The sequence below is a fragment of the Gopherus evgoodei genome, chromosome 1, assembly GCF_007399415.2.
Source record: "Gopherus evgoodei ecotype Sinaloan lineage chromosome 1, rGopEvg1_v1.p, whole genome shotgun sequence".
Taxonomy (NCBI): domain Eukaryota; kingdom Metazoa; phylum Chordata; order Testudines; family Testudinidae; genus Gopherus; species Gopherus evgoodei.
Genome location: NC_044322.1, coordinates 351,253,551 through 351,356,229, shown reverse-complemented (window position 1 = coordinate 351,356,229; position 102,679 = coordinate 351,253,551). Strand labels below are relative to the sequence as shown.

At 44.0% G+C, this 102,679-nt stretch overlaps 2 protein-coding genes across 4 annotated transcripts; one reads left to right on the top strand and one right to left on the bottom strand.

Moving 5' to 3' along the window:
• Positions 1-9,309: 9,309 nt before the first annotated feature.
• On the top strand, positions 9,310-39,047 carry TMEM243 (transmembrane protein 243). Of its 2 annotated transcripts, XM_030563774.1 has the most exons (5): positions 9,310-9,362; positions 10,343-10,659; positions 35,334-35,384; positions 36,787-36,891; positions 38,594-39,047. In XM_030563774.1, exons 2-5 carry the CDS (start codon positions 10,582-10,584, stop codon positions 38,714-38,716), a joined length of 357 nt encoding a protein of 118 aa, XP_030419634.1. In that variant the 5' UTR covers positions 9,310-9,362; positions 10,343-10,581; the 3' UTR covers positions 38,717-39,047. The 2 variants fall into 2 exon arrangements, with proteins under 2 accessions (XP_030419634.1, XP_030419720.1); XM_030563860.1 differs by lacking the exons at positions 9,310-9,362; positions 10,343-10,659 and adding an exon at positions 28,353-28,398.
• Positions 38,750-95,050, bottom strand: DMTF1 (cyclin D binding myb like transcription factor 1). Of its 2 annotated transcripts, XM_030563558.1 has the most exons (17): positions 94,911-95,050; positions 81,137-81,253; positions 80,015-80,137; positions 78,800-78,894; positions 76,617-76,731; positions 73,192-73,268; positions 71,482-71,639; positions 69,386-69,418; positions 68,467-68,576; positions 65,194-65,422; positions 63,466-63,617; positions 57,579-57,794; positions 54,940-55,025; positions 53,673-53,831; positions 52,135-52,518; positions 41,286-41,433; positions 38,750-40,443 (listed from the first exon to the last, which is right to left on the bottom strand). In XM_030563558.1, exons 2-17 carry the CDS (start codon positions 81,243-81,245, stop codon positions 40,334-40,336), a joined length of 2,304 nt encoding a protein of 767 aa, XP_030419418.1. In that variant the 5' UTR covers positions 81,246-81,253; positions 94,911-95,050; the 3' UTR covers positions 38,750-40,333. The 2 variants fall into 2 exon arrangements, with proteins under 2 accessions (XP_030419418.1, XP_030419504.1); XM_030563644.1 differs by lacking the exon at positions 81,137-81,253.
• Positions 95,051-102,679: the final 7,629 nt, after the last annotated feature.

Genomic DNA, 102,679 nt, shown 5'->3' with positions numbered 1-102,679 from the left:
GAACATGCTTTGGAAGGGGGCAATGAAAGAGTGGTGGCTGCTTTATCAGAGCTGAAAACATGAGAGAAATTTCCGCAGGAAAACAATATTAATGGTGTGCCTTAACTGAAGGGACTTTTGGAGTAGCAGAGAGTAATGTTGGAGAGCATAACTAAAGATGAGATTGGCTAAACTGACCTCCACCTCTCTGGAATTTGATGATTAGTTTTACTGTCCAGCAGCTGCATCACTGATAGTGATACATAATTAACCCTGGTATAGCCCTGTCCTTCCAAAACATTAATATCCAAGATGAATTAAATTTTTAGGCAAATGAAACACCATGGACTGAGTACAGAAGAAACCATACAGATAGCCTTCAGAATAAATAAAATAGAGGCAAGAGAAGCTAAGTACTGTCTTATATGTATACAGTGCTGTTCATCTGGGGAGACCAAAGCTCTAAACAATCTATGGGCCCAAGCCTCTTTTGGAAACAATGCCAAAGCTCCTTTTGATTTCAGTGGGCAATGGATCATGCTCAGCATACAAAACCAGGAACCCCTTCAGCACTGAAATGTAGCCACTTCTGGGATGGAGGGTAGCAGCTAGTTAGACAATCAGGGCAGAGATGTGCTAAATAATAGTGGAGGAGGGGATTTTTTGACTAAGGACACCAGAGCAAACTTTAGCAAAGTCGAGCACTATGAGATTTTTTTTGTCTGCGAAAAGCAGACAGAACTTTAGTTTTGACCAAATGATCCTACCCAGCTCTCAAAGGAGATCAGGTTTTTTTTGTCCCAGAAAAACAAAAAGCTGAGTCAGCATTATGGATAGTTATATCTATGGATCCAGTGAACACAAACATGGAATTTAGGCCACCACGCCAACTCCTCTGATATACATGTAACATAGCTTGACCCACATTTCAGAGGAAAAGATTGAACTACACAGAACAGATTTCTAAATGAGGAGGGAAATATTTTCATTATTTTTCTTTATTAAATTCTTGCACTTATGAAGTACATCAGTGTTTCCCAAAATATGGGTTGCTACTTCCCGGGGGTGAACAAAGGAAGCCAACATAGGGGCATGGAATGGACAGATGTATGTTATTCTCTAGTCTGAGGTTTTGGGTTTTTTTAAGTAAACCTCTAAGCTATTATAGTAGCAAATAAAACCCATCAAAACTGCAGCTGGCATTGAGATGGCTGCCTGAGTTAGCAGAGAACCTGAAACAACAGCTGTATGGTATGAACTGCCATCAGTGTTAACTCAGATGCCAGTGATGGCTCTTTAACGTCAGCATCCATATTGTTAAATATTTCACTGCTCATCTAAGCAAGTAAGAAAAGAAAAATAGATTATGAAGATCATTATCAGTACTTCCTAGTTTGGAGAAAGCAGGAAATTTATCTATTGAGATGAGTAACCCTTTAACAACACAAGGCAAGGCTGCAGGGGATTCCAAATTGGTTTCACTTTCCTGAAGAGGGAGACTTATATTTCAGAAGTCTGGGAAACACAGAAGTACATACTGGTTGAACTGGGCAAAAATTAAGGCAATTAAACAGAGAGGTCCTGAGTCTTCATTCAGATCCATAGGGTGGACACTTGTGCCAGCATTGAACCTTTCTGATGTCAATTGGAACTGCTCACACAGATCTGATTGCAGGATTGGGTCCAAGACACTCACTCTTGCTCTCTGTGTGTGTATAAAAACTTTAGAACTCCTTTTTTCCCGCTTAAAGCTCTTTTCTTTCCTTCCCCAGGGAATGCTACTACAAAGAACCATTCATTTCAAAATTCTAAAGGAATGTGGCTGCATTGCACTGAAACTAATGCAATACAAATAACTAATGAAATAGAACCCTGGCACATGCACACAACTCTCACTTACATAGTGAGGTGACGTTGATGCAGTATAATCACTCAGCAGAAGAGATCATTTAGAGAAGCAGATGTCTCACCTAATGATCCAAATATTGAGAAAGATGGATCAGCTACTGAATCAGTTACATCATTCACCAACCAAGAGATGTCACCTGTTGAAGCTGACACATAATTTGTTAAGCCAGATATATTATTAAACCTGGCACATCACTTACTGTGTCAACTGTTATCTACTGAGTCCAATATAATACCTGTTCAAAAGATGCATCATGCATCAGCTGCTACCTACTACCTATATGTGTCACCTGCTAAAATATTCTGGTATACAGTCAAGTGGTCCAGGAGTGAAATGCAAGACCTTTAAGTGGAGAGAGGATATGTTGTTTAAGAACTAACATTTTGCATGAAACATTAAACCATGAAATTGACATACACGTCTTGCCTCCTTCTCAAGTGTCTGTCTGGCTTCCAGTCTCCTTCTTTATCATATTCAGATTCCCCCGCTTCAAAGCCCTGCATGGTTCCATCCTAGCCTATGTCTCATTTCTAACATTTTGCAGCACCCTCGCTCAAGCCCTGACACACTTCAGCTCCCTCTGATACTCCCTTTGTCTCCTACTCCCACAAATGATTCCAGGCCTTTTACACAATGTAGAAAAGGTCGGAGAAGTGTAAAGAGGCTCTAAAACCCCTATACGCAGCCCAGGGATTGCCCCTGCGCAGGAACTGAGGGAGACAGCCATCCAGCTCCTCCCAAGCTAGGAGTGGGAAGGGTGGATCTGCAGCATGCAGCGCTGCAGTAAGTGATTCTGGCAGCCAAAAGAGCAGACCAGGGAAATTGTTGTGATGTAGATAGGCCCCCAGGGATGTCTAAATTATGCTAGGGGTGACAGAGCACCCCACGATAAGCCACCTGCAGAGCCTATCACTCTGCCTAGACTGTGAGGGTCATGCTGAACTTTTAATCAGTCCAGAACAGCCTCTCGCTTCACGCAGTAAATGCCTGATTTTGCTTGTGGTCAGTAAATCCATTGCACAACTCCCATTGACTTCAAGGAGTGTCCCGCTTCCTAAACATTCACATGCCTTGAGGAGTGAAGGAAATTGCTTAATTATCATACCAACCATGTGAAACCCAACAGCTTCAGAACCCTTCTCATTTGTTTCCCTCCAAGATCCTAAAGTTTCACATTGAAAGGGCTCCAGAGTGCTTCTAGAGACCCTGCTTTCTTTCAAAGTGGCAGCTGCTAAGGCCATGGCTACACTAGAGAGTTGCAGCGCTTGTGAGGGGGTTACAGCGCTGCAACTTAGGATGTGGCCACACTTGCAAAGCATGGCCAGCGCTGCAACTCCCTGGTTGCAGCGCTGGCTGTACACCTGGTCTGCCTCGGGTGTAGCGAATCCAGCGCTGGTGATCCAGCGCTGGTCAGCAAGTGTGGACCCCATCAGCGCTTTTATTGACCTCCGGGGTATAAGGAGGTATCCCAGAATTCCTGTCCACAACAAACCGGAAGAAAGGGGGAGCTCGGCGTTCAGCCAAACTGCTTATTTAAAAAACAAACACAGCTCCTGTTTGCTGAGCGAGCGGAGGCAGGCAGGGGAATTACTTTGGAATGTTCACAGCTGTTTGCTTGAAGAGAGAAACAGCATGCTCACACGGCAGAGGGGGAGGGGGAAGTCCATGTTGAGCAGATCCTTATCTGGTCTGACGGCTATTTAGGAGTGCATAATTTGCATTTAGTGAATGAGAGAGGGGTGGGGGACGGGGTCAGAACTTTTAAAATGATTGAAGGTAGGCACTGTGTGTCTTCCAGTCCTTAGAACTTGCAAGGCAGGGAGCTAAGAACAGTGTCAGCTCCAAAAATCCAATCTCTCTGTCTCTCCCACGCTCCCTGTCACATTCCACCCCACCCCCCTCTTTTGAAAAGCACGTTGCAGCCACTTGAATGCTGGGATAGCTGCCCACAATGCACCACTCCCAACAGTGCTGCAAATACTGCAAATGTGGTCACACTGCAGCGCTGGCCCTACACAGCTGTCCGAACACAGCTGTAACTACCAGCGCTGCAGAACTGTAAGTGTAGCCATGGCCTTAAGTCACTTTCTCAGAGAACCTTATCTGATATCTGGGTCCTATGGTAATTAGAGCTCGCTGAATACCTTAGATTAGATAGAACACTGATCAACAGGGATGCTCTAAGAGTAAGGTGGCATCTTGTAAATTCTGAAGCGGGCTAACATAGTGCTTTTTATTTAAATACTTTCAGTACAAAGCCGAAGCCCTGAAATAAGATTAGGAGCGGGTGGCACAGAAAGAGCTTTTGTCAGTTTATGTTTCAGATAAATAGACATGGGCACAAAATCACATCTGTTGAAGCTGATATAAAAAGTGGCACAAAGGAAGCCAGTTGCAATACCCATGGTAACAAGTTGTATTGCTCCAACAAAACCATATATTCTTGAACACTATCTATGGCACTCTATCTGTTAGCTATTTCTATATCTACCATAGTCTTATAACATCACTCTTCCCATAATGGAAACTGAGTGATTTCAGTGAACTATACAGGCTTTGAAATGACTAGACAGCTTCACAGTTCTTCCACTTTGTGTGGTTTTATCAAGAGTTTCTTCCTTCTCTTGCCATTTACCACCAGGAGGAGATCTCTGTGCCAATACATTTTCTGGCGTCACCTTTGCCAATTCCCAGGATGTAAAAATATGTTTGGACCTGGGCCTGCTTCTGAACTATGCAGCTGAGAGCTAACTGTATAACAGACCAAGTAAAACCTGGAATCTGGCCAACTTCATGGAAGTACAGAAGCTGCATCTATGCATGGATCCAGACTTTAGCATTTGGACCCCTCTCTAGAAATAAAGCACAAATATTAATAAGGAGCTCTACTACCCAAAGGGCTCTAACACCTAACAGTGTCTTTGTGCAGTTGCTCCATGTGCACACCTCTCATTGACTTCAGTGGGAATTTTATACATAGGGCAGCTGCAGGGTCAGACTCAAAAGAAGGGGACCCCTGAAGTCCAGAATTTTGTTCATCGATAAACATGTGTAAGGTACTTCGCGATACTCAGTGAATGGCCCAATAGAAGGGCAAAGTGTCATAATTATTTCATGTCCTGGCTTTTAAACACTTAATCCCCAACTATAAAATTGCAGTATATTTTGTTCTGGAGGAGGAGGAGAGATATATCACTTGTTGTTGGTCTGTTAGATGGTATCACGGTCGGTAACCACGCTTGACCAGGTTCTTTGGTGCATGAGTGGGATTGCATGGGGGCAAGGTGGCTTTGAACCACTCGTATGCCCCCTCTTCCTGATCCAGGGGACCAAGGGGCTCTACAGCATAATTTAGTGCAGTTTCAGGGCTGCTCTAATATATGCCTGGCTGACCACAGTATCACAGGGCCACTCCAGCAGCTAGAGATTGCTGGGGCATAAGAACAACAACAAAATCTTTTGGGAACACTCAAGAGTGGTAGATTCCTTGTGCTGCAGAAGAGGCACAAAACAGCTGTAGAGCAAGGCCAAGAATCTGGCCCGTGTCTCCTTAATCAAATGAAATACTTGCATGTTATGTTTCAGTTAATCTAGACAGTGCAAAAGACCAGAGATGTTATCCAGGGCTGAATAACCATAAAAAAGCTATCAGTGCACTGTCTGTGCAGCTTATTTAATGAGAGCCCCACAAAGCCCTTCTTTGTGGTGTATTGAAAAGTTGGTTAAAATTGTGATCTATCACTTTAAATTCTCAGAGGTCTTCTCGATCCTGCTTGCAGCAGATGGCTCTGTAGGGAAGCATGTAATCAGAGTCAGTCTGCACCAGCAAACTTTGAGTAAGGTGGAGTGAATTATACATTGCTGCCTTTGGGAGCAGTCTGTTTTGTCTCTCTCTGTTTTTGGTCCTTGTGTGCCAAGGCTCTGAAGTCTAAGAAATAAAGTAGTGTTACATTGCAATCTTTGAGCAAGAGTATTTTTGGTTTTTATCTAACTTCTCTGTGTGTATGCTGTGAAACCTAACACTCTCTACCTTTCATTTTTCATCTGTCAGCCAGGGCCCCCCTTTCTCTGGCCAGCAATTTTACAAATGAATCAAAATAGAATGAAGAGTGTTTCCATCTGGCCTCAGAAATCCATTTTACTGGGCAACAGTGCATGAGTGCTAAAGAGGTTAAGGAAGAGAATACCAGATTAATGATTTTTTCTCATTGTACTTTGAATCAGAACAGAGGCAGGGTAAAAGATAGTTTGATTTTTTCTTTATAGCATCACTAGAATTTAATCCCAACTTTATCTGTCTTTAAAATTCCAGTGCTTTGATGTTCTAACATAATGACTATAAGTGGCTAATACAAGATACTGATCAAATATACTACAGAGCTGGGTGGCTCCTGTGTACAGAACGCTTGTACTGCATCAAAGAAGCTTATTAGCAACAATGAACTGAATTGTACCTGCTCGACAGCCTTCCCCTTACAAAACTGCAAGGATAGAAATATCATGCAAAAAAAGTGACTTTCTTCACCACGAAAGAGGAACCTACATAGATGGGCTGTCCAAGAACTTGTTAAATGTATAAATTCTTTGATGCAGGGACAGGGGTGGACTAAGGAAGGGTCGTTGGGCTCTGGAGTCCACAATGAGAGGGGACCTGAATACAGCACGTGAACAGGCAGTGATACATAACAGGTGAACGCTACTTGTGGCCTTTTTCTGGCCTGGCTCATCTACAGTCTTGGCCGTTTAAATTTCCTTCTTCTCCTGCAAGAATGACGTATCTTTTTTATTTTTACAGGAACCCAGTGGTGTTCAATGGAATTCACCTAATGGGCAAGAAATCCCCTGATGTCTTTTAAAGGGCCAGGACTGGACACGAAGAGCAATGATTTGGGAGTGGGACATAAACAGGAGTCTATTAGGATGAAGAAGAAAATTCTGTCAAGGGAGCATCTGAGCACCAAACTTAATATGTCACTAATCTCAGCCCTGGCAATATTCGCTCCCTCGCTCAACTAAATTGATTAAACTAAAATCAGTTTTACCCTTGCCAATGACCATGTTATACACACACTGGTAACACTCACTATTCACTTTGGCACAGGCCCCTCCCTGTGAAGTTGCACTCTATACGATTTTATGAAAATATGCTAATGTAACTGGAATGTGCTTCATACAAAAGGTCTCTTGTAAGGTATCACTACAAAGTTTATAATCTACTGAGTGTGATCATCCTATTTGTATAAATGTACCACTCGTATCAGAAACTAGAAATATGAAATAGAACTCTGAGGGCCTACTGTAATTATGCAAAATGTGGGCCATGAATGGTGGTTTGGAATCTTGATGACTCCATTAACCAGGACAATTGACTGCAGATGGCTCTGTTTTACCTGTAAGTCTTCCTATATACCTGTGTGCTGGCAAATGAGTAATGAAGTCTTACAGTGACATGTGATCATGTCACCTGAACTGGAATCCATCTTTAACCTGGTGCTTTTCCATTGAGAAAGGGGAAAGGGGGGGGAACCTAGAGGGACAAAGGATTCCTGCCTTATGCAAAAGATATGTAAGTGGGTGGAAGAGAGAAAAGAAGGAGCCATCTTGAGGAATACTCTAGCTACCACCTGAGCTGGAACAAGGGCTGTAGCAGGGGGGAAAGGATTGTGCCCAGACTAGGAAGGCATCCAGTCTGTGAAAGAAATGTATTGAAACATCTCTGAGGGTAAGATCTTATCTCTATTCAGTTTCTTACTGTATTAGACATAGACATATGTGTTTTATTATATTTTGCTTGGTAATTCACTTTGTTCTCGCTGTTACTACTTGAAACCACTTAAATCCTACTTTCTGTGTTTAATAAAATCACTTTTTACTTATTAATTAACTCAGAGTATGTGTTAATACTTGTGTGTGTGTGGGGGGGGGACAAACAGCGGTGCATATCTCTCTATCAGTGTTATGGAGGGTGAATAATTTATGAGTTTACCCTGTATATGCTTTATACAGGATAAAACTGATTTATTTGGGGTTAGACCCCATTGGGAGTTGGGCATCTGAGTGTTAAAGACAAGAACACTTCTGTAAGCTGCTTTCAGTTGTCTGCAGCCTTGGGGCAAGTAATTCAGACCCTGGGTCTGTGTTGGAGCAGATGGGCGTGTCTGGCTCAACAAGACAGGGTGCTGGAGTCCCGAGCTGCCAGGGCAGGAAAGCAGGGGCAGAAGTAGTCTTGGCACATCAGTTGGCAGTTCCCAAGGGGGTTTCTGTGATTCAACCCATCACCCCCCCCCAAAATCATGAGATTGGCTTAAAAGCATGATATTTAAAAAATAAATTTGGGGTTCTTTTCATTTGCCTTCTGATGTTGAGTCTGTTTCATGTTTTCAAGTTTTTCTTCACAACCATGATGGAAAAAAAACAATTAAAAACAAAAAATAAAACTGTACAATGAGAGTCTCACATAATCACATGACTCCAAGAGCTGAAGCTTTAACAGCAACGCCAAATACTGCGACTCTTGATAAAACCACAATGGTTGGCAACACTGCATTTTGCCCAGAGGGAGGGCTACACAAGTTGCCGGGCAGTGGAGAATCAGGCTCTAAAGCCCAGACTATGAAAGATAGGTAGGCACCTAGCTCCCATAGACTTTAACAGGAGACAGGCACCAAAATACCTTTGAGGATCTGGACCTAAGTGACTTCCTGAGTGCTCCAGAGGGACAGTCAGGATCAAAGAAGCCAAGATTAGACCTTAGAATTATTTTATCATCTTTCTCTTTTGATTGCCAGGCACCAGAATATCAAGGGTCAAAGTTCTTGGCTCCCAGATGTGTGCTCAGACTACTATATCTCTCTCCAATAAATAATATAACAATAACAATGGAGAGAGACCATGGACCAGGTTCTCTGTTGGTCACACCAATTTTAGCCGAGTATAACTCCACTGAATTTAAAGGAGTGACAAACTTTAGTGTAACCCAGTAGCGCACCCCCAGGCGCCCTTGGTCAAATTCACCCTGCAGTCAGAGGGGTCATCCCATTGAAACAGATAGACTAAATACGGCCATCATCTCTGCGAGTATTTTGAAAAGCCCAATGTTCTATCAAAAGAAAATCAGTGCATTGTTACTATTAGCAACGATCAATTTAATTATTATTAATAATTAAAGCTGCACTTAACGGTTAAAAAAAACCCTTAAAATAATGTGACTCTCACGTTGCCAAGGTTAGTGATTAGCCACTCTCTTACCAATGCCCCGAACAGTTATTTCCGTTTCAAAATAAACAAATCTGCAAACTCGGGAAATAAAAAATTGCAGCAAGTGCGGGTCCTCTCCTGCCTGTGATTGGATCAGGCTGGCGGTGAGATCACGCGGGAGGCTGGACTGTAGGTAGGGGAGGGCTGGTTTGCGACAGCGCCTGGAAGGATATTAACCTGTGAAGGGGCTGTAGGTTCAGTGAGGCACGCTACGGGGGTAAGTAGCAGCGATGGAATCTTAGCAACGCCAACGTTCTATTTCCGAACATTCGCTACTGTGGCCTCTTGGACACATGTTCCGCAGAGGGTGTGTGTAGAACGGGGTGGGCTTCACGCTTGGGGTATGTACAGTAGAGGGGGGTGCACTGTCGGAGCAGGGAAGGAGGAAGTGATCGAGTCTGGCATTTCAATTTCTCTGATCGGGATTGCTTTGTTTATGGTCTTCAGCGTTTCTGTGTTTTCCCTTAAAAGACGAATCGATCTTTCAAGGGATGGATGAATGGAGTGAGGAAAGGGGTTGGTGCCTGGCTCTTTCCCCTCCCCCTTTGCTCAGGCTGCTGCAGATCTCCGGGAAAAGAAGGGTTATTCTTGGGAGAGAGAGAGCAGCTGATTATATACTAGAACATGAATCGAAGTTTATTGCGGGCTGTGGTGGCTTGATTTAAATTAGAAGGGGAACAGAAATCGTGGTTCAACCACTTAATTTCCTCTTACTGTAAAATTCTGTTGGCTTTTTTTTTTTATTATAATCACTCCTTCCCCCCAGCAAACAAGTTCTAGCAAAAGGGAAGGAAAGTACTATTTTCTCTTGTAACCTTTGGTATATGCTCGCTACCCCCTTTCCTGATTAAATACCCTGCACCAAGTCTAATCTGATTGCTTGGGTGAGCACCAGCAGCGAATCCGGTGGGAGGGGAACGAGGCTGGGGCAAGAGTTCCTTTCCCATGAGACTCACCCCCAGCTCGTGAGCCTTGAACTAGGAGCCCTGATGCTGGGGTAGGGGTAGCAGCTGTAGAAAGGCAGCTTTGTTTAATTGATCTCCAAAAGAATAGAGCATTTGTTGGGGGAGAAAAGGACTCCTGGCATTAACAGCCTTGATTAGTTCCATTAGGGGAAATAAACGGTAATAAATCAACCACGCTGCCCCTGCAGCTAACAAAAAAGGTCCAATATTTCTCGTTTTTTTTCTCTGGCAGGCAGCAGCTTCTGATCATGAAGAAGAAAGCAAAGGCTTGGAGGGGAGGCTTGGATCCTTGGCTCTGAGCCACCTGTTGTGTGTAGCATCCAAAGCCAGGAGAGATGTATTTTCCATAAATAACTCTTGCTCACACATACTGTGCCATGGGCTTAAGGCCTCTTGAGACGGGGATGGTTTTGTTTTGAGATAATCTCTCTGTGTGTGAGTGACACGACCGATCTTTTTGTGGGGTGGGAAATGGAAGACTATACAACTAGAACCTATGGCACGGGTGGACAGGACAACAGACCTCTCTTTGGAGAAACTTCAGCAAGGGTAAGACCTGATTGTGCTTTGGAGAGATCTCTCTGCTGCCCCCTTTCCCCTCCAAGAGCTGGATACTGAAGGGCTCCTTTCTGAAGCTGAGGTAGAGCTACTCATTTTTCGTAAAGCAGTGTTGGGCATTTTCATGTGCAATAAGTAGCTTACCCAGTCTCTTAGTAGTCACTAATTTCACCCCCTCCCTTTTTTTAAAATAAAAATTGAACTGCTCTAGCAAGAAGTACTTCAGCACCCACAGTGGCACTTCACAGACGTATTAGGGCCTCTGGAAGGCAGGGGGCCGAATAGAGATTTGTTGTTTGATCTAAAGGCACAGAGCCACAGGGATTATTTGCAGAGTTTGAAAGGTCCTTCAGAGCCTCTTTAGGGTCCTATGTCAGCAGTTGCGATAGGGTGCCTTGCACAGGGTCTTCTCGAAAATGAATGCTCTGATTGTGTAATGGTGGTGTTGTGTAATGTAGACGTGACTTGCCCAATTGCAAGTGTGACCAGATAGCAAGGGTGAAAAATCAGGACCCTGTTTTTTTTGCGGGGGAAGAATAGGAGGATATAGTTGCATAAATAAGACAAAGTTTCTGATATCTGGTCACCCTACCAACTACATATGCCAAGCACATGGTGTTAGTTGCTCAGTCTTGTGGGATCTTCTAATAATAGGGTCTTTGTGCTATGGCAACTAGGCAAAATACTTTGCCATAGCAAATTTGCTTTAGAATTTTCTGGTTTAGTGGGATTATTTCAAAAGATTGGGGGAATGACTCTTTTTCTTGTCCTGCCTTTTTCTTGAGATAACTCTCAATTTGTGAATTGTGGTCTGAGCAGCTGACTGGAATGAGGAAGTATTAATTCTTGGCAAATCGTTCAGCCTTTCTGCCTCAGTTTCATCACCTGTGAAACGGTGGTGATACCTACTTGATAGGGCTATAATGAGGATTAATTGGAGAATGTCACATGTTTTGAACATGACCATGGTGGAGTGCTAGATGGCAGGAACTACTTCTTGCAATGCTATTTATATTGCCAGTAACTAAGGCCCAGATCAGCAAAGATACTTAGGTACCTAAATCCCAGTTTCGGTTCCCCTGTAATCCATAATTCTCCCTGAACCCTGTAGGTGGCTAAATTTAGTGCCAAAGTTTTCAGGGTAAAAGTTTACTCTGTGTCTAAGTTTTTTGCCTCTGGGCTTGCACATGGCTGCCTTGCTGTTGGTATCCAGAGCCGCAGAGTGATTCATGCACTGGGGGAAGATAAGTGTTTAGCCACTAAGTTATTTGTTGGGCCCAATCTGGTAGATGGTCTTAGAGGCTGCCTACAGGATTGGATCCCCTTCAAAAGATGGGGTGAGAGGTGCCCATTTCATAACTTCTAGCCCAGTGAGTAGAGCATTAACCTGGGTCTCCCACATCCCAACTGCAAGTCTCCCTCTCTGCTGGAGGCAGGGAAAGGTGGGAGACCACAGTTAAAATCCTCTGAGGAGAGTTATCTAACCACTGGGCTTTGGGCTATTCTGATATGGGGCTCCCTCAGTCCCCCCTGTTGAAGTTGTTCCACTCTGGATTAAAAAAAAAAGTAAATGGAGTAGGGGGACTGGATGCCAGGTCTCCCTGTCCCTGGTGGGTGTCCTAACCACTGGACTACAGAGTCATTCTCTCTTTGGCCCAAACACTGTTCCACAGGGAAAAAATACTCACCCAGTCAGAGAGCCACAGAGAGCGTATGAGAATGACTCTATAGTACAGTGACTTTGCCAAATACCTACTCTTTCATGGTTTATCCTTGTAGCTTAAGTGGTAGGGCCTGGCTTTCTAGAGTAGGAGGATGTGAGTTTGGTCCCTGTTGATGCCATGAAGTTCTGAGTGGTCCTGACATGCAGCTGAGTGACAGCTGAGAACTCCAGAAAGAGCATTAGTTGTGTTCTGCCATCATGGTTGCCTGGAGAAACCAAAAAGTGCCAGTCAAGCTAACTTCAGAGGTGCCCAAAATATTAGGGGTAAATATGCAGTGAAGGAGGTGTCTGTCCCTTTCAGCTGTGTTTTGCCTCATCTAGGAGGGTAATAGACAACAGAAGGGTTTTTATTACAGTTTTCTGTTGAATGGCTCCCCAGCTTTGGCCATGATCCTGCAGGCCACGGCAATATACCCCTGTGCGAAGCTCTACTGACCGTGGAAGAGCTCAACATGAGTGCAGGGCTCTGCTCACATGGAGCTGATTGCAGGATCTGGGCCTCCTCCTCTTTTTTAACTCTTCACACCACATTAACTTCCTGCCTCTTGTTGAAGTGTTTGTGTGAGAGAATATAGCACCCAAGCACCTTTTTTATTAGCACTGAAGTCCACCATTTACCTTTAAGATGGAGATAGCATGGACAGCAAATGGTAAAATTCCAGTATGACTCAAATCTGATCTGAAGGGACCATGTCTAGACTTGAATACCTCAGGGCACTGGCTCTGCCTTACTCTTTACATGATACTAAGATTATAAGGGAACCACAGGGGCACAGTTATATGCCAAATAACTGTGTTTACTAACTGTTCCCAAACTTACAAACCTAGCTACATTCATACTCTGCTGCTTTTTCTGGTGGCATCCGCAGGAGAAAACTCAGAGGCCCACTAGTGGGCTTCCAAACCACTGACCAGGATACTCCTCAATTCCTGTACACTGCAGCTTCTCTCAAGTCTGACAGTGGTGTGGGCGACACCCTTTCACCAGAAGCTGCTGAGGGGCCACCAAGCAGACATCAGGTAGACCAGGCTTAGCTACCACTCTAAACTGAAAAGATGTGCCATATATCAATTAGCTGCTTTTCTTCCACTTCCCATTCCTTTGCTTCCCAGCCCTACCAGCTCTGTTGTGATGAATTGTATGATAACTGTGGGATCTGCCTACATGATCCCTGCACTGCTGGTACCCAAGTCCTTATTAAAATGCTGTGGGATCCTTGAGGCATGACAGATGTCTCTTTAAAACCTTGACATTTGCTGGAACGGAGTTTGGTAGGACTGGACCATTGTTCAGGACAAAATGGCTAAGCTTGAATGATGGCACCATAACTTCAGACTTGTTGTTAAAAGTATAGCATCTGGCACTCTTGGGTGAAAGCCGGTAGTTAGCAGCGTTTTCTTTAGTTGGCGGAGAATGCTAAAACCATGACTATTTCCAATCCCTCCGCTTCTGGCATGGATTCATCCTGACCTGGATTTCTGGATCTCTCCTGCTTTGATTTATTTTGCTCCTCTGGCACTGAATCATAGGAAGATTGTGCAGAGCCGAAATGGACCATATAAATAAAAAGAAAACAAGGAAAGAGGTGGGACCACTCAGCATGCGGTGAGATTAAAGGTGGTATGGCCCATCATCTAAACAAATATTCTGCCTCAGTTTTTCATAAAGTTAATGAAAAACTTAGGGGCAGTGACAGGGTGGCTAATGGGAATGAGGATGGAAGTAGAAATTACCATATCTGAGGTGGAAGTCAAACTCAAACAGCTTAATGGGACTGAATCGGGGGCCCCAGATAATCTCCATTCCAGAATATTAAAGGAACTGACATGTAATTGCAAGCCCAATAGCAAGGATTTTTAATGAATCTGTAAACTCGGGGGTTGTACCCTATGACTGGAGAATTGCTAATGTAGTTCCTATTTTTAAGAAAGGGGAGAAAAGCAATTGGGGAAACTACAGGCCTGTAAGTTTGTCCTCAAGTGCGTGTAAGGCCTTGGAACAAATGTTGAAAGAGAAAGTAGTTAAGGACATAGAGGTGAATAGTAATTGGGATAAAATGCAAGATGGTTTTACAAAAGGTAGATTGTGCCAGACCAACCTGATCTCCTCCTTTGAGAAAGGAAACATGCAGTAGATTTAATCTACCTGGAGTTCAGTAAGGCATTTGAGACAGTTCCCACATGGGAAATTATTAGTTAAATTGGAAAAGATGGGGATTAATATGAGAATTGAAAGATGGATAAAGAGTTGCTTAGAGGGGAGACTGCAACAGGTCATACTGAAAGGTGAACTGTCAGGCTGGAAGGAGGTTACTAGTGGAGTTCTTCAGGGATGATTTTGGGACCAATCTTATTTAACATTTTTCTTTATTATTATTTTTAAATGACGGCACAAAAAGTGGAAGTGTGTGAATAAAATTTGTGGATGACACAATGTTGGGAGGTATTGCCAATACAGAGGAGGACCAAATTATCATAAAAGAAAATCTGGACAACCTTGAAAACTGGAGTAATAAAAATGGGATGAAATTTAAAGGTGTGAATTAAATAAGCTGGGAACGTATCAGCTGGAAGTGACAGAGGAGGAGAAAGACCTGGGCGTATTAGTCATCCTGTGATCAACCGTGAGCTGGCAATAGGATGTGACTGTAAAATAAGACTAATGCAGTCCTAGGATGTATCAAGTGAGGTGTTTCCAGCAGAGGCAGGGAAGTGTTAGTGCCATTATACAAGGCACCGGTGAGACCTCATCTGAGGAATACTGTGTGCAGTTCTGATCTCCCATGTTTGAGAGAGGAATTCAGACTGGAACAGGTGCAGAGAAGGGCTACTAGGATGATACAAGGAATGGAAAACCTACCGTGTGAGAGGAGACTTGGAGCTTGGCTCATTTAGCCTAACCAAGAGAAGTCTGAGAGGAGAGATGATTGCTCTGTATAAATACATCAGAGGGATAGATACCAGGGAGGGAGAGGAGTTATTTAAGCTAAACACAATGTGGACGCTGGAACAAATGGATGTAAACTGCCCATTGACAAGTTTAGGGTTGAGATTAGATGAAGGTTTCTAACCATCAGAGGAGTGAAGTTCTGGAACAGCCTTCCAAGGGGAGCAGTGGGTGCGAAAAACCTAACTGGCTTCAAGACTGACTTTGATAAGTTTATGGAAGGGATGAGGCTGCCTACAATGGCATATAGCTGATCTGTGACTGCTAGCAGCAAATATCTCCAGTGCTTGGTGATGGGACACTAAATGGGGAGGGCTCTGAGTTACTACAGAGAATTCTTTCCCAGGTGTTTGCCTGGTGGGTCTTGCCCACATGCTCAGGGTCTAACTGATCACCATAGCTGAGCTTGGGAAGGAATTTTCCCCCAGGTCAGATTGGCAGAGACCCTGGGGGGGTTTTCGCCTTCCTCTGCAGCATGGGGTACAGGTCACTTACAGATTTAAACTAGTGTAAATGGTGGATTTGCTGTAACTTGAAGTCTTTAAATCATGATTGTAGGACTTCAGTAACTCAGCCAGATGCTAGGGGTCTATTACAGGTGTGGGTGAGTGAAGTTCTGTGGCCTGCAATGTGCAGGAGGTCAGATTAGATGATCATAATAGTCCCTTCTGGCCTTAAAGTCTGAGTCTATGCAATACGGGGAGGCATCTGTTTGGGAGCCTTTCTAGCTGCAATGGTAACCGTACTTGGAAGGCTACTAGTTCACAGAGATGGGGTGATAACTGAATGTGGCATTTTCTACTGAATGTGGTAGAAATCTCTTGACTCCACAGATGCCCTGAGCTCTGCAGTGTGCTTGGAGGGGTGGGATTCCTGGACTGAGTAAAGAGAATCTTGCTTAAGAGGCATCTAGTGCTTAGCACAGTGGGGGCGTGGTCCATGACTGGGGCTTCTGGGCACTATGATGATATAACAAAGTTGTGTAGTGCTCCACAATGACTGAGCTCCTGGAGAAGGAGGAGATGCAGGGACGGGGTTCCTTGTTGAAGAACAGTGTTTTACATGTCACTGGGGACTGAAGAAGTTGATGAGGGTTCATTAGAAGGGAGGGCATCTGTAATAGGTCTGTCTTCATATTGAGTTGAAGCTGGTGTGTAAGAGTGAGGGACTGACTGAGTTTGGGATGAAATGTTAAATCATTAGAGATCCACTTGGCTCTCAAAGAATTTGAGCTAAATGCTCCTCTTGCTCACCTGGCCATTTCCAGCGTAAGTCATTGTACTTGCCTGAATCCCTTTGCAATGTTCACTCTTCCCCACCCCCTGTTGCCATACTGCATGTGCTGCTAAATAGAACTGTTATTCTTTGGAGGTGGTGGGTGAATTGATCCCTAGAGACTGAGTCTGCTTCTGGCTGAAGTCAGCAGGAGGTCAGCCTGTGACACACCTGGGAGCTGGTTCAGAGCCCGTAAAGCATATCGGGGATCACTAGGACTGAAGGGCATCATGGACCTGACTTTTCAGAGGTGCTGAGCATCCGCAACTCCATTGGAAGTCAATGGGCCCTGCTGGTATTCAGCATCTCTGAAAGTCAGCCCTGTACAAATGCGAGCTGTTGTAGCACTGGCTAGAGCTAACTCTACTATAGCTTGCGCAAGCCTGCCCATGTGTTAATTACTCCTTGCGAGGCTGAGTCCCAAAGGTAGATACTCTGTGCCTATTGGGCAGGCTGGTTCTTCAAGCTATCAAGCTCGTCGTCCATGTTGGCCAGATCTTTATAGTTATTTAGGCACCTAACTCCTATTGAAATCAACCAATGCAACTTGGTTATACCTAGAAAAGGTATGTCAGCCTAGCTAGGTTGGTTAGGGGGGCTATATGGATAGAAGTCCTAGTGTGGACACAGTTATAGTGGTATAGCTTATGCTGGTTCGGTGAGCAGACATCCTGCTTTCCCACCCCAAGGAATGACAGATGCGAAGAACAGGGAGACTGGGTAAATTAAACAGGCCACTTTGCAAGTGAATCTGCTTCAAGTATATTTTTTAGGTGATGTTGTCACGGAGAAGCCTTTCATGTGCCTATGTGCCCTATTCTGAGGGGTCAGGGAACAGGTGCTGACTTTTTTTTTTTTTTTTTATTTTTCTGGGTGGATGCTCCACCCCTGTGCCACCCTAAGCTCCGCCCCCACTCTATCCTTTCACCCAAAGCCCAGCCCTGCTCCACTTCTTCGCTGAGCACGCCCCATCTCTTCCTGCCCCTGTTCTGCCCCTTCTCCCCCAGCACCTCCTGCCTACCACCAAACAGCTGACCAGTGGGGCCTGCTGAGTGGCAGGTGGCTGGTGGGTGCTGAGCACCCACTATTTTTTTTTTTTCCCCCATGGGTGCTCCAGCCCCAGAGCATCCACGGAGTCAGTGCCTATGAGGGCAACAGTTGAGTACAAGAGTGAAGCTTGTGCAGTTCAAGCCTGGCTAATGGAAGCCGAGTTCTACCTCCCAGGGACGTTCAAACTTCACAGTGCTCCAGGTCCCCTGAGGCTGCCACCTCCAGAACATAATTGCCCTGGGATGAGGGAGCTAGAATGCCGACTTCAAAGCCAGCTCAGCCGGCTCCACTGGGAGGAAAGGAAGAAGGGGAAAGACAAAAGTCTTGGGTGGTGGTCCCTGGAATCTGCTGATAACTGGGATTGCAGCTTGTGTGTGTCTGTTATAAGTGGAGCAGTGTGGATTGGGGTTTTGTGTGTGTGTGTTTTTTTTTTTAAATAAGGCGATTTATATCCTGATTTAAATCACCATATGAAAACCCTTGATTTAAATCCTCGATTTTATCAACTTTTCCATTTGTACTTCAATCATTTTCTTAAAAAGGGTGCGTTCTCCTTGGTTGATACAGCCATTAAAACATGTCAGTTGACAACTAAATAGAGGTTTTGCACTAGATTTGGTACATCTTTGTGCTACCTGGGAGGCTATGCTATGACTCAGTAAGCAGTTGTTATATAACTTAATAGCTTCAGATTCTTATTGTACATTTTAATGTTAGAAAATGGTGAATGATATATTGTGTATTTACTAGAGAATTTTTTTGCTCCTGATTTGTGTCAGGTTGCATTAAGATGGTAACTGGAATTTACCACAAAAGAGCACGTTTATTATTTTATTTAAATGTTCTAAGAGCTCATTAAGTTTAGGCCTTAACATATTTTAGATTAAATTCGGATTTCATTTTAAACAGATTTATTTTTTAAAAAGAGAAAATTTACTATTAAAATAAAACAGGTTTTTTTGTTTTGTTGGTTTTTTAATTTAATCACCCCCTTTACTTCACCCCCCCAGATGGATCAGATTGCACTGCCTAGAATTAAGATTGCCTGATACTTCCCTTTATGAGACCCTGTTTTCAGTTGCTTAATTATCAAACTTCAACCATTTGGGATGAAAATGTTCCAGGCTGCGTGTCTACCTCAAGCTGCACTTTTTGGGAAAGCTTCTGATAACTTCTGTGTGTGCATATGTCTGTTTGCTTTTTTAAAAATTACACAGGGTGAACTACAGGAACATGAAGATTGCAAACTCAAGCACTCAAAGGTTGAGTAATGTCTGGGCAATCTTAATTTGGCCCTTTTGTGCATATGCATTATGATACATGATCACATACTCTCTTTCCATAGGACCCCTCCCTCATTCAGTGCATAGGATGGGCATGGCTGTTGTCTGTAGGATCCTTGCCTCATTTTTTTGCAGAAGTTAGAAGGTGTGTAGGGTATGACTTGGGGATTCAAAAAGAGACAAGATGGCTTTCACAGTCAGGGCTTTGGAGCTGTGCTCTGGCTCTGCTCCAGTTCCAAGCAAAATCTGCAGCTCCACTGCTCCGAAGCTGCTCTGCACTCCAGCTCCGGGCTCTGCTCCAAGGCCCTGTTCCCAGTGAAAGCAGCTGAATGCTGCGCTTGAGAAAAGACGGTTACTCACCTTTGTAACTGTTTGTTCTTCGAGATGTGTTGCTCATATCCATTCCAATTAGTTGTGCGCGCGCCGCGTGCACGTTCGTCGGAGACTTTTTACCCTAGCAACACTTGGTGGGCCGGCAGGTCACCCCCTGGGGTGGCGCCGGTATGGCGCCTGATATATACCCCTGCCGGCCCATCCGCTCCTCAGTTCCTTCTTGCCAGCTACTCCGACAGTGGGGAAGGAGGGCGGGTGTGGAATGGATATGAGCAACACATCTCGAAGAACAACAGTTACAAAGGTGAGTAACCGTCTTTTCTTCTTCGAGTGCTTGCTCATATCCATTCCAATTAGGTGATTCGCAAGCCTTACCTAGGCGGTGGGGTCGGAGCGAGACGTGGCGGAATGTAAAACCGCTGAGCTGAAGGTGGCATCGTCTCTAGCCTGTTGGACCAATGCATAGTGTGATGCAAAGGTGTGGACGGAAGACCAGGTGGCTGCGCGGCAGATTTCCTGTATGGGAACATGGGCCAAAAACGCAGCAGATGAGGCGTGAGCCCGAGTAGAATGGGCGGTAAGATGGCTAGTTGGAACATGAGCCGAGTCATAGCATGTCCGAATACAGGATGTCACCCAAGATGCAATACAATGGGAGGAGATTGCCATGCCCTTCATATGTTCCGCCACCACCACAAATAGCTGAGGTGAGTGGCGGAAGGGCTTGGTCCTCTCGATGCAGAAGGCGAGAGCCCTGCGGACATCCAAAGAATGGAGCTGTTGCTCTCGTCGCGATGAATGTGGCTTGGACAAAAGACTGGCAGGAAGATGTCCTGGTTAACATGAAAGGCGGAGACGACCTTAGGGAGGAATGGCAGGTGCGGTCACAGCTGTACCTTGTCCTTATGGAACACAGTATATGGAGGATCCACAGTCAGTGCACGAAGCTCCGAGACTCGTCTAGCCGAGGTGATAGCGACTAGGAAAGCTACTTTCCAGGACAGGTACAGCAGCAAGCATGTGGCCAAAGGCTTGAAAGGGGGCCCCATGAGCCTGGTTAAGACAAGGTTCAGGTCCCAGGTAGGGGTAGGCCGTTTGACCTGTGGGTATAGTCGCTCCAAGCCCTTGAGGAATCTTGACACAATAGGGTGAGAAAAAACGGAACTGCCAGCTTCGCCCGGATGGAAGGTGGATATAGCCGCCAGATGTACTCGTAGAGAGGAGATGGCCAATCCCTGCTGTTTGAGAGACCACACGTAGTCCAGAATAGTGGGGACTAATGCGGAATGCGGAGAATGGCCGTGCTGGATACACTAGTGGCAGAAGCGCTTCCATTTTGCGAGGTAGGTCAAGCGTGTGGAAGGCTTTCTGCTACCCAGCAACACCTGCTGTACTGCGGCGGAACAGCGCAACTCCGACTGGTTTAACCAGACAGGAGCCATGCAGTCAGATGAAGGGACTGCAGGTCCGGATGGTGCATCCTGCCGAAGTCTTGTGTGATCAGGTCCGGCCAAAGAGGCAGGGGAATAGGGTCTGCCAAGGACAGGTCGAGCAGCATGGTGTACCTCAGCCAAGCCGGAGCAATCAGGATGAGGCGAGCTCAGTCCCTTGGGAGTTTGAGCAGGACTCGGTGGACAAGAGGGAAGGGTGGAAAGGCATAACAGAGGCTGCCAGTCCACGGGATCAGGAACGCGTCCGACAGGGAGCCCGGGGAGCGACCCTGTAGAGAGCAGAACACCTGGCATTTCCTTTTCATTCTGGATGCAAACAGGTCTATGTGGAGAAATCCCCACCTCCGGAAAATCGAATGAAGAACGTCTGGACGGATGGACCATTCGTGAGATAGGAAGGATCTGCTCAGGTGATCCGTGAGGGTGTTCCGTACCCCCGGGAGAAAGGAGGCCACTAGATGTATGGAGTGGGCTATACAAAAGTCCCACAGGCATATTGTTTCCTGACACAGAGGGGAGGACTGGGTCCCGCCCTGTTTGTTGATGTAATACATGGCCGTTGTGTTGTCCGTGAACACTGCAACACAACGGCCGTGTAGATGGCGCTGAAATGTTTGGCATGCCAGTCGGACCGCTCTCAGCTCCCACACGTTGATGTGGAGCGTCAGTTCCCGTGGTGACCAGAGGCCTTGGGTGCGCAGGAGCCCTAGGTGGGCAACCCAGCCCAGCAAGGATGCGTCCGTTGTTAGGGACACGGAGGGCTCGGGAGGATGAAACGGAAGGCCCGCACACACTCGGGATGATGTCTTCCACCAGTCGAGGGAGCCTAGAACATCTGGCGGAATCGTCAGGATTGTGTCTATGGCATCCCTGCCTGGCCGATAGACCGACACGAGCCAGGTTTCCAGAGGGCGCATGCGCAGTCTTGCATGCCTTGTGACGAAAGTGCATGCAGCCATGTGCCCCAGGAGAGCAAGGCAAGTACGAGCAGAAGTGGTTGGAAAGCTTTGCAGACTTTTGACAATGGAGACTATGGCTTGGAACTGGTGCAGGGGTAAACTGGCTGTTGCAAGGTTGGAGTCCAGCATTGCTGCGATAAATTTGATCCTCTGCGTAGGCACCACGGTGGACTTGTCCAAGTTGATGATCAAGCCTAGACTCACAAACAGCTCCCTGATGATGGCGATGTGGCCGAGCACCTGTGCCTCCGAAGTCCCTCGGATAAGCCAGTTGTCGAGGTAAGGGAAGACGTGTATTCGACGATGGTGCAGGGAAGCAGCGACGACCGCCATACACTTCGTGAAAACACGAGGGGCCGAGGAAAGACCAAAGGGAAGGACAGTAAACTGGTAGTGACCCTGATTTACCGCAAAGCGCAGATACCTTCTGTGCGGGGGATAAATTGCAATGTGGAAATTATGCGTCCTTCATGTCGAGAGCGGCGTACCAATCTCCGGGATCTGGGGAAGGAATGATGGTTCCTAAGGATACCATGCGGAACTTGAACTTTTTGATGAATTTGTTCAGTCCTCGCAGGTCCAGGATGGGTTGAAGGCCCCCTTTTGAATTGGAGATTAAGAAATATCGGGAATAAAACCCCTTGCCCCTTAACTCCTCTGGCACCTCTTCTATAGCTCCGATCAAGAGGAGCTTGCGAACCTCCTGGATGATGAGTTGCTCGTGAGAGGGGTCCTGAGGTAGGAGGGGGGGGAGAAATAAACTGAAGATGGTATCCAAACTCCACTGTGCATAGGACCCAACGATCCAAGGTCAGCTGGGACCACGCCGGGAGGAACGGGGAGAGGCGGTTGTAAAAATGAAGAGGATCCAGGGAGGGAATTGGTACACTGCTCTCGGGCGCACCCTCAAAAGTTTGTTTTACGTCCCTGCGGTGGTTTGGTGGGACCGGAATTGTTGCCCCCTTGAGGTCCAGACTGACGTCTGCGGGTCGTGCGGCCTCGTCGCCGGGCAAGATCCTGTCTTGGTCGAGGCTGGGGGTAAGGGCGCTGGGGTTGTGAGCGTAAGGACCGTCTCTGAGTTTGGGGTGTATGCATTTCCAGCGAATGCATGATAACCCGGTTGTCCTTCAGACGCTGTAGTCTAGGATCCGTCTTTTGTCAGAAAAGACCTTGCCCGTCAAATGGCAGGTCTTGGATGGTATATTGTAGCTCAGGCGGTAGGCCGGACGCTTGTAACCAAGATAAGCAACACATGGCTACACCAGAGGCGAGCTTCCTGGCTGCCGAATTGGCGGCATCTAAAGAGGCTTGTAGTGTGGTTCTGGCGACCCTCTTCCCCTCCTCTAGGAGAGCTGAAAACTCCTGACGTGAGTCCTGAGGAACTAACTCGGTAAACTTGCCGACAGCTTCCCAGGTGTTGTAGCTGTATCGGCTTAAGAGGGCCTGCTGGTATGCCACATGGAGCTGAAGGCCTCCCACAGAGTAGATTTTCCGGCCCAGCAAATCCATGCGTCTGGCCTCCCTAGATTTTGGCATGGGGGCTTGTTGGCCATGGCGCTCCCGTTTTGTTGACTGATTGTACCACCAATGAGCAGAGGCGGGGTGCATGTAGAGGTACTCATACCCCTTGGACGGCACCATGTACTTTCGTTCCACTCCCCTGGCTGTGGGTGGGATGGAAGCTGGGGACTGCCAGATGGTGTCTGCCTTGGCTTGGATCTATTTGATGAAGGGGAGGGCCACCCTGGTCGGTGCTTCTGTGGATAGTATGCTAACCACCGGGGCCTCCACTTCAGGAACTTCCTCTACGGGAAGATTTATATTTTGGGCAACGCGCCGCAGAAGGTCCTGATGCACTCGAAGGTCAATTGGCGGGGGCCCCGATGATGATGTGCCTGCTACCGCCTCATCTGGGGAAGAGGAGGAAGACAAACCAGGGATGAGTGGGTCTTGCACTGACGCCTCGTCCTGGGGGACCTCCGTTTCTGGAACGTCATGCTGTGCAAGAGGATGCGCAGGGTCTTCCTGCGTACCAGAGGGGGGAGACCGGCTGACTGTGGAATCTGGTGCACGGTGCTCCGAGTGGTTGGGGCGTGCTGGGCCCATAGGCTCGCCCTGGGCTTGGTGATAAGCCCATAGGCTCGCCCTGGGCTTGGTGATAAGCCCATAGGCATCCAAAAGGACCATTGAGGTGGTCCATAGTCCGGGCGGGCCTGTGCATCTGAACCCCCGTAGGAGGCACTGTCCACGTGTGAGGAGGCGGACGGGTGACGCGATGGCCACGGACGAGCTGATGTTGACTGGGCCAGGTCTCTGCGCCCATAGAGCTCGTCTCTACGCAGTGCCGGTGAGCAGTACTGGGAGCTGTGGCGCTATCTGGATCAGGACCGGGACCTGCTACCAGCGCGGTGCTGGGAGGTCGACTGGTGCATTATATCGTCGTGCCGGGATCGGCTGCAGTAAGTACGTTGGTGCCGCGATCTGGACCAGTGCCGAGAGTACCACGACGGCAACCGGGATCTCGAGCAGTTCTGCGAGTACGACTGGTACCATGGAGAATGGTATCAGGACTGCGAGCAGCGCCAGGATCTTGATCGATGACGAGGCCGAGAGTGATCTCGGGATCTGGAGCGGAACCGACGGTGCTCAGTGGTGCCCAGTGAACGTGGCCGCACCATGGTGGGCTTGCCTAGCAACTGAATAACCCACACCGGCGGTGCCGGGGCTTGGGGCAATTCGGGCTCCGTCAGAGCGATAAGGTCGCGTGCCACGGAGAAGGTCTCTGGTGTGGAGGGCGCGACGAGCTCAGCCACAGCGCATGCTGGGGAGCTGGTAGGCACCGGACTCAGCGGCTCCTGAGAAGATGATGGTGCCGGGCAATCCGTCTTGGAAGTACGCTCCGACTGCGGCGTAGCTGTAGTTGCCGCAGGAGCCTTGTGCTTCTTGCTCCTTGGGGTGAGGGAGTGATGCTGGCTGGAGTGTTGGGCCGGTGAAGGGTGGGGGAGCGAAGCCTTTGTCGGTGCCGGGAGGTCCGGTGCGGAAGAGACGCTTGGTCCCGGTGCTGGTGTCGAGGATGGAGGAGTCAAAGCTGCCTCCATCAAAAGCTGTTTTAAGCGAATGTCCCGTTCCCTCTTTGTCCGGGGCTTGAACGCCTTGCAGATCCGGCACTTGTCCGCAAGATGGGCTTCGCCTAGGCACTTCAGACAGGAGTCGTGCGGATCTCCTGTGGGCATCGGCCGATGACAGGCCGCGCAAGGCTTGAAACCCGGTGAACCGGGCATGGGCCCCGGTACCGGGGGAGGAGAAGGGGCGAACCCCCAATCCTCTTTATATACAGAACTATAAAAACTAACCTTAAATACTAACTAAAACTACAGTAAACACAATACTATACAAGAGAGTGAATCACTAGGGAGGTGGAGAACAGCTAAACCGTGCTCCACAGTTCCAACGTCCGACATGGGCGGTAAGAAGGAACTTAGGAGCAGATGGGCCAGCAGGGGTATATATCAGGCGCCATACCGGTGCCACTCCAGGGGGTGGCCTGCTGGCCCACCAAGTGTTGCTAGGGTAAGAAGTCTCCAACGAACGTGCACGTGGCGTGCGCACACCTAATTGGAATGGATATGAGCAAGCACTCCAAGAAGAACTGGATTCCGTCCCTGCATCTGCCACAGAGTTTCTGTGCAATGGTGGGCAAGTTACTTAAACTAAACTTTTCACTAGTCGTGTTCATTTTCTGCGTGCCTGACTTAAGGCACCTGAGGCCAGACCGGCAGCAGTGCAGAGTACTCAAACTGCAATTTAAGAGCTTGTCTACACAGTGTGTTAGTCTGCTCTAGTGGGGCATACATTTTAATCCTCACCAGTGTGTCACACACTACCTGACCCATGCGGACCCTGCTGACATGCATTAAAAAGTTCCCTTCTGCATGTTGATGTAATACTGTTGGAAACAGGACTACATTAATGTGCACTAGGGAACTTTTTAGCAGGGCCGGCTTTAGGAACTGCAGGACCCAATTAGAATACCTCGCGGCAGTCCGGGTCTTCGGTGGCACTTCAGCGGTAGGGGGCCCTTCATTCACTCCAGGCCTTCCACGGCACTGAAAGACCCACCGCCACTGAAATGCTGCCGAAGACCCGGAGTGAGTGAAGGATCCAGTGCTGCCAAAGACCCGGACCGCTGCTGGGTATGTAAGAAAAATTCAAAAGGTGCCTTGGGCGTGGGGCCCTCTTAAGTGCAGGGCCCGATTCTGGGGAATTGGGGGAATCTGCCTAAAGCCGGCCCTGCTTTTTGTAGCATGCTGGCAGGGGCCAGTTAGTGTGTGATGTGCTGGTGCGGACTAATGGACTAGATGAGCCCCAACAAAGCTTTGCTTTGAACATACAAAGTACTATCAAACGCTAAGTGCTCTAAAAATCAGGCTCTGGGTATCTCAAGTTGGGCACCCAAAACTAGTGGACAGTTGATAATTTTGGCCTTAATCTCTCTCTGCCTCCATTAGTAACTCCATTTGTAAAATGGGGTTACTAATGCCCCGACCTCCGAGTGGTGGGTTGAAGATCAATTGTGCTGCTTGGGAAACGGAATATCCAATCTGCAGGAAATTCCAACATTTCTAATTTTTTTCATCCTGAATTGAAACAAGAAGCCAAAATTTCCTGCAAATGAATTTTTTTTTTTTTAAAATCAGTTTGGGATCATCAAAATGTTCCCTTAATTTCATTTCAACTTCTACATGACATTTAAAAAAAAATATATATATTATATATATATATATATATATATAGTGTGTGTATACATATATATAAAATTAGATAGGAAAAAAGGTATTTTGTCAAACTTGACACATTCCTACAAAATATTTTGATAAAACCTCATGTTTTGATGTAAAACTGTTCAGTCAAAAATAATTAGAGGTGGCCTCAAAACAAACAAACAAAAAAAAAGTTTGAGGCACTTAGCTACAATGGTGAATGCAACACAGAAAAGCCAATGAGAAAACTCATAATTCTGTATTCAGTGCATGGGCTGAATTGTGTGAGTTAAAGGAGGCCGTTCGTTGAATGATGAGGATAAAATGCATTACTGAAGAGCTACCCACTCAGTGACCACTGTCCATCCTGTGCACTGAATGAGGCAGCGTCCTGTGGAAAATAGTATGTGATCATGTAATTAAACCCTGCATCACAATGTACAAGGGGGCAGAATCAAAGTTGCCTGGGCAACCCTTAATCCTAGCAGTTGCTACTTTTCAGTGCTCGACTTCGCAGACGTAGTGTTCTGAACATTTTTTGTATGCAGTGCAATGCAATATGTTAGTAACTTACATGATAACTCTGGAAAGCGAAGCCCTTTCTGCAGGCAGAGATCAGGAAGTAGCAGCAGCAGTTGTATGGATCTCGCTACATTTCCTTGTCTACATGCCTCTCTCCTGGTGGGAGCGTGGGGGGGAATTGCCTCTAAAGGCATATTTCTAATCCTCTGGCTGTCTCCATCCTTGGCCTCTTTGCCAGTGAGGATGACAGCTGTAGTGTGTGTGTTGTAAACGCCTGCTTGCTAGCAACTGTGCTAATGCTAACCTCATGCTCCCTTTGGGTATTGGTCCCGAACAGAGGTCTGTTTCAGCTTCTGGTCAGTGCTGACCTGTGTTGGTAGTCGGGGGGACCAGATGTCGTGGAAGGCTCCATCCCGTTATCAATCCCTGTAGCCATCTTTGTTTCCTGCTTATATATGTGTAACCCAGGGGTCGGCAACCTTTCAGAAGTGGTGTGCTGAGTTTTCATTTATTCACTCTAATTTAAGGTTTTGTGTGCCAGTCATACATTTTAACATTTTTAGAAGGTCTCTTTCTATAAGCCTATAATATATAACTAAACTGTTCTTGTATGTAAAGTAAATACGTTTTTTTTTAAATGTTTAAGAAGCTTCATTTAAAATTAAATTAAAATGCAGAGCGCCCCCCCCGACCAGTGGTCAGGACCCGGGCAGTGTGAGTGCCACTGAAAATCAGCTCGTGTGCTGCCTTCAGCACACGTACCATAGGTTGCCTACCCCTGGTGTAACCTTTTTTGCCATGTTAAGCTGCCAGGAGCTGAAGTGCCACTGGGTGCTGGGAAATACAATCTCAGATCACTTCTGCAATCCTGGGATTTCAGGATCAGTTACTCTAATCCCAGTATCCTGAAATACCTTGTTCTGCTGATGGTATATTTGGAACTTTTTATCCACTCTTTGTGGGTTTAACCTCGAGTTCCTGAAAGGTGGTTTCATTGCAACCATTCCCGAAATGGGGAATTAGACCTTGAAATGGAATAGGTTAATCAGCTAGATTTAGTTGTTTAAACTGGCCACAAGCTAGAGAACTGTTCCCAGCAGACTGTGTTTGTTGCTTTGTTGCTGCTTTCAGTTTCATCTGCCTTCAAGTTTATTGTAGTTACTGATGTGGGATTGGAGTATTTGATCAGCAGTCTCATGGGCAAGCCTATTGGAACGAACGAGCGCACACACACACACACACCCTCCCTGCAATTTCATCATTTTAGGATTGAATAGAACTTAATACACAAACAGAAGCAAAAGCCTTGTCTGACCCCATGGCTGTAGGAAGAATGGGCATTTTTTTTTTTATTATTTTCAAAAGCAGCTGCTGATTTGGGGTGCCTAACCTGAGATCTTTTAAAGATGCCTGACTTTCAGAAAATGGTGAGTACGATCAGGCCCCTTAAAGCCTTCAGTTAGGCACCCAAAATTACTAGCTGCTGTTGAAAAATCTTGGCCAATGACCATTCTTTCATCCCAGCCCATGTGAAAGGACCATGATGTGATTTTGTATTTTAATATTGTGGTGTTGTCAAGGTATGAACCCCCACTCTGAACCTTAGCGTCCAAAAGATGGATACCTGCATGAACCCTCCTAAACTTAATTACTAGCTTAGAAATGGTAGAGCTGCCACCACCCAAAAATATAGTGTTTTGGGGCACTTTCTGGCCCCCAAACCCTTCCCTGGGGACCCCAAGACCCAAAGCCCCTTGGGTCTCAAAACAAAGGGAAATAAACCATTCTCCTCTTCTCTTCCTCCCAGATCCTCCCTTCCCTGGGTTACACTAGGAGATCGCTGTGATTCAACTCCTTGAATCTTAAAACAGAGAGGAAATCCACCTTCCCCCCCCTTTCTTCACTCCCTCTCCCAGACTCTCCCTGAGAGAGAGACAGTGATACTAACACAGGGAGAAATCGGGTTTTTCCTCCTCCCTTCTCTCCTTTCTCCCACCCATTCCCTGGTGAGTGCAGATTCTCTCCCCTTGGGTCTCACACAAGAATAAAAAAACTATCAGGTTCTTAAAAAGGAAAACTCTTAATAAAAGAAAGGAAAAAAAGTAAAAATTGTCTCTGTAAAATCAAGATGGAAAACGTTACAGGGTCTTTCAGCTTATAGACACTAGAGAGAATCCTCCCCCCAGCACAAATACAAGTTGCAGCAATCAGATACAATTCTTCCAGCAAAATACACATTTGCCAAATAAGAAAACAATTAAAAGACTAAACCACCTTTCTAACTGGTACTTACTAAATTGAACAGAAGAGGCTGTTTCAGAAACTTGGAGATATCTGCTTACATGTCTGGTCCCTCTCAGAACCCAGAGAGAACAAAGAAAAAACCCAGAAAGCACAAACAAGGGCTTCCCTCCACTGAGATTTGAAAGTATCTTGTCTCCTGATTGGTCTCTGGCCAGGTGTTCCAGGTTTACTGCTAGTTAACCCTTTACGGGAAAAAGAGATATCAACCCTTAAGCATCTGTATATGACAGGTGTATTTAAAATGCTGTTAAAATGTAGATTTCAGGGGGTTTTCCTAATCCTGCTTGCACACTAGGGAGCTCTGTATGGAAACATGGGATCTCTGGACCTAGCAGCAGTCAGTTCTCAACCTATTTTATCGTTGTGGGCTGCGTATGTGGCTCACAATGTGTTACGTGGGCTGCAGGTTGAGAACCGCAGTGCCCCCTCAACCTCCCACAGTCCCCTATGCACAGTGCCCCCTGCCCAGATATCCCTCCAGAGAGTGGGGCCATGAGCGGAGCCCTTGGTGTGGGGCCTGGCAGCCAGACATTGCGGCATGGGGTTGACAGCTGGGACCTGGACCCTGCTGCCCAGGGCCGGGTAGCTGGGACCTGAACCCCACAGCTGAGCAGCTGGGACCCCCAGCACTGGACCAGGAACGGAGCACCTGGCACAGGGCCAGGAGCGGAGCCACACCTAAAACCTGGAGGTGCTGCAGCATCCCAGGAAACCCCTAGTTCCCAGAGCTTCACCCTGCACAAACTTGCCCAGATATCCACTCTCCTGCATCCTGCCCCCCTGTGGCACTCACCCAGCCCCTTGGTAGTAGGAGTGTTCCAGCAGGCTGCCAGACGCTGTCTTCCTGAGTCAGCCTCTCCCCCTGCCAGACAAGAGCAGCAAACTTTCAATTTTTTTTAGCGCACAGCTGGGCCACAGCTGTGTGTTAATTGGGCTGTGGGTTGAGAACTGCTGGCCTAGAGGCAGGTTGAGTTGTGCCATTCTATTTCAGTGAGCAGCCTGCTTTCTCTCTTTCTGAATCCTAAGGAATACAGTTGGGTTGCATTGCACCTTTTCTGCAAGACTGTTAGAGAGAAACAAACTTCTTGGGTGTACACCGTGAACAGAACACATGGGTTCTGTTTTCTTTTTTTAAAGCTTCATAGCAGTTCCCACCGTGTGAATCTGAGATGCTTGCCATTGTTCTTTTACCGGTGTTGAGAGGCTTTCCCTCTTCATGCTTTAAAGAGTACCCTCAGTGTGCCTCAAAAGAAGAGACAGGAAATAGTTTGTCTGTTTGTGGCCCCCAGCAATCCCTTGGCATGCTTCTGCAAAAGTATGGGGAGCCAGGTTCAAATTTGGGGCACTCTTCTATTCTACCTATTGAAAATCTCCCTGTAGCTTCAATTAGTTAGGATATCTTTCTACGGATCTGTGCACTGTTGGAACAAAGCATCTGTTTTACCTCAGAGGTGGCTGCACATTTAGCCCGGAGCTCCATAGGTGTACATAACACTGTACATAGTGAGTGAAAGACTCTCTTTGCCCTGCAGATCTTACAGTGCAGGCAGATTTCTACCACAGATGTGGAAACTATGGCACAGAGGTTTAGTGACCTGTCCAGGGTCGCACTGCATGTCTGTTGTAGAGGCAGGATTAGAACCTAGATCTTCATCACCCAGTTCTGGGTGTTAACCGCTGGAGTACCTCCCTTCCCATTTGCAATCCCCGAACTTCATGTGGCAACTTCAGTAACTACTTATGTGTGGGAGTAAAGTTCAGTGTCTCTAAATATAGCAGCTGGAAACAAGAAGACTCGTCGTCATGTCAGCCAGCCAGCTCTCTGCTGATCAGCAAGTGCCCCCAAGGACCACTACAGGCGCATAGAGCATGGTCTGACAACTGTTGCATTAGGCTGGGGATTCTTAGCTGCGAGGTTGCATGCAAGTGTCAGCGAGTTACAGTCACTCACCTTGCTGAAAAGGAGAAATTGTGTCCCAATAGGGGGAGGATGGAGGACCCCTGCACTAGACCAGTGGTTCTCAACCAGGGGTCTGGGGGCCCCTGGCAACCATGAGCAGATTTGGAGGGAAGGGGGGGCGGTCAGCCAAAATAAATCAGAACTGGGCTGCAGCAAAGAATCCTGTAGCACCTTATAGACTAACAGACGTTTTGGAGCATGAGCTTTTGTGGGTGAATACCCACTTCGTCAGATGCATGTAGTGGAAATTTCCAGGGGCAGGTATATATATGCAGGCAAGCTAGAGATAATGAGGCTAGTTCAATCAGGGAGGATGAGGCCCTGTTCTAGCAGTTGAGGTGTGAAAACCAAGGGAGGAGAAACTGGTTTTGTAGTTGGCAAGCCATTCACAGTCTTTGTTTAATCCTGAGCTGATGATGTCAAATTTGCAGAGGAACTGAAGCTCAGCAGTTTCTCTCTGAAGTCTGGTCCTGAAGTTTTTTTACTGCAGGATGACCACCTTAAGGTCTGCTATAGTGTGGCCAGGGAGGTTGAAGTGTTCTCCTACAGGTTTTTGTATATTGCCATTCCTAATATCTGATTTGTGTCTGTTTATCCTTTTCCGTAGAGACTGTCCAGTTTGGCCGATGTACATAGCTGAGGGGCATTGCTGGCATATGATGGCATATATTACATTGGTGGACATGCAGGTGAATGAACCGGTGAAGGTGTGGCTGATCTGGATTAGGTCCTGTGATGGTGTCGCTGGTGTAGATATGTGGGCAGAGTTGGCATCGAGATTTGTTGCATGGATTGGTTCCTGAGCTAGAGTTACTATGGTGCGGTGTGCAGTTACTGGTGAGAATATGCTTCAGGTTGGCAGGTTGCTTGTGGGCGAGGACTGGCCTGCCACCCAAGGCCTGTGAAAGTGAGGGATCGTTGTCCAGGATGGGTTGTAGATCCCTGATGATGCATTGGAGAGGTTTTAGCTGGGGACTGTATGTGATGGCCAGTGGAGTCCTGTTGGTTTCTTTCTTGGGTTTGTCTTGCAGTAGGAGGCTTCTGGGTACACGTCTGGCTCTGTTGATCTGAACTGGGCTGGCATTCAACTCACTGGGGTCCAGGGCAGAAAGCTGAAGCCCGAGCTCCACTGTCTGGAGCTGAAGCCGAAGCTCGAGCAACTTAACTTTGCAAGGCCCCCTGTGCAAGCGGATGTTCACCAGCGATGACTGGAGCAGCAAAGCTGACCCTGAAGGGCTGGCAGGCATGCACATAGCAGAGGGGAGGACTGGTGGCATTTTCTAAAGACCCTTGCACATCAGCATGGAGTGGGGGAGGGGGAATGTAAAATTTTAAAAAAGAAAAACCTACAAAAACATCTCGTTCATACTATTTAAAGGGGGCTGTATCAGAAACTTGAGTTTTAGATTAGCATGTTTATTAAACACCTAAACTTGCCAATGTCCCTATTTAAAGCATTTCTGGATTCAGCTGGATGAAAGGAGCAAGATTTGAGTCTTTATTTCCAGGAAAGGCCATTACTGACGTGTATCCCAATAGCCCTCCAGCCCCCGCTTTGTGTCCTTTGTTCTTTTGCCAAGTCATTCTGTAGGCACTTGCTTTTTAATGAATGTAGGCTTGAGAAAAGTTCAACCTTGTTAGGAAGTGCTGCTGCTTTACTATAGAATAGCAACTGAATGCGTCTTACCTGGCTTAATATAAATTGGCACTGCTTGTCTAATGGGCTTAATGTGTCCTCCAAACCATCAATTGCTGCAGGCTGTGAGTCCATTTATAAACAAAAAACCCATCCCAGTGTGCCTGGAGTGTAATGTAATGCAGCATTGCCTTGGTGTCTGCAGACTACTCCATTCTCATTGCTTCTCTTCCTGGCTTTGCACAGCAGTAGCAGAATGAAACTAATAAGATTGGTCAGGTTCACCACCGCTGTTCTCTTGTCTGCCGGCAAAAGTGATCCATTCTGGAGGAAGGGAGGGGAGATGGCAGAAAGCTCCTTGTCCCTTTCAGCAACTAGCAGGAGGGGGAGATTGACACTTCAGACCTCTGCTACCCAAAGGCCTATATGAAAGTCAGTGCGAATCCCAGTGCTCTGCTCTTTGGGACAGCCAGGCCGATGTGGCTAGCAGTGGGTGATGGTGGAGCTAGCCTTCTCACTTGGGTACTGGTCTCTGGTCCTCGCCTGTGAGTGAAGCTTGACTTTCAAATCAATCTCTGGTGAGCAGGTAGATGCCTGCCAAATTTTTGAAGCCTTGATCTCTCTTTCTGAGTATTCTAGGATGCATTTCATCAGGCCCTGGTGACTTGAAGACATCTAACTTGTCTAAGTAATTTTTCACTTGTTCTTTCTCTATTTTAGCCCCCGATCCTATCTCATTTTCACTGGCATTCACTATGTTAGGCGTCCAATCACCACCAATCTTCTTGGTAAAATCTGAAACAAAGAAGTCATTAATTACCTTTGCCATTTTCCACATTTTCTGTTACTGTTTTTCCCCCTCATTGGGGCCTACCCTGTCCTTGGTTTTCCTCTTGCTTCTTATGTATTTGTAGAATGTTTTCTTGTTACCCTTTTAAGTCTTTAGCTAGTTTGATCTCTTTTGGTGCCTTGGCCTTTCTAATCTTGTCCCTACATACTTGTGGTGTTTGTTTGTATTCATCCTTTGTAATTTGACCTAGTTTCCACTTTTTGTAGGACTCTTTTTTTTGATTTTTAGACCATTGAAGATCTCCTGGTTAAGCCAGGGTGGTCTCTTGCCAGACTTCCGGTATTTCTTCCGCAGTGGCATAGTTTGCTCTTGTGCCCTTAATAATGTCTGTCTGAAAAACTGCCAGCTGTCTTCAATTGTTTTTCCCCTTCGACTCACTTCCCATGGATCTTACCTACCAACTCCCTGAGTTTGCTGAAGTCTGCCTCCTTGAAATCCATTGTCTTTCTTTTGCTGTTCTCCCTCCTACCATTCCTTAGAACAGTGGTTCTCAGTTGTTGTTTTTTCACGGACCACTTGAAAATTGCTGAGGGTCTCGGTGGACCACTTAACGATCTTTCCAAATGTTGTTTGTACCATTAGCTAACTATTGTAAAGTGCTTTGGATAAAAGCGCTGTAAAAAAAATGTAATTTTTGTTTTGTTCTACAAATAAAAGCACACAACTCATATTTTAATATCAGTCTTACCTTTCTAATGTGATGGATGTGCGCCCTCCCCTATCACAGCAGCACCTGAGCTGGGGCTGGGAAGGAGGGAGGGTCTCTACCCCTGCCACAGAGCTGAGGGCAGGCAGGAGCACTGTTTGTCCCCAGTAACCACAGCCCTGGAGCTGGGAAAAGTCGCCTCTTTCCTCTGTTTGCCGCAGCCCTGCATGTCCCAAATTCCTCCCACTCACTCTTTTTACCCTACTGCTTTGGGGGTAAGTTGAAGTCCCCGCCCCGCACCAAGTCATGTAGGTGTCTAACTTGGGGAACAGATCTCACTTGGTTTCAAAGTACAAAGATGGTAGGCGGTGTAGCCCTACAAACTTGACCTAAGACCTGTCTCAATCTGGGTTCTCTCCATCATTGCTAGTAATAAAGCTTCTGCAGGTTAAATGGTGTATGTGTGTGTGAGACACACAGCCCTGTGCACAATTTTAGTGGGTTTACCCAAGTGTGAGGGTACGGCAATACAGGAAAGTGGTGTTTTAAAAAAATAAATTAAAAACAATCCACGGTTAATGCACAGGAAACAGACTTCCGCTCTCTCATTCAGAATGGTGTCGGCTCTGCAGGGCTTGTAGGAGTTAAAAGGAGTAGCAGCTTACTTTTGTCAATGAGAGATTTGCTGACTTCAATACACAGTGGAAGATGTCCAGTGAGATGTAGTTACATTTCAAAGTAGAACTGCATATAGATGAAGGATGGAATTTAAAAATAATTGATTTGTCTTGTAAGCTCCTTGGGGGCTGAGCCCCACAAACACTGTGTGAATGTACAGTAGTACAATGGCACCATGATCTCAATTAGAGCCTCTATGTCTTATCGTAATACACACAATAATCAAATGTTAGGCTGATAAATCAGATGACCAAGTGTGTTACTTTCTCCTTTTCTTCCTTCTTCCAGGATCGAATCATCAACTTAGCTGTCGGTAGCTTAACATCCTTGCTGCTTATAGTAAGTATTCCACTTCCCAAACTAAATTTCTTTTCTTTCTGTGGTTCAAATCCCGATTCTGTTGAAGTTTAATGGGAAAACTTCCACTGACCTTGAGTGGGCCCAGGTTTTAGCCCCATGTGCTTCCATCTTTTGCACACTAGCTTGCTAGTCATTTGAGACCCTTTGCCTTTAGGGAAGGGAGAATGCCATTTTCTTTTGGCAGTTTTATTTTCTGCTGCCGCTTTGCGGGAACTGAGTCCTTTTAAAAACAAGGAATAAAGTTCCCCAAATCCACGTGAGAAAGGAACTCTTCAGCAGCACTCCCTAGTGCTGGATGAAATTTTTACATATGTTTGAGGCACCCATTGCTGTGCTATCTCACTGTGCTTTCCTCCAGCTCTTGAAAGAACCAAATGCTATCACAAAAAGGGGGAGGCTACTCCATGATCTGTGATGGTAGCTGCTGACTCTCCTGACTTTGAGAGCCAACATGATGGGAAGCATCTGAAGCGTGAATATTCAGGGAATCCAGCCTGTTGTTGCAAAGTACAGAGAGAAAATCCTTGAACCAAACCAGGATAGAATGCCATGCCCATCACAGACAGCCTCCAGCCTCAGAACTCCCTTGAGCTTCACCTTCAAGACGTAGCAGAAACATCCCTTCCAAGCAATAATGCTAGGATGAAACATAGGTGGGGAATTAGTTTGGAAGATTTACAAACCTGTATTATGACCCGAACCTTGGAAGTAAATTAGCTGCTGCAAAAAGACACACTACTGCAGTTTTTGTTTTGTTTTGTTTTTTGGTTTAGGTGGCTTAACATTTGGCTAGCCACATGCTACATAGCCAGTTGGAACTTTTTGACTGGCCTTCAGAATTAAACCCAGTTATGTAGGACCTGGTTCTTGAGGTGACAAGGTACAGGATAATGTGGCAAGACCTGTATCCATGAGGAATGGTTACAGTCCGCTGGGAGTGGGATATCTTTCAAGACTGCCAGAAGCAGCACTATTCTGGTTAATACATAAGGAATTCTACATGGCTTTTTCTCCCTTAGGTTTGTGTGTGTGACCCTTGAATTTTCTGTTTCCCTCTGTCCTTCTACATGGACATGAGGATTGTATTAGGCCACTGGAAGGGAACTATTGTACAATCACTAAGGATTGTGCCTATGTGGTTAGGGGTACTTAGTTATTTAAAAATTCTGTCCGTAGTCCTTTCCAACCTCTTATACCTCCACCTTGCCTCTCGCCATGGTGGGTGGGTATTGGTTGTAGTGAGACATACCCAAGGAGGAATCCTAAACTGTTTCCTTGGTCACTTCATAACTCTGCTTCTGTGAGTGGGTCTGGGTGTGTGGCTTTTTTTTTTTTTTTGCCACTATGAAAATATTTAGCCTCTCTGTATTTCTCTGTACAGGTCACTCTGATCAGTGCTTTTATCTTTCCTCAACTACCTCCAAAACCAGTGAATATATTTTTTGCTTTCTGCATCTCCTTGTGTAGTGTTTCTGCTGGCATACTTGTAAGTAATTGCTACATTTATTGTGAAATATACACAGTTGTATTTTATGTACATAATAGATCCTTTGTTTTTCATAATACAGTAGTAAACTAGCTACACGTAGCCTCTAAGTAGGGCAGCTGTAGATTATAGTACAGATGTGCACTTGAAATCTGGTAAAGCACTGGATATTGGTCAAAGGTAGAAATCTTGTTTATTCTGCGAATGCAGAGGGGCAGACTTCCTATCAAATATCTTCTCTTCTCCTGTTGTCCCCTCCTGAGCATCCAGGCTACAACATCCTAATATTTAACACACATTCACAGTAGGCTTGTCTATGCACCTGCTACAGAGAGTGTACAGGTCACATCCTACAACAAAAGACTATGCTAAGAGGTAAGCATAACCTTAAGAGGTTTACTTAAATCACGGAGAAAACACACTTTTTTGCAGGTTGGTCATGGTATAAATAGATTTCATAGCTTTGTTACACATCTCGAAATGTTATTTATGCCATGATTAACAGTGTGATCTCTTCACAGCATTTGTCAAACTGGGGGCCCTGACTCAAAAGGGAGTCACGAGCCTATTGCAGGGGGTCATGGGATTGCCACCCTTACTTCTGTGCTGCTGCTGGTGGCAGTGCAACTTCAGAGCTGGATGCCTAGCCAGCAGCCCCTGCTCTCTGCTCTGTCTTCAGAGTTGGGCAGCCAGAGATCAGATTTCATAGTCTGTGACATGATTTTCACAGCTGTGAATTTTGTAGACTCCCCCCCCACCCACTATGGTGTGTCTTCTTACACAACAAGTAAGACTTAACTTCTGTACTGGTCGGAGCTGCCACAGGAAAGGGAGGATAGGGATGCAAGTAGAGTTAAAGTTGGCATCTCAAGTATGTAAAGACTTTCTGGCAATCATTAGGGGGATTTTTTTTTTAATTTGACTCCAATCTGTCTAACTGTGAATTTCCTAGCTTTCAAACAACCATTGAAATAATAAATCTACTTGACATGTTAATGGCTTATTGACACAGTTGTACTAAGGGCTTGTCTACACTTAAAATGCTACAACTGCACTGCTGTGGTGCTTCAGTGTAGACACTACCTATGCTGAGAAAAGGGATTCTCCTGTCAGCATAGGTACTTCCACCTCCATGAGAGGTGGTAGGGTAGGTAGGCAGACAGAAGAATTCTTCTGTCAACCTCTAGTGCTGCCTTCACAAGGACTTAAGTCTGTTTAACTACACTGTTCAGGGGTGTGGATTTCTCACACCCCAACCACCATAGTTAAACCAACTTAATTTTCTAGCGTGGACCAGGCCTTACTGTTTTGCAAAGCAAGCTCACAAGTCTCGTTACTTGCATAATTAACATTTCTCAAAATGAAACTGTCTTATGTCTAGAGGAACGGTAAGTAAGCTGACTGTGATACTGGCAGGCAATACATGAGTGGTTAGTATCTCCCTAAATTGTGGAAGTGCATTCCACAAGAATGCTGAAAGAGAGAAGTGGGTGGTTGTTCTTAGGGCTTAGTTTTCAGTGAGGTTTCCTTCTATTAACTGCTCTCTTCATTAGTCCGATTTAAAGGGGGGATGTTAAAGAAAACCCTGGAACTTCTTAGTTTCACAGTTACATACTCCTGCACTGAACTGTAGCCTGTTTGTTTATCTTGCATATAAATACCTGATTTTATTTCTAATGCAAAACCACTCTCTCCTTTTTAGATCTACTGGTATCGACAAGGAGACTTGGAACCTAAGTTTAGGAATCTAATTTACTATATCTTATTTTCTATTGTCATGTTATGTATATGTGCCAACCTGTACTTCCATGAAGTGGGTAAATGATTGCGAGACTGTTCTTAGCTCCACCTTAGGAACAAAGGGGATAATCAGCTGGACAGGAATGAAGAAAGGGGTTGTTCAGGGATAATCAGTACATGATTTTCATGTAAATGTATATCTAAAGTCCCTCGTTGGGAGGAATTATTGCCATATGACATGACACTTTGCTTTTATTTAAGAGCTAACTTTGCATTTAATGCACATTCCAACTATACTGATGTTTCAGAAGGGCACAAGCTTTTTCATTTTGGAAAAAATGCATTTTTTTATTGTACAAATAATTGCAGCATTGCAAAGATCTGTAACAGAATAAATAAATGGCATCTTACAGTTACATAAGACAAATACTTTATTTTTGTTTAAACTGACTATACAATTATTTCTGTTCCCTAGGCAACCTTTTATTGAAACTACAACTTAATTTCACATTAACAAAACCACAGACTGAAAGACCAACTCTGATTATGAAGAGCTAATTACAGAAATAAATAAAATAATTTATACATCAGTTTTTAATTTCTGTAGTTATTTTCCCCACACTCACGCGCACACTCACATGCACACTTAGAAGGCTGCTCAGCCTAGTGTGTCTGCTATGAGCCTGAAGTGGCGAATGAATCGCTTTCCATTGCTTTAGGGACACAGGCCCAAACTATCACTGAGTTGCTGCTTCAAGACCTTGTAAAGGGTGCTACCACCTCTTTGCCATTCCCCAAATATTAATGTGCTGTATCCAACTCACCTTCAAAGAGAGGCTGGAAGTGTAATGAGAATAGCTGGTTAGGTAGGCAGTCTTTCTACCTGACCTGGAATGGCCTCTGAAGGCTCGAGGCTTTTTTGTTCTCGTGGCTTTAGAGGGATGCTGGTGGACCTCCACAGCCTTCCCTTTCTTATAAGTTTCCCTTTTATTGAACTTGCTGTAGTGATTATTTTTTTACTTTAAAAAACAAACAAACCATTTCTGATCTTTCTGCAACTCCATCCATTGCCAGCAACAGACTCTTCAGGAACAGGCACAGCGAAGAACAACCCTGTAACTAGGGTCCTATGTGCTGGAAATACTGGTACGTCCAATGAGACTGGGAAAACAGACCCCTTCTGCAATGCTGCTCTTGCCCGCACCCCTGAAGTCACTGAGTTATCCTCAGCTAAACGTCAAGAGGAAAAGTAACACGTCGTAGCTCTGTACTGTAGAAGAGCCAGGAAGTGCAGAAATCCTCATCCACTTTCCACGAAGCGCGTGCAAACTAATTCTTGTTGCTGCACTAATAAGCTAAGGGCTACAGTCCTTGGCTTCCATCCAGTTTTCAAGGTGCATAAAGTCCAACAGATGGGCAACAGCCAGGTCAAAATGACTGAGTGGATCCTAGCAGTGTGCAACTGAGACTCTTAGTAACCCCTTGCTGCAAAGTAGTGGACTGGGGCTTCAGTTAGCTGCTGTACCCTTTACAAATGAGGTACACAGTCTTGTGAGCAGTAAAAGTGCACTGTAGCCACTTCAACTTGAGAATGGTCTACATGTGTGGACTGACTACTTTCTTTGGAAGGTGGAACAGGATTGCAACTGTAATTTCATGATGCAAACAGGTTCATTTAGAAAGCAGACATGATTACTGCTTCTTAGTGACAACTCACTAAGTCTTCAACATCCTTTGAATCTTCAGAATCAGGACTGTCCAAACACGAGCCAATAATGTGTGATCCCTCTCCATGGTGTTGCAATATAGGATCTGCAATGAGCCATAACATGTTAAGGACTCAAACTTACCTCAAACACACATAGGTAGTGCTTTGCATCAATTTAAATTAAACTACTAATGTAGCTACTCTGAGACCCTCTAGTTTTTCAAAAACAATTTCCTCTAAAAAGCAGGTATATAGAATTGCACACAACAAACGTTACTGATCAATCTCCGATCTCTAACTCAAGCCTCACACTGAGTGGTCTTCACAAGGGCTGGAACTGCTATCAACATTCTTCCAGCTACAGTATAATTAGTCTAAAACTAATTAGTTGACATTTACCATTGGTGCAGTGGAGGAAAGCAGATGAATGCATGACTTCCTTGTTTTGGAAAAAAGCTTCCAAATCCTTTCATCTAAAGAGGCTTATTTCTAAAGTTTCAAACTAGCAATGATTTGGAAGGTAAGTTTTATATGAAGATTCATAGATAAACGCTATAATGCATAGAATGATTAGAGGATCTCAATTACCATATTGAACCAAAGGAGCCATTCTCAAACTGGGGGTTTTAATGGGGTTACCAGGGCTGGCTTAGACTTGCTAGGGCCCAGAGCCGAAGCCTAAGCTGCATCGTCCATCAATGAAACCAAAGCCTGATAGCTTCAGCCCTTGGCGGTGGGGCAGGTTACAGGCCCCCTGCCTGGGGCTGAAGCCCTTGGGTTGGGACCCCCTGCCCGGAGTGGCAGGCTCAGGCTTCGGTCCTGCCTCCTGGGGTCGTGTAGTAGTATTTGTTGTCAGAAGGGGGTCACGGCGCAATGACGTCTGAGAACCCCTGAACTAAAGAATCTTGTTTCGGGCCAGTTACACTAAGCATCTGTCTGATAGTACCTGTTAATGTTGTCAGAGGTAAGACGGATTCATTGTCTATATCATCTGATGTCTGAATAAAACCATGGGGTGAAGGAACAATAAGGACAGTTTCATCATTTATTGCAGACTGATCAACTTGTTCTTCTGTGGCTGGAGAACTTAGGTCCTGCATGATGAGAGATTGAAGGTTAAGATGTGAGAGGTTTATCCATAATGGAATACAGAAACATTTGTTTCTAGAAAACTGAGTTAGGTGCTGGCTGTGGCAGAGATCTTTTTCACGGCGAGTAGTAGTTAGAGGGAATGGAAAATGACTGACACATTCAAAAGCACCATGTTAGCTACTCATCTCTAGATGTGGTAAGACATATGTGACATCTTTACAATACTTATCTACATGGGGACCAAAATTTGATTTAATGTAACAGATAACACAGTCCAATGGCTGGAACTTGAAGCTAGACAAATTCATACTAGAAATGAAGTGCAAACTTAACAGTGAGGGTAACTTAACCACTGGAAAAACTTACCAAGGGTTGGGATGGATCCCTGGAAACTTTTCAGTCAAGACTTTTTGGGGGTAAATGATTCTCTAGTTTAAATTTATTCAAGCAATCTTATGGCCTGTGTTTACACAAGAGGTCAGACTAAATCACAATGGTCCTTTCTGGCCTTGTAATCACAAATTATTTGTACAACAGATAATTACTTTGTGATTTTAATAAGGAAGTTAGGAAAAAAATTAACACCTTACCGATACTTCTCCTTGAGTCATAACTACAACTGCCGCTTTCACTGTCAAGTTTTAACTACTCTAAGCACCGCTAAGGAAGAGTGATCTTGACTGCTGTCAGCTAAAGGCTGACTGCAGAACAGCAGCGGTGACTGGAATTGACAGAATGAAAATAGCTGGATTGTTCAGATTCACAGCTGGAGTGTGGACTGCTTGGGCTGGCTAGCCAGTTTTATTAATACCTGTTCCTCTTGGCAGTTTTGTTAGTACTATCTTTGTGACTGGCCACCCAGCTGGTTACCCCTTATCAGCTGCTGTCAAGCAGTGTACGAATGAACACATGTATGCGATGCATGCATCATAGCTGGGTCCTCCCTCACTAAATTAGACCAGATCCGTGCTTGCTCTACTTGGTGCAAAGTATGACGTACCTAATTCAATAAGGATGCAGCCTGCAGAAAGAACAGCATAGCTGGACCTTCCAACACTGAGGTGCGGTTCCTAGGCCCAAACTGAAAAGCTGGCCCTCAAGGTACAGGGGATAGTGGGAAAGGGAACTGGGCACTTCTCTAGCTATAGTTATCAAACCCCTGCAATGTGAGTCCGTACCTTCCATGCACTGACACAACCGTAATGGCAGCAGTTGGGGAGAAATGTCTTATACAGAAAGAGAAGTTTACAGAGGCCTTTTTAGAGTCAGTCCTACTCCTGAGTACTCCTCTTGAGTAAAATAATCCCCTCTATCTCCACTAGTGAAACTGCACAGACCCCAAACTTCCATTTAGCTAGGAGGATAAACAAATGAGAATTACCAAGTCAATTTGCTTTTTCTTCCTAAAATAATTAAACAGTCTAACATCCTTTCATACCTTTACCCATAACTAATGACTTGAAGGTTTTGATTTTGACTTGCTAACATTTTTGTCTTCATAATCTGAACACAGGAATCAAAATAAGTTAAGTTACCATGCAACAATCCAAGCTGGATAGGAATCAACAGTGCGCCCTTGTTGCCAAGAAGGCTAATGGTATTTTGGGCTGTATAAGTAGGGGCATTGCCAGCAGATCTAGGGATGTGATCATTCCCCTCTATTCGGCATTAGTGAGGCCTAATCTGGAGTACTGTGTCCAGTTTTGGGCCCCACACTACAAGGAGGATGTGGAAACATTGAAGAGAGTCCAGAGAAGGGCAACAAAAATGCTTAGGGGGCTGGAGCACGTGACTTCTGAGGAGAGACTGAGGGAACTGGGATTGTTTAGTCTGCAGCAGAGAAGAGTGAGGGGGGATTTGATAGCTGCTTTCAACTACCTGAAAGCAGGTTCCAAAGAGGATGGATAAGACGGTTACTCACCTTTGTAACTGTTGTTCTTCGAGATGTGTTGCTCATATCCATTCCAAGTAGGTGTGTGCGCGCCACGTGCACGTCCATCGGAAGATTTTAACCCTAGCAACACTTGGTGGGTCAGCTGGGCGCCCCCTGGCGTGGCACTGCTATGGCACCGAAAATATACCCCTGCCGACCCGTCCGCTCCTCAGTTCCTTCTTGCCGGCTACTCTGACAGTGGGGAAGGAGGGCAGGTTTTGGAATGGATATGAGCAACACTTCTCGAAGAACAACAGTTACAAAGGTGAATAACTGTCTTTTCTTCTTCGAGTGCTTGCTCATATCCATTCCAAGTAGGTGAATCCCAAGCCTTACCTAGGCGGTGGGGTTGGAGTGAGATACTGCAGCGTGTAGAACCGCAGAGCCGAAGGCTGCGTCCTCTCTGGATTGTTGCACCAAGGCATAATGGGAAGTGAAGGTGTGTACTGAAGACCACGTAACTGCTCGATATATCTCCTGGATGGGAACTCGAGCTAGGAAGGCAGTCGAAGAGGCCTGAGCCCTGGTGGAATGGGCGGTAATATGCCCCGGAGAGGCACGAGCTAGGTCATAGCAAGTACGGATGCATGCCGTTACCCATGATGAAATTCTCTGAGAAGAGACGGGAAGGCCTTTCATCTGATCTGCCACTGCCACAAAAAGTTGGGGCGATTTGAGGAAGGGTCTCGTCCGATCAATGTAGAAGGCGAGCGCCCTGCGGACGTCGAGGGAATGCAACTGCTGTTCTCTATGAAATGTATGTGGTTTGGGAAAGAAGACTAGGAGGAATATGTCTTGGTTCAGATGGAAGGCCAAGACTACTTCAGGGAAGAACGCCGGATGTGGACGTAACTGCACCTTGTCTTTGTGCAACACCGTGTATGGCAGGTCCACCATCAGAGCCCAAAGCTCAGAGAGTCTCCTAGCCGATGTGATGGCTACAAGGAAGGCTGTTTTCCACGACAAATACAGGAGCGAGCAGGTCGCCAGTGGCTCGAATGGAGGAGTCATAAGTCTCATCAGGACCAAGCTGAGGTCCCAGGAAGGGGCGGGGCATCATACTAGGGGATATAGACGCTCCAACCCTTTGAGGAACCTCGAGACCATAGGGTGGGAGAAGGCAGAGTAAGTACCTTCTCCGGGATGGAAAGTAGAAACAGCGGCCAAGTGCACTCACAATGATGAGATAGTGAGGCCTGGTTGTTTAAGGTACCAGAGGTAGTCCAATATAGTGGGAATGGGAACCTCCATGGGTGATGTATTTTGTGCTTGACACCAGCAAGAAAAACGCTTCCACTTGGCCAAGTACGTAGATCCGGTGGAAGGTTTTCTGCTGCCCAGGAGTACTTCTTGCACTGGGGCACAGCAACGTAACTCCGACTGGGTTAACCATTCAGGAGCCACACTGTGAGATGGAGGGATTGCAGGTCTGGTGGTGGTGAAGCCTGCCGTGGTCCTGCATTAAAAGATCCTGATGCGGGGGCAGAGGGATCGGGTTGGCTATCGAGTGGTCCAGCAATGTGGTGTACCAGTGCTGACAGGGCCACGCAGGGGCGATCAGGATCAGGCGAGCCCTGTCCCTGCGGAACTTTGAGAACCTTGTGCACCAGTGGGAAGGGTGGAAAGGCGTACAGCAGCTGCTCCTTCCATGAGATTAGGAAGGCGTCCGATATCGAGCCTGGGGCTAGACCTTGGAAGGAGCAGAACTTCTGGCACTTCCTGTTGTCACGGGAAGTGAAGAGGTCTATATGGGGAAAGCCCCACTTCTGGAAGATGGAATATAGGACGTCCGGGCGAAGTGACCACTTGTGAGACCGAAAGGATCTGCTGAGATGGTCTGCCAGGGTGTTCTGAACTCCCGGGAGGAACGATGCTACAAGGTCTATCGAGTGGGCTATGTAAAATTCCCACAATTGGATTGCCTCCTCACAAAGGGGGGAGGATCGAGTCCCACCCTGCTTGTTGATGTAGTGCATGGCCGTTGTGTTGTCGGTAAGCACTGAAACACAACGACCTTGCAGATGTTGTAGGAATGTCTGGCACGCCAGGCGGACTGCTCTCAGCTCCCAGACGTTTATGTGCAACGCTAGCTCTTGAGGTGACCAGAGGTCTTGTGTGTGTCGATAGTCTAGATGAGCCCCCCAGCCGAGAGACGACGTGGTCGTCGTTAGGGACACCGAGGGCTGCCTCGGATGGAATGGCAGTCCCGCACAAACCAGGGAGGGTGTTAGCCACCAGTTGAGAGAGTCTAAGATGCTCTGAGGAACAGTGACCACCATGTCTATGGTATCTCTGGCTGGATGGTACACTGAGGCGAGCCAGGTTTGAAGGGGACGCATGCGTAGTTTTGCATGCTTGGCTACAAAGATACATGCGGCCATGTGACCAAGGAGGCTCAGACAGGTGCGAGCTGAGGTCGTCGGAAAGGTCTGGAGGCTTTTTATAACGGAGACTAGTGCCTGAAACCGGGGCGGTGGCAGGCAGGCTCTTGCGAATTTGGAGTCCAGAATGGCCCCAATGAATTCTATTCTTTGAGTGGGTACATGAGTGGACTTCTCTTGATTGATCATCAGGCCCAGTCTCTCGAATAGGTCCCTGATGATGGCTATGTGCCGGGTGACCTGGGCCTCAGAGGTCCCTCGAATAAGCCAGTCGTCTAGGTAAGGAAACACATGTATTCGCCGACGACGGAGGAAGGCGGCCACTACCGCCATGCACTTTGTAAAGACGCGAGGGACCGTGGAGAGGCCAAACAGAAGGACCGCAAACTGGAAAAGTTGGCAGTGCACCGTAAACCGTAGGTACCGTCTGTGCGGGGGGTAAATAGCGATATGGAAATATGCGTCCTTCATGTTGAGAGCAGTGTACCAGTCTCCGGGATCCAAGGAAGGGATAATGGTCCCCAGGGATACCATGCAGAACTTCAACTTCTTCAGAAACATTTTGAGTCCTCGCAGATCCAGGATGGGTCGAAGACCTCTCTTTGCTTTGGGGATGAGGAAATATCGGGAGTAAAATCCTCTGCCCCTTAATTCCTCCAGTACCTCCTCTATAGCTCCGATTGAGAGGAGCGTGCGAACCTTTTGCCAGAGGAATTGCTCATCAGAGGGGTCCCTGAAGAGGGACGGGGGGTTGAGAGGGAGGGGGCGAAATAAATTGGAGGTGGTATCCAAATTCCACCGTGCGCAGGACCCAGCGATCCGAGGTTAACTGGGACCACGCAGGGAGGAAGGAGGAAAGGCCACTGGAAAACTGAAGGGGATCCTGGGAAAGGACTGGTGCTCTGCTCTCGGGCGCACCTTTAAAAGTTCACTTTCGGGCCTGGCAGTGGTTTGGCGGGACCAGTATTGTGTCTGCCTTGGGACCCAGATTGTCGCCTGCGGTTCCCGCGACCGTGCCTCCTGCCAAAGTCTTGACGCGGTCTGGGCGGAGGGTAAGGGCGCTGGGGTTGGCTACAGAAGGACCTGCATTGGGTCTGTGGGGTGTGCATCCCGAGGGAACGCATGATCATTCGATTGTTTTTAAGACTCTGTAGCCTAGGGTCCGTCTTCTGGGAGAAAAGACCCTGGCCTTCAAACGGCAGGTCCTGGATGGTGTGTTGCAGTTCAGGAGGTAGACCTGACACTTGCAGCCACGAGATCCTCCTCATAGTAATCCCCGAGGCCACGGTTCTGGCTGCCGAATCCGCAGCGTCGAGGGAGGCCTGCAGGGACGTCCGCGCCACCTTCTTTCCTTCCTTGAGAAGGGCTTGGAATTCTTGGCGGGAGTCTGGTGGGACCAGCTCAGTGAACTTACCCACCGACTGCCAGGTGTTATAGTTATATCTGCTGAGCAGGGCCTGTTGGTTCGCCACCCTGAGTTGGAGGCCCCCTGCAGAGTAGACTTTATGTCCCAACAGGTCCATCCGCCTAGCCTCCCGTGATTTTGGGGCGGGGGCTTGCTGGCCATGGCGTTCTTGCTCAGTGACGGATTGAACCACCAGGGAGCATGGAGGAGGATGAGTATTATAGGTATTCATACCCTTTGGAGGGTACCATATACTTTCTTTCCACCCCTCTGGCCGTAGGAGGGATAGAAGCCGGGGATTGCCAGATTATGTCTGCTTTGGCTTGGATGGAGCGTATAAATGGCAAAGCTACGTGGGTTGGGGCATCCGCCGACAGTATATCTATCACTGGGTCCTCAACCTCAGGGACCTCCTCCACCTGGAGATTGATGTTTAAGGCGACTCGCCTCAAAAGATCCTGGTGAGCTCGGAGGTCGATAGGGGGCAGGCCCGAAGAGGATGGCCACTGGCCACTGCCTCGTCGGGTGAAGCGGAGGACGACTGACCCGGTACCAGTGGCTCCTGGAGGGACTCTTGGTCCGGAGGTACGTCAGGGTCCGGGAAGGCCTGAGGGTCTGGTACCTGAGGGGAGTGATCTGTACCCGCTGGAGGGGGGCGGCTAATAGTGGCCTCTGGTGCGCGATGTTCCAACGCGGCGGAACGTGATGGTACCGTGGGCTCACCTTGGGCCTGGTGATATGCCCAAGGCATCCAAAAGGACCACTGATGAGGATCTTGGTCTCGACCTTGAGCCTCATGGAGAACCCAGCCTCTGAATCAGGATAGGCAGCACTATCCGCGTGCAATGACTCAGATGCGTGCCTCGATGGCCATGGCGGAGCGGAGCCTGTTTGAGGGTAAGCCATGTCTCTAGGGTACCGTATGTCGTGCTGCACCGGGGAGCGGTACCGGGATCCATCTCGGTACCGAGAGCGTGATCGGGACCTGCGACCGGCGCGGTGCTGGGAGGTCGACCGGGATCTGGATGCTCTGTGATGAGAGTAGCTGGACGGTGCCGGGAACTGGACCGGTGCCTGGAATATCGGTCCGGAGAGCGGGACCTCGAGTGGTGCTGCGAGTGCGACCGATATCAGGCAGGAGATCGGTACCGGGACTGCAAGCGGCGCCTGGATCTGGAGCGATGGCAAGATCGAGAGCGCTGATGGGATCTCGATCTTGAGTGCTGTCTGTCTGAGGTGCCGATGGAAGGTAGTCTTACCATGGCTGGCTTGCCTGTCGATTGAATAACCCACACCGGCAGTACAGGGGGTTGAGGCAGAGCGGGCTCCGTTAAGGCAATAAGTTCCCTCGCCGTAGCAAATGTCTCTGGCATAGTGGGAACAAGGAGCTCTACCGAGGCATGTGCCAGGGAGCTATCACGCACCGGACTCGACGGCTCTTGTACTGCTGGAATCAACGGTGCGGAGGTTGTCGGTGCCGTGGCAGCTGTTGGTGCCGGGCGGCTCGACTTAGATTGTTGCTCAGACTGCGGTGCAGATAGTGAGGCTGCAGGAGCTTTAAGATTCTTTGCGTGTGGGGAGAGGGAGCGGTGCCGGGATGGTTTCTGTGCCGGTGCCAGTTGGTGCTGAGCTGTTTTCGTGGTGCCGGCGCTCTCCGGTGCAAATGAGGCACTTCTCCCCGGCGCGGACTGTCCGGCAGGCGGTGCCGAAGGTGGAGGAGTGAGGGCTGCCTCCATTAGGAGCTGCTTAAGGCGAAAGTCCCGCTCCTTTTTCATCTGCGGCTTGAATGATTTGCAGATCCAGCACTTGTCTGCAAGGTGGGATTCCCCCAAGCACTTGAGGCAAGAGTCGTGGGGATCTCCCAGGGGCATCGGCTGGCGGCAGGACGAGCACGGTTTGAAATCCGGTGAGCCAGACATGGGCCTGGGCACCGGGAGAGGGAAAGGGCTAATCCCCGACGCTCTGAACTATATACACTAACTGCCTTTACAAAAATCTATTAACTAGAACTACAGAAAATAAACTATATACACAATAAGTATTAGAACGAGCGAAAAGCTAGGGAGGTGGAGATCAGCTAAGCTGCGCTCCACTGTTCCAATGACCGACACGGGCGGTAAGAAGGAACTGAGGAGCGGACAGGTCGGCAGGGGTATATATTCGGTGCTATAGCGGCGCCACACCAGGGGGCGCCCAGCCGACCCACCGAGTGTTGCTAGGGTAAAAATCTTCCGATGGACGTGCACGCGGCGCGCACACACCTACTTGGAATGGATATGAGCAAGCACTTGAAAAACTACTAGTCTGTTCTCTGTGGTATCAGATGACAGAACAAGGAGTAATGGTCTCAAGTTGCAGTAGGGGAAGTTTAGGTTGGATATTAGGAAAAACTTTTTCACTAGGAGGGTGGTGAAGCACTGGAACGGGTTACCTAGGGAGGAGGTGGAATCTCCTTCCTTAGAGGTTTTTAAGGTCAGGCTTGATGAAGCTCTGGCTGGGATGATTTAGTTGGGGATTGGTCCTGCTTTGCGCAGGGGGTTAGACTAGACTAAAATAGAGCTCTCAAACTGCCTAAAATGTAAGGCTTATTATTGCATTCATTTCAACTAAAGTGAAAAGAAAAGGATGCAAATTAAGGAAAGTCAGTAGCTTTGGACTGTATGTAGGATGTACTGATTCTGCTCATAAAGAACAGCAGAGAGATGGTTCAATGTACATATCTGTTCTCTTGCAGAAACAAAATCTAACACTGTCTGAATTATAGTGGGATTCCTGGCTGAGTGAGGAAAAAAAATTGGAGCATCTGTTATATCCATCATTTTGGAGAACAGTTTGTTGAAGGGACGTGCACTTTAACAAACTCTAACAAGCTGAATAAAATGCAAGTTGGTCTAATTTCTTGATACTTATCTCTATCAATTGTTCCAATTCATGGCCCAACTGGGTATGGAAACTGTATGGTGGGCCATGAATGCTCACAAAATTAGGGCTGGGGTGCAGGAGGCGGTGAGGACTCTGGCTGGGAGTGCAGGCTCTGAGGTGGGGCCAGAAATGAGGGGTTCAAGGTGCGGGAGGGGGTTCTGGGCAGGGATTTGGGGTGCAGGGATGGAGGACTCCAGCTGGAGGTGTGGGGTGGGGCTGAGCGACTTAGGGTGTAGGAGGGTGTTCCAGGCTGGGACCAAGGGGGTTGGAGGGTGGGGAAGGGGATCAGGGCTGGGACACGGGGTTGGGGCGAGGCCAGAAATGAGGAGTTCAGGTGCGGGAAGGGGCTCCGGGTTAGGGCAGCAGCACTGGAGGGGGTCAGGGGTGCAGGCTTCAGGCACTGCTTACCTCAAGCAGCTCCTGGAAGCAGCAGCATGTCCCCACTCCCGCTTCTATGCGGAGGTTCGGCCAGGCAGCTCTGTGTGCTGCCCCATCCGCAGGTGTCACCCCTGCAGCTCACATTAGCCGCAACTCCCAGCCAACGGTAGCTGTGGGGCTGGCCCTTGCGGCAGGGGCAGTTTAGGGGTGACTGCTGCTAAACACAGGAGCCAGAGGGGGGGACATCCGTGTGGAGAGGCCTCCGAACCCACTCCCCGGCTGGAACGCGGGAGCAGGACAAGCTCCAGATTCAGCTCCCCAGCAAGAGCTTGAGGGCCAGATGTGGCCCCTGGGCTGTAGTTTGCCCACTCCTGAATCTAGCCTATACAATGGCTCCAGATTTATACTTAGATAAACTCATGGCTGCGTCTGAGATGTGGAGCTGTGGGAGACAGTAATTTGTTTCACAATTGAATCTTTACTGAAGTGTTTGAACATCTAATAACTGGACTATTCTGCTTAACCAATCAAATCCTGCAAAAAGAGTCATGAAAAGTCTGCTGCAGCTAAGAGGACACTAGCAAGATTAGTGGAGTAAAAAGTTGACTGTGAGAAATACTGTACTTCACCTCTCCCTTGCTCACATAATATATTTGTAAAGAAAAGACTGACTTGGTAGACAAATAGCTGGCTTGTTTATCTCCTAAAACCATAAACCATGAGTACACTGCTTTGATCCATACTAGCTGGGTCACACACTGTTATGCTACCTACCTGCATTAAAGCAAAATCCTCAAGATGAGGATTGGGAAGTACAGATTCCTAGTCCGCTTGTGAGATTTCTGTGCCACTGAATCTGAACCCAAACCCTAGCCTTGATCTAACTACCACCACCTCCCAACATGGTTACAAAGTTCTGAGACAGAAAAAGCCTCTTCACAAAATGCTCGTGCAGCTAAAATGCTAGACAACCATTAAAAACCAGCACTATTGACACATTCACAAGGACACTTAGATTTTCTCATCAGGTCTTTATTTTGAACCGTCATCCATGCTGCTGTAATCGATGCAATGGTTGTCAATTTAGCGGGTCTGGTGAAGACCCGCTAAATCGATGGCAGAGCACTCTCTGGTCAACTTCAGTACTCCAGTTCTCCGAAAAGAGTAAAGTAAGTCGACCAGAGAGCATCTCTCGTTGACACAGCGCAGTGAAGACATGGGATAAGTTAACTGGACTTGAGGTACCTTAGGTTAAGTTATTCACATAGCTGGAGTAGTGTAATTTAGGTCAACTTACCCTGGTAGTGTAGACAAGGTCTTAGAGCAGAGGTAGGCAACCTATGGCATGCGTGCCGAAGGTGGCACGCGAGCTGATTTTCAGTGGCACTCACTGCCCAGGTCCTGGCCACCGGCCAGGGGCCTTTGCATTTTAATTAAATTTTAAATGAAGCTTCTTAAACATTTTAAGAACCTTATTTACTTTACAAACAACAATAGTTTAGTTATATATTAGACTTATAGAAAGAGACCTTCTAAAAACATTAAAATGTATTACTGGCATGCAAAACCTTAAATTAGAGCGAATAAATGAAGACTCGGCACACCACTTCTGAAAAGTTGCTGACCCCTGTCTTAGGGGCAGTAGTTTCAGATATTCTGATATTTTAATCATGCACTTCCTTACCTCAGTGACGTAAGTGTCAGTTAAATTGGAGTGGGAATCCTCTTCACGTTTGAGGTCTGTATCTGAAATCTCTTCTTCAGTTCTTACCATCACCCCATCTAACAGTTCGGTGCTATTTCTGCCACTGAATTTGGAGGAGTCATCGTCAATGTAGGCAGACTGCTCTTCATCACTCAGCTTGGACTGATGGATGTCATGTGGAAAAGTGTCTGCTTCCAGGGTACTTGGAGGATCTGTCAGGTCAGCTGACTGAATATGTGAATCGACAGTAAGTTCTGCCTGGGTTACGGAGGAGATGTCTTCAGTAGCAACAGTGCGAATTATGACACTCGGTGTGTGGCACTGCACTGTGACATTATCACTTGCATTCAGCAAATGTTCTGGCTGTAAGAAGCATTAACAAAGGATACAAAATAAACAGTATTTAGCACTTTGTTGCTTTTTCACCTGTCTTTAGTCAAACACAAGTTATTGGGGTCAATACATGGGTAACTGGGTGAAATTTAATGGTCTGTGACATATAGGAGATCAGACTAGATGCTCTGATGATCCCTTAAGGCCTTCAATTCAATGAATCTGCAACTTGGTTGAAACTGTTATCTGGTTTACAGAGGAGTAAATAAAGAGAGGCATAGCAAGGTAAAGAGAATCAATGGCAGAACTGCGGCTAGAACCAAGGGAGTCCTGAATCTCCATCCTGTGATCTCACTACTAGACAACATTTCTTCCTTCCTGTTTGTAACAAAGAAGGATAGTGATAAGCTTAAGCATTATTTAACTTGAGACAGAAAAGTCATCAGCAGTGATCAAACCAGATACCTTCAGCACCAAAAGCACGAGCTCACACCACTTGAGCTAAGTGGTTACAGTTAAAATAATAGTCCTAGAGTCAGGAAATCAGAGTACTATTTCTATAACTGCAACAACTTTCCTATGTGACTTTCAATATCTGTTAGCTTTCCCCCTCTGCTAACCAGGCACAATACTTCCCTACCTTACAAAGGTTGTGGGAGGATAAATTAATGCATAGATGTGAAGATTTCAGTGATAAGATCTTAGAAAATCCCATAAATAAAGTTTTTAGGTAACAGATTTTTTAATTTTGTTGAGGCCAACCACTAGATGGAGAAATCACATGTTTAAACCAGTTTAATCTTCAACCAAAGATCTAATCTCCAATAAGGACTATGCTGCCCATGCCAAATTTTAAACTTCAGCAAGTTTTCAGCAGCCCGTGGTTTGAAGAGTTTTTTTTTTTTTTAAATAGGAAATTCTCACTCTTCAATATTTTAAAACGGCCAAAATAATTGTACTCTACCTGTGACTGGAGAGTGAGCATGGAAAATTTCAGCTCCAGAGGGAATATTATGGAAAGTTATGAGCATGTCAGAAAGGTGCATGAATTGGGAACTGCTTCATAACCTTAGCATATGGAGGTAACCAGGGACCTGCTGTAACCACAGCGGCTGACAGACAATAATTATTAGCCCACCCTTTTCCCAAGATGTTTCGGCATTCTAACTCTTCAAGATACGTACGGATAAGGCATGGACTATGATCTGCTCTGGGGAGGCAGGAGCAGCAGCAGCTGTCAGGGTCACTGTGGGACTGGTAGTCAGTGTTAAAGGAAGGCCTTGGTTTGAACTTGTCTGTAGTAAGTAAGTGCCGGGAGTTCCAGTAGGCTGGAGATGGAAGGACTAAGAAAGAGGAAAAAAAGGTCAATACAAAGATTCCCCACTTCCTGAACCATGTCAGCGCACTCACTTACAGGGAATCCAGCTAGCTAGAAATCATACTGAAATAACTCCTTCCCTGTGTTACTCCAATTAAATTGTGGTAAGTAACTGTAAAACCTCATTTTTCTTCAACAAACTAAATTAGCTAAATTAGTGAAGAACTAATTATCTGTAGTCTTGGCAACTGCCTCTCTGCCCTAAGAACTTTCTCCTATGGGGTAGTGCAGGGTTCTGTTTAGTCCCCTCTCCTGTTCAGCAATGGATAGAAGAGTTAACAAGGGGACATGGTTAAACTGGAGTGAAAATCCTGAACTGCATTGATGAAGAATCTTTTCACACATCTTACAGTGAAATTACACTGTTAAAAGCAGGTCCTGCTATCTTAAATCCACTTGGAATACAGCAATTTGCACCCACTGGTAGGTTAATTCTCGTCTGCCCCTCTGCTGGGACATGATCCAACTCCCACTGAAATCAATGGAAAGACCCAGTGGGAGCTGGATTGGGCCCTGGCTGACCAAATGGAAACAGGGAGGAGATAAGATGCCAGGATCCTATGCGGGGAAAGATAAGGAGAAATTCTTGACTTCCTGGTCTTGCTCACAGAGAGGAGTGACAAGGAGACAGGCCACTCTAGCTACAGCTGTTCAGTGAGGATATGGCCGCACAGACCCCCCCCCCAACCACGTTTGCCACTGCCTGCAGTAATAGTAGAGTGACTGTGCCCTACCAATAATGGGATGAATGGTACAGGTACAGGGGAATCTTTTGCCAGCAAGGGTCTCTCGTGTTATAAACTCCTCTTATAAGAGATTTTTATTAAAAAAAATATTAAACACACTGCTACAAGATGGTTTCACAAGAGTTAATATTTCACATTGAAGCTTCACAGCTCTAACTAATTACAACTAGGTCCACATTTTGCTCTGGATTTTGTAATAGAAGTTTACTTCAGAATCACCATTAAAATTTCACTCCTCCATTTTGGAAATCAACTACAAACATTTAACAATTTAACGGCATTTAAAGGACAAGTGTGATATTGCAAGGCAAGTTCTACGTTACTTACTGGGAGAATCTCAAAGGTCTGTAGCGTTCCACTATTTAGTGTTATTGTCTCAGAGTCGACAGCAGCAGCAGGAGAATCAGCTGAGGCTATGGGAGTAGGGAAAAAAACAAAAAAACACATGTATACCAAAATGTGTCAGCACAGAAGGGTGTCAAGCAGGGTATTGCTAATCCCAGTGCTGAGAGAAAGGAAGCTGACTGCAGTACTAATGCCAAAGTTCTCTAGTTTGTATCTAGAATACAACACTCTTTAAAGAAGCCATCTTACATGAGATGGAAATAGAGGGAAGAAAGTATAATTAACTGCAGAGGGATTAAAAAACAAAATGATATTAAAGGGATTTAACGATTTATGTTTGTAATGACATTTTAAAGAAATTAATATTCTGGAATAAGTATCCATAAGTGGTTTGACCATTGGCCTGCTAAACCCAGGGTTGCGAGTTCAATCCTTGACGGGGCCACTTAGGGATCTGGGGCAAAAATCAGTACTTGGTCCTGCTACTGAAGGCAGGGGGCTGGACTCAATGACCTTTTGAGGTCCCTTCCAGTTCTAGCAGATAGGTATATCTCCTATTATTATTATAATTATAAGACCATCTTACAGGTCAGATCCTCAGCTGGTGTAAATCAGCGATAAGTCAATACAGTTATGTTTGTGTTGATCCACACCAGCTCAAAACTGGCCCTGTATTTGCATTCCTTTCTGTCCTCCTATAATGTGTATGTGCACCAATGGATAAAGTGCAAGATGCACTCAAGCACATTCAATCACATTGTATGTAATGCTGCAACCTACTGAAGGTACAAATGCTAATACTATAGGAGCTTGACTGTTTCACTGGGTTATTGAAAGCAATTTGAACAAGAAGGAGGCTATTAAATAGCAGCTACTAAAGTTAGACATTTTTAAATCAGCAGGTCCAGATAATTTACTTCCCATAAGTTTTAAAAGAGCTAACTGAGGAGCAATCTAGATTGTTAATTTTGATTTTCCACGTATTGTGGAAAACTGGGGAAGTTTCTGAGGGCTGGATAAAAGCTAATGTTCTGCCAACATTTAAAAAGGGTAATTGGGATGATTCAAGTAATTAAAGGTAGGGCTCCATGTCTGTCACAGAAGTTGCAGAAGTCACAGATTCGGAGACTTTCTGTGACCTCCGTGATTTCTGAAGAGGCCAGTGTGGCTGATCCCAGAGCCGCCCAAGCAGCTGGCCCCAGGGACCACCTGAGCAGCCGCTGATGTGGCTGGCCCCACATGCGGCCGGAGCTGCCACTGTTGGCGGCCCCCAGCAGCTGACCCCTGGGCAGCCGAAGCAGCCGCTGCTTGGCAGCCCCCAGCAACTGCTGCCTCTGGCCTCATCTCCCTAGCAGCGACCCTCTGGGGCACCCCTCACAGCAGTGGCCCCCCCCCCCAAGATTTAGTCATTGGTATTTATAGTAAAAGTCATGGACAGGTCACAGGCAGTGAATTTTTGTTTATTGCCTGTGACCTGTCCATGACCTTTACTAAAAATAGCCACGACTAAATCACAGCCTTAATTATAGGCACTGGGGCAAAATGATGGATTTCTGTTACAACACTCGATTAATAAAGAATCAACACAGAATCATATAATTAATGCCAAACAACACTGGTTTATGGAAAACAGATCTTGTCACAAACTTCAGATTTTTGATGAGATTACATATCAATTTTAAGGAAGAGCTGGAAATGGAATGCAGGTTTCCCAACTCTCAGTCCTGTCCTATAGCCACAAGATCTGAGTGGCACTCCAAACTAAATTCTGTAAGATACTTTCATTTATTCATCATCTTTAGGGCCCTACTAAATTCATGGTCCATTTTGGTCAATTTCACAGTCATAGGATTTTTAAAAATAGTAAATTTCATGATTTCAGCTATTTAAATTTGAAATTTCACAGTGTTGTAACTGTAGGGATCCTGACCCAAAAAGTTGTGCAGGGATGACAAGGTTACTGTGGGGGGGTGGGGGGGAGGGTTGTGATACTGCTACCTTGACTTCTGCACTGCTGCTGGTGAGGGCGGCTGCCTTCAGAGCTGGGCAGCAGTGGCTGCTGGCCAGGAGCCCAGTTCTGAAGGCAGAGCCACCGCCAGCAGCAGCACAGAAGTAAGGATGGAATTGTATGGTATTGCCACCCTTATTTCTGCACTGCTGTCTGCAGAGCTGGGCCCTCAATCAGCAGCTGCCACTCAGCTGTAGCCATTCAGCTCTGAAGGCAGCAGCACAGAAGTATGGCATGGTATGGTATCACCACCGTTACTTCTGCGCTGCTGCTGGTGGGTCGCTGCCTTCAGAGCTGGGTGCCTGGCCAACAGCCGCTGCCCAGCTCTGAAGGCAGCGCAGATATAAGGGTGGCAATACTTTGACCCCCCTAAGATAACCTTGTGACCTCCGCCCATGCAACTCCCTTTTGGGTCAGGACCTCCAATTTGAGAAATGCTGGTTTCCCCCATGAAGTCTGAATAATATAGGGTAAAAGCACATAAAAGACCAGATTTCACGGTCCGTGATGAGTTTTTCATGGCCACGAATTTGATAGAGCCCTACTCATCTTAAAACAAGAAACCTTTAGGTTTTATTCTAGAACATAACAAGTATGAGTTTCAACTACTTACAGACATGAGTAATCTGGACTGGAATCTGCAAAGCTGCCATAGGACTCGGAGAGTTGCCTGCATTCTCTTCCAAGTGAGCCACTCGAATCTGTACATGCTGAACCCCTGAACTGGAATGAATGTTTGATAACCCACTTCCAGATTTGTTTTCTGAAAGCTGGTGCCCTGGGTTGTTTTTTTGGTTCTCATGCAGCTGTTTAAGACCTTTTATTAGCACTGAGGGAGAAAAAGAAAATTCATTTTCAGACATGCTGAAGAGAGGCATTTAGAATCAACACTGTGCATCAGATCTCTGAGAAAGATCTAAACTGAGGGTCTCACCCGTTGAACTCTTCGTATCTTCAAGAGCCCCTGGGGTTTGAGAGAGCATATGCTGCTGGCTGGGAAAGTAATCAAAGCCATCCAAGTAGAGCATCACTGATTTTTCACCCCAAAAGGGAGCACTCGCTGGAATATGGACAAGAGTAAGTGCTCCCCCCTGTTGAGGTATACATTAAGCACCCAAAGAACAGAACAGGACCACAGACTCTTAACTAGAGGGCTTCTCTTACTGCTGCCCTTGAAAACTAGTTACTAGCCGGATCCCATTATGTTTTCAGTGGCTGTGGGTGAGGCATGCAGCCATACAAAATGGGGATCTTCCTGACCATTTACAGTATAAACATGTTTCGACAACAGCTCAGGCTCATGTTTCTTTGATCTGCCTAGCTAAAGTCAGAGCTATTGTTCACTGACTTGCAACAAAGACCATGTGTCAACTCTCTCAAATGATTAAAGGCCAGAGAAGAATTGGGAGGGAGACCCTGAGCAGGGAGCTCGAGCATATAAGAAAGGCTAGAAATGCTGCAAGGTCAGGACACCAAGAATCCTGTGAGAGACCATGCAGCCTTCCATATGAAGCCAAGCTTTGCTTTTTTCAGTTGAACTTCAGACAAGATGATGCTTCTTCAAGAAGACATCACAGCCAGCATGGACCCTGGGAGAATGAGATGTATGTCTGCTTTTCAGACTTGTCATCTGAAGATGAGAACCTTATCAGAATTGTTTGCACAAACAATCTGAGTGCAATCGCTGGTACTTCATATGGGAGAAAGAAGCCAAAGGATAGGCAGAGGCCAGCATCAGATAGATCAATCAGCAGAATGGACAGGAAAGTGGTCTGGTAATTCCTACCTGTCTGCATTCTCCATCTTTTGTTCTCCTTGTGTCTCATTCATTTCCTTCTCTGCCTTTTGCTTTCCTTTCCATCTGACTTTCTCCCTGTTCTTCTTCCACTCTTTCCTTGTTTCTCTGTGTGTTCCTCTCCCTCAAAATATTTGTTTAAACCCAAACTCCTGTCTAAATTCTCTCTCTTTCTATCCTTCTAACAACAATCCTTCTGAACTACAGGGTGTTTTATGCTGGCATGTGTTAAAAAGACCAGCCTCCATTCCAGCTCTGCCTAGTGAAGTAAGCTAATATGACACAGAGGCCCCTTGGTGATTCACTACTCTGTGTCAGCAACTCCTATCAGACCTGACAAACTTGCTTCCCCTAACATACTGCTGTCATAGAATTTATCTATCTATCTAAAAACGTTGTGTGAAGTATCAAACGAAAGCTGGTGACACACTGGTCACTACTATCATTATGAAATGTATGCCTTCAAACTACAGAAATTGTGGGTAGTTACTGACATAATGCTTTAAAGTCTGTAACCAAACAAAGGGAGAATCCGGTTTCTTCCAGACTGGAGGAAAGGTAGTTATCTCCCGGTCTCCAATGTAAATTAAGCATTGTGGAACCAACACAAAAGAAGCTTCATTTGCTATATTGGACTTAGAAAAGGACAACAAAAATGATTAGGGGTATGGAAGAGCTGCTGTATGAGGAGAGATTAACAAGACTGGGACTTTTCAGCTTGGAAAAGAGACGACTAAGGGGGGATATGATTGAGGTCTATAAAATCATGACTGATGTGGAGAAAGTAAATAAGGAAGTGTTATTTACTCCTTCTCATAACACAAGAACTAGGGGTCACCACATGAAATTAACAGGCAGCAGGTTTAAAAGAAGCAAAAGGAAGTACTTTTTCATACAACGCACAGACAGTCTGTGGAACTCTTTGCCAGAGGATGTTGTGAAGGCCAAGATTATAACAGGGTTCAAAAAAGAACTAGGTAAGTTCATGGAGGATAGGTCCATCAACAGCTATTAGCCATGATGGGCAGGGATGGTGTCTCTAGCTTGTTTGCCAGAAGTTGGGAATGGGCAACAGGAGATGGATCACTTGATGACTACCTGTTCTGTTCGTTCCCTCTGGAGCACCTGCCATTGCCCACTGTCGGAAGACAGGATACTGGGCTAGTCGGACCTTTGATGTGACCCAGTATGGCTGTTCTTATGTTCTTATGACATAATCCTGAACGGTAACCTTCCACCTGTGTGTACACTGTCTCTTTGGGGACAGTTTACCTGGTAATTACTGTGAATGTTCAGTGGCAGGGGCTAGACATTACCAGGGGCTGCTTCTGGGGAGTCTGGACACAGGGGTATACTAAGTGTTAACATGCAACGCAAAATACAGGCTGGCAGAGTCCTGTGGAGTTTGTGGTGTTTGTGGTGTTAGGGAACTGACACACAAGTGTCACAGCTACACATCCCTTTTCCCAGGACATTTCAACAAATCATATCCTAACCCTGGCACTCTAGTCTTCATGTGGTACACTGCTATCAGGTCTTGATGTGGTAGAGGAGTTGGCTCTAGTAGCAGGATGGAATAGGAATTGGATATCCTCAGTTCTATTTTTGGCTCTAAAAGGGAAGTAGGATCTAGTTGTTAGAGTAGGCAGGACTGGAAGTCAGGATTACTGGGCTCTATCCACAGCTCTGAGTGGGCTGTGGTGGCTAGAGGTTAGAGCATACGATAGAATTCAGGGCTTCAGTTATGCCACTGGCTCTTTACCATGGCTTTCTCTGATCATTGCATAGGCCAATGCCATCAGATCTGGATGTTGTTTCTTGAGAAAAATTCAAACACATGCACACCATTTTCCCATCTCATTTTCTAAAGTACATGCAGTTCTAAGCATGGATCTTAATCCAGGAGAGTGAGTCAACACCCCATTGAAGAGGCTGGGATGAGGAAGGCTCAGTGCTCTCACTGCTGCTGTTACTGTTAAGCAGAACATTACTGCAGATACAAAGCAGAGCCTAACACAGGCACTGTAGTGATCCCAGGATCAGGCAGAGTTTACCTTTTAAAATACAAAGTCCTGTACTCATGTTTTTCTCTACCTCTTTCATTCTCTCCTTTCTGTTTTCCTGTCCACCCCTAAAAGCTGTTTTCTTTAGCATGATGGGGAGGGTGTATTTTGGATGAACATAATTGTTTAAATGCAGAAATAATTTTGAACTCAAGGGCGTTGGCACATGCTAGGGGGTAGCAGGGTTGCAAGAAATAGGCAACGTGGATTTGTTAAGAAAAAATCATGCCAAACCAACCTAATTTCCTTATTTAGCAGGGTTACTGGCCTAGTGCATAGGGAAGAAGCTGTGGACGCGATCTATCTTGATTTTGACATAGTCCCTCATGATTCTCATAACCAAACTAAGGAAATGTGCTCTAGATGAAATTACTATAAGGAGGATGCACAACTGGTTGACAGATCATACTCAAAGAGTAGTTAGCAATGGTTTGGTGTCAAACTTGGAGGGTGTATCTAGTGGAGTTGCGCAGGGGTCAGTCCTGGGTCCAATAGTATTCAATATCTTCATTAATGACTTGGATGACAGAGCAGAGAGTATGATTATTAAATTTGAGAATGATACCAAGATGGGAGGGGTTGCAAGCACCTTGGAGGACAGAATTAGAATTCAAAACAGCCGTGACAAACTGGAGAATTGGTCTGAAATCAACAAGATGAAATTCAGTAAAGACCACTACACTTAGAAAGAAAAAAAAAATCAAACCTACAACTACAAAATGGGGAATAAGTAGGTGGTAGTACTGCTGAAAAGGATCTGGGGGTTATAAGGGACCTCATATTGAATACGAGTCAACAATATGGTGCAGTTGCCAAAAAGGCTACTGTCATTGTGGGGTTTATAAACAGGAATGTCTTATGTAAGATATAAGAGGTAACTGTCCCACTCAACTCAGCATTGCTAAGGCCTCAGCTGGAGTACAGTATGCAGTTCTGAGTGCCACACTTTAAGAAGAGATATGGACAAGCTGGAGTCCAGAAGAGAGGAAGAAAAATGATAAAAGGTTTAGAAAATCTGACCTATGAAGAAAGGTTAAAAAAAGCTGTGTATGTTTAGTCTTTAAAAAAAAAGATAAGGGGGGACCTGATAATCTTCAAATATGTTAAGGGCTGTTATACAGAGGTCTGTGATAAACTGTTCTCCATGTCCACTAAAGGTAGGACAGGAATTAATCGGCTTAACCGGCAGCAAGAGAGGTTTAGGTTAGATATTCAGAAAAATTTTCTAACTATAAGGATAATTAAGTACTGGAATAGGCGTCCCAGGGAGGTTGTGGAATCCCCGTCATTGGAGGTTTTTAAGAACAGGTTGGACAAATACCTGTCAGGGATGATCTAGGTCTAGGTCTACTTGGTCCTGCCTAGAAGTTGAGAGCTGGACTAGATGACTTCAAGGTCCTTCCTAACCCTATATTTCTATGATTCTATGAATTTGTGAAGCAACAATATGCATCTCTATTTAGAGAGAGGTCAACACATTAGTCAGCTTTTAGTTCATACCCAGAAAAAAAATACATAAATATTAAACTCTCTGTGCAAACTCAATTTCTCAGGAATCTATAAACATTTTAGCATGTTTGAAAAATAAGTACATAATAAACAAGCTACAGAAACCCCAAATTTGGAGTATTTGTTTAAAAAAATACTGCATTTTTCAAAGTTACAATCAAACAATTCCTAGTGTCATAATTTGCATATAACATTGCAAAGAGAAATAAAATGTTCTCCCACCCTTGCAGAAGAAGAGGACACACTAGTTCAAGAGGTTGCAGGACAGAAAGGATCAGTGCACCTGGGAAACGCTCCAAGACACCAGATTCACCCTCCAATCCCACAGTGTAAACTTTCTACTGCATCTGTGGGTAATGTGGCACATGGCTCCTAGAAAGCCACTCATCTTCCCTTCTTGTTCCCGCTGTAATCCCTAGTGAAACTAGCTGTGGGAGCAGCCCACATGTACAGGATTGCAGGCCCAGGCCTTTGCTTTTCTGGACACGCAATTCAGTCTTCAGTGATACCAGTGGATATTCCCCACCCTGAGCAGTAAATAGCCTTCTGTCTGGTGAGTGAGGAATAGGACGGGGGACTGCAGCCTGTTGATTCATTTTGTCTATTATTTTTTGAACTATCTAAGGTGGGGACTATCTCTTACTATATGTTTGTACAGCACCAACACAGTGGGCCCCCACTCATGGTTGTGGCCTCTAAGCATTCCTGTAATACAAATAATAAATAACAATAATTGTGATAGGCAGGTATCCATTTACCAACACAACTCCTACCACAACTGGCATCCTCCAGAAAGCTTTTACAGCGAGAGCAAGGACTGAACAAATGAGCATGGAGACTGAATTAGCCTCTCACTCAGGCAATCACCCCTCCTGCCGAGAACAGGGATAAAGGACAATAGCAGGCAGACAGCAGTGGGGAAGCTTACACTGTCATTCTCTGTCCCTGCTCTGCTGACAATCAGGAGTCAATCCCAGGGCTACCAATGTGGCATCTTTCATAATTACTAAGTTCATAATTTTTTTAAGTCATAACTCCATTTACGAGTAACAATACCTATTCCTGAGGGATCTGTGAAGCAGACTTTCTGAAGACTTTAAAGAAGAGAACAAAATGTGTAACTAATACATTACCAGGGAATGAAATATCTTTGTGGTTTGCAATCTGTCTTTTAATTGTCCACCATTTACTCCGAAGCCACTGTGGCGAGCGGACACTGCTCCATCCTTCAGCCAGTAGATCCCAGTTGATTTCATTTTCATCAGACACCTCAAGCTCTGCTATCCTGGCAGGGTTATAGAAAAAAGAAATCTGTCAGAAGCTGTCTTCAGGCCTTTAAGGGATGTTAGACATCTTTGCTTCAGAATGGATTTAGGCTTCCAAGGCTCCATGCTGCCAGATGTCAAGCAAATCACAGATGTCAGAGATGGATTAGACCTATTATCTCATCCAGTCCATCTCCCTGCCAATGCAGGTTGTTCTTCCTCCTATACTTATTGTAGTGCCCTTCCAGACTAATTTTAAATCTCCCAAGCAATGGTGCTTGCAACACTTCTCTTGGGAAACTATTCCCTTCAAACATCTCATGGGCAGGAAATACTTCCTGATATTCAGCCTAAGCTTTCACGCTCTTAATTTCATCCCATCACTCCTAGTTATACTCTTCTTTTACCCTAAATAACATCCATCTCTCCTTACTATGGACTTATGTCTCCCCTTAGATTTCTCTGAGGTAAGCTATACATAGTTAACTATTTAAAACTTTCCTCAAAATCAATCTCTCCAGGTTCTTCAGAGCAGGGATTGTCTTAATATATGTTAGCAAATATCTAGCACCCTGTGGGCTCTACTACAATCTGTAGGAATAATCATCATCCCTGAATTCCCTTCAATTTGTACAGTATGCTGGGGAAGGGTTTTTGCCTGTAAGCTGCAAAAGTCCTCTTCATAGACCAAGTAGTTGTACTGACTATAACTGCTAGCTACAGGAACAATCCTAAAGGGATGAATTATGAATGACTGGACAGACTGTGAGAGACTAAATGCATCAATACTATTTTCACACCAGTACTGAGAAACATAACCAGGATGTATTGTAATTTACAATCAGTCAGGTTAATCATTTTGAATGTATGTCATAAAGCAGTGACTAGTGCTCTGTAAATCATGTTTGGATTCCCTGCCTGTCTCTCCCTTTTATCGCCATCCAAGAAAATTATCAAATCATAATGAAAAATTGACTGTCGGAAAAATCGGAGTTAAAAGTATTCAAAACAGAAGAGGAACTGAATGGCTCAGAAGATTTCTAGTGGACTGCTGAGCCTTTCACCATTTGGTTATCAGTTCAACTCTAACTCAGGTAGGGATCAAAGGTGGTGCCATCTGGTGGCCTACATGAAATGAAATTGTGGTCTCAGTTTAGTTCCTTGTGGACATGCGTCCACATCACAGAAACCATCACCACACTTGACCCTTGTTGGCAATCTCAGCAGAGAGGCCAGGGACTGAATGGGCATGGAGACTGAACTACCCTCCAGTTCAGGGCTGAAGCGCATTGGTGGGGCAGTGTGTGGGAAGCTTGCACGGTCGCTGCCTGTGCTGTACCTGTTCTGTGGAATAATAGAAGACTTCAGTCTCCAGGGCTTTCAATCTGACACCTTTCACGAGCACTAAAATTCACTAAAAAAACAAAAACAAAAATAATGTTCAATATGAAATCTCTGGGAAGTGTGAACACAGCAGCCATTTTTGGAGTGTTCTCGAGATCTCTTAGTGCCTGGGAAATCAGCAAAAGGGACCCCAAGGGAATTCTACTAGTGTCACTTTTTTACTATGAAATTTTTTAAACTGAGAACACAAACCTCAAGATTAAATTTATTTCATCCTCCTTAGTCCACTCAGTTCCGCCACTCTGTTTCCAGTTCAGATAGTTAAGCCATTTGGAGCGGCATTGCTTTTCAGAGCGTGTTCCGACCTGTTCTGCCACAGCAGCCCACGATACCCCTTGTGTGACAATGTCACCTGGCTCCGTGCTGGTTAGCTCATGTACCACTTCTGCTAGCCTCTTTTCTTCTTCTTCTGTCCATTTTCCTAACAAAATAAAGGACAAAAACATGCAAGTTAACCAACAGTACAAGCCATCTTAATCTGAATAGCAGATATGGAACCATACAACATTTTGTGATTGGAAGCAGCACTACAATTTTCAGGCGTTTAACCACTTGCATAACTGTGATGCTCTGTAACTTGGGGGAACATCCAGCACCCACATGTTCATCCTTGTAAAATGATTATGCAGTATACAATGCAAAGTCTGTCATGACAAGTGTCTTCAGAAGACTCATGATGCGCTGAGCATTGTTGTTACAGTAATGCTGTATGTTATAATTTCATGTATATAGTTATGAGGCTGAAAATGTATCCTCATGGCTTAAAGCAAGCCCAGCCAAAAAAATCTCCAAGAGCAGAGAGGCAGTTCACACCTCATCAGGGCATGTATGAGACAAAGCCAGCCCAGCCTCACATGAACAAAGGACGCTGGCCTAGGCAACAACAAAATAATCTGTTAGACTCTCAAGTAAGTTACTCCCTTTCCTTTGGTCAGTTTGGGACTGCAAGGAGGTAATGCTCACCTGACTCTGAATGGGGGAGAGGAGGGGCAAAGCCAAGAGGGAAGAAAGGACATAATAAAAGGGACAGAGATTTGCCATGCTCTTCCTCTTTCTTCCACCTACATCTACAGAAACCACACTAAGTGACTGAAGTGCTGATCAAAGGGGAGAGCCTGGCTGAAGAGCAGCCAGCCAGCCTGTGGTGAGAACAGCTAAGTTTGTAAGGGCACCAAAAGTGTTAAGATCAGCTTAAAATGTGTTTTGCTTTTATTTCGTTTGACCAAATCTGACTTATGTTTTGATTTATAATCACTTAAAATCTATCTTTATAGTTAATAAATTCGTTTGTTTATTCTACCTGAAGCAGTGCGTTTGGTTTCATCATGTCAGAGGCTCCCCTTGGGATAACAAGTCTGGTACGTATCAATTTCTCTGTTAAATTGACGAACCCATATAAGCTTGTAGTATGAAGCAGGCATAACTGGTCACTGCAAGAAGGAGGTTCCTAGGGTTGTGTCTGGGACTGGAGATATTGGCTAGTGTCATTAGGTTGCATAATCCAAGGAGCAGCTTACATGCCAGAGGCTGTGCGTGAACAGCCCAAGACAGGGGGTTCTCATAGCAGAGCAGGGTAAGGCTGGCTCCCAGAGTCAAGGATTGGAGTGACCTAGCAGATCACTGGTCCAGATAACACCAGAGGGAAATGTCACAATAACCTCAAACAGTCATAGTGTCCTAGACTAATATAGGAGTTGCCCTATATACTAGGTACATCCCTTTGACGGTCAGATGTCCCAACAGTACATCATTAACTCATTCAAATGCTTGTTGGTCCACTGCAGTAGGAAAAGAGTTAATTGTTTGAAGGCAACATCTTTGTCCCTGTGAGCAGTAAGAATGGGAATATTCAGATCTATACTGAGAAAACCAAGCATACTCTGCTCTAGTTATCATCATCCTCTCCCTCATTCAGGCTCCTTCCTCCACTACTTATTTATTTGTATGCCCATCAGCAGAGTATGTTAGAGCTCTCCTCAATAAAACAAGACACTGCTTCCTCAGAAATACTAGGAGACACATACCATATCCCAACTAACAGATGGGAAGCCTCACAATCTCCCACTATGAGGGCATGTCTACACTACAGGATTATTCCGATTTTATAGAAACCGGTTTTTGGAAACAGATTATATAAAGTCGAGTGCATGCGGCCACACTTAAGCACATTAATTTGGCGGTGTGTGTCTATGTACCAAGGCTAGTGTCGATTTCCGGAACGTTGCACTGTGGATAGCTATCCCATAGTTCCCGCAGTCTCCCCCGCCCATTGGAATTCTGGGTTGAGATCACAATGCATGATGGGGCAAAAACAGTGTCACGGGTGATTCTGGGTAAATGTCATTAGTCAATCCTCCCTCCGTGAAAGCAACGGCAGACAATCATTTTACGCCCTTTTCCCTGGATTGCCCTGGCAGACGCCATAGCACGGCAACCATGGAGCCAGTTTAGCCTTTTTTCACTGTCACTGTATGTCTACTGGATGCTGCTGACAGACACGGTACTGCAGTGCTACACAGCAGCATCCCCTTGTTTTTGTAAGTTAGCAGAGATGGTTACCAGTCATATTGTACTGTCTGCTGCTTTGCAAGTTGGCAATGACGGTTACCAGTCATATTGTACCATCTGCTGCTGTCATGGGTGCTCCTGGCTGGCCTCAGTGAGGTCGGCCAGGGGCACATGGACAAAAATGGGAATACTGCTGTGTAGCACTGCATCTGCCAGCAGCATCCAGTAGACATATGGTGACACTGAAAAAAGGTGAGAAACTATTTTTTTCCCTTTTCTTTCACGGGGGGGAGGGGGGGAAAAGGTCAGCTGTCAGTGTTTGGATGCGAAACATGTAAGGAAAAGCCTAAATGCAGCAGGAAGTAATGCTGGTGATTCAATATGCATGCATGCCACATTCACTCTGGGTCAGTACTGAAACGATGCTCCAGCATAATGCAAAGTACTTCCGCTAGAAATGCTGACTTTCAGATGACACCTAAAACCAGAGTTCCAGGACCCTTGAATGTCATTAACAATCCCATGGGAGATTACATGGGTATTAAATCCGGAGTCCTGGCCAAATTTCAATCGGGTAATTATATACTGGCTACCTAATTTTCCCCTTCATTTTTAATCAAGTATATTTCATTTCCTGTCCCACAATATTGTACAGTGTTGATATGTGTTGTTTAATAGTTTCTTCACTGTAATTCAGCCATAGCTACACTTTAGCACTGAGTGATTGTAATTTTTTTGCCCTTTGTGACCCGAAATTAGAAATAAAAAGACTTAAAATAAAAATAAAAAGCTACCCAATTTTATGCTAAGCCTCAGCCTGAAGTGAATTTCCTACAGAACAAGAAATCTCTAAAAACAACAGAAGGAGATAACAACAGGGAAACTGACACAGACTTAACTAGAATATCCTTTACTGACACCACTATACTACCATACCTGTGTGTTATAATACCATACCTGTGTTGCAGGTGTCCTTCATCAGCCTACATCGATCTTTTACAGATGAAGCACTTCTTCCCAGTGCAGCGCCTATTGTTGCCCAATCATTACCATGCTTTATTCGTAACCTAAGTGGATACAGTTTATTAGCATTTTGTTCAAGTGACTCACATAGCTATATTGCACGGTAGGCAATAATAAATATTATATTATTGGAGAGTGAGCACAGTCTCACAGTAGATGAGACTGGTTGGAATGGCAAGGTTTTAGTCACAATTTTTGCTGCTAATTTGTCACATGATGCTGGAAGCCATTTTGCCTGGCCATGCCTCAGTTTATCCATCTGTAAAATAGGTATATTTATATTTACCTGCCTCAGAGGAATGTTGTGAGACTTAACTAATTATTGTTTGAAACATGTTCTGAGATCTTCAGATGAAAGGTGAGACTCCCATTCCAAATTCTTATCTATTCCCAAGGGGAAACTTTGCAGGTGGTACAGGGAATATTCATGAAGCCTGGTATAATAGGTGCTGAAAAACTAGGAATTCTATAACTCACCTGCCCAGGAAGCATCCTGCCTTACTACTTTCCTATTTCTAAAGCTCATGCATTCCTCTTCCTTCACCACCTCTCAGAGAGGCTTAAAATATTAACCATGGTACGAATTAATTTCAATTTATTATGAATCCATCTCGAACTCTAGGTGCCTTACAAAACACATAGAAACTTGTGAACACATCCGCGTAGAAACTAACCAGAAAGTGGCTTTCATTGCCCTTCAAACTACTCTGGTACACCACTACTTTGTAAAAAAGACTTATAGCAGTCAATTTACCTATGATCACTGAACTGAAATGTTCATAGTGAAATCTTTATAAAATTCTTTTTTAAAACTGTTATAAATTAGATAAGATCTTGTGAACGCAAAACTTACTCCTTGAGCTTTTCAATTTCTTCAGGAGTATACCTATGCAATAAATAAAAAGAACATTACTTAGAACAGAAACATACATTGTATATGGCTAACAAAAAGTGTACTACTAACAGCACAAAAGAAAATTTCGAACTGAGGGAAACAATCTGAATATTTAAAAGCACATTAAAAGGTAAATATTTATCTTTGTTCATTTCTAAACATGTTTGGATCTCTTCACATTTAGTTTTACACTGGTGTAACTCCTTCAACTTCAATGGACTTACTTCTCAGGTATGAGAAATCAGAATTAGGCCCACTTATGCCTTAAAGGAGGGCTAGTTCTTCACAGCACATCTCCTATTTAATTCTGTAACTGTCATAGTGGTGTTTATTGCCACAAATGCATCATCAAAACTTTGCACTCAAATCACACATTTCCTCTTCAAAGAGCTTTATAAACGTTAACTAAAATCCTAACCATCACCCCATGGGGATACGTATTTCCATTACTTTACAGTTAGGGAATCCAAGGCTGGGGGATTAAATGAATTGCCCTCAAGATCACGTCAGAGACAAGATTAGTACTCAGCAGTTCATGGCCTGGCTCTTAGTTCTGTGCTCACTTCACAATGCTCTCCACATCCTGGTAATCCTTTTATAGTGAATACTATCACAGATGCATTAGACTCCAATCCTACAGTAGGTTACATCAGTACCCATGCACCGATGCAAAATTCCACTGGAGTCAATGGAACAGTGTGCTAACATATCCTGATGCAGGATCAGTCCTTTGGAAGTTCTTATACAAAAATATGGAAAGGAAGGAACTAAGAATTCAGAAGTAAAGAGAAGGTCTTATATAAATCCGAGGTGTCTGCAAAGGGTGCAGAAAAGATAAATGGCCAACAAATCCCTGCCTCTAATGAGATGTTGTTTTTATCTTGAACATACATCTCCCTACAGAAGTGGACCAGTGATGGGAACACTTTTCAGAGAGTTCTGGAAAATGAAGGGAATGAAGGAAAAACAAGATGAGTCCCTTGCTAGCACTTAGCTAACTAATCCCACTGATTTAAACAAAGTACCAGAAAAAGAAATCTAAAAAGACTGCAAAGCTTAGGTCAAAGAAAATCATCCCACCTGATGGAAAAGGACACCAGGAAATGTACTGAACTGCTGGCAGGTGACATTAGCATCCACTGCCTAGACTGACCTGCAGGATGCAGGAGAAATGGCTTTTCATATTAATGTTTTCTGTTTCCAAGTTTTCTCCAGTATGAAAGTTCTTCAATTACTTAAATGGGTAATGCCAAAAAGCATTAACAAAAAACATGCTATGCATTCTAAAAAAAAAAAAAAAAAGTTTGTAGATTGCTTTGTTTAGAGTCCACTTATTGAGCTATAATACCAAAATGAAATCAGCCATGATTTGTTTTGTTTGCTTTTAATTCCTCCCCCTATTTAGAGAAACAGCCTTCTCTAATAGACTGAGCTCTGTACCAGGAGCCAGGACCTACTGAGTCCTAAAGCTGACTCAACAATGACTTGTGTGAAGTCTTGAGTAAGTCATCTACGCTTTCTGTTTACCTTTTTGTTAAAATGCAGAAATGTTTAGAGAATAGTTAACCTTTGTTAAAGTAATGTCTAGAAAATTAAATGGTATTTGCTATCAAATGTGCTATCAGTGTTATTAAACACAGCAAGAATGGTTGCTTGTGTATTCAATATACAGTAAATTCCATAAACTACACAAATCTCTGAAGCAACAATGTGGAGCAACAACAATGGGCTGCGTGGCCAGTAATTCATTTCTGTGCATGTACAAAGGCTACACTGGAGATCATTGGAAGCACTTATACAAGTTCTGACAAGACTTTATATCAACAGAACCAAAAAGGGAGGGAGCTTGACCCTTTTTTCCCTAGGCCTAATAAATCTCAAGGCAACAGCCTCTAGTCTTGATTCGCAACTACCTCTAAGTTAAAAGGAATTTACCTTTTCCCTCAATAATGTCATTTTCATTACTTGAAGTGAATGTAAAATAAAAAAACAAAACAAAAACACATGATCTTAATGATACCAATCAAGCCATATATTATTATAGATTTTCATACTTTCCAACATGGTTTCTGTCATCATACATGCGAAGAACTCTTCTATAAACTGCAAAGAGAGGCCGGTTCAGACCCCATGCTATGGTCCTGTAGAAATCTTTTCGTTCATCTTTTGACATCTCAAAGATAATTTCAGTGGCATCTTTTATTCCACGGGCCTAGAGAGATCACATTTTAAAAAGAGATTTTGGACAAAACTGTGTATCATTGACAAACAGAACTTTTAAAAATGAGAAGGTTGGTACATTATTCTGAAATTCATGAGAGATATTTCATAAAACTATAGGTCAAAATTGTAAAACTGGATTCCTAAATTAGACAACTGAATCTATATCTGCCCAAATAAGTGCAGAACATTACAAAAAACAGATCATTCATTCAGAGGCCCAAATATGCATTAAAATGTCTAACTTCTATACAAGTTTGAAAATTCTAGTAAATTTTGTGGTAAAAAAAAATCCATGTCAAATCTGAGAAGATCACACAAAATAAATTTAAACTGACACTGTTTAGTTCATGCACTGGTTTTTGTAAGGAGAAAAAAGTTTCACAAACAATCTGAAGAAATGCTTTCATAAAAAAAAAAATCATTCAATGTAAAGCTAATTTGAAGGCAGTGGTGCCCAACCTTATTACACAGGAGGGCCACATAATCCTAAACACAACCTTGTGTACCGATTCTACATATTTTAATCAGATTTAAAGTCACCTGTATTGATTTATATTTTAAGCTCAGCTTGTTTCGTATGTATTTAGTGTGTAAATAGCCAATACTGTATATAGGAACAACCTGTGTAAACTAAAATAATGTAAACATGATGACAAAATGCTGATCAATCATTACAGTGTTGAAGCAGGCCTTCTGAAACGCTCTGTTGGGCCATGTATGGCCCGTGGGCCGTAGTTTGGGCACCTCTTTTTAAGGTAAGATATTTCTTTACATTGATGGAAACCCAAACAAAGCTTAATTGTGATAGCACATGAGAACTAGAAAGTGAACATGATTATAAAAGAAAAACAAAACTGACCAATCTAGTTTAATTGTCCAAGCCGAGTGAAGTGAAAAAGGCAAGCAAACATCAGAAATGGGGATAAGGTATGGTAAATTTTATTTTACAAACCATTTCAATGTTAATCCAGAGGGCTATTATTAACCCAAGAAAGAACTGAGACTTTAATTTTACCAAGCTAAATAAAAAAAGGCATGTACATGTGCATGATTTTGTGAGTATAAATTCTAATACCTGTGCAGGCAGGTGCTAATACTGGAAAAGGTGCACAGAGGTATTTGCACATGCCCTAGTGAAGACTGGATCTAGCCCCTTCTGCACGTGTAGATTCTTCTCTTGATGTGGCCATGATTTCCATGGGGGTTACACATGCTCAAGGGATGATCACACCACTTGAGCACATTGATGTAAAATTTTACAATGAATTATTCTGAGCATGCAAACTGGAAGTGTTGTGAGACGATCTGGCAGAGCCTTAAACCCTAAGTATGATTACAATAAAAATTATATTTACTGATTTTATGCATTAGAAACATTTTTGTGTATTTCAGACAGGCAATAATCAGTTCTACTACAAAATTATCAAAATAAGCCTATTTGCATGCTCTCTGGAAGTTCTACGGAAAGTTAATTTCAAATAGGATATAGCAGAAATAGCATAACCAGCTAAACTAGCAGACTAATGTACTGTAATTCCTACCTTTAAATAACGTTCAATGTTACTCATCAAAATGTCGATTTCTTCCTTCGACCACATTCCCTGCTTCCATTTATGGCCTTAAAATGGACATGACAAACTAATTACAATGCTGGAGGTTAGCAAGGTGGGGGAAATCAGAACACATAATTTTCTTACTGAAGTAATTAAAGAAAAACATGTAGTAGTTACAAACTAATTAGAACCATTACACAGCAGAAATAACTCTATTTGCTAAGCAACCAGTTTCCATGTTTAATGGCTTCAGTATAACCAACCCCAAGAGTTCAAAAAGAAAAAGAAAAAAAAATCACAAGAGTCTGATGATTTTAAGCCACTTTAAAAAAAAACTGGGGTTGTTTTTATTTGGCTTCTGGTTTTTGAATTTTTAGGGTGCATTCAAGTCACATATTTAAGCTTTTCTCTGCAACCATGAGGACTGGGAGCTCTTTTTTTTTTTTTAAAATAATGAAAGCTGAGATTCTCGTGTATTCCCATTACTACAGGAGCCAGGGCTTAAAGAAAAACAAATATCACAAGACACAAAATTGCAAAACCTGGCAACACTGCGGCCTTATGTTATGGACCTTATCACTTCCAACCATGCCTGTGTAGTGCTAACTGCTCTTAGTGCTCCCCATGCAGTCAATGGTAATCTGCTCTGTGCCTGGTAGAGTTTTTAGAATTGGGACCTATGTCATTATTATCTGTATTGGGAGTAGTACCTAGTGGTCACAATCAGAAGTGAGGCCCTGTTGCATGTGTTGTATTTCCCAATTAAAAATGGCAAATCAATACAAACAAACATTAGTTAGTCATTTCAATATCATCTAAGCTTTTGGCTTTTTTTAAACAGCAAAACCAATTCAATTTTATTCAGAGATAAGGATGCAAACCTTAAATACCATGATCTAATAGCCAAGTGGCATTAAAAATAACTGCCTCTTTACTCTTGCCTACAGATATTTTCTCCCTTTTGTACTCATAACATCTTTACTAGTGACAGATCACACGTAATTAAGGATATGCTCTTGACCCACTTCAGGTACTGAATGTTGGCTACATGCCCATCTCTGCTCAGAAAAACCAAGTGTTTCCTTCTTAGCCTGATCATTACCAGCAAAACAATTTAGAGAGAATCGACAAAGAGCTTTTGCTTATTGAAATCTAATTATAAATCAAAAATACAGTTATTATAGCTAATTCTGTTCCTGCAATGTAGGAGAATGTTCTTACACCATGTCCTCAATCTTTCTCTTCCTCCCAAGTGACATACAGAGACCGAGATAAGGTTCCAGAGGTAAATTACACCCATAGTTACAATTCTCTGTCATTTACATGATCATCTGTGCATAGAAATCACACAAAGAGGAGATAGAGCTGCACTTTACATGGAATATCATCTAATTTGAGGAAAGGAAATCTTGTATTATGCCTTTGCTATGTTTGCCTACTTCTAGCCAACTTAATCCAAGTTTGATATAATATGACACTAGACACATATGACCAGTTAGCTCTTCACTAAATCATCAGCAAGAACTCCTTTGGCCACAGTTTGGAGAACATTGCTCTAGGCTTTTTGATTTTGATAAATGTGAAGTCCATATTCCTCCCCACTGGCTACTGGAAAGGAGGTGCACAATCTGCTTCCTCACCCTAGAGTCTACCAGCTACTGTCATGAGGCGTCTCAACTACTTTAGCCCCAGCCTCCTGAAATGGAAAGCAGTCTCTTTGCTACTCTGCCCCCCACCCACCTCAGTTCTTGAATTGAGCACCGTGGAGATTAGAACCTGTGCAGAACAGAGGAAAAATGGAGATGGAAAAGATGGGGGAAACTAATGGCTCTTAAAAGCAAGCATGCATCCAATCAGGACAGTGAATGAAAGTGATAGACAGGAACAGACAATATGATGGGTGCTTGTTTCTTCCTTCTCCCAGCTCTGAGGTTCCCATTCCCAATGCTTCCCAGTCTTTGCTCCCTCCCTACAAGCCACCGTCGTCTTTCTGCAGTAAATCTCAGACCTATGGAATTTCTGTGGAAAATTAAAAGGAAACAAAACTATATTTATGTTGTTCAAAAATTTTCCACAAAAGTTTGTTTCAATTTGATTTGGAAAACAAAGAAAAAAAGAAAAAAGGAAAACCACTAATTTTCATTCATCCCTTTCCTCCCCATTGGAAGATGGAGGAAAAAATGGGGGGGGGGGGAGGGGGGAAAGGAGGACCAATAAAAACACCGAACAAAAAATTGTTTCAAACTCAGCAAAGAATCCTGTGGCACCTTATAGACTAACAGACGTTTTGGAGCACGAGCATGCATCTGATGAAGTGGGTATTCACCCACGAAAGCTCGTGCTCCAAAACGTCTGTTAGTCTATAAGGTGCCACAGGATTCTTTGCTGCTTTTGCAGATCCAGACTAACAAGGCTACCCCTCTGATACTTGTTTCAAACTGCATCACGAACATATTCATATTTCCTAAAAGTCCACATTTTGTTGAAAAAAAAAATGAAAAAATTTCAACCAGCTCTAATGTGGAACACCTAAGTTCTGAAGTGCTCTACAGCACTAAGTTTAAATCATGTGATGCTACCGAGTCCCTAAGCAGGATCTCCTTAAATAATTACTACTGCTACTAAAACATTGCCACTCCTGGGAGCACCTGCTCCCTCTGTTACTATAGCTACATAGGGGGGGCACCACTCAATTCCTCTCCATCAAGATGGGAACAAGAGGAGTAGAAACTGATCACATGTTTTTGTTCTACATCAATGGCAAGTGCAGGATTCATTTAGCATTGTGTTTCAAGGAACATTCTGGAAAATAAAAGGAGAGCGAGAATAAGAAGGCCACATACACGAGCGCCAGTAGATTCTACAGGGCATTATTTTTTATTTTGTTAAATAAATAGCCTCCTTATTTTTACTCTCCTTTGTAACTTATTTGGAATTACTAGTAACATACAGTGAAACTTTTACTCCTAGTCATAGAATCATAGAATATCAGGGTTGGAAGGGACCTCAGGAGGTCAGCTAGTCCAATCCTCTGCACAAAGCAGGACCAATCCCCTGACAGATTTTTGCCCCTGATCCCTAAATGGCCCCCTCAAGGATTGACCTCACAACCCTGGGTTTAGCAGGCCAATGCTCAAACCACTGAGCTATCCCTCATCATTCTCTCTATCCATCTGGATCCCCTTTCACTTTTTATCTTGCCTTTTGTCTGGGACAGAGGAAGACTTACTACTGCCCAGTATGGAAAGAGTCTATATTTCTAGCTTTAGACTTCACCCTGCTAACAAGGATGCAGGCACCCTGCACCAGAATACAGGGTTTTTTATGCAGCCTAAAAAGTACCCTCATACACATTACAGAGATCAGCTCACCTTTTGGCAACCAATGGGAGAATTTGGGCCTACATATCCTACCTTTGTTTGTTAGAGAATCCTTATCCTCTTTGGTTGTAAACCAGGCTTGACTAACAGCTGACACTTCTTCACTGCCTAGAGTAGAGATTTCATCCAGTTGTTCATTCTGAAGAATCTTGAAAAGAAGAATTGAAAAGTACCTTGTTAACTGATTTAACAGTCATTCCCTCACCTTGAATTTAACATGCAATACCTGGAAAGTGTAAGTGGAAAAAAGATGGCTGTCATACTAGTTCACCTTGCTGGCTGCTAATTAAGTGTATTTGTTTTAGGCAGGGCACTCCCAGGATATTTTCCTTTTTTAAGCAACACTTTTACCCATCATACTCATGGCTAGTTTAAACTAATATCTCTTCCCCATCATCTTTTACAAAATACATACCAATTTTCTCGCAGTAATGGCACTGATATATATTCTATTTTTTATAAATTGTAGGATATATTGAATCATTTGCTTATCTACTGTAATGTACACTCCTCCTCCGCTACTCTATATTCTGCATAAGGTGAAGGTTTAGAAACTAAGATCTGTGTTTTCCCTTGTCTTTCTCTCCTTGCAGTGAGCCTACTTTACACACCATCAAGAGAAATGATTGATATTTACAAGAAGCTTCACAAATAAACAAAGTACATACAATCTCTAACAACACAGATTTTGTGCCCTGTAAGGAAAAGATCTTCTTTTAAAAAGTTTATTCTTTATTCAGATATTGGCTTAAATCCGTCGTTACTTGTGTCCATCTGATGTATTAATTTTATGACAATTACATTTGTCATTTAGCATTAAATTATTAATTTTTAGTATATTTTATTATTCTATTTGTTAAATATTTGTAAAGAACACCCAGTTAACACAACTCATAAAGTATACAATTATAAGTGGACGCTCAAATAGTTTAGAACCCAACTGTAACCTCCACTGTAAAATTGCAATTTGTTAGGAAATGCATGGGGTATGAGGAGGGCAGACATAAGAGGGGGAAATAGCATGAGCAAGGACCAGAAGATTGAAGACAGGTAAGATGGTGTGGGGGAAAATATAACTGGTAGTTTTGCAGACACCGGATATGGCAGAACTGTATTTGTAGTGAGTGGAGTCAGGTGATATGCACCTTAAATAGGGGCTTCGACAGCAAGAAGAGAAAAGTAAAGAAAAAAAACATTCACAGATTTAGGGTATGTATACATTACAGCAGCTACAGAAGCACAGCTACTGCCCTGCAACTGTGAAACTGTAGCACAGAAGGTGTTTTTCTGTCAGTGCAGATATGTCACCTCTCTGAGAGGCAACAGCTAGGTAAAAGGAAGAATTCTTCTGTCAACCTAGCCGCATCTACAGTGAGGCTTCAGTCAACCTAACTACATCACAATGTGCATGAATTTTTTCACAACCCTGAGCAATGTAGCTAGGTCGACCTAAGTTTTAGGTATAGATCAGGCCTCAGAAAGCATTGCTGTAACCTCCAGGGAAGCTAGCGATTTTAAAACTCTGACCCAAAAGGGCTGGCAGTGGCCAGATGGATAGGTCCATTTGCCCCCCACTGTTCTTGCTGGAACATCTCTGGGAGATGGGAGCTGTAAACTCCACACCCAATAGGGATAATAATACTTACTATCTTAACTCTCAAAGGTGTTGTGAGGATTAATTAGATAATGGGCTCAGTGCTATACCAACTGAAGTTAAAACTGACTTCAGTGGAGAAAGGATTGGGCCCAACATCTATGTCACTTTTTAATGTGAAGTGTGCTGTATTAGAGCTGAGTATTTTTAGGTTTAAACATTTCTCTCTCTTGACAGTGGTACCACCTGAAAGGTTCTACCATAAGGATTGTAAAACTTATTTTCCCCTAAACACCACCACCTGCAGTCGTGGCCCAGCCATCTTATCTTTCAATATGGCTTTCTCTAAAACAAATCAAAGCATGTGTGTTACACAAGTCATAACTAAGTGCACCAATCCGTGTACAGAAAATTTCACCAAATCATGTTTTCCTTTGAAAAATTAAAATGTATTTTTATTGGACAGAATCTTCCAAACAAGACCAGTGTCACTGTAGGTTAGTTTCACGAACACGACACACAGTGCCCAATTAATCAAAACTTTTTGCTTCTTAATTTAATATGAATATGCAGAGGCAAGTTAATTAAAAGCCCTTGGACCAAGCCTGAAGCTTTACCATACCTGGATCTGAGTAACAGTTCCTTCATTAATCTCATCATCTGCTACCTCAGTGGTAGCAGTCATGGTCACCTCAAAGCTCTGATCATTTTCTGAAACTTCAAAACATGTAAATTAGTAGCCAAGTTTTTTTCTGGAGTATTTGATATGTAGACTACAGGATTTACACAACACAGTACCTGGTCTGCAAATCAGAATAAAGCTGTGCTCTGACACTGATTTTTTGGCTTAGTAAAAACACTAAGATGCTTGCTAATACTTTGCTTTATGAAGTTCAAATAAGGATTTTAAAACCAGGACATACACAAGTAGGACATCTACCACTTTTTGGTAGATTCATGTTGTAAAACTGAATGTGAAACAAAAATTAAAGTGAGTTTTAAATAACTGGGTGCAAACAGCATAATGTGAAGGTTTCTTTTTCTGTTCTATATTTTGTTTTCATTACTCGCCAATGACTATTAGTGTACAGCTTTCAAACCAGTTGGCAGCAACTTTTAAAGCTTATTTTTCCTGTAACTCCAACATTACAGTGTTTGCATTTGTAAAAATATCAATGAATAAAGTCCCAGCAAAGTTCTAGATGCTTTACTTCATTAAAACAGGCCAGAAAGTAGAGCCAAAAAGTAGCGAGTTTAGTATTTTGGAATATCCAGACTCACTAGAACCACAGGTTCAAACCCTGGCAAGCTTGAGTCAATTCTCTATTATACTGTGGTAAATAACTCAAGCACCACACAGTTCTCTGCAAATATGTGGATCTTTCAGATATGACCTCAAACATGGAAAGCCCAACTGTTCTGTTTGGACATAAAGATCCTGTACTCTTTTAGTAAGAACAGAGTGTCTCTGTTGGTGTCCTCCCAACTCTGCCTCCCCAAGTGGTACATATGCTAGTTGGTTGCTACTCTCTATCCAACAACTGGGTTTACTTCATTGATACTGTACATATACAGCTTGTTGTAAAGTGTTCTATGACTTAAGGGTGACACAAAAGTGTAAAATATTGATAGAAACTCTGACAAAATAAAGTGTTCTAAAATATTCCTAATTTTTTTTTGCTCCAAGAGTCATCATGATGTTTCTATTACGCCTCTGACGTTTAGGGCAGTGATGAAGCTCCTTCACTCCTGTCTGTTTCTGGCAAGTCTTTCAATGCTTCAAGAGCACCAAAACATAAATATAATGTGCACTTTGATTAGAGTTCAGTGGACTTACTTGGAACTGCAACAACAGAAATGCATGGAGTGGAATCATCAATACTCTGATCATCCTCTGATGATAAGCAAAGTCTCTTGTGTGGAGGTTCAGTGCTGTCTTCTGAGTCTACTTCATCAGCTTCTAGTAACAAAAACACATCCGGAGCCCTTTCTATTAACATAATGAATCTTTTGCTGACCAAACATTGTTGAAATCTTGCTCAGTGCTCTCATTCAAGTGTTTTCTTTTCTACCTACACTCTTGCTAAACCATGTTAATAGCGTGGGTGATTAGCCATTGCAACAGTTTACCAGAGGATTCTTTGTCACTGGAAATTTTAAAATCAAGATTGGATGCTTTTTATAAAGATATACTCTAGTTCAAACAGCAATTAATCCAGGGAAGTCCTAAAGCCTGTGTTGTTCAAGAGGCCAGAGTAGAAGATCACAATGGTCCCTTATGGTCTCAACATCTGAATCCTCTCAGAAACAAAGCAAGCCCCTGAGGCTGCAAATAACCATACTGGTGCTCAACTCCAAGAATGAGAGTAGTCCCACTGAAGTCAATCAGCTACTCATGTGCTTAAAATTAAGCAAGTATGTAAATTCTCTGTAGGATTAAAGTGTATACTGGTACATTTGTAAAATTATAAAATAGAAGCTATTAACAAGCCAGTGTGACCAAAAGAAGTCAAGATCTGTATTTTTAATATGTTGTTTTTATAATGCACCAGTTAAAGGTGTAAGAGATGCTATACTAGTTTCAGGAAATAACTAATAACAGAGTAAATGGCCCAGGAACCAACCACTTAAAAAAATTCAAGTCAACTGAAGGGAAAACTTGATGACAACAAGCAGGACAACATACCCAAGAAAAATGTTATCTGAAAGGAAAGGTCTTACACAGAGCTTTAAAGACAGCTAAAAGGAAATCCTGAGAAAGGGAGGTCCTAGAACAAAAAATGTCCTGCGCTAGCCCAAAGCAGACAGAACCTCAGCATGGACAGCAAAGACAATCCAACTGATAACATCTCACTTGGAGGGACACAGGTGGAGAGGGAGGTTGAAAACGGTTTCAAAATAAATAGAACCAATATGAGAGAGAGAGAGAGAATACAAACACTGGTATCATTCTCTATACCATTCTGAGGGCAATGAAGTATAAGGTTCCCTTCGGTGTCCTGGGTCAAAGTCACAGAGTTCACGGTTTCTACTGTCACTGTGTCAGACTCTTCTTCAACTGTGCTCATACTCAAATCTGAACAGAAGAAAAAAAATTAAGTCTTCTTTGAGCAAGCTCCTACTTTCAATGTACGACATATTCTTTCTCTTGCATTTAATGAGTAGTACAAAACTCCTTTAGGGACCTGGGAGTCAGGAGATCTGGGTTCTATCTTTGCTCTGATACTGACTCATTGTATGGCCTGAGCAAGTCGAGGTTTGAAAAGCATTCTTGACTTGACTTTTCATCCGTGCTTAAACACTATTCCACAACACAACTGCTTTCCTGTACATTTGTCATATACATTTTTATAAATTATAAGAACATTTCAAAGCCATCTAGGTGCCTAAAATATGAACACAGGAGCCCAACTTCACACTTTAGGTGCATCTGCCATTTTCAGAAGGGAAGTTAGGTTCTGCATAAGCTCCCTAAGTGACTTTTTTTATTAATGTAAATAGAAAGTATTTAGTTTGAAACATTGGAAGAACCACAAGTATTAGAAATAAAAGGACCTAGCAGATCACTTAGTCCATCTTCCTTCCTGCCATGACTGTTCCCTACAGTGCATTTACTACTGCTTCATCCCACTGAATTTAAGAAGTCCAACTAATGGGGCTGCCAGTACTTCCTTTAGGGATCTATTCCACAATATATCTCACTGTCAGTAAGTACTGATACACAGGTATAGATTTTCACTTCCTCAGTTTCATTCCATTACTCCTATTCATATCCCAATCTGCCATATAATAATATATAATAATAATAATAATTATTCCTCTTCTCCCTTAATGTTTATACCCTTCAATCATGCATAGACTGTCACATTATTCTCCTTAGGCATTGCTTAGCCAAGCTATACGCAACTGGCTCTTTTCAAGGCCTCAATACTACAAATATGTATTCACATGCTTAAAGTTAGTTGTGTGTGTAAATCTTCGAAGGATTGGAGCCTTAATCTTTCCTCATAAGCAAACCCCTTTAGGCCTCTGATCATTTCTTTCTGCTGCTCTTCTCTAAAGTCCTTCCGGTTTGTCCATATCTTTCTGGTAACGTGGTGCCCAGAAATTAACACAATATTTCAGCTGTGGTCATACCAAACCCATACTAGGAAGGACAATTACCTCTCTTATCTACACCTCTACCCCGATATAACGCGGTCCTCAGCAACTGGAGCCCCGGGCCCTTTAAATCACCACCGAAGCTCTGGCAGCGGGGCTCGGGTGGGGATTTAAAGGGCCTGGGGCTACTTGCAGTGGCCAGAGCCTCTGGCCCTTTAAATCACCACCCGAGCCCGGCTGCCTCGAGCAGTGATTTAAAGGATCCGGGGCTCCACACGAATTCGGATATAATGCGGTAAAGCAGCGGGGCTCAGGTGGCGCTTTAAAGGGCCCGGGGCTCCCCGCTGCTTTATCACGTTATATCCGAATTCGTGTTATATCAGGTCGTGTTCTATCAGAGAAGAGGTGTACAATATTGAGCTGCATATGCAGCCAAAGATGCACTGGCCTCTTTGGTTACTAAAGAGTAGTGAAGCATGAATTTGCTGTCCATTAACAGCCCATGGTCTCTTGCAGCTGTTTCTCAGGTTTCTCTATCCCACTACATACCGTACCATGGTTTTGAATTCTTCTTCACTAGATGTATTACCTTTCATTTTTTTCAAATCTCATGTACTCTCTCTGCCCATGTTTCTAAGGCCTTCAAGTCTTCTTTATATTATTTTTTTGTCCTCTCTACTACTTGTGAAATTTTTCATCTGAGAATTTTATTAATGGGTTGTTTACTTTAGCTTCTGGATCTTTAATTAGGATGTTAAATAAGACCACACCTGCCACTGGAAGGAGGATGCCACCATTTCCCATCCAGATCCCGCCCCTTTTTTGTGAGTGGCTCTTCCACACAGCAACAGTAGACAGAATTTTTTTTTTAAAACCTAGAAAATGTTATTTTAAACCCCCCAAAACACTGAAAAAGGGTCACAGGGGCAATATAGTACCAGCAACAACTTTTAACTCATGTTTTATAAGTGGTTATTATTGACAGTAACTCCTACAGATGATCCCAACCAGGCCAGGGTCCCATTGTGCTAGGGTCTATACAGACAGTCCCTACCATAAGGAATTTACAATCTACATTTTAAATTGATAGTGTTCCTTGAGTGCTATTGCTTTGGCAAAAAACTCCCATTATTTTAGATAGAATCACTTTGTCCAATTAATTACTGAAGTTACTGTCAGCAACTGCTGTAATTACTAGAGAGGATAAGACCATTGTTGGCATTTAAAATGAATTCGTCATCTTAGAAAGCGTCACAAACCATGCATGTCAATTCTGGTGCTTGTTGGAGGGATTCCACTTTAAAGCAACCAGCCATTTAAAATATGTGTAATAATGATTGCTTCCTAGGATGAAATTTTGTTATCTCTTCATTATGGTGAGAATTCTGAATGCTGTTGATAACCTAGAGCACACTAATCTGCAAGCAATATTAGTTGAAAAAGTTATCTTGTTGATTTTAAGGGACTGGAACATGCATCCTTAGCCCACGTGGAGACTGAGAAATATTCAACATGTTTTATTAATAGGTGGACTATAACTTCTTTAGACTTGAACCTTGATTCTTTAGTTTAATGTTTGAGAGGTGGGCAAACAGAGGAAAATTCCTCAATTGTTCTTTTGATGGAAGTGAGAATAGGACCCTTTATTGTCACAGCACATTTGTACTTTCTAGACCAGTGGTCCCAAACCTTTTTGTGGCCAGTAGCACATTCATGTTTTCAGAAGAGTGTGGTGGGCGCCAACAATTTTTCAAGGCTTATTTTGTATTTGTACATTAAATAATATAAAAAATATATTTAATATTACATAATGTATGAATCAGGAGAGAAGAGAGAAGCCAGAGAGAAGCCACGAGGACAGAGAACACCGGTGCCCGCAGCCCTGGAGTACTCTGTCCCCAGCAGGTGCCGGGCCCAGATTCTCCTCTCTACTGGGCACTAGGTGGGCCCGCACCTGTCAGGGACTGAGAACACCAGTGCCTGCAGCCCGAGTTCTCTGTCCCCGACAGGCGCGGGGGCGCGGCTTCACTCCAGCTTAAGCCACGGCCCCGCACCTGCCAGGGACTGAGAACACTGGCGCCTGCAGCCCTAGAGTTCTCTGTCCCTGGCAGGCGTGGGGCCGCAGCTTCTCTCCCCTGCTGGGAACTAGGCAGGTCCCACACCTGCTAGGAACAGAGAACACCGCACCTGCAGCCTGAGTTCTCTGTTCCTGGCAGGTCCCCTGCTGGGCACTAGGCGCGTGCACATAAATGCCCCAGCGGGCACCACGGCACCTGTGGGCACCACGCTGGGGACCACTGTTCTAGACAGTTTTCAGCTGGCATGGGATCACATGGGAGTGTTGTAGTTACAATCCTCATGGAAAAGTGTCTTCAAATGAAGCACTCTTATTTAGCAGCCATTAGTGTATGATTATTTCCCCCCATCACACACACACACTCTCTCTCTCTCTCTCTCTCTCTCTCTCTCTCTCTGAAGTCTGCTGTTTTTCCTTCCAGAACTTCAATGGATCCCACTACAGTGTGGAAGACAGACGAGACTAAATTGCTTATAAAAGCAAATTTCAACCATGTATTTCACTAAAGGCTCATTTTTATTGATCTTGGAGGGGAGGAAGTTCTAGCACTATAAATGATGGGAAATACAGGACAGGGTTTTTATTGTAGGCATCCACAATGAAAACCGAATAAAGAGATCTGACAGCTGAGCTTTCCTCTGCCCTGCTGCCCGCCCTTCCTTTCTCACAGGCATTTAGGACTGGTTGGAGTGCAGTGGAAAGCTCTCTCTGAGACATTTTGGCACAGGGGTAGGCTCCTAAGTTGGCAATATAATTTTGGTAGTACAGAGTAATTGTTGAGAATGCAGAGCAGTTAGCATTATTGTCTCATTAAACTGCTGAAAAATTGTAGAGAAGGTGTTTGAGAAGCCAGAAAGCTGAAGGTATGGAAGGTGGGGGAGGAGAAAGAAAGAAAGAAAGAAAGAAAGAAATATCCTGGAGTGGGGTACAGCCTTCCAATGCAACACTCCTCAAGAAATGGAATTTCCCCAAGGCAAGCAGAGACAGGAGACGGCCACTTTCTCGCCATTGTTGCGTCATCTTTCACGGCTATGCAGCAGCAATCATAGGAGAAGTTAATGATGCTTGGGGCAGCATCTTCTCCCACTGAAATATCTGCATAGGTACCTTCAGAGTCAGCTAAAGATGATGCAACAGAAACCATCAGAGTTCCAGCTACTCCCTATCTACCACAAACTCCCCATGGAGCCAAATCCCCTTGGAGTCACAAGACAAGATAGGATTATACAATGAAGGTAGCACTCCCCAACATAAACCCCAGACCCAGCAGAATACCATGCTTGTTGCCAAATGTCTTACCCCTGACAATGATGTATGTCAAAGTCAAGGTTAAAGAGAAGAGATGGGGAGACACTAACTTGAGGCACAGATCTTCTAGAGAAAATTATGTTGGTGATGGTGTTTTGGTTTTTTACTTTCAGTTTCATCCCTATTTCAGGTTTAGCACAAATGAAATCATAGTTTCTGATCTTAGGTAACAATGGCCTGATTTAAAGAGCACTGAAGTCAATGGAGACTCCCACTGACTTCAATAGGCTTTGGATCAGGGCCCAGCAGCAAAACTATTATTGAGAAGCAACTTGAAAAGGAAAATCAAATCTAAGTATCATGAAACACTTCCAGTCAGTGCACTCTTTTAGATTATGAATTAAAGGATGATGGGAAAGTGAGGGAAATTCCTTTGAGATATGTACATTTAGACAGAGACAACAAAGTGTGAGTGTGTACATACCACAGGTATGAGATACCTAATCTAACAGAAATTCAAGATTAAAAAATTCTGGAAAAATTTTTATTAAATAAACAGCTTTCAGAACTTTAATGACTACTTTTTTAAACCTTAGGCTAAGTTACTCTGTTTGATATTCTCAGATACTATAGGAATGGGCACATTATAATTGAATAATGACCCTGACAGACAATTCACTGATAGACTACCATTCTTATACAGAACACAGCAGAGTGCAGAGCACTGCTGGAGGTGACAAGGCATTCTAATGAAGACTTCCCTGATACTGATTGTAGGGAAAACATTCTTCCTGGAGGTCTTCAATTTATCACATGATGACTGTTGAATCTTACCATTGGCACTACACCATAGTTAAGGTTCCTTCAGCACACACACAACATAAATCTCTTCCAAACACAAAAACTACTTCCATCCTCAATCCATTTACTCATAAAAGTCAAATGCACAATCATGGCCCTATCATTGTTCCTGATAATCTAAAATTTTGACATTACCAACATACAATTTCTCCATTTCCAAAACAACTTATTTTTTAGTCTCTCATACAGTTTGCTATACTGCTCCTCCTTTTATGCATTCTCCATAAACAAACTTAAGAAATCTGAGTACATACTATGTTTGATGGTGTTTGCTATGCAGAAGGGTGTAGGTTTGTACTAGATTATCCCCTGAACATTATATTAAGGGGAATAGTATGAATATTTATTATGAGTGGTTGTGAAGATAGATAGTATGTGAATGGTTTGGATCCTAATGTTCCCTAAATGAGTGATTTCCTACATCAGGGGTAGGCAACCTATGGTACGTGTGCTGAAGGCAGCACGCGAGCTGATTTTCAGTGGCACTCACACTGCCTGGGTCCTGGCCACCAGTCTGGGAGGCTCTGCATTTTAATTTAATTTTAAATGAAGCTTCTTAAACATTTTTAAAACCTTATTTACTTTACATACAACAATAGTTTAGTTATATATTATAGACTTATAGAAAGAGATCTTCTAAAAACATTAAAATGTATTACTGGAACATGTAATCCCTAATTTAGAGTGAATAAAAGAAGACTCAGCACACCACTTCTGAAAGGTTGCTGACCCCTGTCCTACAGTTTATAGATTGCTTTGTTACGAAGTGCACCTGAACAATATTCGCTGTAAATTAATAATCATATGGGATTTCAATAGAGTTCTATATGAAACTGAACACATGGTGTGGGTTAAACAATGCTTATGGGCAGACTATTTTAATGTTTTTTTCTTAATATGGATAGTAAAGATTCAGGGATTCTTGTTCATAGCAGCTAAGACCTCACACTTGTTAAGGCAACTCCCATCCATTCGTGTATTTATACCTGTTCCTGTATTTTTCAGTCCATGCATCCGATTCGTTCTAGCCCACGAAAGCTTATGCCCAAATAAATGTGTTAATCTCTAAGGTGTCACAAAGACTTCTCGTCATTTTTGCTGAAACTACACAATGCAGTAATGTTAACTTGTTTCAGAAAATTATGAGGTGTACAGTGGGTTCCCCTAATCTCTGACAATGCCGATTTTACATTAAGTGATCACAATTGTGAATTGTGATTTTCAGTAACAAAAGTTCTATAATGCTCTCAGTCATGAGATTGCACTATGTAACTGTACTGAGGACTACCGCAAGTTCTGCAGAAACTGTTTTTATACACTCATCATTGGATCTAATGCTTAGTCTGAACTAATTTAAGAAGAAATATTACCTTTTATTAAGCAGGAAATGAACAAAGCGGTGGCAATTGCTCTCTACCTACTAACTTGATTTCAGATCTAGTCCTCCCCGTCAAGTGCCACAAATGAGTCCATTTTCAATGGATCCACACTGCTAATTTCACGGGGTAAAAATGTACTCCTTTTTAAAGTTTGATTTCATGCAACAAGATGCTATTAGAGACAGTGAAATGAAACTGAAGCAACAACACTGGAATTGATAGGACATCAGTGTAGTTATTCAAGACTATCACCATTGTAACCAAGATTATAACTAGTGCTGTCAAGCTTTTAAAAAAATCACGCAATTAAAAAAAATTAATCATGCGATTAATTATGCTGTTAAACAATAACAGAATACCATTTATTTAAATATTTTTGGATGTTTTGTACATTTTCAAATATACTGATTTCAGTTACAACACAGAATATCAAGTGTACGGTGCTCACTTTATTTTTGACTACAAATATTTGTACTCTAAAAATATTGTATTTTTCAATTAATCTAATACAAGTACTGCAGTGTAATCTCGTTTTCATGAAAGTTGAACTTACAAATGTTGAATCATCTACGAAAGTTACTTGAATAAAAAAAAAAAACAATGTAAAACTTTAGAGCCTACAAGTCCACTCAGTCCTACTTCTTGTTCAGCCAATTGCCCAAATAAGTTTGTTTAGATTTGCAGGAGATAATGCTGCGCACTTCTTGTTCACAATGTCACAGGCGTTCGCATAGCATTGTTGTAGCCGGTGTCACAAGATATTTATGTGCCAGAAGCGATAAAGATTCATGCTTCAACCACATTCCAGAGGACATGCATCCATGCTGATGATGGGTTCTGCTTGATAACTATCCGACACATGTTCATTTTCATCATATGAGTCAGATGCCACCAGCAGAAGGTTGATTTTCTTTATTGGTGGTTCGGGGTCCGTAGTTTCCACATCAAAGTGTTGCTCTTTTAAGACTTCTGCAAGCATGCTTCACACCTCATCCCTCTCAGATTTCAGAAGCCACTTCAGCTTCTTAAACCTTGAGTAGATTGCTGTAGCTATCTTTAGAAATCTCACACTGGTGCCCTCTTTGTGTTTTGTCAAATCTGCAGTGAAAGTGTTCTTAAAACGAACGTGTGCTAGGTCGTCATCCGAGACTGCTATAACATGAAATATATGGCAGAATGCAGGTAAAACAGACGAGGTGACATACAATTCTCCCCAAATTTAATCAATGCATTTTTTTTTTTAACGAGCGTCATCAGTACGGAAGCACTTCCTCTGGAATGGTGGCCGAGGCATGAAGAGGTATATGAACATTTAGCATATTTGGCACATAAATACCTTGCAGTGCTGGCTACAACGGTGCCATGTGAAAACCTGTTTTCACTTTCATGTGAAATTATAAATAAGAAGTGGGCAGCATTATCTCCCGTAAATGTAAACAAACTTGTTTCTCTTGTTAGTGATTGGATAAACAAGAAAGAGGACTGAGTGGACTTATAGGCTCTAAAGTTTTACATTGTTTTGTTTTTGAGTGGAGCTATATAACAAAAATGTATATTTGTAAGTTGCACTTTCACGATAGAGATAGCACTACAATACTTGTATGAGGTGAATTGAAAAATAGTACTTCTTTTGAAAAGAACGAGGAGTACTTGTGGCACCCTAGAGACTAACAAATTTATTTGAGCATAAGCTTTCGTGGGCTAAAACCCACTTCATCGGATGCATGCGTTGGAAAATACAGTCGGAATATATATATATATATATATATATATATATATATATATATATATATATATATATATATATATATATATATACACACACACACACACACACACACAGAGGACATGAAAAAACAGGTGTTGCCATACTAACTATAACAAGAGTAATCAGTTAAGGTGGGCTATTACCAGGAGAAGGAAAAAACACTTTTGTAGTGATAATCTGTATGGCCCATTTCAAACAGTTGACAAGAAGCTGTGAGTAATAGTAGGGGAAAAATTGGCATGGGAAAACAGGTTTTACTTTGTGTAATGACCCATCCACTCCCGCTCTTTATTCAAGCCTAATTTAATGGTGTCCAGTTTGCAAATTAATTCCAATTCTGCAGTTTCTCATTGGAGTCTGTCTTTGAAGTTTTGTTGTTGGAGTATTGCAACTTTTAGGTCTGTAATTGAGTGTCCAGGGGGGTTGAAGTGTTCTCCGACTGGTTTTTGAATGTTATAATTCTTCATGTCTGATTTTGTCCATTTTTTCTTTTGCGCAGAAACTGTTCAGTATGGCCAATGTATATGGCAGAGGGACATTGCTGGCACATGATCATTTTAACAGTGCAAATATTGGTAATAAAAATAATATGAAGTGAGCACTGTACACTTTGTATTCTATTTCAGAGTGGTAGCTGTGTTAGTCTGTATCAGCAAGAACGAGGCATCCTTAAGAACAGCCATACTGGGTCAGACCAAAGGTCCATCTAGCCCAGTATCCTGTCTACCGACAGTGACCAATGTCAGGTGCCCCCAAGGGAGAGAACCTAACAGGTAATGATCAAGTGATCTCTCTCCTGCCATCCATCCATCTGACAAACAGAGCCTAGGGAGACCATTCCTTACTCATCCTGGCTAATAGCCATTAATGGACTTAACAGCCATGAATTTATTCTCTTTTAAACCCTGTTATAGTCCTAGCCTTCACAACCTCCTCAGGCAAGGAGTTCCACAAGTTTACTGTGCACTGTGTGAAGAACTTCCTTTTATTTGTTTTAAACCTGCTGCCTATTAATTTCATTTGGTGACCCCTAGTTCTTGTATTATGGGAATAAGTACATAATTTTTCCTTATCCACTTTCTCTACATCACTCATGACTTTAAATACCTATATCATATCCCCCCTTAGTCTCCTCTTTTCCAAGCTGAAGAGGCCTAGCCTCTTTAATCTTTTCTCGTATGGGACCTGTTCCAAACCCTTTATCATTTTAGTTGCCCTTCTCTGAACCTTTTCTAGTGCCAGTATATCTTTTTTGAGATGAGACCACATCTGTACACAGTATTCAAGATGTGGGTGTACTATCATTTATATAAGGGCAATAATATAGTCTCCTCCTTATTCTCTATCCCTTTTATGATTCCTAACATCCTGTTTGCTTTTTTGACCGCCTCTGCACACTGCGTGGACATCTTCAGAGAACTATCCACGATGACTCCAAGATCTTTTTCCTGATTCATTGCAGCTAAATTGGCCCCCATCATATTGTATATATAGTTGACATTTTTTCCAATGTGCATTACTTTATGTTTATCCACATTAAATTTCATTTGCCATTTTGTTGCTCAATCACTTAGTTTTGTGAGATCTTTTTAAAGTTCTTCACAGTTTGCTTTGGTCTTAACTATCTTGAGCAGTTTAGTATACCCTGTGGCATCTTAGAGACTAACAAATTTATTTGGGCATAAACATAAAAGGACTCCTCATTGTTTTTGTATGGTTGTAACTGAAATCGATATATTTGAACATGTAGAAAAATATTTAATACATTTCAATTGGTATTCTATTGTTTAGCAGTTTGATTTGAAGGGTATGCTTATGTTCATTTTGGATAAAATGTGGTTTGCAGGGTGCTTATGCATAGGGAAGCATGCTGTGGCTCACCACCCTAGGAACATTCCAGAGAAGGCCAGGAGGAGGCGGGGTGAGCTCAGCACATGGAATGGAGACCTATGAGCATGTGATAAACAAACCCATATTGGAAAGGTTAAATCTGATTGGTTAGAGGTTCATGTTATGTAACTTGTTATGTAAGTGCTATGCGCTATAAAATAGCGAGGGGAGGGGCTCCTTGCGAGAGGAATTCTGCCTGATTTTTGTACCGGGGCTCTCCTTTTGTACATATTGAATAAAGCCTTGTTGAATTAAATTGAATCGCATCGCATCGAATGGAAGTCCCTTGATTCTATCCAGCATCAGACTCATTAGGAACCACAAAGTCCCAACAGATTAAAACTGTGATTAATCGTGATTCATTTTAACTGCGTGAGTTAACTGCAATCAATCAACAGCCCTAATTATAACACAAACTACAACACCTTGTACTTTAAAGCTAACCAACTCTTTTGAGGTGTTCTGAATGTGTTTTCATTAAAAAGTCGGTAAGTTTATAAATATATATGCAGTCATAAATATATATGCAGTCATAATCAGCAGGTTTCACTGGCCACCTGGCACACATTTGTAAGTTATTTCAAAACAACATGACTTCTCACTCACACTGGCTGCTTCTGGTTGTCCAAATAGCATATGTTGCAGTAACAGCAAAATTAGACCCAGCAGTTAAGTATTTCAGATTCAAAAAATCTGTCACAAGGAAATCTTCTTAAATAGTTGCTAAAGTGGGGGGGAAAAAATCAGTCCACACATAGATTCCATGTAAGAGGTTTTCTATGGAAATTCAATGTACATCTCACAATTTATTTTAAATGAAGTCAACTGAGTTCAAAAGCAACATTTATACAGATGGGTTATCATAAGAGATAGAAGGTACAGTAGACATGTTGGGACAAACTGTTCTAATTTATTCCAGCACACAATTGACAACTTCATGAAGTCAAAGAAGGAATGAGAAGAGGTGAATTATCCATGTGAGGAGACAGTAACAAGACTGGGACTTTTCAGCTTGGAAAAGAGACAACTAAGGGGGTATATAATAGAGGTCTACACAATCACAACGGGTATGGAGAAGGTAAATAAGGAAGTATTTACTCCTTTTCCTAACACAAAAACTATAGGTCACCCAATTAAATTAACAGGCAGCAGGTTTAAAACAAAAGGAAGTATTTCTTCAGACAACACCCAGTGAACCCATGGATCTCTTTACCTGAGGATATTGTGAAGGCCAAGACTACAGAAGGGTTCAAAAAAGCTATTAGCCAGATGGCAGGGATGGTGCCAAAAGCTGTGAAGTGGCTACAGGGATGGATCATTTGATGATTACCTGTTCTGTTCACTCCTTCTGAAACACCTGGTATTGGCCACTGGCAGAAGACAAGATACTGGGTTAGATGGACTATTGGTCTGACCCAATATGGCCGCTCTTATGAGGTATTCAAGATGTACTGGTGTGCCCGGACAGTTTTATCGAATCATTGAAATATGAAGTGGATAGCATATCTTCATCCATCATATGGAACAATGGAAAATTGGACCGCAGGCCATTTCTGAGGCTTTTAAAAACTACTGGGATAGGTGTGGATAAAAAGCTTGATAGATTGGTATACACTAACACACACTAAAGAAAAAGCATTTAAATTCCATCTCTTTATTAATGTTCAAAATTATCTCTTCACTTTATGATACACTGGCAAATATTAATGTATTATGAAATATGAAAAATTGTTCAGTATTATACCTACTGTAATTATAATGGAAAGCCACAGCTCCGATGCTTTGAGAGGCATAGCTGAACATACGAATTAAATTCTATAAATAAGAAGAGTGCTGTGACCTACACTGAAAATATTGACACAAATGGTTAATATTTCAGTCCTGATCCTACAACTGTCTCTGCAGGGAGCGTTTCAGGTTCCAGCCCTTATAACTGTTGCAAGATCCACACCTCTGTGGGTTATTACTGATTCAGCTGATAGTCCTATGATTTACAGTACCAACTATAAAATCAAATTCTTTTTGACTACACAAATGTTTACAGAGAAGAAAGGGGTTTTATATTTATAAAGTTTAGATGGCATATGCCAACCAAACTCCAATGCCTTCTTTGTTACAGTTGTCTTCATCTATATGGCAAAGTCATTGTCAAGCTGTATCTTTTTACTTTATTATGAAGGCACTTTACATCCTTCATGTTTGTAAGATGATTACCACCTGAATATTGTCAATATATCAAACTACACATTACACTGTAAGTTTGTCAATAAATAACCTGTCAGAAGTAGATAAGGACATTAACATAACCTAACTGTGAACTAAAATTTCAGTAACTGTCGGTCAGCGTACAGTATACTTTGCTGTAGTTTCTTTGAATCGCTTAATGAGATGCTGTGTGAGGGATATACTTGCATTTACCGTGAATTTTTTATACACCATCATAGCCAGAACTCACTACATAACAAAAACAAAGCACAATAATTTCCATAAAACAGGGATGCATATGTTCTCCTAACAGGATGCATTATGTTGTATGGTTAATGCAGAACTATCAAATTAATGGAAAAAATAAATTCTGGAAATTTTCTGTATTTAAGTGAAAATCCTCACTTTTTGTAAATTTCCTCTTTCAGAAACCTACTGTAACACCCACTGCCAAAAAAAAAAGCCCAATCCCAAATCATGTCACCTACCAGAATAAAAGCCCATGAATTTTAAATACCCTAGACCCAGGAAAGGAGAAATGTTACACATTACTCATGCTCTGCAGCTGGGCTTTTAACATTTAAACACATGGGTTTAAAAAGAACAAGGGAAAACGCAAAAACAATATTTTTTAAAGCACAAACAATAATTCTCAAGCACCTCTCCCCCGCACAATGGGCCGCTTTCACCACCATGCGTTTTAAAAATATTTTGCATTTTTCATTTTACATTTCACCTGTTTTTGCAATTTTCACTGTTTTGTAGCTGCAGTAATAACGCCCCCGCCCCCACCCGTGACAATCACGCCCACATGTACACCAGCTCCTCCCTCCTGGCGAGGAGTTACAGCTCCATGGGGGAGGGGCTGCTCCCCCCTCCGTGTTCCGTTGAGGGGGGGGGGGGTTCTCCCGCCTCTGCCCCCGGGCCAGGCGCCCGCTACTCCCCGCCCGGCAGCGCCGCCATTTGGTCCCGTGCTAGCTCCGGCGCCATTTTCCTCACTCCGCGGCTTCTTCTCGCCCGGCTGCGGCGGCTGCGGCGGCGGCAGCTGAGGCCGCGGCGAGCCCCGCTCCCTATCCCCGCCAGCCGTCGGTGGGAGGAAGGGGGGCGAGGGAGGGGCTGAGCCGCTCCCGCCACCGGGCTCTCGCGCCGCGGCCGGCTGCTCCCGGTCCCGGCCCCGGCAGCCCGCGGGTCCCCTCGCACTTACTTCCTGTTTTGGGTCCGGGCACTTGAGAAACCAGGATGGAGACTCTGAAGTACCAGGATGGAGGCGCCGAGAGCGGCAGCGAGCGGGGGAGGCAGCAGCGGGGCCCGGGCGCAGGCAGCCAGCGAGCCGCCGGAAGAGCCTCCTCCGCCCCGCCCACCGGCTTCCGCCAGGGCGCGGCGCCACAAAGCTCACGGGACTGGGCGGGCTGGGGGAGAGCGCGAGAAAGGTCACACCATCCCCGTCTGTGTGCCCTGCTGAGGGGAGATTCTCTCTCAGTGGTTCTCAAACTTCTTTACTGGTGACCAGGGCCGTCCAGAGGATTCAGGTGGCCTGGGGTCTTCGGCGGTAATTTGGGGGGAGGGGAGCCCTTCCGCTCTGGGACCTGCCGCCAAAGTGACCCGAAGACCCGCGGCGGGGCCCCCCCGCTGTTGAATTACCACCGAAGACCCGGCACTTCGGCGGCGGGTCCCGCTTCAGCGGTAATTCGCATGCGGGGGGGGGCGGAAGGACCCCCCCCCCCACTGCCGAAGACCCGAGGAAGAAGCTCTGGGGACCCGGGTCCTGCCAGAGTTTTCCGAGGCCCCCAGAGCGAGTGAAGGACCCCGCTCCAGGGGCCCTGAAACACTCTCGGAGCCCCTGCGGGGCCTGGGGCAAATCGCCCCACTTGCCCCCACCCCTCCCGGGTGGCCCTGCTGGTGACCCCTTTCCTATAGCAAGCCTCTGAGTGTGACCCCCATATAAATTAAAAACATTTTTTAATATATTTAACACCATTATAAATGCTGTCGGCAAAGCGAGGTTTGGGGTGGAGGTTGACAGCTCATGACCCGCCCATGTAATACTCTTCTGACCCCCTGGGGGGCCCAACCCCCAGTTTGAGAACCTCATTCTAGCTCATCCCACTCCTCTGTGTGTGCCCTGCTGAGAGGAGATACTCCCTCACCCCCCAACCCCTGCTAAAGGGAGACTTTATTCCACTCCTGTGTGGGCTCTGCTGAGAGGAGATACCTCCCATCCCACCCCTGGGTGCACAGGTGCTGGAAGTAGGAGTGCTGCTGTGGTTTCCAGCATATACAGAGTTTACACTTTGGTTCAATAGGTCTCAGCACCCCCACTGTACAAATTGTTCCCTTACCACTGACCAATGTGCAGAGGTGCTGAAACAGTTTTTCTAGGAGGGGTGCTGAGAGCCATTGAACCGAACTGTAAACCCTGTATATCATGGAAACCACTTCAAGCCTAGAGAGCTCCAGCACCCCTTGCACCACTAGTTCCATCACCTATGAAGTTGCCCATTGGCAAGATGGTGCTTTTAAGTGCCTTGATTCTTGGCAAAAGTCACTGCATTTCTCCTTCTTTAACTGAGATCAGAATGTGGCTCTTAAAATGTATCTTGATCAATAAGGGAAGAGGAACATTTCAGAGAAACTCTCATCTTTCCAGAGGAACCTTTTTTTCCTGATTCTATGTAAGAATTATGGAAATACTGGCCTTCAGCTCTCCAGGAAGTCATCATAGAGCCTGATTCTCCCCTCACATGGACTTGCATAAATCAGGACTAACTCCACTGAAATTCATGGGACTATGCTAGTGAAAAAAGTGAGGTAGATCCATTTTCTGTCAGTGCTTTCCCATTTCATAGACTCATGCATTTCCCTCTTCGCACTCGTACTGTGCTGGTGCATCAGGTTCCTTATCTAATACAGTGGAACCTCACTGTTTGGCTTTAATGACTGGAGGACCTACCGTTAATGAATGAATTTTGCAAATTAGTAGTGAAACAGATACAACACAAAACCAGCCAAGGGACTGGATCCCAAACTATGTTTTCTTCATTAATTTTTTTTATCTATCTAGCTTAATTATTTAGAATACTGTATGGTACTTCATAATGGGCTCATTCCTGCAACTTTTACTGTGTAGTTCCTTTGAGGACAGTGGGTCGACTTGTATGAATAAGGAATATTTGCATCCATGAAAATGGGCTGCAGAATCTTCCCCATTGTACTAAATGTCCTGTAATATGTTCAGGAAAAGGAAAATGAGACTCCACTTTGCAGAGAACGGGGGAGAGATCACATTTGCTTTGTGTGAATTATAAAATGTGCAAATTAGCTAGATTCGGCTCTTCTCACTGTGTCTCAGAGGGGCTTTTAAAACTAAGCATTTTTACTTGTCAGAGACAATTCTCTTTGTCTCCATTTAGTGAATTGTAAGTTGGGGATAATATCACATCATGTCTTGTAAGGGTGTTGCAAGGCTTCATTAATGTTTGTTAAGCTTCACATAGCTTGGCAAGAAGAGAATCAGAGAAAGGGTAATGCACTGGATATATTGTTATCTGGATCCAGCAGTCAAGAACTAGAGGTGTCTGCTAATCCAGAAAGGAAGATCTAGTTTGTAATTGTTAGGCTTCCCAAATTTCCTCAGACATTTTCTGCTTCAGTAACATTATTTCTCTGTAAATATTTCATGGTTATGGTAGCAGAGGTACCAATAGGTACAGTTAAGGGCAGGGGTGGAAGTGACTGGTACCGGTTTGTACGGTGTACTGGTAAGAACCCGCATCGGCCTGTACGCGGCACACATTAAAGCACTGCCACAGCAGTGCTTTAATGTCCCTGTCCCTTTTGCCTCCCTCGTCAGAGGCCCTGTGGGTAAGGTCTGTACCGTCAATACCGGAGGCAAAAGGGGCATGGACGTTAAAGCACTGTGGCGGCAGCGCTTTAAGGATGGTCCTTTGCCACGGCAGTGTTTTAAAGTTGTTGCGCCTTCCCATTGGCAGCCCTACCAGCAGGGCCACCGACGGGTGGGGGAGCAGCAACGTTAAAGCACTGCCGTGGCAAAGAACCCTGCAGCGCCTTAACGTCCCTGCCCCTTTTGCCCCCACTCAGCCGCTGATGGGCAAGGAAAGGAGCAGCTGCCCTGGGGCAGGTAATTTAAAAGGGCCCGGGGCTCTGGATGGTGCTGCCACTAGCACACCAGCAGCATCCGAAGCCCCTGGGCCCTTTAAATCGCCACTGGAGCCCTAGGCGGCATGGGTCAGGAGGTATGGAAGGGCTGGCTGCGGGATGCTGACCCCCAGCCCCACCCCTTCCACCCCAGGCCCCTCCTCTTCTGGGGCTGAAGCCGGCCCTGACCCCATACCAGTAAGTGTCTGGAGTTACTTTCACCCCTGGTTATGGGTGCCTGACACTTCCCATTATAAGAACCTATTGTCGGCTGCTTATAACTTTGCCAGATTTAGCTGTTCAGTCTGAAGTTTTCCGTGCAGGTATCTGCCTCAGGCTGACTACTTTGGGGAAATTTCAGCAAAAGTGATTCAGCTGTTTCTCAGAATGAGGTTAGGGGAAAACACATTGATTCATCCATGTTAAAAAGTTCTTACAACTGTTTTATTGCGAAGCTTTAGTGCCTCCATCATTTGGAGTAGGGACTTGAGTTTTCCAGAGGATTTTCCCAAGTGACAGGGATGTCCTTTTGCCATTCCCATGTACATATGCCCAAAGTTAGCCAAGTTATGAGCCTCTGAAACACCTCAGCTTGCACATTTTCAGTAGAGACTTTTTGGTGTTCAGCAGCTAAATTCTTCAAAGATTCCATCTACATCGAGCATGCTCCAACCCAGGCTGCAGGGGCTTAGGTGGAGTTTCCCTGTTTTGTTTCCCCCTGGAGCCAGGAGCTGGTATGACACGGTGCACAGGGACTGAGAACAGGGAGTCTGTATAAAAGTGCATGAGCATAAAGAGGGGCAAATTCAGGTTGTATAGACCCCGTTAATTCTGGCATTTCCTAACTTTTCAGTACTATACTTTGCAATCTTAATATTTTCTTGATATAGTTTTTTAGAAGTAATATTAAGAGCCTGTAGCTGCAGTCCTATGACTCATCACTGCCATGAAGGTCAGTGGGAGTTTTGCGTGCACAAGAAACATAGATTCAGACTCCAGGTACAGAGAGCAAAACTTCTCCTCTCTGTACATGTCATGTTCTCCCTACTTTACCTCTGTCAGCGCAAGATACACTCATAGTGGAAAAACAGAATATCAGAGTGGATCTGAGAAGAGAATTTTACCCTTAGGCCCCAATCCTGCAGAAATTTATGCATTTAACCTCAAGCACATGAGTAATGCCATTGTCTTCAGTGGATTCAGTAGGATTGATCTTGGAACTTAATTTTAAAAATTTTCCAGCATACAGAACAGATATAGAAAAGGATTTCCATGATAATATGAAGTAATAATATTTTAAATAAATTAAGCAGTAATATTTGTAGGCGCTAAAGAGGGAACGAGAAAAAAAGAAATTTACCATGGAATCACGAGTTAGTACTCTGCTCTTCATTGTGTCAAAATTTATCAGGATGAGAAAGCTGCTGTGTGGGAAGTGACAACAATCTAGCACAAAGAGAAGGACTACTTGAATACCATACTTATCTTTCCTACCTTTTAACTCCTGCTTTGTGAGTGATTTAAAATTGTGGTTTTACTCTAGCGTTTCCCCCTTTTTTGGCTATTATTGCCCTGAGTTCATGTATCTGTATTTACTCTGTGAGAAACAACTGCATTGCAAAATGTGCGCCTGCTGGTAATGCTGGCGTACCAGTGCGTGATATTGTTATAATGCCAGTATTATGTGGCAGCATTTTTTGATGGGTAATATAGGGAACTGAGTGTCAAGACTCTTTGATCTTATTCCTAGCTCTGCATAAGACTTTCTGCATGACCTTGGGCGAGTCACTTCACCATTCTGTGTCTCTGTTTCCAGGTCTAAAATAGGGATGATACCACCTACCTCACAGGAGTGTTGCAGGACCTAATTCATTAATGCTTTTAAAATGCTGTTACAGCATCAAGGTACACATGGAAAAGGTGATGATTATGAAGGTGAGTTTTGCAACATAATGAAGCCCAAGGTTAATGTTGAACTGTCTAAAAGAACTGATCTTGAGAAAAGCCTAGACCCTAGGCCAGAAGAGCTCAGTATTGATCCGAATTGTCCTGTGACTATTTGGATAGCAGGTAATCTTGACCTAAAAGCAGGACCAGTTAGTATCAGTACTATAGACAGGACCTGTTTCAGTTGAGAGTATCAGTACATGAGAGAACTGATGGAGTCAAGGATGGACTTTATGTATGTATGTATATATTTATTTTGCTGAGGCTTCTAGAGCACAGCTGGATCTTGGAAAAACAATAGATTTACCTTTGTAACAAGCAATGATTCTTTTATGAGTACCATCAATATCAGATGCTTATCATCACTGAGGCTGTGTCTACACTGAAGCTTCTGTGAAACTTTCCCACCAACACTGTAACACTAATGCTGGCAACTGTGGTGCGTGTTACTGTGTACCCGTGAACAGCATTTTAAGCACCATGCTGTCTAATGCTCTTCAGAGAGGGTGTAGATGACTCAGTAATTGACTGCTGATCTACTTTAGCTCTCCTGCTGTGGAGCTGCACAAGCACTGTAGCAACCATGATAGATTTTCACCAAAACTCCATGGTAGATGAGGCTCAAGTTAACCAATCTGTATATTTCCTGAGATCTAAAAACTTTCACTAGAAGTAATAAGATATATAGCTCTTGTACAGCATATTTCATCAGTAGATCTCAAAGCTCTTTATGAAGAAAGTCAGCATATTATTCCTATTTTACCAATGGGGAAATTGAGGCACAGAGTGGTGACATGACTTTCTCAAGATTACTCAGTAGGCCAGTGGTGAAGCAGGGAGTAAAACCCAGGTTTCCTGAGTCCCAGTCCAACAGTAGGCCACCCTGCCATGGTGTTTTAATACTTTGCTGTTCTTTGACCAGAAATGTCTTGGGTTATGTTGCTGTTGTTTTGTGTTGATTCATTTTTAATGAGATTTGGGGCCAAATATTCCCTTTTGCTTCTGGATGGACCAGAGGCCCTTGTCTATTCCTTAGGGGTGCCCCTTGTGGCCTGGCAGTATTAAGTGGAAATTCTATGAGTGCGCTTTCTTGTTCCTTATGTCAGAATAATCCATACGGAGGATGGTTTGGCCCTTGTGTAATGAACTGGACTGTCTTTGTGCATTCCTCTCTCTCTGTGATCAGGTCACTCTGTAGTGGCTGATCCAACAGAAAAAATAAGTAAAGAAATCCTCATGTGGGTCATGCCAATTGGTTATCAGTTAATTGATATGAAAAATCAGAACCGCTTTTTAGATCTTTATGTTCTGAATTTATAAGTGCATACTGCACATCCAGATTGATTCAAAGAAAGAAAGATTTCCAATAAAAAAGTTGGCTAATAAGATTTGGATTATAAGGAGAATCTTTAGGTCCACCAGGGCTCACTGAGAGTGATGGAACCTTATAGTCTTACATTTATTTCTTGGTTCTGTGGATTTATATTCAATTCTGAGAGCCTGATTCTCCTCTAACACCGAATAAACAGAGTTACATCGGTATAAAACTACCATAGGTGATGGGAGAATCAGGCTCCCAATATTACCTTTGCAGGGTTGTTTTTTGTTGATTGGTTTGTTTTCTCCTTGAGTTAGGGTGACCAGACAGGAAGTGTTTAAAATCAGGACAGTGTGTGGGGGGTAATAGGAGCCTATATAAGAAAAAGACCCAAATATCGGGACTGTCCCTATAAAATCCCTATAAAATTGTAGTCCAGCTTTTCCATAACAGCCAGCAGATGTCATATCCTTCACCCACTGGTTGCAGCCCATCACTTGTGTTTGTCTCCTTTCACCTAGACATTGTTAAAGATAAATGAGTATTGCTCTCCAATTACAGAGCTCTTCACCTTGCACAGATAGTCTGTTAATCCAGTTCCCTATCATTGTCAGACACTGGGAGAGCACTGAGACTGTAGAACCTAGGTTTGATGAAAAGGAGATACAAGACTGAGGATCACCAACATGTGGATGACACAGACCATCTCAAAGCATCATGGTGAAAGCATAATAAATCAATTCAGCCCATCCTGTAACTCTAATAAACTTAATCCAAAGTCTGGTTACTTGGGACTTGGCAGAACGTACTACAAACACAGAGTTTGGTACAGATTTATACAATACTTTTTGTTTTAGTAGCATGTGCCTTTTTTAATAAGATACTAGAGTGGATAGGTAGAGGGAACAGTGTTATGAAGGGGCCTTTCTTCTGATGCAGTAGAGATCAGAAGTGTGTGTGAGGGGGTGGGCTATGGTCAAGATGATAGGCAAGGAACATAATCTTAGCAGCTTCTTTTTGAATGGGTGATGTCAGTGTCAAGGACGCAACAGAATAGGAAGTTGTGGTATTCACGTCAGGAGATAATAGCAGTCTGAAGGAGATGGTTTAGGTCAGAATGCTGGAACCTTGGATATATTATCAAAGAAGTGGCAGGATTTGGACATTGCGTCAACATGGGATAGACAGAGATTAGAATCAAAGGTGACATATATTTTATAAGCATGAGCAACAAGGGGGGTTGGTGGTATTGTCAGCAGGGATAGAGAAAGGGCATAGTGGAGAAGGTTTGACGGGGTCTTGGAAGTGAAGTTTGAGTGACAGACTGAAATGCTGGGTATCTTGCAACATCTCTTTATTTCTCTCTCCCTCTGAGGTTAACTCTGTATTTAGTTGTTATTTTGGGATACGGATTTCATGGGAAATACTCTGAAAAATCTTATATTTTTACAGCCAGCTGCTATCTGCATTTTCAGATATTTTCTTTGTTTACTAATGAGAATTTATCTGTTGTATCTCTTTAGCATGAGAGGCTACGTCTGTCACTTTGGACT

Excerpts from the sequence above, each read along its gene's own strand:
- TMEM243 (XM_030563774.1), top strand. The coding sequence starts at position 10,582 with ATGGAAGACTATACAACTAGAACCTATGGCACGGGTGGACAGGACAAC. Across the intron at positions 10,660-35,333 it reads TTGGAGAAACTTCAGCAAGG|GATCGAATCATCAACTTAGC; the intron begins GTAAGACCTGAT and ends TCCTTCTTCCAG. Across the intron at positions 36,892-38,593 it reads GTGTTTCTGCTGGCATACTT|ATCTACTGGTATCGACAAGG; the intron begins GTAAGTAATTGC and ends TCTCCTTTTTAG.
- DMTF1 (XM_030563558.1), bottom strand. The coding sequence starts at position 81,245 with ATGAGCACAGTTGAAGAAGAGTCTGACACAGTGACAGTAGAAACCGTG. Across the intron at positions 76,732-78,799 it reads GAACTGTTACTCAGATCCAG|ATTCTTCAGAATGAACAACT; the intron begins GTATGGTAAAGC and ends CTTCTTTTCAAG. Across the intron at positions 68,577-69,385 it reads GAAATTGAAAAGCTCAAGGA|GTTACGAATAAAGCATGGTA; the intron begins GTAAGTTTTGCG and ends GTATCCACTTAG.